Below are 144,179 nucleotides of genomic sequence, written 5' to 3'. Positions count from 1 at the left end.
CAGGACACAAACTTGCACACTGTTATGGAAGGAAATGTTTCATAGAGTCATACAGCACAGAAGCAGGCCCTTCGGCCCAACTGGTCCATGCTGACCAAGATTCCCATCTAAGCTAGTCCCATTTGCCTGCGCTTGGCCCATATCCCTCTATCCATGTACCTGTCCAAGTGCCTGTTGAACATTGTTCATGTACCTGCTTCAACCACTTCCTCTGGCAGCTCGTTCCATATACTGACCACCCTCTGGATGAAGAAGTTGCCCATCAGTTTCCTCCCAAATGTCCCCAGTTCAGCTTTACGCCCATAAATATTAAACGGTGTGGGAAGCCACTCTTAAAACATTGAGTGCCTTGACTTGGAATCACTCTGCTGGACATGGAGTTGGCATTCAGGATTTCTCCCCCACATAATGAAAGGAATGGCAGCAATGCCACTTTCAAATGAGATGCCGATGGAAATCTGGTCTTATGTGGAACAAAGTATGTTTAAGAGAGGATGTAAAAGGAGAATCTGGAATACACTGCCTGAGAGAGTGGTTGAAGCTGGGTCACTGACAGCATTTAAGAAATGTCCAGATGAACAATTGAATTGCTTAGACATAGAGAGCTTTGGACCAAGTGCTGGGCTATGGGGTTAATACAGTAGGGTTCCCACTGGTGAACGTGGACAAGTTGGGCTGAATGGCCTGTGTACAATTCTATGATTCGAATCTACTATAACTAGAATGTGCTGGCAGAGGAGGGGGTGGAATCAGAGATAGTCACTAGTTTTCAGAGGCATTTAGACAAGACTGTTAAATAGGCAAGATACAGTAGGATATGGTCCTAATGTGGGCTAAAAGGTCCTCATGGATGTAGTGGGTTGAAGGGCCCATTTCTATGCCATATGATTCTGAGACTCCAGTCCCAAGGATAAATGCACCAGGGAAGAACATGCAGAGACTAGGATTGCTCTCTTAAAGCAACTGAGGAGGCATGATAAAGCTGTTCAAAATCTTGAAGGGTTGTAGAGAAACTGCTTTCGGTGGCAGAATAGTTCACTACCATAGAATCATACTGGCACAGAAGGAGACAAATAGGTCTATGCCAGAAATGTACCTTACAGTGATCTGGAATGCATTGCTTGAAATGGTTGGGGAAGTATATTCTCCCTTTGCATCCTCTCCATCGTCATCCTCAAGCATACTTTGCTCCGTATAGGAGTGGATTTCCGTTGCCAACTACTTGAACCTGACATTGCTGCCCATTGTAGACACTGCTCTATTTTCATTTCGTTATGAAAGGGGAAGATTAAAGATCAGTGGGCACTAGGATTAATGGGATGAACCTTTCAAAGAGGCAGCAGGAGTTAGACACAGTTGAAGTACCATCTTCTCTATTCAGACATTCCAATGCTTTTGTTTCATTTGCATGTGATGTACTACTTAAGATTTTTTTGAAACAAGTTGTAGAATAATTAATAACTTTAGATGCTCTGCCTTCAAGGGCAGGTACTCTGAGGTGTGGTTCAGTGTGAGGTTAGGTGCACAATGCCCTGTAATTCTCATCCCCAAGGTGCTCCCAGTCTCACTGCCATTATTATACTAGTTGCCTTAGCAGATTTCATTAAACTTCCCCATGGATTCATTCAGCCCATGTGGTGTTGAGTATTTCTGTTGAATCTTTGAATATTTCTGGTTATTTTGATCCTACTTCCACCTCTGAAACGTTGCCCAGTCCAAACTGCTGCCGAAACCTTCCTCCATGCCTTCAACTTCAGAAGCTCTCCCACCTTCTACCTTCCAAAAGCTAGGAGCTCATCCAAAACTCTACTGCCTAGGGTCTACCTTACACTATTTTCACATTATCACAGTGCCAGCTGACCTGTATTGACTTCTGGTAAACTAATGCCTTGTTTTTCAAATACTCTTTCTAATTCATTCAATGGCTCTGCCTGTCCTCTGCAAATTCCTCCAGCCCTAAAAAACTCTGAGATCTCTGTGCACCTCCAACATCCTAATGATGTGTGATTTAATAGCTTAAATGGGCACTGAACATACTCCTAATATGTAGGTGGCTGGTCGAATCAGGGGGAGTTGATGGGGATCAGTGGAGAATGAAAAGGGATTAGTGTAGGATTAGTGTAAATGGGTGCTCAGTGATCAGTGCAGCGATCATACAGCCTGTTTCTGTGCTGTATGCCTTTGTGATCAGTTAATTCCTACCTCAGACCTGTAACCTGTATAAACACAACTGTTGTACCACCCATTCCCAGTTACCTAAAGTTTGATACAACTGAGTGGCAAGATCTGCTGTGTCAGCCAAATTAGTGTGGGACTGGAGTCACATTCAGGCCTGGTTTAAATAAAAAGAAATCAATGTGTATCATATTTATTATCACTGACATACAACGTGGTTTGTTGTTTTGCGGCAGCAGTACGGTGCAAAGACGTAAAATCTATACATTACAAAAATAAGTAAATAGTGACAAAAAAAGGAATAATGAGGTAGTGTTCATGGGTTCATGGACCGTTCAGAGATCTGATGGTGGAGGGGAAGAATCTGTTCTTGAATTGTTGACTGTGTGTCTTCAGGCTCCTGTACCTCCTCCCAGATGGTAGTAACGTGAAGAGGGCATGTCCCGAGTGGTGAGGGTCCTTAATGACGGATGCTGCCTTCTTGAGGCACCGCCCCTTGAAGACATCCTCGATGGTGGGGAAGGTTGAGTCCGTGATGGAGCTGGCTGAGTCTATAGCTGTCTGCAGCTTCTTCCTTGTGCATTGAAGCCTCCATACCAGGCGGTGATGCAACCAGTCAGGATGCTCTTCACCGTGCATCTATAGAAATTTGTAAGAGCCTTTGGTGACATACCAAATCTCCTCAAACTCCTAACGAGGTAGAGCCAAAGTAGAGTTTTTTTTTCAAAAATAATCCTATTTAATGCTCATTTACACTAATCCTGCACTAATCCCATTTTATTCTTCCCATATTCCCATGAACTCTCCCCAGACTCGAACCATTCACCTACACACTAGGGGCAATCTGCAGCAGGTAATTAGCCACCAACCCACACATCTTCAATGGAAGGAAGCCAGAGCATTCAGGGAAAACCCACACAGTCACAGGGAGAGCATGCAAACTCCTCACAGACAGCACCCAAGGTCAGGATTGAACCTAGGTCACTGATACTGTGAGACACTGGCTCTACCAGCAACACCACTGTGCTGCCCCAACTGCATGAAACCACACTGATTGTCTCCCAGCCACAGACTGCAGCCCAGTTCCAGAAGACCTATCTAGGTTTGGTACCTTGTATGAACCTTGTTCTGTTCTCAAAAATCTACTGTATTCACATTGAGGCAAATCTCAAAGTTGCAATGATAAAGCTCAGCAAAGCAGTTGAACTACTGAATGGAAAAGAACAACTGCCAGCACTTGGAAAGGATTTTTTAATTCAACTGATTTATCTCCCCTTCATCTGAGAAGCCAACTCAGCAGAATTGGAAAGAATAAGTTAAAAATAGATTCCTGAAATCATAAACCCAATATTTATTTTGCCCTGACTATATCCAAACTACACACCCACTTGCCCTACTGGCCACCACAGAACTAGGGAGAGAGCAAGTCATCTTCGACCCTCAGGCACTGCCTGCGTATTGCAAAGAGTCACTCCAAAGAGGTGTTTAATAAAGATTACATTAATGCAGCCATTGCATTCTGCGTATATATAATCAATTTGTATTTATGAGCAGCAATTGATGTACCTTGTGGCATCCAGTGTCTTTGTGCACGGGAGCTGTTGGTGGAACTGAGTGGAGTAAGACCAGGTAAATCGTGCGCAGCATCACACTACCAATGCCAGCATTAACTTAACGTTCACTACTTGCTATGGGGCATTCATAATTGATGAGCAATTCATACATATAGCTGATTCGTGGATAATGCATCAGCAAGCGATGGTTACTTGATAATGGTTTTGAAGAAGACATTTTAAGAGAATAATCTGCAGGGTCCCTGCGTGAGAAAATTATTTTCCTATCCCCGCTGGTGAAATCACTGATCGTTTTAGTCTGGACAATGATTAAAGACACGTGTCTGTTCTTACAGGGCGAGAGAGAAGCTGTTCACCTCTGCGCACAGGTTGCAAGTGGTGTGGCCAATTTAACAGGCCCCAAACCGTTTAAGATCCCATATTCCATCAGACAGAAAATCTGTTCCACATTCGACATTCCCAGTGCGACAGGCAAGGACTGGCGGCTGTTAGCGCAGAAGCTGCACATTGACAGGTGGGTGGACCAAAGGCAGACCCACCTGGGAGAAAGGGTCACTTTCTGAAAGCCAACTTTTATATTCATTTGGTTTTAATTCTCTCAGATACTTCAGCATTGACAGGGTGAACTCGAGCAATGCACAATGAGGGGGTGCCTGGGAGTGTGTCAGTGTTTACAGGGGGTCCCTGGGAGTGTGTCAGTGGTTACAGGGGGTCCCTGGGAGTGTGTCAGGATTTATAGGGGGTCCCTGGGAGTGTGTCAGTGTTTACAGGGGGTCCCTGGGAGTGTGTCAGAATTTACAGGGGGTCCCTGGGAGTGTGTCAGTGTTTACAGGGGGTCCCTGGGAGTGTGTCAGGATTTATAGGGGGTCCCTGGGAGTGTGTCAGTGTTTACAGGGGGTCCCTGGGAGTGTGTCAGGATTTACAGGTGGTCCCTAGGAGTGTGTCAGTGTTTACAAGGGGTTCCTGGGAGTGTGTCAGTGTTTACAGGGGGTTCCTGAGAGTGTGTCAGGATTTACAAGGGGTCCCTGGGAGTGTGTCAGGATTTACAGGGGGTCCCCAGGAGTGTGTCAGTGTTTACAGCACATCACTGGGAGTGTGTCAGTGTTTACAAGGGGTCCCTGGGAGTGTGTCAGTGTTTACAGGGGGTCCCTGAGAGTGTGTCAAGATTTACAAGGGGTCCCTGGGAGTGTGTCAGGATTTACAGGGGGTCCCCGGGAGTGTGTCAGTGTTTACAGCACATCACTGAGAGTGTGCCAGTATTTATAGGAGGTCTCTGGGAGTGTGTCCACATTAACAGGGGTTCTCATTTTTGGAAGGGAGTGGTCAGGATTTCCAGGGAGCCCCTGGGAGTGTGTCAGGATTCACGGGGGTCCTTGGAAGTGTGTCAGGATTTATAGGGGGTCCCAGGGAGTGTGTCAGGATCTCCAAGGGATATTAACAGGGGATCCCTTGGAGTTTGTTTGCATTAAAAGGCATTTGCAAGGTGTCTCAGAAGCTGTTCAGTATTTTCAGGGGGTCCCTGGGAGTGTGTCAGTGTATACAGTGGATCCCTGGGAGTGTGTCAATGTGTACAGTGGATCCCGGAAGTGTGTCAGTGTGTACAGTGGATCCCTGGGAGTGTGTCAGTGTAGACAATGGATCCCTGGAAGTGTGTCAGTGTACACAGCGCATCCTGGGAGTGTGTCAGTGTATACAGTGGATCCCTGGGACTGTGTCAGTGTTTATAGGGGGCCCTGGATGTACACACTGTCAGTGTGCTTTCTCAGTATGGTCATTTTCCCTTTCACTTCTCAAATGCCATGGGTTTTTTGTGGAATCCCTATTCGGCTGTGAGTCACAAGGCTCTGTGACAATTGCACAAAAATGCCGGCTTGTGTCTCCAGTGTAGAACAGAGGGTGTCAGCCAGCTGGCCTACTAAGCCTTATCTGCTCTCTCAAATGAATACAATGGCACTATTCTGGACTCTTCACTGCCTGCCCAACATTTAACCCTCAGTCAACATAATGATTATGTGTTGATTATTATTTCTCCATGTGGGAGTTTGCTGTGCACAAGGCTGCATTCCAGTGGTTGCAAGATATTTTGGACCATCCTGCAGTGGTGAGAGGTGTCAGGTCTTGTTCTTCTGTTCTTCCCTCTAGGAACCTGAGCTACTTTGCAATAAAGAACAGCCCAGCCAGCACCATCCTGGATATATGGGAGGCACAGCATCAAAACGACAGGGACCTTGACTCCTTAGCCAGCGCCCTGGAGGAGATAGGCAGGATCCAGTGTCCCAGCTCAACAACACCCGAAGGTGACAGCGACGAAGCAGACTACAACTATGGCGGATGAATGCGACCCTTGCGCGGCCAAGCCCAGCTGCCCATTGGTTCTGCTCCCCCTGAGCAAGCTCTGCTCAGTCACAATATAGGAAAGATTTCTCAGGAAATGCTAATGGTTTACTGTCCAAATCTTTGGATGTGTATGTAAATAGAATTTCTTTGTAAATATTCCCAATAGGGGTGCACCAATTATAAATCATTAGATGAACCAATCCTCAGTTTGTTGGCCTGTTGCAATCAGCGTACATATGTCAACTGGTAGGTTCCTCACAGTGTTTCTCTGCCCAGTATTACTCCATGGGAAATCCAGCAGAGATCTCATAAGCACATAAGGTGCTGCTCTCTGTGCCTGCACAGGTGAATTCAAGTCAAAGCAGCCCACTTGGCTGGCGACCCATCCACCTTCCTAACTATTCAACTTCAAAGTCGAGTTTACTGTCATATGCACAAGTACATGTGTGCACAGGTGCAATGAAAAACTTACTTGCAGCAGCATCGCAGGCACATGGCATCAGATAGGCAGCATTCACAAGAAAAACATAAATTAAGCATAAATTGTACACAATTTTTACAAGAAAGAACAGATTTAGAACAAAAAAGAGTCAATTTTAGTGCATAGTGGTCATAGTGTTGTAAGTGATTAGGGTTGTGCCGGTTGGTTCAAGAACCAAATGGTTGAAGGGAAGTAGCTGTTCTTGAACCTGGTCGTGTGGGGACTTCAGGCTTCTGTACCTCCTGCCCGATGGTAGCTGCGAGAAGGTGGCATGGCCCAGGTGGTGAGGATCTTTGATGATGGATGTTGCCTTCATTCTTTCATCACCAGCCGCAGTGCGTTCCATCTACAAAATGCACCACAGTTACTGGCAGAGGCTACTCTGACCACACCTGCCTAATTCCTGACTTCTACCACCTAGAAGGACCAAAGCACATGGAGCAGGCTCATGTGAACACCAATGCCCCCATAGGTGCCCTCACACGCAGGCTTGGAAATGCATTACCATTTCTTAATCATCACTGGGTCTAAACCCTGGAAACCTCCAAGCAGCAGTACTTTGAGAGTGTGTTTATACATGGGCTACAAAAGGGCAGCTCGATCCCAACTTCACAAGAGCAGGCAGGGTTGGGCAATAAATATTGACCTTGCCAACGAGTCCATATCCAGTATATAAATAATTTTTTACAAAAATATGTTACCTTATTTACTCAGAATTTACCCAGGAGTGTCTCTTCTCACCAATCCCTACAAGCCCTAACCTCTTTCCTCTTCAAAGGGATGAGGAATAGCCCATTAATTCCCATCAGAATGAAGCAGCTCTGCAGCTTCCCAAGAAAATGGAATCTATGCTTTACCAACGGAGGACACCCTTCACTACTGGCCTGTAAGATAAGATAAGATATCTTTATTAGTCACATGTACATCGAAACACACAGTGAAATGCATCTTTTGCATAGAATGTTCTGGGGGCAGCCCGCAAGTGTCGCCACGCTTCCGGCACCAGCATAGCATGCCCACAACTTCCTAACCTGTACATCTTTGGAATGTGGGAGGAAACCAGAGCACCCGGAGGAAACCCATGCAGATACGGGGAGAACGTACAAACTCCTTACAGACAGCGGCCGGAATTGAACCCGGGTCGCTGGCGCTGTAATAGCGTTATGCTAACCGCTACACTACCGTGCACATGCTTTGGAATGAACACACCAATCATTGCAATAACTACGCACCGACACAGCAGACGAATCTAAAGCCAAAGGCATGGGTTTAAGGTGAGAAGTAAGAGGCTTAGAGGGGATTGAGGAAGAATCTTTTCACCCAAATGCTGGTCAGAATCTGGAACACTGCCTGAGGGACGGTGGAAGCAGAGACTGTCACAACATTTAAGAAGCATCTAAACAAGCACTTGAATTGAAAAGGTATAGAAGGTTACGCACCAAGCACTAGTAAATGGGATCAGAATAAATCAGGAGTGATGGACAGAATGGGCCATAGGGACTGTTTCTGTTCTGTGTGACTCTGTGACTCTAACCTCAATCAGTGGTGCCCCTAGGTTGCATTCAGTTTATGTTGAAGCATACTTTTCAGTAAGCCATTAGCTGAGGCTTTAAAATAAGTGTTGAAGATACACAACAGAATTGTAAAGTCTACTTCCTCCAGGTATGGTGAACTGTTCTCAGAGCCTGGTGACCTCCTGACCAAGGGTCCACTTAAAAGTCTTTTCACTCTTTCATTTCACAATACTGGAAAACATGTTTAATACTTGAAGCATGTTTTTGCACATGGTTCTGACCTACAAGTTTTGCGACCCAATTTGTAATACATTTTTTTGTTAAACAGTCCCTTCCATCTGAGACACCGAAGCCAGTAGAACAAGGTGTGATGCCAGCTTGAACTAAACCAGTCTTAAGGCCTTCACTTTCATGTCAAGCGCTTGTTTGATTGGTAGACAAAATAATTGTTGCACCTTTATAATGAAGTAAATGTTCCATTCTCCTCTCGCTCCTGAATAGTGCTGTACACATACATCTGGCGTGAATGTTCTTGCTGCATTCTTGATGGATTTTGTAAGCTATTTACTAATGCCCCCATTCTGCCAGCAACCAGCAAAGACTGATTTCTCTTGAAATCCACATTTTCCCAAATTGGTGGATCCTTGTGTGTTTACTTTTGCGTACAAATCATTAAATTTCTGTGGTTCTTGATCTTTCTCTTTGTTTTAATTGACGGAGAAGTCTGTGGTGGCTGAGATGACATGTGGCTGTAAGACAGCATATGTAACTTACACCAGACACAGTAATTACAGCCATGTGAACGTTGCATTGAATAATACTTTCCATCTCCCCGCTGAATCATAGAAAGTCTATGGGACAGATGGGAACAATTTGACCCATCACTTGAAGAGCTACCTAGTCTAACCCCACCTTCCAGAACTTGATCCATTGCCCTGCAGTTCAGGTGCACATCCAAGTACTTTTTAGGGCCACTGCTTCACAACTGCAGGGATGCAGGTTCAATCCTGACCTCCAGTGCTGTCTGTGTGGGGTTTGCACATTCTCCCTGTGACTGTATGGGTTTCCCCCAGGTGCTCCAATTTCCACCCACATCCCAAAGACACGCAGGTTTGGTAGGTTAATTGGCTGCTATAAATTGTATAGGTGAGTGGTAGAATCTGGGGGGAGTTGAGGGAGTGTGGGGCAAATAAAATGGGATAAGTGTTGGATTAATATAAATGGATGGTTGATGGTTAGCATAGATTCAATGGACCAAATGGCCTGTTTCCATGCTGTATAACTCATGAAAAGTGCTAGGCATGTGAGCCTTTTTCTCATCTCCCCTCTAATCCTGTTAGTGTTTGCTTTTAGCCTGTGCTCCCTTGTCTTTTGACCCCTGTGCTGAGGGAAATAGGTTTATTCTGCCTGAATCCCTCATAATATACAATTCAATTAAGTCTCCCCTTGGCCTTTTCTGTTCCAAAGAAAACAGCCCCACGTTCTCCAATCTCCCCAGGTATGGGAAAAGCTTCCTGTGAACAGAAACGCCCAGAATGGATTGATTTCAAGATCTTTCATTTGACTTAAATATCCTTCCAAGGCAGCTTCCCTTCCTGCAGTTCTGCAGGTTTCTCTTGAAACGGACATCATGAACACACACCGTCCGGTGTGGAATTACCTCTTGCTGTGCCTCAGACATTAGCTTTTTGCCTCCGAATTAGTAGGTCATGGGTTCAAGTCCCACTTGAGGACAAAATCCAATCTGATGCCGTACTGAGGGAGTGCCGCACTGTCAGAGGCATTACCTTTCAAGGAGCCATTCCGCCAAGGCCCCACCTGTTCTCTCAGGTGGACTGAAAAGATCTTGTGCGGTATAATAAAAACTCCAATAATCCAGCATCCAATTGTTTCAAAATCCCGGTGGCTCGGCATCTAGTTCACTCGTAATTCCGCAGTGTGAGCCAGGATCCAGAGTGCAAGTGGGGTGTGCAGCCAGACCCAGGGTTAGGATCAAGACAAGATTTCTTTATTGGTCACAGGTACATCGAAACACACAGTGAAATGCATCTTTTACGCAGAGTGTTCTGGGGGCAGCCCGCAAATGTCGCCACTCTTCCGGCGCCAACATAGCATGCCCGCAACTTCCTAACCCGTACGTCCTTGGAATGTGGGAGGAAACCGGAGCACCCGGAGGAAACTCACGCAGATACGGGGAGAATGTACAAACTCCTTACGGACAGTGGCCGGAATTGAACGCGAGTCACTGGCACTGTAATAGCGTCACGCTAACTGCCACACTACTGTGCCTGCCCTTAGGAATAGTAAAGGGAAAAAATCACTGGTGGGAGTTGTCTATAGGCCACCAAACACATTCCAGTGACACAGGCAATAAACCGAGAAATAGATGTAGCAGAGGATGCGGAGAGTTGTTGTGCAGAGGGACTCGGGATGTGGGTATGTCTGTGGCCAGAGCTGGGATCTAGAGTACTTGCTGTGACCAGCTGAAACATGTACAAGTAGAAACTCACCGGATTCACTTTTCCATTTCCTTTCAACTCACCAGGGTCACTGAAAAATTTGATGCTATTGTATAACATGTTAAGAAGTGTGCTGGGGTACTAATTAAAGTAAAATCCAATAGTCCATAAAATCTGCTGGTCCAGCATCACCAAAGGGTGGTGGATTATTGATTCATAAGGTTATACAGCACAGAAACAGGCCCTTCGGCCCAACTTATCCATGTTGACCAAGATGTCTAATCCGATTTGCCTGTGTTTGGCCCATATCCATCTAGACCTTTCCTATCCATGTACCTGTCCAAATATCTTTTAAATGATGTAATTATACCTACCTCTGCCACCTACTCTGGCAGCTCATTCCATAATCCATCACCCTCTGTGTGAAAAACTTACCCCTCAGGTCCCCTTTAAATCTTTCCCCTCTCACCTTAAACCTGTGCCTTCTAGTTTTAGACTCCCCTGCCCTGGGAAAAGCACTGTGACTCTCTACCCTATCTATGCCCCTCATAATTTTATAAACCTCTACAAGGTCACCCCTCAGCCTCCTTCACTCCAAGGAAAACAGTCCCAGCCTGTCCAGTCTCCCCTTATAACTCAAGCCCTCAACTAAACTCTACTATCAATTTTACTGTATTTCCAATAAGGGCTGGGAAGTTATTACTAGTGTCCTTGTCAATATTTATTCCTCACTCAATAACACAAAAGCAGATGATAGGCTTACGGGTTACAACAGGATTCCGCTCCATGAACTGTTTCAAGTTCAAGTTATTTTATTGTCATTCACCCATATGTTATAAAAACATGGCTTCTCCGTGAATTGTCACCTTGTCGTGGTGGAGAAGCTTGTGTGGTCCTGAGATCCTGAGAGCAATGCCATCTGGAGCTATGCTCCTGGTAGAGTCACCCATGGCGGTAAGGTCGACGGTGAGGTCCCTGACAAAGAACAATCCAACCAAGACCTCAACGGTGAAACAGGCGGACAAAGTTATTTCGAACTCAATGGCTGTGAAGGTGGATGAAGGCTGCAACAAATCCATCAGCTCCAATCGTCGTGGTTTCCATGCCATTGGAATCAGTTGGTTGATTTGTGAGGTATCGTGTGCTTTTTGTAGTGCAACATCAAGTACACGTTAAACAAATACACGCACAGGCGTCTTCGCTCTGTGGGCTTGAGAACCCATAAATAGATCAACAGAACGAAGACCATCATCTTCGACCTCAAGGGATAGCCACGACAATAAAAACACATGGAGGAACGAAATGTCATTTCCCCCAGACTCACACAACAGAGGACGTACATAAAACAGAAGACATACAATAAACACAGACAAAAAAATTGTGCAAGTACAAATAGTGCAAAAACACAGTATATACAGAATACAAAATTAGTGCAGGGTTAGTGCAAAACCGAGTTGGACAAAGAAAATACAGAACTCAGTGTGTTGCATCAATTGTTCAGCAGCAGCCAAAGTTCTCATATGCTGTTGTGCAAACCAGGGCCTTTGACGTGGCACTTGTCTAAAACTGTCTCCAGGGTATTCAGGAGCCTGACAGCCTGGGGGAAAAAGCTATTGTACAGTCTAGTAGTTCTGGCCTGGATGCTCCGGTACCGCTTGCCAGACAGCAGTGGGACAAATAGGTCGTGGGAGAGATGAGAAGGGTCACCTATGATTTTGCAGACCTTGCGGGTGCATCGTGTGTTGTAGATGTCCAGGATGGAGGGAAGAGGTACTCCAATGATCTTTCCAGCTGTACTCACAATTCTCTGCAAAGTCTTACGGTCAGAGAAGTAACTCAAACAGTACTCAAGTCGGAAGTGCAGCCTCGAACTGAGTTCCCACCCGGCAGAAGATGCCTGCAACCTCGCAGCAGTCAGCAAATCCATCCCGCCAGCCTCTCAAACACTCGATCGTATGTTCAGGCTGCACATAAGTCGGGCATTTATAACCCAGGGAGGACCTGTGTTTTTCCATTATAACATTAGTGTTCATGGGGCTTGCTGGATGCAAATTGGCTTCTACATATCCTACGTTACAACAATGATCATGAAAGTATTTCATTGGCTATTAATTGGCCTCAGCGACATGAAGCTCACGTGGAAATTTGCTCTTCACCCCCATTTAGTGTCCTTCACCCTCTACCAAATGGAACAGTTTCCATTAACTTTAAAAAAGTCAAAGTCGAGTTTATTGTCATCTGCACAAGTCCATGTGTGCACAGGGGCAATGAAAAACTTACTTGCAGCAGCATCACAGGCACATAGCATTATATATGCAGGATTCACTAGAAAACCATAAACTACACATAAATTATACTCAATTTTTACAAGAAAGAACACAATTAGGGCAAATAAAAAACAAGGTCCATTTTAGTGCAAAGTGATCAAAGTGGTCACAGTGTTGCTAAACTGTAATGATTAGGGTTGTGCAGGTTGGTTCAAGAACTGAATGGTTGAAGGGAAGTATCTGTCCTTGAACCTGGTGGTGTGGGACTTCAGGCTTCCGTATCTCCTGCCCGATGGTAGCTGCCAGAGTAGCTGAAAGCACCTCCCTTCCACCTTTCAGGAGCCTCCCTGGAAATGTTTCTCAGTGAAATTCCGGCATCCTTCCCCAATTCCAACTTCCTGCCTCAGTCACAAAGAATATTCTCCACACGTTTACCACTATGAGAGGCGCTGCTGTGATCAAAGATTGTGTTATGGTTGTTAAAACATCCTTTTGGAATCCTTGAGGCAATCTGCATTAAATTAATTCCTGGACGTCAGTAATTCTGAGTTAAATAGTGTTTTTTCTGCCTGCTTTGTGGAAGGTTAATTTAATGTCCAGTTGCATTTGGAGGAAGGTTTAGACAACCTTCAATGCCTAATTGATGGGATAAAGATGAGGGAGAGACACAAACTGACTAGAATGGTAAAGAATAAAGAAAGACCTTTTACTTCATGGCCTTCTCAAAGCTCTCCACAGCCAGTAAGTATTTCAGTCACTTTTCAACTGTAGGAAATGCAATAACCAGTTTCTCTACAGCAACATTCAGTTGTGAAAATCCAAAGAAAACTGCAGATGCTGGAAATCTGAAATAAAAGCAGAAAATGCTGGAAACACTCGGCAGATCAGGCAGCATCTGTGGAAAGAGAACCTGTCAACATTTCAGATCTGAATCCCTTCATCAGAATTGGAAAAGAGAAAAGCAAGTTTGTTTTCAGTTGCAGAGAAGGTGAGGAAGGGGTGGGTAGAATATCTCTGATAGGGTGAGACCAAATGGGTTAATAGGGGCAGTTAGAGTATCAGTTAGAAGCACATTGTGCTGCTCTGTGTAACGTATTACCACAAGATGGGCTGTGGGACCTGCCTAGCAATTTAGAAAAGGAAAGACTGAGTCAAAATGATGACGGACAAAATGGCCATTCTGACACACACAAGAAAATAGGAGCAGGAGTAGGTCACTGGCCTCCCAAACCTATTTGATACAGACAGAACGAAATAGTGAGCTAGGTAAAGTTGGAAAATTCAATGTTGATTCCAGAAGGCTGTAATGGAAGATGAAGTGTTGCTGCTCAAGCCTGCACTGGGCCTCGATATACTAGTGCAGGAGGTCACAGTAACTGGTTTATTATTGTCACATGTACCAAGCTACAGTGAAAAACTTTGTTTTGGGTGCCATCCATACAGATCATTTCCAAAACATAAGTACTTCAAAGCAGTACAAAAGGGAAAAGCAATAACGGTTCCCTAGTACAATAAGATGGACTCTTGACTTCACAACCTACCTCATTATGACCTTGCACCTTATTGTCTACCTGCACTGTACTTTCTCTGTAGCTGTGACACATTATTCCGCATTCTGTATTGTTTTACCTTGTACTACCTCAATGCACTATGTAATGAATTGATCTGCATGATGGTACGCCAGACAAGATTTTCACTGTACCTCGGTACAAGTGACAATAATAAACCAATTCCAATTCCAATAATAGAATGCAGAATATAGTGTTACAGATAGTTACAGAGAAAGTGCAGTGCAGATAGTTCCAGCAGATGGGCCCTTTACTGTTATGATGGCGTGCCTAGTTTCTGGTCCCTAAAGGTGAGGGGTTCATTTCAGGCTTGCCTACATGTTTTAGCCAATCACAACAAACCAGGTCATCGGACACTTTAACGGGTTCAATCACATAAATACAATGGTAACAAGAGCAGGTCAGAGGTTAGGTACCTTGCATTGAGCGATTCATCTCCTGACCCCCAAAGCCATCTCGCAGGCGATGTAAGAATGACCAACACCAGCTGCACTCCCAACACTATCCACAACAAAGCAGTCTGTTTCATCTGCATTCGGTTTGCCGCTTCTGAACATTCATCCCTCCCGTAATGTCACACTGTGGCTTCACAGTTGCCGTCAACAAATCATAATGCAATTACTCACCTAGGCTGCTCTGACAGTACCTCCTGAACCCGTGATCTCCACCAATAGAAAGGACATAGGCAGCTGGTGCGTGGGACGGTCCCCTGCAGCTCCCCCCACCCCAATTATTGGTTTATTATTGTCACTTGTACCAAGGTACAGTGAAAAACTTGTCCTGCATATCAATCGTACAGGTCAATTCATTACACAGTGCAGTTACATTGAGTTAGTACAGAGTGCATTGATATAGTACAGGTAAAAACAATAACAGTACAGAGTAAAGTGTCACAGCTACAGAGAAAGTGCAGTGCAATAAGGTGCAAGGGCACAGCAAGGTAGATCGTGAAGTCAGAGTCCATCTCATTGTATAAGGGAACCATTCAATAGTCTTACCACAATGGGGTAGAAGCTGTCCTTGAGCCTGGTGGTACGTGCCCTCAGGCTCCTGTATCTTCTACCTGATGAAAGAGGAGAGGAGAGAGAATGACCTGGGTGGGTGGGGTCTTTGATTATGCTGGCTGCTTCACCAAGGCAGTGAGAGTTGTCGGGAAGGGTGGGCTTGTTCAGTGAATGCATGTTTCCTTCAGGTCGATCATGAGACCTCCTGACCACAGAGTCAGTGTGACAGTGTTGTAGCCCCCTATGACCAGCTAGGCTGTTCTGGAAGTTAGGCTACAAAAGTAACACAAGAAAACAGGAGCAAGAGTAGACCACTCGGCCCCTCAATCCTGCCCCACCAATCAATATGATCATGGCTGATCTGCCCCAGGCCTCAACAACTTCCTCTTGCCAGGTTCCTGTAGCCCTCAATCACCCGATCTTTCAACAATTTATCTACCTCCATTTTAAGTACTTCTAATGATATCTCCCCAACTCGCTGGGGTAGAGAATGCCAGAGATTCACAACCCTCTGCAAGAAATATAAATGTGCCTTGGTCTTAAATGACCAGCCCAGTGGATACTTTCATATCTAGCGCTCCTAGTTTACAAAGCCTTTTAAAAAAGCCAGACAATTCTAGAGGGATAAGGTTAAAAATCAACAATGTTATGTTAAACACATGTAGTATTGTACACTGCACTAGACTCATGGACACATTACCAGGACTATCCTTGATCAACAAACAGTGGACATAGTGTCATAGGGTGATAGAGTCATACAGTGTGGAAACAGGCCCTTCGGCCCAACTCATGCATGCCAACCAAGATGCCCATCTAAGATAGTCCCATTTGCCCTCATTTAGCCCTTATCCCTCTCCTATCCATGTACCTATCCAAGTGTCTTTTAAATGTTGTTAATGTACCTGCCTCAACCACTTTCTCTGGCAGCTCGTTCCACATACGCACCACCCTCTGCATGATAAACCTTTCCCCTCTCACCTTAAACCTATGCCCACTAATTCTTGATTCACTGTGCGCATTCCCCCTGTCTATGCCCCTCATGATTTCATACACCTCTATAAGGTTCAGTCTTATCCGCTACTGTGGACAAATGCCTTTCCAAGGCTTCAGGAGGGATGTGTCCTCACTGGGGAGGATGAGGCAGAGACACTGGAGTAATAGTAGGCAAGGATAACACCAGAACCGAGTGCTTGTAACAAAAGAAAAATTGCACAAGTGTTAGATCTTTTATCTGGAAAAGAGATCTCAAGATTGGGGGTTGTGTGGGGTGGGAGGGGCTCGGTGACCAGGCAGGGGCTTTATGGTTTTGAAAGGTTGCAATGGAAACTCATTCGGCCTATCCAAAATAAGGGATTCAGGCAGAGAAGAGTGGACAGAAGATGGAACTCAGGACCACAGAAAGTGACTGAGACTAATGTCATCCATCTAGGGATGGAGTTAAATACATGGGTGAAAGGACAGGAGGGTGGATTTAGACGAAATTGGAAGGGAGGAGGTTTGCTTGGGGAATTAGGACCAGCAAGTAATGGGCAGAATGGCCTCGGCTTAATTCAGTTTAAACTCTGCACATTGACAGCAAAGAATTACAGCCCGTAATCACTGGGAGAGTCCTTCTATCAGCAAGCGATGACCAAAAGCCCAGGGTGGAGGATTGGACACAAGATGCCATATTATAAGCCTTCAAAATGTCTCATGATCATAACCTATGTCTCTATGCCAAAATACTTAAAGCGTTTCCAAACATGTAGATACTGTGACCAAAGTATGGAGGGTAAAGGGTTCTTAATGTGGCTCAGAATATTGCTTGAAAGGGAGGCAGAGACCTATGTGCTTCTGAGACTTGGACTATCTACAGCTGGCATCTCAAGACACTGGAACAATATCACCAAAGTTATCACCGCAAAATCCTCCACAGCAGTGTCCCCTCTGAGGCCAACATCTCCTGGTTACACTTAGTCACTTACATTTGGCAGGTCATGTCATTCACAAGACCCTCGAAACTCTGAGCTCCTGCCATGGGAAGACATTTCCAAGCAGGCAAGGGTAAGGACTCAAGGATGTGCTCAAAGCCTCCTGGAAGAAATGCAACATTCCCACTGGCTCCTGGGGTTCTCTGGCCCATGACCGTTCAAAGGGGAGAAGAAGCATTCAAGAGGGTACTGAAAACATCGAGGAAGTGCATCGGGAGCTCTTGGAAGCCCTGTGTAAGTGGCAGGAGTTGACTGCCCCAGTGGAAGAATCTGCGGTTCCCCCACTGGCCTCTTCAGTTACCTCAGAAGCTGGAGTGGGAGCAAGTCATCCTCCATGCCAAGGGGCTGAAGAGGACATCACGGGTGAATGTGCGTGCAGTGCTGATGACCTCAGTGAAAATGTCTCTCAGAAAGGACATTTATCACCTCTTTGAAGCTTCAGCTTGTAGCTTGACCCTCACCCTGACCACCATCCCCCCAGATATTGTACTTTTTATACACTATTAAGGCATCAAAATAAACCATTTCTGGTGAAACCTTCCCGCCTCCCAGTCTACTTCCCTCTCACCAGGAGATAGGTTAGATGAGATTAGATGAGATTAGATTGAAATGAGATGAGACGGGGTGAAGTGCGATGAGATGAGGTGAGGTGCGATGAGGTGCGATGAGGTGAGGTGAGGTGCAATGAGATGAGGTGAGGTGCGATGAGGTGAGGTGAGGTGCAATGAGATGAGGTGAGGTGCGATGAGGTGAGGTGAGGTGAGGTGCGATGAAGTGAGGTGAGGTGCGATGAGGTGAGGTGAGGTGCGATGAGATGAGGTGAGGTGAGATGAGGTGAGGTGAGGTGCGATGAGGTGAGGTGAGGTGCGATGAGGTGAGGTGAGATGAGGTGAGGTGAGGTGCGATGAGGTGAGGTGAGGTGAAGTGCGATGAGGTCAGGTGAGATGACGTGTGATGAGATGAGTTATCTTTATTAGTCACACGTACATTGAAACACACGGTGAAATGCATCTTCTGCATAGAGTGTTCTGGGGGCAGCCCGCAAGTGTCGCCACACTTCTGGCGCCAACATAACACACCCACAACTTCCTAACCTGTACGTATTTGGAACGTGGGAGGAAACCGGAGCACCCGGAGGAAACACACACAGACACAGGGAGAACATACAAACTCCTTACAGACAGCGGCTGGAATTGAACCCAGGTCGCTGGCGCTGTAATAGTGTCACACAAACCGCTACACTACCGTGCACCGGTGTGTGATGTAGGAAGAAGGAATGTCTCCCCATTCTGTTTATTTCTCACCCCCTTCCCCCTCCAAGAACACAGTCACCCCCTTCCCCCTCCATTAGTGGGCAGGGAGAGGTGGCTGGTACAACCACACTTGGGGCAACTGAGCAGGAACTCACTGCCTCATTGTCAGGAATGAGGTGACAAATGAAGTGTCAAGACTTTGCTGTTTCCTAATGGCAATGAAGGCCAATGAAACAATATGCTTCCATGTCGAGGGGGCAAGGAGGACTTTCATGAAGTCCACATGGTATACGAAGGGTCGGATGAACATAGGTTATAGAACGGTACAGCACAGGAGACACAAGAGACTGCAGATGCTGGAATCTGGATCAGCACATAAAACGCTGGAGGAACTCAGTGGGTCAGGCTGCATCTGTGAAGGGAGATGGACAGTCGACGTTTCGGGTCGAGATCCTTCATCTGGACTGACGAAGGGTCCTGATGAAGGGTTTCGACCTGAAACATTGACTGTCCATTTCCTTCCGTAGATGCTGCCTGACCAGCTGAGTTCCTCCAACATTTTGTGCACAGCACAGGAACAGGCCTTTCACCCCATGATGACTGTGCCAAGCATGATGCCAAATTAAACTAAATCACTTCTGCCTGCACGTGATCCATATCCCTCCACTCCCTGCGAATTCACATGCCTACCTAAAATCACCTTAACGCCACTATCATATCTGCATTTGGGATGCTTTTGCTTTGTGGTATAGACAAGCTGTAGGCAAAATTTCTAATTAGACAATCTTGCATTGGTGGGTTTAGATAATCGTGAACCTTTATAGTGCAGGATGCATGGGCTGAATAGTCCTTTTCTGTCCTGCCCTATTCTGTGATACTTTGCAGACATTATAATACATTGGAAGCATTAGGACTGACTGGGACTGAACTAGCGTGTTTTGAAGTTGCAGTAGGTTAATCTATTTAACGTAAAGAGGGTAAAATCTCCCATTAAACCAGCCAAAAGGGGCTTGATGCAAAACATTACAATGATGATGGGACATCTGCTGCAGACTCTGAGGGAATGGAAATTCATAAATATAACAATATGATACAGAGCCAAAACCAAGTAGGAACAAAAACCAAGATAATACTTGCCATCGGTCAGCGTTGCTCTCTTCAGCTCCTGTGTAGTTAAACCCAACAGCTTAATACTCTTCTAAGAAGGATTCTATCTCCCTCAGCTGGTTCAGGAAGATTGTTGCAACGATGACTATCCTCAAAGCACTTGTTCATTGCTAGAAACACTTGCACAAAGCAAAGCTGACCTTGCAAGAGTTTACAGTCTTAATTGTGGCTGGTGACCTGACAAATGATGCTTGACTGAACCACACTCTGTTGATCCTACTTCACCAGGATTAAGGACAGCTTGTGTTCCTAACTAAAGGGCTGAAGCAAAGCAGTCAAATTCAGAAAAGGCCTCGAGTCATAAACATTTGGCACAGATCAGATCAGATACACAATCCAGGCTGTGTCTGTGCCTTTGTGTGGGTTTGCACTTGGATGGTCAGTCAGAACCTGAGAAGGATGAAATGCGATGTGTTTCATGTTTTGTTGTCGACTGACTTACAACAGAGGGCACTTTATTGTTGGAAATAGATGCAATAGTTCACTGACAGGACTGAAGTAAACAGAACGCCAACGAACTTCGACTCTGAGGTTTGTGTTGGAAAATTTGATTGCCTTACATTTCAAGTCCAATTTGTTAAAATAGTATGTAAGTAGAAGTCAGATATAAGCATAACCTTGGAGAATATAATCAAGCATTAGAACATAGAACATTACAGCACAGTACAGGCCCTTCGGCCCTCAATGTTGTGCCAACATTTTATCCTGCTCTAAGATCTATCTAACCCTTCCCTCCCACATAGCCCTCCATTCCTCTATCATTCATGTGGCTATCTAAGAGTGTGTTAAATGACCCTGATGTATCTGCCCCCACAACCTCTGCCGGCAGTACGTTCCACGCACCCACCACTCTCTGTGTAAAAAACTTACCCTTGACATCCCCCTTATATCTTCCTCCAATCACCTTAAAATTATGTCCCCTCATGTTAGCCATTGTCGCTCTGGGAAAAAGTCTCTGACTGTCCACTAGATCTATGCTTCTTATCATCTTGTACCCTTCTGTCAAGTCACCTCTCATCCTCCTTCTCTCCAAAGAGAAAAGCCATAACTCACTCAACTTATCCTCATAAGCCATGTACTCCAATCCAGGCAGCATCCTGGTAAATCTCCTCTGCACCCTCTCTAAAGCTTCCACATCCTTTCTATAATGAGGTGACCAGAACTGAACACAATACTCCAAGTGTTGTCTAACCAGAGTTCTATAGAGCTGCAACATCACCTCGTGGCTCTTGAACGCAATCCTCTGACTAATGAAGGCCAACACATCATACGCCTTCTTAACAACCCTATCAACCTGCGTGGCAACCTTGAGGGATCTATGGACATGGACCCGAAGATCCATCTGTTCCTCCACACTGCTAAGAGTCCTGCCATTAACCTTGTATTCTGCCTTCAGATTCAATCTTCCAAAGTCTATCACTTCACACTTATCTGGGTTGAACTCCATCTGCCACTTCTCACCCCAGCTCTGCATTCTATCAATATCCTGTTGTAATCTACAGCAACCTTCTACACTATCCACAACACCACCAACCTTTGTATCGTCAGCAAACTTACTAACCCACCCTTCCACATCCTCATCCAAGTCATTTATAAATATCACAAAGAGCAGGGGTCCAGGAACAGATCCCTGCGGAACACAACTGGTCACCGACCTCCAGGCAGAATACGCTCCATCTACCACCACCCTCTGTCCTCTATGGGTGAGGCAATCCTGAATCCACACAGCCAAGTATCCCTGGATCCCATGCCTCCTGAACAAGCCTTCCTTTCTGAATAAGCCTTCCATGAGGAACCTTATCAAACGCTTTTCTAAAATTCACATGCACCACATCAACTGCTCTACCTTCATCAATGTGTTTTGTCACATCCTCAAAGAATCGTGAGGCATGACCTGCCCCTCACAAAACCAAGCTGACTGTCCCTGATCAGCCTATGCTTCTCCGAATGCCCATAAATCCTGTCTCTAAGAATCTTCTCCAGTAATTTGCCCACCACTGAAGGAAGACTCACTGGTCTGTAATTCCCAGGGTTATCCCTCCTCTCTTTCTTTAACAAAGGAACAACATTTGCCACCCTCCAATCATCTGGCACTACTCCTGTGGCCAGTGAGGCTGAAAGGTGCAGCAATCTCTTCCCTCACTTCCCTTAGAACCTTGGATATAACCCATCCGGCCCCGGTGATTTATCTATCCTAATGTTTTTCCAAAAGTTCTAGCACATTCTCTTTCCTCACATCGACATGCCCTACCATATCAGCCTGTCATACACCATCCTCACGAATGTCAAGGTCTCTGTCTCTGGTGAAGACTGAAGCAAAGTATTCATTAAGGACCTCCCCTACCTCTTCCGACTCCAGGTTCATGTTTCCTCTTTTATCCCTGATTGGTCCTACTCTCACTCTAGTCATCCTCCTATTCTTCACATGCGGGTAGAACACCTTGGGATTTCCCTTGATCTTACTCGCCAAGGCCTTCTCATGCTCCCTTCTAGCTCTCCTAAGTCCATTTTTAAGCTCCCTCCTGGCTACCTTATAAAGCTCCAGAGCCCTGTCTGATCCTTGCTTTCTAAACATCAGGTAAGCTTCTTTCTTGCTCTTTACAAGATATTCTACGTCTCTTGTCAACCACGGTTGACCTAGCAGTGCTTCTTGTGATCAATCTTTGTAGGAAGTTGACTCAGGCTGGAACTGTCCATAACCGTCCTGAGACCTAAGTCCTCAGCTTTACATTGAGGAGTGGAAGATGTCTGCGTGTGATTTCTTTTCACATGGGAAGGCCACTCGACATGCTTGATGGAGTGAGGTCTTGGTCTAATGGGAACGAGGTCCAAGAAGATTGGAAACCAGATTCAGCTACATGGGCTTGAACACATATGTGGACATGTGCACAAATATCTGGCCACACACATGCAAACACACAAACACACACGCATGCAAACACAAACACACTCACACACACACACAAAACACAAACACACATGCAAACACGCACACACAAAACACAAACACACATGCAAACATGCACACACAAAACACAAACACACATGCAAACGCACACACACATGCAAACACAAGCACACTCACACATAAACACAAACACACACAGACAAAACACAAACACACAGCCACACACTTTCCTGCTACCTCTTCCTCAGCTGCTTCCCTCACTCACCCTCCCACTATCCCCATTCAGTCTCCCCAATGCTAACCCCCTACTCCTACAGTTACCTCGACTCCCCAACCTCCTCCCTCCTCTCTCAGTCCCCTCCCACCAAGGTGAGAGCATCAGTGCGCACTGCGACGTCAGGTGGCCGCAGACACTCAAGAACTTCTGGTGGTCTGGAGTACCTCTTGCTATGGGAAGAACGACTGGTGATCTGGCAGTAAAGAGAGCTGGGGAGGGGGAGCAAAGGGGGGGAGGGATTGAGAGTGGGTGAGCAGGAGGAAACACAAATTAGAGAGGCAGGATGGGGGGGGGAAGAAAACAATAGGGAGAGCGAGATCAGAGTGTGGAGAAGGGAGGTGGTGAATAGGAAGGAGAGGCAGCGAATGGTTAATGCATTGATCCAATTCATTCATAAAACTCTTCATACAATCCCACGGCACAGAAACCCTTCCGCCCCATCATGTCCATGCCAATAATGAAGCCCATCTACACTGATCTCATTTGCCTGCATTAGGCCTGTATCCCTCTCTGCCTTTCCTCTCCAAGTACCTTTTGAAATGGATTTTAAACGTTGAGACTGTATTTGCCTCTGGCAGCTCATTCCAGATAACCACCGCCTCTGAGTGAAGAACATTGAATCATGTGTGCAGCTGGGTCGGAAGGGTTTCTGTGCCGTGGGATTGTATGAAAAGTTTTATGAATGAATTGGATCAATGCATTAACCATTCGCTGCCTCTCCTTCCTATTCACCTCCTCCCTTCCCTTCCTTCCCTTCTCCACTATTGTTCCCCCCCCCATCCTGCCTCCCTAATTCGTGTTTCCTCCCGTGCACCCACTCTTAGTCTCTCCCCCTTTGCTCCCCCTCTCATTTAAATTTCTCCCCTCCCACCTTAAACCTGAGCCTCTAGTTCTAGATTCCCCTGCCCTGGGAAAGTAGCTCTGACTCTCTGTCCTGTCTATGCTCCTCATAATTTTATAAACCTCTGTAAGGTCACCTCTCAGCCTCCTACATCCCAGTGAGAATAAAGCCAGCCTATCCAACCTCTCCTTACAACTACAGCCCTACATTCCAGGCAACATCCTGGTGAATCTCTGCTGCACTCTCTCTATTGCTACCACATCCTTCCTGTAGTGTGGCGACCAGAACTGCACACAGTATTCAAAGTGCAGTCTAACCAATGTTTTGTATTGCTGCAACATGACGTATTGGTATTGGTTTATTATTGCCACTTGTACCGAGGTACAGTGAAAAGCTTGTCTTACAAGCCGATCGTACAGGTCAATTCATTACACGGTGCAGTTACATTGAGTTAGTACGGAGTGCATTGAAGTAGTACAGGTAAAAACAATAACAGTACAGAGTAAAGTGTCACAGCTACAGAGAAAGTGCAGTGCAATAAGATGCAAGGTCCCAACTCTTATACCTTGTCCTATGAAGGCAAGCATACTAAAGGCCTTCTTCACTACCCTATCCATCTGTGTCACCACTTTCAGTGAGCTATGGACTTCAACCCAAAGTCCCTCTGTAAATCAACACTACTAAGGTCCCTGCCAATCACTCTATGTGTCCCACCAGAATTTAGCTTCCCAAAATGCGTTACCTTGCACTTGGATTAAGTTCCATCTGCCACCGCTCTGATCTATGTCCCGCTGTATCCAGAGACAACTTTCTTCATTATTTTCACGCTGTCTGCAAGCTTACTATTCATACCACTTACATTCTCATCCAAGTCATTTATATATATGTAACAAACCACAAAGGTCCCAGCACCAATCCTCGTGGTACACCACTTATGACAGACTTCCAGTCAGAGAAACATTCATCCACCCACTACCTTCTGCTTCCTCTCCCTCAGCCAGTTTTAGATCCAGATCGCCAAATCCTTTGTGCCTCAAATTTATGGACCAACCTACCATGCGGGACCTTGTCAAAGGTCTTACCTAATTCCATGCACACCTCTGTCTTCATCAATTTTCTTAGTTGCCTCCTCAAAAAGCTCAATCAGATGTGTGAGACATGATCTCCCCTGCACAAAACCATGCTGACTCTTTCCAATCAGTCCCTGCTTTCCAAATGAACATAACCTGTCAGAATATTCTCCAACAACTTCCCCACCAGATTGCCACCAACTATGATATCAGGGTGAGTCCCTTTGACACCAAATGTACTGAGCATCCCCTCATATCAATGTTAAATTTTCCCTTAAAAAAATTACAACAAATGTCCACTCTGGTGTTGTTACAGCTCTGTGTTTCACAGCTTTTACACCTCTCTTTGTTTGTGTTCCGTCTCTTTCTCTACCTGCCCTCGTCCAGATGGTTTCATCAACAGCTCATCACCGTGGCAACCCTGACCTCGCCCTATCGGAGATATTCCATTTGCCTCTTCCTCCATCCCTCCCTCATCGTCTCTGTAACTTAACGTCAACTTGATTTCCCTCTTTCCCTGTTCTAACGAAGGGTTTCGTAACTGAAACGTTAACTTTTTTTCTCTTTCCACAGATGCTGCCTGACCTGTTGAGTGTTTCCAGCATTTTCTGCTTTTATTTCAGATTTTTATCACCTACAGATTTTTGATTCTGATCTGTCCTGATGTATCAGTGAAGGAAAACTTCAAATCTGACAGAAAATAAACCACCTTTAATCCTCCACCCCAAAAGCACCCTTTAAATTTACCACAAGCTGACTCTGGTAGTGTGTCAGGCCCCGTAACCCCATTCCTCTCCATTTCCACCTGTAATATCTAGAGCAGTGAGTTGCTTCAAATTAGCACTGAGGGGAACTGCTTATGTGGGAGGTTTCACTTTGTCCACTTTGTGGAACTTTGTGCCAACCTGGGCTAATGTTGCAGGGTTGCTACTTTCAAACTACATACTCTGGGAGCAATTTGGTTCAAGAGAGGTGAAATGACCTGCCGATTATAAAGGGGATCTGTTTTATAACTTGCATCTGCTGGGGGAAAAAATGACTTAATGAGGGACAGAGAACTCCCTTCGTGACTCATCCGACTGTGGAACATTAGAATCACAAGTAGGCCAAGTGGTATCTTGAGTCTGCCCTACTCACTGGGTCATCTCATCAGTATACCAGCTTAATTAATTCACCTCAAGTTCAAGTTATTTTATTGTCATTCACCCATATGTTATAAAAACACATGGAGGAACGAAATGTCGTTTCCCCCAGACTCACACAACACAGGACATACATAAAACAGAAGACATACAATAAACACAGACAAAAAAATTGTGCAAGTACAAATAATGCAAAAAACAGTATGTACAGAATACAAAATTAGTGCAAGGTTAGTGCAAACCTGAGCTGGACGAAGAAAATACAGAACTCTGTGTGTTGCACTAATTGTATAAAAATGTCCAGCAGCAGCCAAAGTTCTTTACACCGTTGTGCAAACCAGGGCTTTTGACACAGCATTTGTCTGAAACTGTCTCCAGGGTATTCAGGAGCCTGACAGCCTGGGGGAAAAACTGTTGTACAGTCTAGTAGTTCTGGCCCGGATGCTCTGGTACCGCTTGCCAGACGGCAGTGGGACAAATAGGTCGCGGGAGGGATGAGAAGGGTCACCTATGATTCTGCAGACCTTGCGTGTGCATCGTGTGTTGTAGATATCCAGGATGGAGGCAAGAGGTACTCCAGTGAATCCACATCCATTGAAACTCTTACTCAGCTCCAACTGATTCCTCCTCTTCCACTGTCCTATGGTCACCTATGGTTAGAGAACTCTACATCCCACAGCATCTGGTGTGAATGCATGTTTTGTGCCCTTCAACCCTGCTCCGCTGTTCAATATGATCATGGCTGATCTGCCCCAGGCCTCCTCCTCTTAGAGTCATAGAGTCATACAGCACGGAAACAGGCCCTTCCGCCCAACTGGTCGATGCTGACCAAGATGCCAATCCAAGCTAGTCCCATTTGCCCATGTTTTGCCCACAACCCTTTAAACCTTTCCCATCCATGTACCTGTCCAAGTGTCTTTTAAAAGTTGTTATCGTACCTGCTTCAACCACTTCCTCTGGCAGCTCATCCCATATATGTACACCTTTTGTGTGAAAAAGTTGCCCCTCAAGTTCCTATTTCCCCATAGCCCTCAATTCGGTTCCTCTTTAAATACCCCCAATGACCTAGCCTCCAAAGCCCTCCAGGGTAGAGAGTTCTTGGCTCCTTGGCAGCTGGGATGGCAGAATGAACCTCCTTCCTGTTTGTACATTGCATATTTTGTCATGTAGTCAATAGTCTGTTCCTAATCCCCAGTCACATATTGGAAAAGTTCTTAATTTCCAATGATCTATCAACTGTCCACACCCATTATTGACTGATGTAGATGCTATTTAAAGAAAACTGTAACCCAAGTGCAAGATCAAAGCCAGACAAGCCATTAGAAACAAGAAGTCCCGTTAGAATTCCAAGGTTTCAAGTGTGCTGCATTTAGACACCCATTGTAGCAATCTATTTTAATTCTTGTTCTTAATTGCTGCTCCATGATCCCTGTGTATGAGGGATCCAGGATCCAGGCATAAACTGTCTGCAGCTACACACCGGCTGTCAGTAGGAAGCTTCCTTCCTGCCAGATGTCTCACTTTAATGGACCGTTCAGCAGAATTATGCAATAAGGAGCAGGCTGAAATATTGCCCAGTCTACCCCATGGGGCTGAGTTTGAATCCTGGCCAGACTGAAAGGATAATCACCTTCCCGCTTACCAGTCATAATCATCCAGCTGTTCACCATGGCAAGAACACAATTATTTAGGAATTCAAAGAGCCTTTTTCCTTCAAAGTAGACCATCAAGTTCAAACCAGGCAAATACTCTATATGTGTGTGTGTGTGTGTGTGTGTGTGTGTGTGTGTGTGTGTGTGTGTGTGTGTGTGTGTGTGTGTGTGTGTGTGTGTGACTGTGTGCATGCATGCGGGTGTCTGTCTGTCTGTTTGTGTGTCTGTCTGTGTGCTTGTGCGTGTGTGTATCTGTGTTTGTGTGTGTGCCTGTGTGTGTGCGTGTGTCTGTGTGTGCGCGTGTGTCTGTGTGTGCGTGTCTGTGCGTCTGTGTGTGTGTGTGTGACCCCACTGCTGCCAAACAAACCCAGTCCATTGGTAAGTGGCCACAAAACATTTGGCTGTAGGATGAGGGATACAAGCCCTGGGCAATACTCCAACCCAACCTGTTCCCCTCCTTCCTCACAAACTAGAATGAGTTCCTTTCTCTCTTTGATACTCTGATATAGTAGTTTGCAAATTTACACGGTTTCAGTATTAGCAACACAAATCATTAAAAATCTCAAGCTTAACAGGTTTTCTATCAACTATATATTGATGGAAATGACTATTTCGCTAAAGAACGTCCAGATACACAGCACAAATATGAAATTCCTTCAGTAAGCAAATCATGTGAATGTGCCGACTTTAAGAGTTTTATTTTGTTCATACAAGGGATATGAGTTTTGCAGACTGAGCCAGCATTTAATTGCCCTTAAGAAGGTGGTGGTTAGCTGCCCTCTTAAGTTGCTGCACTCCACGAGGTGTGGGTATACTCACAATGCTGTTGGGGAGAGAGTGCCAGGACTTTGACCCAGCGACACTGAAGGAATGGCGATATATGAAGGAAGGGCAGGCATGGTAGTGTAGTGGTTAGCGTAACGCTATTACAGCACCAGCGACCCGGGTTCAACTCTGGCCGCTGTCTGTGAGGGGTTTGTACGTTCTCGCAGTGTCTGCATGGGTTTCCTCTGGGTGCTCCGGTTTCCTCCCACGTTCCAAAGACATACAGGTTAGGAAGTTGTGGGCATGCTATGTTGGCGCCAGAAGCGTGGCGACACTTGCGGGCTGCACCCAGAACTCTCTACGCAAAAAAAAGATGCATTTCACTGTGTGTTTTGATGTACATGTGTCTAATAAAGATATCTTATCTAGTGCTCTAATGTATAGCCAAGTTTGGCCAACCTGATGGAGACCAATACATAAAAATGTTTATAACAACTGAGTCACTGTGGTTAGGATCACAGATTCTTATAATTACTCAGCCTGTTCTGGCCTTTTGCTGTCCAATCTGAGTGCACAATTTAGCTTTTTTCCCCACTATTACCCACAAATCCATCCTGTGTTAGTGACCAGAAGCAGAAGCTGAAGCTGATAACACTTGAAACCTCATGTTGCATCCTGCAAGATTCAAACGTTGAGCTTACTGCTTAGGTTACCTGGTGGATGGAAGGTTTCTTTTGCTCAAACTCTTCCCCATTTCTGACGATGGCTCTTTGACCAGAAACATTAACCCTTTCCCTGGATGCTCTCTCATCTGCTGGGCGTCTCCAGCATTCCCTGCTTTTGTTTCAGATTTCCAACATCCGCAGCTTCCTTTCCCCCAGCTCTTTGTTCATGGGATTGCAAACAAAATGGAAAGATTTCCACTGATTAAGTGCTTGGAGTACTCAAAACACTGGGACAAATTGCCTCCTCCCTTCTCACTACTTTCTTGCAGGAACTGGAGGTGCTTTGGAAAGTAACCAGTGGCCATTATTGTAACAAGAATAGGACATATTCTTGAGTGAAGTTTGGACTCCATGGACCTGCTTTTCTCAACAAAAATTTGATTTGAGGACAGAATTAAATTTCACCCTTTACTGCCAGTGCTTAAAGTGACTTTTTACCATGCTGGGGATCAGAGTGAATCCCAGGAATCAATCTGGTGAATGTCTGCAGCACTCCCTCTATTGCAAGTATATCCTGTATTAATTCGGGAGACTAGACCCCTTACACAATACATGCAGTCTCCCCAGGGCTCTACATAATTGGAACAAGATGTCCCGACCATTGTACTCAAATCGTCTTGCGATAAAGCCCAACATATAATTTGCCTTCCTAATTGCCCACTGAACCTGCCAATTAACTTTCAGTGTCTCGCATACATCAACACCTTTCAATCTCTCATCTTTTAAAAAATACTCTGCGTTTTTTTACCCCCAAGCAAGTGGAAAACCACACTCCATCATTTCAATTTTTCCACATCATACTCCATGTTATAGAGTCAGAGAGTTATGTAGCAGGGAAGCAGACCCTTCAGCCCCACCTGTCCTTGTCGACCAAGGTGTCTATCTGAGCTAGTCCCACTTGCCTGCATTTGGTCCACATCCCTCTAAACCTTTCCTATCCATGTACCTGTCCAAATGTCTTTTAAACACTATAATTGTACCTGCCTCTACAGCTTCCTCTGGCAGCTCGTTCCATACACCCACCACCCTCTGTGCAAAAAGTTTGCCTCTGAAGTCCCTTTTAAATCTTTCCCCGCTCACCTTAAACCTATGCCCTCTAGTTTTAGACTCCTTTACCCTGGGAAGAAGGGTAGGACATTTTCCATGGCCTTACACATTCGCCTGGCCTGTCTGTATCCACTTGAAGCTTCTCTGCATCACTGTTACGGTCCACACTGCCACCTAGCTTTGTATCATCAGCAGATGTGGGTATATTACTAACCATCCCATCCGAATCACTGACGCAGGTCACAACCTGCTTACCTCTCTCGCCAGCCAGCTCTTACGTTCTGCTTTCCCTTGCCTTCATCTGCCTTTGCAGAATTCCCAAATTTTCCCATCCCTCGGACTCGCAGTCATCCGGCACAGAAACAGGCTCTTCAGTCCACGCCAATCGTCAGCTCCCAGGTCTGATCCTGACCTCTGGAGCTGTCCGGGTGGAGTTTGCATGTTCTCATAGAGTTTCAAAGAGATTACAGTGCAGGAACAGGCACTTTGGCCCAACCGTGCTATCTTTTATCCCCATCCCATTTGCCTGCAGTAGGGCCACATCCTTCCTTGCCGTACCTGTTTAAGTGTCTGTCTAAATGCCTCTTAACCGTAGTGATTGCATCCATTTCCATCACCTCCTCTCGATATCAACCCACTCTCTGTGTTAAAAAAACCCAAGATCCCCTTTAAATCTCCTACCTCTCACCTTAAAACTACACCCTTGCTTCTGATACCCCTTACCGTGGGAAAAAGATTTTGACTATCTCTATGCCTCTCATAATCTTTTATACTTCCACCAGCTGACCCCTCAACCTCCTTCACTCCAGGGAACACAAGCCCAGCCTATCCAATCTCTCCCGATAACTACAGTCCTCCAATCCAGGTTACATTCTGTCGAACTTCCTCTGCATCCTCTCCAGCCAAATCACCCTAACCCTCATGACCGTGACCTCCCTATGACCGTGTGGGTTTCCTCTAGGAATCCTGGCTTCTTCCCACATCCCAAAAATGTGCAGGGCGGTAGGTTAATTGGCCACTGATAGAATCTGGGGGCAATTGACGGAAATCTGGAGAGAATAAAATCTGTTTAAGGTGAGTGGAGGAAAGTTTAGGGGATATGTGATTTTTTTTATATACACAGAGAGTGGTGGGTGCCTGGAACACACTGCTGGGGGTGATGGTGGACACTGATACAATAGGGACATTTAAGCGACTCTTAGATAGGCGCATGGATGTGAGAAAAATGGAGGGTTATGGGCTGTGTAGGAGGGAGGGTTAGATTGATCGTAGAGTAGGTTTATAAAGGTCGATACAACATTGTGGGCCGAAGGGCCCGTACTGTTCTATGTTCTAATAACATGGGCTAGAATAGGATTAGTGTAAATAGATGGTCAGCATGGACTCAGTGGGCCAAAGGGCCTGTTTCCATGCTGTCTCTCCCTATGACTTTACTGCCAAATTTGACTTGCCCTGTTTATACATAGATTGAACTCCCCAGCAATATTCTTATTACAATAACCTGTCACTCCAGGTGCAGTGTTGGGGGAGTGCTTCACTGCCGGAGGTGCCAACCTGGAGATGAGGCCTTAAACTGAAGCCCTATCTTCTCTCTTGCACAAATATAAAATAACTGATTGAACTACTTTGAAGAAAAACGGGAGTTAGACCAGATGCCCTGGCTAATTAGTACCCCCTGGTCAAGGCTGAAAACTGATTGTAAATCAGATTAAAACTCAAAAAACTGCAGACACTGGAAAATCGGTGAGATTTCAGCTCTGATAAAGGATCTTTGACGCAAAATGTTACCTCTGTTTCTCTTTCCATGGATGCTGCTTAACCTGCTGAGTGTTTTCAGCATTTTCTGGTTTTTACTTCCAACAGATTTCTTGGTCATTACCACATGGAAACTCGCTGCAGTTGCAGCGGCCACTTGCTGTGGGCAGTTAGCTCCCACATTTCCTGCCTACATTTCCAAACTTCCTGGAGAGCACTTCGGGACACGGTGCAGCAGGCTACGTAAATGCAAGATGGAGACACAGGAGACTGCAGATGCTGGAACCTGGAGCAAAAAAACAAGACGCTGAAGGAACTCAACAGGTCGAGCAGCATCTGTGGAGGAAAACGGTCAGTCAACATCTTGAGTTGGGATCCTTCATCTGGATTGAGAGATAGAGGGGAGATAGCCAGCATAAAGAGGTAAGGGAAAGGAGTGAAGAAAGAGCTGGCAGGTGATAGATGAATCCAGGTGAGGAGGGGTGATAGACAGATGGAGGAGGGAAGCGTGGAGATGGTGACTGAGGCTGGGAGGTGAGAGGTGGAGGCAACAGAGGGCTGCAGGTGGTTGAATCTGGTAGGAGATGATGTTGGAGCCCGGAACAAAGGGAGGGAGGTGGGAACACTGGGGAAGGGGAGGAGTGTATGGGTGATGGGTAGAAGGAGCAGGTGGGGGGAGAGTGTAGGAGGAACTGGGTAGATCAGGAGGAGAGCGAAAACAGACAAAGGGGGGGGAGCAGTTACCTGACGTTGGAGAATTCAATGTTCATGAACATGATCCTCCTGATGTACCTCCCTCACTTGGTTCCAAGCTCCACCATCCCCTCCCGTCAGATTCCATCCGCTTCAGCCCTTTGTTGCGTCCCTCAGCTTCTGTCGCTACTTCCACTCTTCCTGCCTCCACCTGCGTGAACCCAAGCCTCGTCATGCTCAGCGAGGTGACCTGCATCTTCAGCATCCCCTCACCCCTCGAACCTCCCCCAAATCACTTGAACCAACGAAAACAATGAAACAAAATACTCACATAAATCAAGCATTTATTTGGCAAATTCTCATTGTTAAACATTTTACCTCAAGACTTGGTACATTTTTAATTTTACAGTGTGCATACTGCTTTTTATATAATATATATATTTATATAATTATATGTTATTTCCCAACTAAACTAAAAGATAAATTATCTGTCAGTCTTTGCAGAACCGAAATATATTTATTTCAGAGAAAAAAAATAAGATTTTAAAATTGAAAAAAACTGAGGTATCTACTATATATCTACAGAGTCACATGTTCATGTTTGACATTACATACAACCATTAGTAATAGAAAACATCACTGGACAATAAAGTTGCAATACAAAAATACAAAAATCATGTGACTCCTTAGTAGAAAAAGCAGCATCTCATTTACTGATTTATATATTTTCTTTACAAAACTGCTACAACCTAGTTCAAGTGTCAATGATTCCAAACTCTGGTGGTTTGGTTACAAGGGAGTTGCGTTGTTCGGCCTGTTAATGCTGAATCAAAGGCATAGACACTGTACAAGAAATTCACTTCCCCTCTTCCACCTCCTGACCTAACCACACACTCCCCATCGCCACCTCACCCCCACCTTTGGTTACAAAGCCGCTGCCTCTTCTGGTTCGCCTGCCTTCCTCCCAATAACCACTTTGCCCTGAAAGGTCTCCTGGGGCTATTGTTCCAGAGAGACCACCAACTCTGCTTCACCTCCCCACCCCACAACCACACTATTTTAACTGCACGTGGATGTCTGCTCTCGGCTAGAGATGTCCCACACCACAACCAGCCTAAAGTCCTGAATGCCTCGGGTCCGACACAGGGGCACTTGGGATGGAATAGACCTTGGCTGATCCTTCATCACCGTTGGGACCAGACCACGCAATGCCTGCTGAGATGCCAACTCAGCGATGGCTGGTGCCTCACTAACCTGCTTGGTGTAGTGGTGATGGAACACCTTGACATCCTGGGACAGACAAAACCTTCCATTGCCACATAGCCCAACCAGCAGCAGAGATGGATTTGGAATTGGTTTCCGTCATTGGGTGACCCCTCTTTCAGGCCAGACACGTGACCTTTAGCTCCAACATCCCGAGAACCCAGGGCAGGACTGATGCTTCGTAACTCACCCTCCCCCCCGACAACTGATCCGAACCGCTATTTGAAAGTACCCAGCAGGTTAGCTGTACCAAACTGTGTCAGAGTCCAAAGCGACCCAGCCACCTGTTCAATGGAGATGCAAAGTGCATGGGTCTTGGGATTAGTGTGGGTGGGGGATAAGAGAGCAAATGGAGAGGTCTATCCCTGGTAACCTCTCACAACAATGCTGCAAGATCCAAGGGCCACAATCACATACAGTAATTATTAACAGAAAGATTATCTAATTAACAAAAGAACTCAAAGGGTGTGCTGGTCATTCCACTCCGAGCAAGGTGGTGGTGGGGAGGATGGGGTGGCTTTTGTATCAGTGTAAGGGTGGGGTGGGAGGAGAGGGGAGGCTGTGCTAAAGTGCTATTTGTGCAAACTGAGCCTGACATGATTCTTCCCCCCACTGACTCATCCTGAGGGGCTGGACTCTTCTCCTTCTGGCTGGTCGCATCGACCCACGGACAGACCACCGGCGGCAAGACAGTAGCCTGAGTCCCGCGGTGCGCAGCGCCTCAGTCACCAGCCCTACATCTCCCTCGTCCCCTCTGTCGGACACATGACCTCAGGTTGACTGACTCTATGTGAACCCTGCCCAACACCCCCCATTCCATGTGCTACATGATCCAACCGAGTCCAGAACAGCTCTCCCATTGGCCAGGACGAACAGTCGGCACTTCCAATGACTGGGTTAGGTGGGTGGCTGACTCCGCCATTGGCTGGGGCATGTGGGCAGATGGCTCCGCCATTGGTCGAGGAGGGCAGGCAGTTCTGCCATTGGCCAGGGTAGGTAGGCAGCTGGATCTGCCATTGGCCAGGATGGTCATGTGACTGGGCCAGTTCACTCTTACCCCAGGAGTGGCCGAGCGAAGATCAGCTCACGCGAGTCCAACTCCACTGACAGAGTTGGGGTGGACACATACACAGGAACCTCCACAGCCCAGTTCAAGGGTCACATGACATCTCCACCACTGGACAGTTGGGTGCGAGAACAACAGCACAAATCTTTCAGGAGAGGTTAATCAGCTGGTGCTGAAGGTGCCTCGCATCCTCACCCCAATACTGTACGTCGGACAATGGCAGAGGGAACAGTCACACATCCAGCATCTCCCCTATCCCCCCGTCCTTGCTCCTCAGTCACTGACCGACCATGACTGGAGACGCACCAATGTGTGATAACAGATAAGGCCAATCAGCCCATCCTTTAACTCCTGGGCCTGACCTGTTGCGAGGAGGAGACTTGCCCAGCGAGCACAGACCCGGTGACACACATAGCACGGACCTAGCTCACCACCTCCGCTGCGCGGCACCAAACTCACTGTGGAAGGGGTTTCACTTAAAGGCATAACACTGATCCCATGGGAGGGGCTCCAGGGAACCCTGGGCTGGGGATATCTTGCACTGCCTAGGGCAGATAGAGGGAGAGAGATCAAGGGAGTGACTGACAGACAGACAGATGGGGTTAGGGGGGTGGTGAGGTGAGACAGACAGATGGGAGAGCGAGAGAGCGAGAGAGCGAGAGAGAGAGAGAGAGAGAGAGAGAGAGAGAGAGAGAGAGAGAGAGAGAGAGAGAGAGAGAGGGGGGGGGTGGGGCAGGACTGTGGGGTGGGAGTAGGCGGAGTCACTGGGGGTGGGGGTGGCCATAGGGGATAGGCGGGGCCATGGGATGTTAGCGGAATCATGGGATTGGTGGGTGGGGCCATGGGATATTAGTGGGCGGGGCCATGGGGAAGTAATTGGGTATTGACCATGCAAGTGTGTTTGGCCAAATGTGCTCAGGGTCTGTGTATCCTCTCTGTACTGTAGCTGCGTGCCACCGGTGCCCCCCCCCCCCCCACCGCACTGCAGCCTGTTGAAGCATGCTCCTTCCCCACACCGAATGCCAGCCCCTCCCTCCCTCACACAAACCCCAGCCCCAGTCTTGCCCTGCAGGACCCCTCCCCCTCCCCTCGCTGCTTGCAGCTCAGACATTTCACCTTCCTGGCACTACAAAGAGGAAGTCCCTCGGCGGAGAAACCACTCCCCCCTTCAAAGAAACAAGCACCGGTCACCCCCTCTGCCCCTTGAAGTGGGTCTCCACCCTAAACCAGACTTTTCTGCTTTTTTTAAAAAAAAATTAATCAAAAGATATACTGGGTAAGAAAATTCGGTGCGCAAACACTTCTAAATAAAGGAACAGCAGAATAACAAAGAGCCACTAAATACGGATGCCCGCGTCCCTCGGGGGGTGGGGGGAGGAGTTGGACTGGGGTCTTAGCTCCAGCGGAAGGGCAGCTGTCGCAGCCTCTCCCCCCCCTCTTTGACCAGTGGCTTGTGGTACTCGCGTCCCGCTTGGGAGTGGATGCTGGTCCAACAGTAGTCACAGTAGTACTGCAGGCACGTGATGTTGGCGCAGAAGAAGGGGGCAAACTTGCCGTTGCAGTGGGCGCCTTGACACTCATCGCACAGCTGGTCCACCAAGACATACGGCTTCACCTCCACCTGCCGAGCAAGAGGAATGCGGCTATGTTTCGTGGCTTCAATACATTATCTCTACTACCCACCCCTCCCCGAGCCTCTCCTCCCAGCCTCTGGAGAATCAAATCCTCTCCCCAGCACTGCAATCCTTCACTGCACCCTGCAGTCATCAGGGTTGGGTGATATACTGTGCAGGGAGATGCAGGCACACCATCAGAACAATGGAATCATGCCTAATCCCACAAAATAGGTAGCCCCGGCTGATGCCACATACAAGGTGCTGGGAACCCTTAACAATTCAGGCAGTGTTGGTGGAAAAAAAAAGTTAATGAAGATGTTAATGCTGCTTCTCTCTCCAGAGATGCTGCCTGATCTGCTGAGCGTTTCCAGCATATTTTGTTTTTATTACATGAAATATAAAGATCCCAGGGTACTATTTTTAAGGCGAGCAGAGAAGTTCTTTCAAGGATCTTGGACAGTAAGGCAGCACAGTGGCACAGCTATAGAGCTGCTTGCAGTTACCATTGGGCAGGACATACAGAAGCCTGAAGTCCCACACCACCAGGTGCAGGAACAGCTGCTTCCCTTCAACCATTCCGTTCTTGAACCAACCTGCACAACCCTAATCACAACCTTGGTATAGCAACACTATGACCACTACAATGGGCTTCTTTTTGTTCAATTTGTTTTCTAGTATGATTTATGTTTAATTTAGGTGTTTCTTGTGAACATTGTGTCTCTGACGCTAGTGCCTGTTATGCTGCTGCAAGTTTACTGTCATATGCACAAGTACATGTATGTTGTGCATACATGTGTATATGACAGTAAACTTGACTTTCACTTTGCTGGCTCACAGCTCCAGTGACTCCGGTTCAATCCTGACCTCAAGTGCTGCCTGCGTGGAGTCTGCAAATTTTGCCTGTGACTGCGCAAGTTTCCCTCGGGTGCTCTGGTTTCCTCCCACATCGCAAAGATGTGCAGGTTAGTAGGTTAATTGGCTGCTGTAACCTGCCTCTAATGTGAGTGGTAGAATCTGGGGGGGTGGGGGAATTGATGGGAAGGTGGGGAGAATTAAATGGGTTTACTGCAGGATTAATGCAATGAATGCTTGGTGGTCGGCATGGACTCGGTGGGCTGAAGGGCCTGTTTCCATGTTGTATGACTGATTTTTATCCCTCAAATCATTGTATCCCTTTGCAACTAAATCTTACCCCTCCCCTTGCTAAACTGCAGATGACCTGCTCATTATGACGTATTTGTGGTAGCTTGCTGTGTGCAAGTTGGTTCCTTGTGATGCCCATAACGCAGGGACTATGCCTCAACAATATTCAACTGTCTGTAAGTCCAATAAGGGATGTAAAAGGCGCTACAGTAATGCAAGGTTTGTTTTTGCAGCAGAATTAATGATGATGAAAATGCTTCACCTATAGGTAGCCACAAGAGGGCAGTGTCTACCAGCTCCATGAACCTCTGTAGAAAGAGAAACAGATTAAGGTTTGAGGCTGGGGACATAGCAGATGAGGGGCAGATGTTTTCTCTTTCCACAGATGCCTCCAGACCTCCTGAGTCTTTTGAGCATTTTTTGTTTTTGTTCCAGCATCTGCAATTATTTTTGATTTCCAACAACATCCCTGCTGAGCAGCACAGAACAGCTCCACTTCTATACATAAATATCCATCTTATTTCACCCGGACTCACAAATTTCAGGGCAATTCCCATGTGATGAGCTACACTTTAGTGTATAAACTGTTCTCTAGGCAGGCAGAAGCAGCACAGTGGCGCAGCTGGCAGAGCCACTGCCTCACAGCTCCAGCGACCCCGGTTCGATCCTGACCTCGGGCACTGTCTGCGTGGAGTTTGCACGTTCTCCCTGTGACTGCGTGGGTTTCCCCCGGGTGCTCTGATTTCCTCCCACACCCCAAAGACCTGAAGGTTGATCGGTTAGTTGGCCGCTGTAAATTGCAAGTAAATGGCAGATTTAGTGGGGAGTTGAAGGAGAATTGGATTGGTACAAGATGAATACAAAATGGAGGCTCGATAGTTGGCATGGTAGTCTGACTTGCGTGCCGTCTCAATCTATGATGCTGGGGGTACCAATGCATAGGCTGGTCAATGTGGGGTGAGTTATTGGGAATGCTGATCCCACGGCAGAACATCCCACTTGGCCACTCTGTGATCCACCACAGCTTTCAGACATCTCCCACCGTGGCCAGTACCAATTCTCTGCTTCCCTCTTGTGGACGCTCAGGCCCAGACGGGCTCTGGCACCCACAGCCGCGCCCAGTCAGGATGACCAGGGGGCAAGTGACGAGGACATCGAGTGAGTGGAGGGTTGGGGATCGGGCAGAACTTCACGGGAAGGGAATGGTTCAGTGTCAACCTCCGCTGGGATTTTGGACTTCATTTGAAATTATACTGGATGAACTTGTAGTACTGCATGTGATACTCAAGAACCATTGTACTATCTCACAGTTCGGGAGACCATTCAGCCCCTTGATCCAGCCTAGCCCCTCAAAAGCCATCCTAATAGTCCTGAAAATATTTCCTTCTCTATACTTTTCCAATTCCCTTTTGAATTTGATCACAAGACCATAGGAAGGTACAAGGAGGATGTCAGAGGTATGTTTTTTTTTACACAGAGAGTGGCGGGTGCGTGGAACGCACTGCTGGCAGAGGTTGTGGGGGCAGATACATTACGGACATTTAAGAGACTCCTAGATAGCCACATGAATGATAGAGAAGTGGAGGCTATGTGGAAGGGCAGGGTTATATAGATCTTAGAGCAGGATAAAATGTCTGCACAATATAGTGGGCCGAAGGGCCTGTACTGTGCTGTAATGTTCTATGTTCTATATAGGAAAGAATTATGCCATTCGGCCCATCGAGTCTGCTCCACCACTCAATCATGACCAAGTTTTTTCAACCCCATTTTCCCAACTTCTCCCCATAACCCCCTTACCAATTAGGAACCTATCAATCTCTGCCATAAATACACCCAGTGACTTGGCCTCCACAGCCCTCTATGATGAATTCCACAGATTCACCACCCTCTGGCTGAAGAAATTCCTCCTCATCTCAGTTCTAAAGGGACGTCCCTTCATTCTGAGGCTGTGCCCTCAGATCAGAGACTCTCCCACTATTGGGAACGTCCTCTCCACGTCCATTCTATCCAAACCTTTCAGTAGGTTTCAATGAGACCCCCCCCTCATCCTTCTGAACTGCATCGAGCACAGGCCTGGAGACATCAAACGCTCCTCCTACGTCAGCTCACCTTCCCTCTCTGCATGCTGAGCCTCCCGCACCACCACAATGCGCTGCGCTCTAAAGATCTCATCTCCCCGCTGGTTCCACGGCCAATGAAACAAAATCCATTTCCATCGGCAACCAACATCCCACCAATGAGGTGCCAAACCAAAGTCTCATGATTGGTTGTCTAGTGGATAGGAAAGAATCCCACGTGCGCCCCAGCAGCGGGGAGATGCTTCCAATGCCCCGGTCCATAAATCAGCCTTCAAACAACACCCCTGAAAGTAGATCATCTCATTACCAAAAGCTCTTGGTGGGATCTCGCTGTGCACTGACTGGATTCTCGATATTTCACTTCCAAAAGCTCCTTGTCCAATGAGGTACATTGGAAGTCTCAGGATTGAAAATGGTGCAGACTCTTTCACTGATTCAGCTATCTCTCCAGACCTTCACTGGTGCCCTGAGGGTACGAGGAAAAGGGGTATGGGGGGGGGGGGGGAAAGAGGTTCTTACCCGTTTGTTGATGTCCCGGTGCTGCAGCTGGATGAAGCGGGCGCTGATCGCTGCAATGTAGCTCTGCTGATTGGCGAAGGCCACCCTCCCCGCGCCTTTGGGGTACTTGAGCTCAGGGTCGGTGTCAATGCCGGCGTAGCAAACCCCCCCGTACAGCTGGTCCATGATCATCGCCAGCTCCACTGGAAGAGGAAGAGTCTGCCGTCACTCATGGCGACCTCCCCGCCACACGCCGGGAAAAGCACAACTCGCGAGACGCCGGGGGAACCCAGCGGGTCAGGCAGCACCTGCGTGGACAGTCGCCGTCTCGGGTCGAGACCCTTCATCTGGGCTGAACAGTAGAGGGGAGAGAGCCGGTATGAAGAGGTGGGGGGGGGGGGGGGGGGGAGGGGGGGGAAGAGTTGGAAGAGTTGGCGGGTGAGAGGTGGAGTCGGGTGAGGAGGGGGTGAGAGGGAGATGGAAGGGTGGCAGGTGAGAGGTGGAGGCGCCCAAGGGCTGCAGAGGATGGGATCTGATAGGAGAGGAAGGTGGAGCCTGGAACCAAATAAGGGAGGTGGGAAGGGCAGATGGGATGGGATGGGAATGGGGGGGGAGGGGAGAAGAACCAATGGGAGAAGTGGGTGGGTGATGGGCAGATGGAGGAGGGGAAAGAATTGGAGACAGGGGCTGGGGTTAGTGTCAGAGGAACTGGGTAGATCAGGAGGAGAGGGGAAAAGGGGCAGTTTGTCCATGGGAAACCCAAGTGGCCAATGAGGCGAGTCAGGCACTCCGGCCTCAAGAGAATGGAGTGGTCCCCCAGTGGGATACCTCCCGGGACGTATCTGGATCTGGCGCGAGGCCTTTGGAAAAGCGGGAGCAATCCGATGACATCGCTCCTCCCACCTCACCTCCAGCCAGTGACCCCTGCCGACGAGGGGGACCCCCAACTTCCATCTCGACTTGGAAAGATGCCATTTGACTGGACAGGTTTATGGGAATGCTGCCAGGACTCGAGGGACTGGGTTATAGGGAGAGGTTGGACAGGCTTGGACTTTATTCCTTGGAGCGTAGGTGACTGAGGGGTGGTCCTATGGAGGTGTACAAGATCATGAGGGGCATAGACAGGGTGAATGCACGCAGTCCTTTCCCCAGGGTTGGGGAAAATCGAGAACTAGAGGGCACAGGTTTAAAGTGAGGGGGAGAGATTTAATAAGAACCAGAGGGGCAACTTTTTCACCCAGAGGGTGGTCCATATATGGAACGAGCTGCCAGAGGAAGTGGTTGGGGCAGGTATATCAACACCATTTAAAAGGTACTTGGACAGGTACATGGATAGGAAAGATTTAGAGGGATATGGGCCAAATGCGGGCAAATGAGACTGGCTTAGATGGGCATCTTGGTTGACATGAACGAGTTGGGCCGAAGGGCCTGTCTCCATGCTGTATGAATCTATGTTTGTTCCTTCATTGCCGCTGGGTTTGAATTCTGGAACTCCCTCCCCGACAGATCCCTGGGAGCTCCTTCATCAGAAGGACCACAGCATCTCACCTCCACCTTCTCGAGAGCAACCGGGGATGGCCAATAAATGCTGGCCTTGCCAATGGCGTCCAGATTCCGAAAAAGGAATAAATAAAAGACCTGCAACACCCCCCATGCCTTGCTCCCAGCGTGGGTCCTGCTCTCGCTGGGGAGGGGGAACCCGACACAGATTGGGCGGCTGCTTCAGAGGGTAGCTCCGTTCCAAGCGGCGAGATCTCAAGCTCCCAGTCACCCATTGGCTTCATCCCATGTCCCACTTCAGCCTCCTGTCCAGTTCCAAAGAAGCCCCAAAACACATCGAGGAACAACACCTCACTTTCTGACCTTACAGCGTGCTGGGCAGGGCTTAACTAACCCCAGTCCGTAATTTTGGAAGGGGAAGACGTGCAGGATGGTAGATTAATTGGCCGCTGCAGATTACCCCTAGTGTGGTTACGTGGTAGAATTGATGGAAATGTGCGGACAATGTGTTGCAGGGAAAAATTAGTGGGTGAATGGGATTGCTCTGTGAGCTGGAATAAACTCAATGGGCCAAACAGCCTCCTGAAAGAAAGATGCAAGGTATGGACTTCTGCCTGACCTTCCTAATACATTGCCCAACAAGTCTTGAGACAGGAATTGGGACATTGGGTTTAAAATTACTTACAAATGCAATGGTATGGAGATGGTTTGTACTGTTTTGTTGGAACAACCTGTTACCTGGTGATGACATTTACCTTGTCATATTAATCAAAGGCAGCACATGTGACTAGAGATCTCCAAGGCCTTCCTTGCATAATGGAGTTGTAGATCAATGGTGCACTGCCTTAAGGTGCAGTGGTGATAGGTACTCTCACAACATGCAAGTAGTATCTAGAGGAGCCCTTAAATCAGCAGGGCATAGAAGGTTGTGGACCAAGTGCTGGTAAACGGGATGAGTGAAAGTGGGTGCTTGGTGGTCAGCATAGACATGGTGGGCTGAAGGGACTCTCTCTGTCTGGATGTCTCTGACTTCTAAAAGAAATGAAGCAATTGCATCTGTGGTGCTGAGATGTCTTCCATACAAGAGGAAGGATTGACACTGGGGTCCTGTCCACTTCTGGACTCTGTTGGAAGGGCCGTGACCTCCCTCCTGTTCCTTGGATCGGAAGGTTAAAAGCGGAGAGGACGGGGCCTTGCAGCTGAGCTAACGCGAACTTGCAAGGATCCTCCCAGCACTAAACCTCCGGCAACCTTACCAGCTTTCAGGGGCCTTGGGACGCCCCCAACAAAGACGGTCTTCCTGGGATCCAGAGGTTGTGATCCATCCAGCACAAAGTCGCTGTCACTGAGACTCCACGGCCTGATCTGTACCTGAAACACAAAGGGAAGCAAAACCAATGAAGTATCACAAAGCTCTTGCATTTCCGTAGCACCTGTCACAACCTCTGGACGTCCCAAAGTGCTTCGAAGTACCTGTGAAGGTATAATTACAGAACTGTTACAGAGCAGAAGACAGTCATCAACGCACTGATGTTGCTCATTGGCCCTGCTTCTCCCATGCTCATCAGCAGCACGTCCCACAACAAGATGCGGGAAAGGGCCCAGGAATTTGTGCACAGCAAGCTCCCACAAACGGCAGGATGATCACGACAAGGTATTCACTGAGGGATCAATGTTGGTCAAGACAGGGGGAATAACCATTCTGGTATTCTGCAATAATAGTGCTGCGGGATCTTTCATATCACTGAAGAGAATAGGCAGAGTCTCACCCAAACAATCTCTGACAGTTCTGCACTCCTTCAGTCCTGCACTGGAATGCTGGCCTGGATTCTGGTGCTCAGGTCTCTAGCGTAGTCATGGAAACAGGGCCCTTGGCCCACCAAATCGGTGCCAATCATCAAACATCCATTTACGCTAATCCCATTTTATTCTCCCCACATTCCCATCAACTACCCAGATTCTACCACTCACCTACACACTAGGGACAATTTACAGCGGCCAATTAACCCACCAACCTGCACGTCTTTAGGATATGGGAGGAAACTGGGGCACCCGGGGGAGACCCACGCAGTCACAGGCAGAACGTGCAAACTCCACACAGCACCAGAAGTCAGGAGTGAACCTGGGTCACTGGAGCTGTGAGGCAGCAGCTCTACTGGTTGTGTTACTGCTGCCTTAAACCTATGATCTTCTGACTCAGAGACAAAGTTTGCCGCCCACTGGGTCACGTGTGGTAAATCTGTGCCGTGGACCAAGGAAAACTGGTGAGGAAGATGCCATGTCCCAATCCAACTCCACACTGGGCTCCATACAATAGAGGTCCATGGTACAAGAAGCCTTGGGTTGGTTCTGCAATTTTCCTGATCCCTGTTTGGATGTGGGAATGCTACAACTGACCCCAGCATACACAGGGAAGAGGCAAGTCAACCAGGTGATGGTCACCATAAAACCTTTCCATGGATCCAATCACTTGCCCTGTTAACCTTCAACATCCAATGAACTTCAAGGATAAAAGCTCATGATACAGGAGGAGAGAAGGTTGACTGACTAACAGGAAACTGAGCAGGCAAGAAGGAGTATGTTTCTGGTAGGTAAGACATAATGAGTGGAGTATCTCAGGAATTGGTGCTGGGCCCACATTTTACAACTTAGACATTAGTGCTGAAGGCCATCCTGAAGGAAGGATGTGACTGTGCTGGAGAGAATGCAGAGGAGATTCACCAAGACGTTGCCTAGATTGGAGGAGTTTAGTTATGGGGAGAGCTTAGATAGGCTGGGCTCATTTTCCCTGGAGCGAAGGAGGCTGAGGGCTGACACAATAGGGGTGTATAGAATTATGAGATGCAGAGATAGGGGAGGTAATCAAAACCTTTTTCCCATGGTAGGGCTGTCAAAAAAACAAGAGGGCATCAGTTTAAGGTGAGAGGAAGGAGTGTTAGAGGGGATCTGAGGAGTAGATTCTTTTTTAAAAACAGAGTGGTTGATACCAAGAATGTGCTGCCAGAGGAGTTGGTGCACAGGTACAATCACTATGTTTAAGAGTTATTTAGACAGACACTCAAGGCATAAATGGATACAGTCCTAATGAAGGCAAATGGGGTTAGTGAAGATGGGCAAAAAGGTCAGCACAGACATGGTGGGCCAAAGGGCTTGTTTCTATCTCTCTGCCAGCTTTCAGTTTCCTCCCACATTCCAAAGACGTACGGGTTAGGAGGTTGTGGGCATACTACGTTGCGCCGGAAGTGTGGCGACACTTGCGGGCTGCCCCCCAGAACACTCTACGCGAAAGGTGCATTTCACTGCGTGTTTCAATGTACGTGTGACTAATAAAGACATCTTAAAACAATCCCATCAATTCTGCTCCAGCATTTATTTCCCTATAACAGATGCTCTCTCAACTACGCTGTGGGTAACTTACTGTAACCGATCACCCTACGTGCACATCTTTGGGATGAGAGAGAATACTGGAGCACAAGGGGAAAACCAAGGTGGTCACCGGGAGAATGTGAGACTTCCAGTCCTGAATGCCTTCCCCAACCTTCCTCCTGATATATCCTCCCTTCTTGGAAAACTTGTGTTTGTATATATTTGCTCTCTCTGTCATTGCACCCTTTCTAAAATCAAATGGGTTTGGTTAATCTCAGACCAGTACCACACCAATGCTAAATGTCTAAAAAAAAACAGGCACCAGGAAGGAGAGGTGCTAGACTGGGTCATAGTTCAGCCGGTGCTGAACATTAACCATCTGATTGGCTTCCTCTTTACGGTTCTTTCTACCATTGGAAAGAGTCGACTATTAATTAAGCCTCAATGATTTTGAACATTTCTCCTCTCAATGGAGAGAAACCTCACGTGTTTCCACCCAAATGCACTCAATAATTCATCTATAATGGACGGACGGGAGGATTTTTTTGTTGGAATGCTGTGCTTAGGATTCACCTCCTGATGCAGTGGTACAAATACAACTCCTTGCTGGCTTTCAAATGCGAATTGGATAAAAACAACACATGGTTGTGGGACTGTGTGAACTGCTTTGTGAAAAAGACAAAACTCAGTGCATAGAATAGAAAAGCTGGGAGTTCAAGGTGTAACTTTATTAAAGATTGGTTAGGCCAAAGCTGGGGATTTGCGTGCAGTTCTGTTTGCCACACTATAGTAAGGATGTGATCGCACTGGAGAGTGTGCAGGGGGGATTCACTGGGATGTTGCTTGGGACGGAGTGTATTAGGAGAAAGTGGATAGACTGGGTTTGTTTGGAGGAAACTGAGGGATGGCCTGAAAGAGATGTACAAAACTATGAGAGGCATAGATGGGGTAGATAGTAAGAAGGTTGTTCCCATGGAGGGTGTGTTAGAGGGCATAGGTTTAAGGTGAGGAGCAAGAGGTTTGGGAGTATCAGTTCCAGAAGCCTTGACAAGCAATCAGGGATAGATAACAAATGCTGGTCACATCCCAAGAATGAATTATATAGTCTTTATTTGTGAGTCTAAACAGTAGTACACGGGGTATTGCTGCCAAACTTGTTCCTATCTTCCACCAATATCCACACACAATACTTACAGTAGGAGTCATCAGGTGATAATTACAGAGAATCTTGACTAATTTTACTCCCTCAAAGCCAAGTTATAAGAATTCTGAGTTTTGCTTACTTTTTTTTAACTTGTTAACAGAATGTGATTGGTAGATACACTGGAGACATTTAAGAGACTCTTAAGATAGCCACATGAATAATAGAAAAATTGAGGGCTATGTGGGAGGGAAAGGTTAGATAGATCTTAGAGCAGGATGAAATGTCGGCACAACATCGTGGGCCGAAGGGCCTGTACTGTGCTGTAGTGTTCTATGTTCTGCGTTTTATCCTGATGAAGAATTCTTTCACCCAGAGAGTGACTGGAATCTGGAACTCACTGAGTGGGTGGCGGAGTCAAAGACTCACAAAATTTAATCTGGACGAGCATTTGAATCGCCAAGGCACAGAAGACTACGGACCAATGCTGGTAAATGGGATTAGTGTGGATGGGTACTTGATGGTCGGCATGGACGTGGTGGGCTGAAGGGCCTGTCTGTGTGCTGTACGTCTCCATGACTTTAACGAGCCAAACAGCCCAAATTTGCCATGAATCAAATCTTATCATTTTCTAGCTTAAAAGTCCCCAGTGGCCTAAAACCATCTTGGTAACGCAAGGGTTTAAAGTCGATTATCAAATTTGTTTCACAACCATGGAGCCTTAGTTATCACAAACTGCACAGAGGAAGCAGAAACGTGACACAATATTTCAGCCAAGGCCTGACTGACGTCTGAAACAAGGACACCAAAGTTATTTTTTTAAGGTAATTCTGGCAATACGTCTCCAAACACTTTTCACAACACCCCTTTGACACTGACCATAGAACAATACAGCACAACACAGGCCCTTCAGCCCACCATGTTGTGCCGACCTTTAAACCACGCCTAATACTATCTGAGACGCATTGCTCTTTTTATTCATTCACAGGTCAGCAGTTATTGTACATCTGTCAAATTCATGTCAATCTACCTCCCATAGACTTGGGACCACATGTCCATAGGGTCAAACAGCCCACCATCTGCGCTGATCATCAACTATCCATTCAGACTAATCCTGTACTGATCCCACGCCCTTCTCTCCACCTACCAACATACTACGAGTACAGTGGCTGATTAACCTCCCAACCTGCACATCTTTGGGGTATGGGAAGAAACCAGAGCACCTGGAGGAAACCCACGTGGTCACAGGGAGACTGGAGGCACAAGAGACTGCAGATGCTGGAAACTCAGCAGGTGTGAATGTGCTTGTTTAGTTAAATGTGAAAGTACCTGCCTCCACCACTTCCTGATTCCAATCACACTCTGTGTGAAAGGATTTCCCTCAGATCCCTTCTAAATCTCCTACCTCTCACCTGAAACCTATGCCCTCGTCTTAGATGCCCCCAGCATGGGTAAAAGTCTATCTACACCACTAATAATTTTGCATGTCTCTATCCATCACCACTCAGCCTCCGCCGCTCCAGGGAGAATCAACCCAGCCTATTCAATCCCTCCTTATAACTGGAGGACAACACAGACTCAAACGCAGAGGCTGCATTACATTCTGACTGGTCGGCTCTCAGCCTGGTATTGAAGCTCCAACGCACAAGAACGCAAGAGGCTACAGAGAGTGGTGGACTCAGCCAGTTCCATCACGGGTACAGCTCTCCCCGCTATCGAGGACATCTACAAGAGGCGGCGTCTCAGGAAGATGACATCCATCACAAAGGACTACCCACGATCCAGACCATTCCCTTTTCTCGATGCTGCCATCAGACAGGAGGTACAGGAGCCTGGAGACCCACACCTCAAGGGTCAACAACAGCTTCTTCTCCACTGCCATTAGGTTCTTGAACTGACCTGAAAAACCCTAATTCTACCTCGGACTATTTTTCTTTTTCTCTCTCTCAACTTATACTTATGTCGTTATGTTTATTTTGTTGTGCAAGTTATGTATAATTTATAAAATAAGATTTCTTCATTAGTCCCATGTACATCCAAACACACAGTGAAATGTATCTTTTGCATGGAGTGTTCTGGGGGCAGTCCGCAGATGTCGCCATGCTTCCAGCGCCAACATAGCATGCCCACAACTTCCTAACCCGTACGTCATTGGAATGTGGGAGGAAACTGGAGCACCCGGAGGAAACCCATGCAGACACGTGGAGAACGTACAAATTCCTTACAGACAGTGGCCGGAATTGAACCCAGGTCGCTGGCGCAGTAATAGTGTTACACTAACCGCTACGTTTGTCCTGCTTGTAATGTACTGTGCTGCTGCAAAGAAAAAACTAATTTTCATGGCATTTATACACTGAGTAGGCATGCCTGTGACAATAAACTTGAACTTGAAGTATTAACGACCAAGCCTCACTCACCGGTTTGTCCTTGACTGTGCGGCTGGAAACGTACAAGTAGAGTTTGCCATCGTCTTGATAGCAGGCGTCAATGAGAACCTGAACGGAACACTCCTCCTGAAACAGCAGAAAGGCATAACCTGCAGAACCAAGGGACTTTGGTCAATGAAAGCAATAGCTCGGTTTGCAGCTTAATTAAAACACAAATAGAAAAAAAACATCAAGTCCAAAGTAATTGACTGAATTTTCCTTTTTGGGCCTAATGTACAGAGGCAGGAATTCCCATTCAAATCCATGAGAGGGGAGAGGTCCCTGCTCCTTCATCAGGTCTGGCTGGAATTGGATGGGCATTGGTGAATTCCTCAGGATATCACTGGAGAATCCCAGCATGTGGAATCCAAGGACGGAGCAGCTCGATTCAACCCGGAATCACTGCTGCCTGTGGATTTTGGCTCGAGTGCTCGCATACAACAAAAGGTTTGCCTCCCTCGGTTTTCCCTGTTCCCTACAGAGGGCAGGAGAAACGGGTCTGAGTGCGGGACGGGACGGGGAGGGGTGGGGGGGGCGGAGACTGGGGGAGGGGGAAGGGCATGTGACAGTGCAGGCGAGACCACAGGCAGCAGAGTTTTGGGATGACTGCGTTACGGACCGTGGGAGACACGAGGCCAGCCAGGAGAGTGGTGGAATAGAGTTACCCGAATGAGCTCTCTTACAGTGGATAAACTGAGGGAGGTGTACAGGTGACAAAATGAAGAGGGTGTCCTAGCAACACACACAAAATGCTGGAGGAACTCAGCAGGTCAGGCAGCATCTACAGAGGGAAATAAACAGTTGACGTTTTGGGTCAAGACCCTTCATCAGAACTGTATCATAGAGCTATATAGCATGGAACAAGGTCCTTTGGCTCCCACATTGACCATCAAGCCTAAATTGATACTAATCCTACACCAGTCCCATTCTCCCCACATTCCCGTCAAGTCCCCACAAATTCTACCATTTACTTTCACACTTGGGCCAATTTACAGTGGCCAGCTAACCTACCAATCTGCACACCCTTGGGATGTGGGAGGAAACCGTATTCCCCATAGAAAACTCACACAGTCTCAGGGAGAACATACAAACTCCACGCAGACAGCACCAGAGACGAGGATTGAGCCTGGGTCTCTGGCTCTGTGAGGCAGCAGCTCAACTGACTGCACCACACCATGGGAGCAGGATCATCCTGGTGATCCTGAGTGGAGAGGAAGCTTTCATTTATGGAATCTAGGACTAGGGGTCACTGTTTAAAAAAAAAACAAGGAGTCAACTATTTAAACCAGAGAGAGGTGAAAGTTCTCTCTCTCAGAGGGTCCTGAGCCTTTGGAACTCTTCCTCAATCACTTTTAGAAGCAGAATCTTCAAATATTTTATTTTTGATTGTATCATAAGGCAGAGTTAGAAAGATTTTTGATAAGCAAGGGATGAAAGGTTACCGGAGGTGGGTAGGTGTGAAGAGTTGAAGTAACAAATCAGATTGACCTTGGTCTTAGCGAGTGGTGGAATAGGCTCGAGGGGCCAAGTGGCCTACTCTCACTTCTGGTTCACGTGATGGAGTCAGTGTGATGATAGAGTCATCGAGAGTTACAGTAGTTCCAGGATTGCAAATGGTCCGGTTCAGCAGACCGAAGCAAGAAAAAGTAGGTGCAGAAGGAGCAGAGCTTGAGACAAGACCAAAGAGTACTGTTTTGGCTTTCGTAATAATCAAGGGTCCCTCCCACCCCGGTCATTCTCTCTTCTCCCCCCTCCCATCAAGCAGAAGATGGAAAAGCTTAAGAACACGTACCACTGGGCTCGAGGACAGCTTCAATCCCGCTGCTGTCAGACTCTTGATCGGACCTCTTATATGACAAAGATGAACTCTCGATCTCTGAATCAACCTCGTCGTGGCCCTTGCACTTTGTCTGCCTGCACTGCACTTTCTCTGCAACTGTAACACTATATTCTGCATTCTGTTTTTTTCATTTGTACTACCTCGACGTACTTATGTACAGAATGATCTGCCTGGATGGCATGTAAACAAAAGCTTTTCACTGTATCTCAATACATGTGACAATAATAAACCAATTACCAATGTTCAGTTACAAGAACCCGATGTGTTTCTGAACACAGCCCTTAGGCACGATGTGTAGATGAGACACAGCAGGAGTCCAGGCAGAGATCCCTGAGAGTCTGGAAGTAATATAGAGAAGCATTGCGGAGAGTTGCAGGGTACACTGTACAGATAATGGATCCAAGAAAGTACTTAAGATGGTAGTTTCAATAGGTTGGGTGTTGAGAAAGGATTTGCAAATTTGGGGAAAGTGCAGAATAAAAAGGCATTATCCTAAAATTAGGTGTGAAGTCACAAAGCATGACAGCACACAAGGCGGGAATTCTGCATTCCAATAAGCTATGGATGTTGGTGGATTGACCAGATCTTTCAAGATGGAGATTGATGGGGTTTTGTCTTCCAAGGGCTCCAACCGATATTGGACTCAGTCTGGAAAACGTAGAGGAGGTGGAGAGAAGTGACCTGCACAGCTGGTTGTGGGCAGAGAGAAGAACTGTTGGCTGATTAAGTCCAATTCCACACTACCAATAGAAGTCAGCAAGTGGCAAGGGATCCACCAATGATATTCAAAGTCCTCATGGCTTGCTACCTCACCAGGATGTTCCCAGTTCACCAACCCATTATGCCACAGCCTCTTTTCACACAGACGAACATACAGCTTACACCTGGTGCTAACGATGGATGAGACTTTCTTACCTTTGGGTGGAAAGTAGGATTTACTCCCGGACTTGTGAGGCCAATCGACCATCAGCTGACCAAAGCAGCAGAAGGTGGCGATGATCTCATCTAGACAGAAACAAGAAGGGAGTGAGATCAAATCTACTTAGCCCTTACCTCAGCTCCTCCACTGAGACCACTTGCCGGGGGCACCGAGAGTCCCAGCACTTCGGAACTCTCTCCTGCTAAAGGCAACTGATGTTGGGTCAATAAATAACTTGAACATGGGGGTTAATGCATTTAAGGGAAACAGGGAAAGGCAGATACATGGAGCCTGGACACAGATCAACACAATCACAGTGAGCGACGTAACAGGCTGAATAGTCTTCAACTTCTCCCAATTTACAGACAGACATCTGGAAAATTGACACCAGTTTCATGGCCTTCCCGATAAGCAGACATGCTTGTTCCTTTTTTTTAAAATCACACAGATGTGTTTAGTAATCCACAATTGGCAGGTACGATGTTGTGGGCATCAGAGTTGTCGCTGAAAGAAGATCACAGCTGGGAGCTAAACATCCAAGAATACACATCCTATCGAAAAGACAGGCAGGTGGGCAGAGGGGGTGGGGTGGCTCAGTTGATTAAATTGGATTACCATGCACTGAAGTATGCCTTGGAACTAGTAAACCTCTTGATCATATAATTAATGGCTGACCAGGGCCCAGGATACTAGCCCAGTCTGGAGTTAACTGCAGGCAGTTTGAACATACAATCTGGCAGCAATAGTAGGCCATTCGGCCCCTCAACCAGGCTTCGTCTTTTAATAAGGCCAAAGCTGATCTGACTGCACACTCAACTCAGCTGCACATCTACTCTTTCAGTTCTTTCCTTATCAAGGGTCTACCTGTCTCTGCCTTCAAGATACTTTAAGTCTTTTCCTCAAAAGGTAGTGGGAGCAAACTTCCAAAGCCCCATCCTCTCCCCAACATTTGACTGCATTAACAAGGCATTAGAAGAGTCAATTGTGGAGTTATTGTAAATACCTTGCAATGATTTGCTGCATTACTATACAAATATCATTATGTTTATTTTATTTTCATTAGGTTAATGAAACAGTTTTCCCAGTGTACAAAACAAGGTGGATGGGCTTATAGCCCAGTTAGAAATTGGCAAGTGCGACGTTGTGGGTGTCACAGAGTCATGGCTGAAATAAGATCACAGCTGGGAGCAAAACATCCAAGGATACACATCCTATCGAAAAGACAGGCAGGTGGGCAAAGAGGGTGGGGTGGTTCTGTTGGTAACACTTGAAATCAGATCCTTAGCAAGAAGTGACATAGGATCAGAAGACGTAGAATCCTTGTGGGTAGAGTTAAGGAACTGCAAGCGTAAAAAGACCCTGATGGGAATTATATACAGGCCTCCGAATAGTAGCCAGGATGTGGGATACAAATTACAAGAGGACATGACATAGAAAAAGCATGTAAGAGAGGCAATGTTACGGTGGTCATGGGGGATTTCAATATGCAGGTAGACTGGGAAAATCAGGTTGGAACTGGAGCCCAAGAGAAGGAATTTGTTAGAATGCCTACAAGATGGTTTTTTAGAGCAGCTTGTGGTCAAACCCACTAGGGAAAAGGCAATTGTAGATTTGGTGTTGTGCAATGAACCAGATTTGATTAGGGAGCTTGAGGTAAAGGAACCCTTAGGAGGCAGTGATCATAATATGATAGAATTCACCCCACAGTATGAGAGGGAGAAGCTAAAATCGGATATATCGGTATTACAGTTGAGTAAAGGGCATGAGAGAGGAGCTGGCCAAAGTTGTTTGGAAGGGGACCCCAGCAGGGATGATGGTAGAGCAGCAATGACAGAAGTTTCTGGGGGTAATTCGGAAGACGCAGGATCAGTTCATCCCAAAGAAAAAGACGCATTCTAAAGACAGGATGAGGCAACCGTGGCCGACAAGGGAAGTCAAAGGCAGCCTAAAAGTAAAAGAAAGGGGACACAATATTGCAAGAACTAGCAGGAAGCTAGAGGATTGGGAAGCTTTTAAAAACTGACAGAAGGCAACTAAAAAAAGCAATAAAGGGGAGAAAAGATGAAATATGAAGGTAAGCTGGCTAATAATATAAAAGTGGATACCAAGTTTTTTCAGATATATAAAGAATAAAAGAGAGGCAAGAGTGGACACTGGACCGCTGGAAAGTGACACAGGAAAAGTAGTAATGGGGAACAAAGAAATCGCAGATGATTAAGTATTTTGCATCAGTCCTCACTGTGGAAGGCATCAGCAACGTGCCAGAAATTCAAGAGAGTCAGGGGGCAGAAGTGAGTATAGTCGCTATTACTCAGGAGAAGGTGCTTGGGAAACTGAAAGGTCTGAAGGTGGATAAGCCACCTGGACCGGGTCGATTACACCCCAGGGTTCTGAAAGAGGTAGTTGAAGAGATTGCGGACGCATTAGTAGCCATCTTTCAAGAATCACTCGAGTCAGGAATGGTTCCTGAAAAATCACTAACGTCACTTGTCCGACAAATCTGTTGAAATTCTTTGAGGAGGTAACAATCAGGATAGACAAAGGGGAGTCAATGGATATCGTTTACTTGGATTTTCAGAAGGCCTTTGACGAGGTGCCACACATGATGCTGCTAAACAAGATAGGAGCCCATGGTATTACAGGAAAGGTACTAGCATGGACAGAAGATTAGCTGACTGGCAGAAGGCAAAGAGAGGGAATAAAGGGGGCCTTTTCTGGTTGGCTGCCGGTGATCGGTGGTGTTCCTCAGGGGTCGGTGTTGGGTCCCCTACTTTTCACGTTGTATGTCAACGATCTGGATGACGGAATTGATGGCTTTGTAGCCAAGTTTGCAGATGATACAAAGACAGGCAGAGGGGCAGGTAGTGTTGAGGAAGCAGGGAGTCTGCAGAAGGACTTGGACAGGTTGGGACAATGGGCAAAGAAATGGCAGATGGAATACAGCGTAGGGAAGTGTACGGTCATGCACTTTGGTAGAAGGAATAAAGGCCTAGTCTATCCTCTAAATGGGGAGAAAATTCAGAAATCAGAGGTGCAAAGGGACTTGGGAGTCCTAGTGCAGGATTCCCTAAAGGTTAACCTGCAGGTTGAGTCAGTAGTAAGGAAGGCAAATGCAACGTGAGCACTCATTTCGAGAGGATGAGAATATGAAAGCAAGGATGTAACGCTGAGGCTTTATAAGGCATTGGTCAGACCACATTTGGAGTATTGAGAGCAGTTTTGGGCCCCATATCTAAGGAGAGATGTGCTGGCATTGGAGATGGTCCAGAGGAGATTTATGAGAATGATCCCAGGGATGAAAGGGTTAACGTATGAGAAGCATTTGATGGCTCTGGGCCTGTACTCGCTAGAGTGTAGAAGAATGAGGGGGGGATCTCATTGAACCCTACCGAATATTGAAAGGTCTGGACAGAGTGGACGTGGAGAGGAAGTTTCCAGTAGTGAGAGAGCCTACGACCATAGGCACAGCCTTAGAATAAAAGGACATCCCTTTAGAAAAGAGATGAGGAGGAACTTCTTTAGCCAGAGGGTGGTGAATCTGTGGAATTCATTGCCACAGACAGCTGTGGAGGCCAAGTCATTGGGTATACTTAAAGCGGAGGTTGATAGGTTCTTGATCAGTAAGGGTGTCGAAAGTTACAGGGAGAAGGCAGGAGAATGGGGTTGAGGGAGGAAAATAAATCAGCCACGATCGAATGGCAGAGCAGCCTCGATGGGCCAAATGGCCTAATTCTGCTCTTATATCTTCTGATCTTACTTATGTACAACTTATGTTAAGTTTATGTTAACTTATGTTTGTAATGTACTGTGCTGCAGAAAGCTAATTTTCATGGCATTTACACCCTGGGTGTGTATGTCCATGACATTGAATGTAAACTCGATGACTCTATTGTCGAGGGGACTGGTTATTCCTTCTTATCAATGTCTTAGGGAAGGAACGTCAGAGTGTAGATTCATTCAGCTTCTGCAGTGAAGCTTGTCAGTTGGACACGTTCAGTGGTTTCATACATGCTGCCATGATACGGGATCTGGAGCAGGGATTTACAACGCCGGCAGTGACCGCACTTTGCCGAGTACAAGGTGCGGTGAGTCTTGATGCCTCATTTGTTCAATGAGTAGATGCAGTAGAGCCTCTCCTGGTAGTGCCAGCGACCCGGGTTCAATCCTGACTTCTGGCGCTGTCTGTGTGAAGATTGCATGTTTTCCCTATGACTGTGTGGGTTTCCTCACACATTCCAAAGGTGTGCAGGCTTGGAGGTTAATTGGCCTTTGTAAATGCCCTTAGTGTGTAGATGAGTGGTAGAATCTGGACGGAGTTGATGAGAATGTGGGGAGAATTAAAAAAATAGAATGAATGTGGGATTAGTGTAAATGGGTAGCTGACAGCTGGTAAGGACTAGATGGGCAGAAGGACCTGTTTCCGTGCTGTATCTCTCTCTGACCTCATACAGAGGCAATTCAACACACAGCTCAATATTTACACAGCTGGCAACAATCTGAAGCACAATGGTCGGATTTTTTTTTAAACAAAACCTTTTGTTTTGAAAACACATATTCATTGTCAATTCAGTCTTTTAATGGGACACTCTCCCAACAACAACTGAACACAAGAATCCATACAACAGACACCCTCCCCACTAATACTGAACAGGAGGCAGAACCTTATATTTTACTGTCTATCCTCCAGAGAGCTGAATGAACAAAGGGAATCTCCTCCATCAGGGACCAGGACTATTTATCTCACCTTCATCGATGTCAGGGGGCAAACCGCCAACGAAAACCTTTCGGGAATACCGTTCTCCTTGTTTTCCATTCTGACTCAGAGCTGGGGAGTTCAAGCCGGAGGATAATGACTGCTCGCCCTGGCTGTTGTCAAGGAAGCCATCTTCTACAGGAAACAGAGCAGATCGACCTGTGGGATGAGATAGTCAGCGGTTGATTTCACATACCTTTTCCCATGTTAAATCCAGTGAGGAATGGTGGGGCTGGGATCCAACATGATTGGCGAGGCACTCTTGACTCTGTGTTCACTGATCTACATTGGCACTTGGGTGCACAACTCCTCAGCCTTGAATTCTCATTCTTGTTTTCCCCCAGAGTCTTGTTTCTCCCTCTCTCCCTAACCTCCTCCAACCCAGTTCTCTGTGCTCGTCCAATTCAAGCCTCTCTTTCCATTTCATTGTGATCTGGGTATCACTGGAAAGACCAACATTTATTGCCCATTCTTAATTGTCCTTGAACTGTGTGGATTGCAAGGCAATTTCAGAGACTCCCCTCCATGGACTCTGTCTACACTTCCTGCTGCCTCAGGAAAGCAGCCAACATAATCAAAGACCCCACCCACCCAAGTCATTCACTCTTCACTCCCCTTCCATCGGGCAGAAGACATTAAAGCTTGAAAATATGTACCACCAGGCTCAAGGAGAGCTTCTACCCCGCTGTTATAAGATTCTTGCACCGCACTTTCTTTGTAACTGTGACACTATATTTCACATTCTGTTATTGCTTTTCCTTTTGTACTACCTCGATGTACTTATGCTTGGAACAATCTGTATGGATGGCATGCAAAGCAAAGCTTTTCGCAGTACCTTGGAAAATGTGACAACAATAAACCAATTATCAACATTGAAGAGTCAACCACATGGATGGATTTGGAATCACATATGGACCAAACTGGATAAGGATGGCAAAATTCCTTCCCTGAGCATTAGGAAACCAGATGGGTTTTTACAAGATTGTTGTCGTTCCTGTTGACTAGTTGTTACGTTCCATATTCCAGCATATTAACAGAATTTAAATCCCATTGCCGTCCTCGTGAACCTTGTACTCAAATCTCTAGATTGTTGGTCCAGGCCTCTAAATTACTAGTCTAGTGATTCCCCCCCATCCCACTACCCACTCCATCACTGGCCCCAAGCCTGGGCACTCCCTCCCAAACCTAACCTCATTCTTATCCTTTGAGACTCTCCTTAAAACCAACATCTTCAGACAAGCTTTAGGTTACCTGCCCTGATATCTGGTTCAGTATCCAACCTTGTTTGATAATCATATTATATTTCAATATTTCCTTAAAACACAGCAGGCCATTCAGCCAATCGAGTCTATGCCAGCTCACTGAGCAATCCCATTCCCTGACTATTTTTCCTTGTAACCATTCCTAACTGCCCTTGAACTACAGAGATTGCTGGGCCATGTCAGAGGATATTTAAGAATCAACTAGGGAGTTAATGTGGAGCCACATATAGGCCAGAGCAGATGAGGGTGGTAGATTTCCTGCCTTAGAAACCATTAGGGAAACAGACGGGTTTTTGCTCACATTCCTATCATTTTTACTACCTACCTACACACCAGTGGCAGTTTACAGTGGCTAATTAACCTACCGACCCACATGTCCTTGGGACATGGGAGGAAACTGGAGCACCCGGGAGAAACTCACGCAGTCACAGTGAGAATGTGCATACTCCACTCAGATAGTACCAGAAGTTGGAATCGAACTTGGGTCACTAGAGCTGTGAGGCACTGATACTGCGCCACCCTATGAAAGAATTTAGAAGCTAAGATGAGCAGGTGAGATATCAATGCAACTCATTGATGGGAGAGGAGGCTTGACAGGATGCTTGGGAGAGACTGCTGGGACTTTCCCCTCACAGCACAGCAGTTTATGGGGAGATCTGTCAGGGTTTGCACTTACACGGAAGGCTGAATGGCCTAATTTTGGGCTGAGAGGTTTTGTGATCGTTGTGGACTGGGCAGCCTTCTCAGAGACTCCGAACTTCTTGTCCTGGTCACAGGAAAGAGCCAAGTTGCTTCTGTAAGGAAGAGGCTTGGAAGGCTGACCTCTGTTCAGGAACCTGGCCTTCTACCAAGCACAAGGTTGGGGGTGGGGGGGTGGGGTGGGGGTGGTTGGTGGTGGTGGAGGTGAGAGAGTAATGAGATAGACAAAGCCAAATATAACAAGGGCTAGCGACTTCTTAGCTCAAACCACCTCTGTAATTGGAATCACTGCCAACTGAGCTGAACTGATCAGATCGAGTCCATTCTGATTACACTAACACAGACAGTGGAGCTGCCGCCTCACAGCTCCGGTGGCCTGGGTTCGATCCTGACCTCCGGCACTGTCTGTGTGGAGTTTGCCTGTTCTCCCTCTGATCGTGTGGGTTTAGCCCAGGTGCTCTGGTTTCCTCTCATATCCCAAAGGTGTGCAGGTTAGTAGGTTAATTGGCTGCTGTAAATTGCCCAAAATGGGCCCAGTGTAGGACATGGGGAGCTGATGGACCAGATTCTGTGCTGTCTAGCTCTCTGACGATGATTCTATGACTTAAGCTCACTACCTCACATCAAAAAGCAAACGGCAAGCTAACAATCTGCAGTGTTGTCAGATATTCCTCTCTTCAAGACTCAGATTCCTGCTACATTAAAGGAAAATACCTGTGTTTATAACCACTCTCACACCCCTGTCAGGTCTCATCTCAAAACACTCCAAGGCTAATGAAATGCCCCAGAAAGCACAGTCGCTACTGTTGAAGATGCGGAGGCAGAATTGTGCACAGCAAGATCCCGCAAAATGCAATGACTGGATAACTTTAAAATAAAATCCGTGCAGGTTGTGGAATTAATTCTTGCTACGATGCGGGATCATTCGCATTCAGCTGTGAGGCAAAGGGTTTCCTCCGGGTGCTCTGGTTTCCTCCCACATCCCACAGACGTGTGGGTTGGTCCAGTAATCGGCCACTGTAAATTGCTCCTAGTGTGTAGGTGAGTGAACGAATCTGGGGGAGTTGATAGAACACAGGGAGAATAAAAACTGGATTAACGTAGGATTAGTGTAAATGGGTGGTTGATGATCGGAGATGGTCGCCGTGGTCCAAGGGGCCTGTTTCCATGCCATCTCTCTCTTAACTTCAGTTATTTCACAACAAGGTGCTGTTCTTCAAAAGGGATTTGCAGGCAGGTTTACCACACAATAATAGTGATGTTGCACATGGAATTAGCAGTAGGAGCGGCAGCATAGTGGTAAAATTACTAGTCTAGTATCCAGAGGCACAGATATTTGATCTGGGGTGCGAGTTCAAATCTCACCACGTCAGCTGGGGAATACAAATTCAGATAATTAAATAAATCTGGTTTCACAAAACAACCGGATTGTCAAATCAACCCACTTGGTTCACTCAAGATGCTGGAGGAATTCAGCAGGACAGGCAGAATCTGTGGAGGGAAATGGACAGCTAACGGTTCAGATTAAGACCCTTCATCTGGACTGCTGATGTTCAGATGAAGGGTTTCAACTTTCGACCTGAAATGTCGACGGTCCATTTCCCTCCATAGATGCTGCCTGACCCACTGAGTTCCTCCAGCATTTGGTGTGTTGCTTCAGATTCCAGCATCTTTAGTCTCCTCTGTCTCTATTTGGTTCACTATTGTTCTTCAGGGAAGGGAATCTACAGTCCTGAGCCAGTCTGGTCAACCTTTGACTCCTGACCTTCCAGTGTGGATGACTCTGAACTGAGTGCAGGACAATCAGAGGTGGACAGTAAGTGCCAGCCACATGGTGCAAATGAGTCAGTGAATGAGCTGAATGAGTGATCATCGGCTCAGACAGAGAGCTTGTATTCTTGTCTGCTCAGGACAGGATCTTGGTCAATGGTCACCCAGGCTGAAAGCAGCAGACTAGTAGTCACACAGGACTCAAACTCTTCTGTAACATGAGCAGAAGAATGGCAGGCCATGGGCTCTCTCTGTGCCCCGTTGCCGTGATGCCCTGATTCTGGTGGCGAGTGCTGAGGAGATCAACCTCGCAGCAGAACGGTGCAGCGGGTAGTGCTGCTCCCTCAAAGCTCCAGGGAGCCAGGTTCAATCCTAACTTCCGGTTCTGCCTATGTGGAGTTTGAACGTTCTCCCTGGTACTGTGGTTTCCTGCTGCATCCCAAAGGTGTTCCAGTTGGTATGGCCAACTGTAGTCGGCCACTGTAAACTGTCCCTGGTGTAGGTGGGAGGTGGTAGAATCAGGGAGTTGATGTACACGTGAGAGAGAATAGGGGAATAAGTTGGGGACTGGGATTGCTCCAAGAGCTGGGCTGAATGGCCTCCCTCTATGTCAATGAGGACAATATGAGGAAACTGGAAATGATACCAGAAGTACAGAACTTTGAGAGACCAACCATGGGATTCCCTGCAGTCTGACAGATATTAAATGGCCTTTCATCTGGTGGTCAGCAAGGGTAGTGACCATCTAGACCTTAGTCCCCAGAAAAGGCGAGGGGAAACAGAAACCCTTGTCACATTGGAAGAGTTATGCCCTGCGAGGTGATAGACCAAGAGCCGGCATGTGGGATTGAATTAAATTCCACTTCTGGAGAGCTTATTCATGAAGAGGAGGGTGGCCTCCTGTAAACCTCTGCTTCAAGGGCTGGAGAAGATGGGCTTGTTTTCCTGGACGACAGAGTTTTAAAGGCAGATTTGACAGTGGTTTTCAAAACCAAGGAGGATTATGACAGAACAAATAATTATTTCTGGTGAGAGAAGGGTCAACATACAGAGGAACACAGATATGTCGGCAAGGCAATCTGAGATAGGAAGATTTTTTTTTAGAAAGGACCTGGGATGCACAGTCCAAAAGGGTAGTGGCAGATTCAAAAATAACACTTAGAGGTTTGGATGGACATTTTTCAAGGATGTGGGGAAAGGAGGTGGTGAACTGGTTAACCTGAAAGGCTTTGGAAGAGATGGCACAGGGACAGTCTGAAGAACTTCTACTGTGCTGTGCCTTTCTATGGCCTCAGCTCCCTGATCCTTACATGAATGAGTAACCCATCACGTGTTGAAGCCACTGACAAGCCAACAGATAGGACCATTTGCATTCTCAAGTCAATAATCATTGTCCAATTACTGTAAAGGAGGGAACAGGGGCATATGCAGGAAGGGGTGTGTTGGGATATGTGACCACACCTAATCATCAGCTGAAGGCATGGACCACAGAGCACACATTGAGGGTGCACTCATGCACATGTATCTCCTCCAAAAGGAGAGGGGGTAGGTTCAGAACAGATGTGAGGGGTACTTTTACACAGAGAGTGGTGGATATGTGGAATGCATTGCCTGATAGGGTGGTGGAGGTAAATTCATTGGGGGCTTTTAAGAGAGACTTGGATGGGCACATGAATGAGGGGAAAATAGAGGGATATGGGCATTCTGTAGGTAGGAGGGAATAGCTACGTCGGCACAACATTGTGGGCCGAAGGGCCTGTTCCATGATGTACTGTTCTATGTGCTATATAAAAGCCAACACATCGCTGGGTGGAAGGACAAACATGACTTTATTAAGCTGCACTAAACCTTTGCAATTGGGTTTGCAAGGAGTTCATTAATATCCTACATACATAAGAACTCAGTTTCCAAAGAAGGGGTCAAGGGAGGAGGAAGAGGGGATGAGGGGGATCGGAGGGCCAGAGGAGACAGGGGGCAGAGGGTGAGGGAGCAGGTATAGCCATGGCACACAAGCCTAAAAGGTTTGGGCTTCAAGTCCCACTCCAGGTAGTGAAGAACCCCAACAGTGAGGCAGTGCCTTTGGTGAAGACGTTAAACCAAGGCCCACTTCTGTCCTCTCACTTGAACAACATGAATCCCATGGCTCCTTTCGATGAAGAACAACTTGAATAAAAAGCAGATGGTTTTGTCATTTATTTCATTGCTTTTTATGGGAGCTTACTGTGCATAAATTAGCTTCAAGGCATCCTGAGGTTATGAAAGATGACATTGCTCTCTCTCTCCCTCTCTCTCACACACACACACACACTATAGCTGGCTCTCGATACAGGGGTTTCCACCAACTGCTCAGCTGTAGGTGGAGGTGGAGTAAGTGTTCAGCCTGTTCATAACTGATTTACACTGCACCCATCTGCTATTGCTATCTCACCTTGTTATAAAGTCCACAGCCACACACATAAACATGGCTGAATTGCCTGCTGCCTGTGGGACCTTGCTGTGCCGCAATTTCCATGCCGGTTGTTGTGGTAGGTAGTGTCTGGCTGCTGATGTGCAGGACACCATCGTACAAGTTAGTACATTCTTCCTATGCAGATACCTTTGTTTCAGGCTTAACTCATGTGTTCCCCATTGTCCTTCTTCCTTACAAATGACTGCACTACGATAAAAATGTGTCTATAAAGTGCTTTGGGATGACCTAGAAAGGCCTCAAAAGGGGCTGCAGGAATGAAGGTTGTTCTTTTGCTCCATCACAACGAAATACCTGTGATAACATCAGAGAGAAACGCGAGATCAACTCATCCAACAAACCCTATCGAGAGGTCACCACTCATCAAGTGTTTGCAAATGGAGGGAGGCACGAGAAAAAATGTGTTTCCATGGGACTCACTTTTAAGTGGTTCCTGCTCATTCTGCAAGATGTCAATCAAGGAGTCCTCCAATGAGTGCATGTTGAACGTATCATATGGGTGGGTCCATTCCTGAAAGAATTAAACATAGCAAGGATGTGAGAACAGACAAGAGACAAAAGTTCTAACTGTCTATTGAAATATAACAAGACAGTGCCATCAGCAGAAATGCACTCAGTAGAAACATTGGAGAAATTATTTTTCTCTCCACCTTCTGAAGTGCTGATCTTTGGGAGGCCAATGCTCTTCAAAGTTTAATACAGCAAGTACCTGGATATAATCAGAGTTAATTCCCCTTCCTGCATTTTTCATCACTAAGGACACCACAGAACAATTCCTGGGTAAGGAAGCTTCTCCCAAGTTCCCTAAATGGATTTGATAAAGATCAGTTCCATATCGAGTATTCAGTTGGCAGCTCTCATCTCCAAGTCAGAAGGTGTGAGACCCATTCACAAGATTGGAGTACAAAATGTCAGCAAACATTCTAGTGCAATACTGAAGTGTTGGGGTACCATCTTTCGAATGTGATGTTGAACTAAGGCTTCATCTCTCATCTCAGGTGGATTCAAAGCCAGGGAAATACACAGGAGTGTTGATTCTGGTATCGCACCTTAAAACAGACTGCTGTTAGTTAGAGCTTACTGTGCTCAAATCGGCTGCAGTCTTTCCTACCTTACAATGGACTATGCTTCTAAAGTACTTCATTGGCTAAAAAGTGAGTTGGGACACCCTCAGTTTAGGATTGATGCAAGGTCTCCCTCAGTTCTGGTCAAGCTTCCAAGTGGGAACATCCTCTCCATGCCCAACCTACTACACCCCTTCATGGAGCTCTTGGAGATCCTTTCGCGATCAGTTTGTAAACCTGCCCCCAACTGGCCTGGATTGGCTCCACCTGTGCAGGGGTCAAGCCAATCCACATCTTGTGAAAAACACTCGAGGCCTGTGATGCTGAAATAAACATGGCCGAGACATCAGTGAAGAACAGAACCAGGCTGAAGCAGTGAAGAGGTGACGCAGCACAGAGTCACAGAGCTGTACAGCACGGAAACAGGCCCTTCGGCCCACCATGTCCATGCCAACCTTTTTGCCCATCTACACTAATCCCACTTGCCCGCAGTGCGACCATATCCTTCTGTGCCTTGCCTATTTCTGTTTAACAGTACTGGGGTACATGTGAAAATAATAAAGCAATTTACCAATTAAATGTAGTTATGGAGTCAGAGTACTAGAGCACAGAAACAAGCCCTTCGGCCCATCTAGTCCATGCCGACCTGATCTTCTGCCTAGTCCCATCTACCTGCACCCAGACCATATCCCTCCAAACCCCTCCCATCCATGTATCCATCCAAACTTCTCTTAAACGTTACAGTTGAACCCACATCCACCACTTCCGCTGGCAGCTCGTTCCACACTCACACCACCCTCTGAGTGAAGAAGTTTCCCCTCAGATTCCCCTTAAATATTTCACCTTTCACCCTAAACCCATGTCCTCTAGTTCTAGTCTCACCCAACCTCAGGGTGAATGGATGCAGGCTTTTTCCCCTATCTATATCCCTCATAATTTTGTATACCTCTATAAGATCTCCCTCATTCTCCTGCACTCCAGGGAATAATGTCCTAACCTATAAAACCTTTCCCTATAACTCAGGTCCTCAAGTCCAGGAAACATCCATGTAAATTTTCTCTGCACTCTTTCAAGCTTATTGATATCTTTCCTGTAGGTAGGTGACCAGAACTGCACACAATACTCTAAATTCGGCCTCACCAACATCTTGTACAACTTCAACATAACATCCCAACTCCTATACTCAGTGTCCTGATTATGAAGTCCAAAGTGCCAAAAGCTCTCTTTACGACCCTATCTACCTGTGACACCACTTTGAAGGAACTATGGCCCTGTATATCCCTTTGTTCTACTGCACACCTCAGTGCCCTACCATTCACTATGTAAGTCCTACACTGGTTTGTCTTCCCAAAGTGCAACACCTCACACTTGTCCGCGTTAAATTCCATCTGCCATTTTTTAGTCCATTTTCCTAGCTGCTCAAGATCACGCTGCAAGCTTTGATAGCCTTCCTCGCTGTCCACTACGCCCCCAATCTTGGTGTCATCCATAAATTTGCTGATCCAGTTTACTACATTATTGGCTAAATCATTAATATAGATGATAAACAACAACGGACCCAACACCAATCCCTGCGGCACACCACTAGTCACAGGCCTCCAATCAGAGAGACTAGTTATTGTATCTGATTCCAACACTTTCTCCTCTGGCAGTACGTTCCAAATAGGGAACATAGTCTCAAGATTCGGGGGAATAGATTTAGGATGATGAGGAGAAACTGCTTTTCCCAGAGTAGTGAATCTGTGAAATTCTCTGCCCAGGGAAGCAGTGGAGGCTACCTCATTAAATATATTTAAAACATAGATAGATTTTTGCCTAGTAGGGGAATTAAGGGTTACGGGGAAAAGGCAGGTAGGTGGATCAGAGTCCATGGTCAGATCAGCCATGATCTTATTGAATGGCGGAGCAGGCTCGATGGGCCGGATGGCCAACTCCTGCTCCTATTTCTTTAGTTCTTGTGTTCAACCACTCTCTGAGTTTAAAAAAAACCTAGGTCGCCTTTAAAATTCCTTCTTCTCACCTTAAACCAAAACCCTCTTGTTTTTAATAGTCCAGTCAGCCCTCAGCCTCCTTCACTCTAGGAAGCAGGAAACCCAACTCCAGCCTGCAGCAGGGTCAGTGACTCCAGCAGCCCTCACCTAGCCTGTTATTCGCTCTCCTGCTGAAGGTGCTGCCTCTTTTCAATGCCTCCATTTCTTCGACAAGGGATCGAGTGCACTCCAAAGCAGTGTGCCTCAAGTCCTTACGGTGTCTAATTGGCTATTCATCCGTGGTTACTGCAACCCATCTACAACCCTTTCCAAGGAAGGGTGACAGAGCAATGCCCAAAACACAAATGTGCCCATTATCTCCCCCTCTGTCAGGTATCTCCAAGGGTTGTCAGAGTGCAGAGAGAGGGGAGGGGTGAGACTATGGAGTGATTTGGGAAAAGGTTAGAACTTTTTTTTTAAAACCCTGGAAGCCAACATAAGCAAGACCAATGGTGCTGGGTGAACAGGACACAGTCAGAAAAGCTATAGATCTCCTCAAGTATTGTGCTGATCAGCTGGCGGGGGTATTTGCAGACATATGTAACCTCTCCCTGCTTCAATCTCAGGTTCCCACCTGCTTTAAAAAGACCACTATCATCCTGGTACCTAAGAAAAACAAGGTAAAGTGCCTTAATGACTGTCGATTGGTGGCTCTGACATCCACCATCATGAAGTGCTTTGAGAGGCTGGTCATGGCACGCATCAACTCCGGCCTCCCGGAAAACCTCAACCCACTGTAATTTGCCTGCCACCGAAGCAGGTCTACAGTGAACACAAACTCCCTGGCTCTACACTCATCTCTGGAGCATATGGACAGTAAAGACACCTACGTTAGACTATTGTTTATTGACTACAGCTCTGCCTTCAATACTATAATTCCAAGAAAACTCATCACCAAACTCCGAGACCTGGGACTCAGCACCTCCCTCTGCAACTGGATCCTTGACTTTCTGACCAACAGACTGTAATCAATGAGGATAGGCAGCGACACCTCCAGCCCGATTATTCTCAACACTGGTGCCCCACAAGGCTGTGTCCTCAGCCTTCTACTCTACTCTACTCCCTATATACTCATGACTGTGTGGCCAGATTCTGCTCGAACTCCATCTACGTTTGCAGATGATACCACCGTAGTAGGCCATATCTCAAATAATGATGAGTCGGAGTAAAGGAAGGAGATGGAGAGCTTAGTGACATGGTGTCATGACAACAACCTTTCCCTCAATGTCAGCAAAACAAAACAGCTGGTCATTGACTTCAGGAAAGGGGGTGGTGTACATGCACCCGTCTATGTCAATGGTGCTGAGGTCGAGAGGGTTGAGAGCTTCAAGTTCCTAGGGAGTGATCACCAGTAGCCTGTCCTGGTCCAACCATGTAGAGGCCATGGCCAAGAAAGCTCACCAGCGCCTCTACTTCCTTTTGGAGCCTAAAGAAATTGGCATGCCTCTCATCCATGGACTCTGTCTATACCTCTTGCTGCCTTGGTGAAGCAGCCAGCATAATCAAGACACCACCCATCAGGCTCAAGGACAGCTTCTATCCCACTATGATAAGACTGTTGAACGGTTCCCTTATACAATGAGATGGACTCTTGACCTCACCATCTACCTTGTTATAACTTGCACCTTATTGTCTACCTGCAATGCACTTCCCTGTAGTTGTGACACTTTACTCTGTATTCTGTTATTGTTTTTACCCTGTACTACCTCAATGTACTGTGTAATGAATTGATCTGTATGAACGGTATGCAAGACAAGTTTGTCACTGTACCTCAGTACAAGTGACAATATTAAACCAATACATCGCTGCTCATTCACAATTCTCAGTAATGCTCCCACTTACAACCATCAGGTTCTTGAACTGACCTGCAAAACCATAACCCTACCTCAGCAACGGAACACCACAGACCACCTCTTGCATTACCATGGACTTGTATCTGATTGTGGGGGGTGCTTGCACTAATGTATTGTTTTGCACAATCTTTTTCTTCACTGTCTTGTATAATGTATGTATAATTTATGTTCTGGGTGTTGTCTGTACCTACATGCCTGTGATGCTGCAAGTTTTTCATTGCACCTGTACCTCACCATACTTGTGCCCATGACAATAAAACTGACATGAATTCATTCACTCCCAGAAAGAATAAACACGAGTTTCCCACATGAGAAACATTTTTCACCCATCAAACATTACACTGATTTCGATCTTCCAATCCTCCTTCTAGCTCACAAGAACACAAAGGAAGGGGAGTACAAGTAGGCCACTCAGCCCCTCGAGCCTGTCTCCGATGGCTGGTTTGATCCAGGCCTCACCTCCTCTTCTGTGCCAGATCCCCACCCCCTGATTTTTCAATAGTTTATCTACCTCCACTTAAAATACCTCCAAAATTTGGCCTAAACAACCCTTCAGGATAGAGAATTCTAGAGGTTCACCACCCACTGTGAGAAGAGATTTCTACACACCTCTACACTAAATGACCATCCCTAATCTTGTACCAATGTCCTGATGAAGGGTCTCGACCCAAAACGTCTACTATTTACTTCCCTCCATAGATCCTGCTGAGTTCCCCCAGCATTTTGTGTGTGTTGCTCCAGATTCCAGCATCTGCAGAATCTCTCGCGTCTTCATTCAAGACTCTCTCAGCAACTCAATCAGGTTTAACTCATTGGGTCTCTCTTTCACCTCGGAGTCCGAAGACATTTGGTACAAGACCCACCCCAAAAACTTGGGCTTTTACTACAGGCCAGTACTGAGGGAGTACTGCAGTGTCAGTGTCAGCTTTCAAGTGAGGCCTAGTCAGAAAGGTCTTCAAGCAAAAATGTTAACCCCATTATTTTCTCTGCACAGATGCTGCCTATCCTTCTGAGTATTTTCTGTTTTTATTTCAGATTTCCAGAATCTGCAGGTTTTATTATTTTCATTTTATGAAGCCTTGCCTATTCTCTCAGGTGGAGATAGAAGATCTAGTGGAGCTATCTTGAACAGCCATGATACTTTCCCCTCAAAACGAAACAGATTATATGGTCATTATCACATTACTGCCTGTGGGATCTTGCTCTGCACAGACCGGAAGCTATGCTTCCTGCAGCAGTGACTACATAGTACACTGCTGCCTGTGAAGTACTTTGGGACCTCCACGCCCCACAGGTTGCCAGAGACAGGAAAGAAATGCGACACAGTGGCACAGTGCCAGAGACCCAGGTTCAATCCTGACCTCAGGTGCTGCCTGTGTGGAGTTCGCATGTTCTCCCTGTGTCCCAGTGGGTTTCCCCTGGGTACTCCAGTTTCCTCCCATATCCCAGCGACCTGAGGGCTGGCAGGTTAATTGGCCGCTGTAAATTGCCCCTAGCGTGTAGGTGGGTGGTAGAATCTGTGGGGGAAGATGGTAAGAATGTGGGGAAAATTTTAAAAATGGGATTAATGAAGGATTAGTGCAAATAAGTGGTTAATAGTTGGCACGGACTAGATGGGCTGAAGGGCCTTTGTCCTTGTTGCATCCCTCTGTGAATCAGGGCCTGAGTTATAGGGAGAGGTTAGGTCCTTATTCCTTAGAGCACAGGAGACTTGGGGGGGGGGGGGAATATTATAGAGGTATATAAAATCATGAGGGGTATAGATAGGGGGAATGCACATGGTCTTTTTCCCAGGGAGGGCACAGGTTTAAGGGGAAGATTTACAAGGGACCTGAGGGGCAACTTCTTCACGCAGAGGGTAATGCGTATATAGAACAAGCTGCCAAAGAATGTGGTTGAGGCAGATGCAATAACAACATTTAAAAGATATGTGGTAAGTACATGGATAGCAGAGGTTTAGAGGGATATGGGCCAAACACAGGCAAATGGGACTAGCTTAGGTGGGCACCTTGGTCAGCATGGAGGAGTTGGGCCGAAGGGCCTGTTTCTGTGCTGTATTACTCCATGACCTACCAGCAATACCCATTGGCCTTGACTTTGTCTGCCTTGTGATAGACAGCTTATTCTCTGTGCTGGCACACCTCATACCATCTGCCTCGGGTCTGAAGCAAGCTTCCTGTGAGACACCGAACGAATGCCATCAGTAAATCAACACACACGCTTTACTGCATTCCCCTTAGCAATGCAAACAAGCCCACAGTTACCAGCAAGAGAAAGCCCTCTGCACAATTTGCTTCTACCTGATTAAACATTCCTTTCCTAAATATACAGTTTTTTTAAAATCTCACGAGGGCGCCACATTTGCAAGTTGTTGGCTCTCAATCTGTTTCTCCAGTCGATTGCTGACAACTACAGATCTCACACCAGGAATTTATTCAGCGTTGCCAGCTTTGTATAATCCTGACATTTTCAGCAGTTCCAGTACAGGAAGCTCTGTGTTTTACTGTGTGCACTGCCAAGTCTTCATTTTAAGGCTGAAATTTGGGATGTCTGGTGTATTGACCATTATTTATCCTTAACCAGCATCACTAACAGCAAATTATCTGGTTGTTATCATTTCACTGCTTGTGGGTTTGTGCAATAACAAACGCACTACATTTCCAACAACAACTACATTTCAGAAGAAGTAGTTGAAGTGTGCTACATTTCACTGGTATTAGTTTCACTAGGCAGTCCTGAAGAGACAGGTGCTACAGAAATGCAGTACCTTTCAAACATGAAGCTAAGTTCACATCCAGTCTGTTGCAATCTCAGTTAACGTGAAGAGAAGATAATTCTCCACCTCATCATAACACACATAAAACGCTGGATGAACTCAGCAGGTCAGGCAGCATCTATAGAGGGAAATAAACAGTCGATGTTTTGGCTCGAGACCCTTCAGGACTCAATCAAGGGTCTCAAGCTGAAACGTTGACTGTTTATTTCCCTCTATAGGTGCTGCCTGATCTGCTGAGTTCCTCCAGCATTGTGTGTGTGTTCCTCCAGATTCCAGCATCAGCAGAATCTCTTGTGTCTCCCCCTCATCATGGCCTCTTTCATCAAACCAGTCTCTACCTTGGGTGGTGCAGTAATGCAGCAGGTGGAATTGCTGCCTCTCAGCTCCAGTGACCTGGGTTCAATACTGAACTCCAGTGCTGTCTGTATGGAGTTTGCATGTATAAGAGATAAGATTTCTTTATTAGTCACATGTACATCGAAACACACAGTGAAATGCATCTTTTGCGTGGAATGTTCTGGGGGCAGCCCGCAAGTGTCGCCACGCTTCCGGCGTCAACATAGCATGCCCACAACTTCCTAACCCGTACTTCTTTGGAATGTGGGAGGAAACCAGAGCACCTGGAGGAAACCCACGCAGACATGGGGAGAACGTACAAACTCCTTACAGACAGTGGCCAGAGTTGAACCCGGGTCGCTGGCGCTGTAATAGCGTTTCGCTAACCGCTACACTACTGTCATTCGCCCTGTGGTTGGATGAGTTTCCCACAGATGCTCCAGTTACCTCCAACATCACAAAGGTGTGAGGGTTGGTAGGTTAATTGCCCACCAGGGGCAATTTATAGTGTGTAGGTGAATGGTAAAATCAGGGGGGGGGGGGGGGGGGAGTTTGGGAAGAATAAGTGGGATTAGTGGAGGATAATTGTAAATGGATGCTTGATGGTTGGCACAGACTTGATGGGCTGAAGGGCCTGATTCAGTGCTGTTTGATTCTAATAAAGAGGTTAGGTTTAATCTAGGAGATAGACTTCATCCGTTGTCTGTTCTCAATATGGATTGGAAGATCTGGGCCCAGTATCCCAAGCCAAGTCCACCAAAATTGTTTCCAGACTCAGTGGGCAAGTGCACAAGACTTCTAGAAGCAGATCCAATTTTCATTTATATAACACCTACACAAGGGCGTTATTAAATAAACTGTGACACCAAAGGAGGCATTAGCACCAGTGACAAATGTGTGGCCAAATGGTTAGGGTTTAAGAAGAGCTTTCTGACAAGGGTTTGGGAAGAGGTCGAGAGGGTTGGGATGGAATCCTGGAGCTTGGAGGGTGGGAAGCTGAAAGCACTGGTGGGTCAAAGGGCCAGAGATGGAGGAGTGAAGAGTTAGGGGTGCATTACATTGAATGACAGGGTGTAAGGCACAGGAAGAGGCCACTTGGTCCAAGCAGTCCATGCCAGCTTTAATGCTCCCCTCCAGCCTTCCATCTACCAGTGTAACCCTCGACTCCCTTTAAATGCATTGACCATACTCACTCCTCCCGTGGGAGCTAGTCCCACATTCCCACTGCTCTTTGAATAAAGCAGCTGAATTTCCCAGTAGTGATCTTCTGCTGATGGCCTCCAGCTATCCTCTTCCCCACTGTGGAAACACTCTCTCTGTATCCACTTGATCACGTTAAACTCGCCATTAATTCACCCCAAAGCCGCCTTCCCTCAAGGGCAAAGAGACCCTGTTAGCTCACCCTACCTGATATGTAGACCCTTGCATTTGTGGTGTTATAAGACCATAAGAGATAGGAGCCATTCGGCCCATCAAGTCTGCTCCGCCATTCAATCATGGCTGATCTTTTCCCCCCAAGTCCATTCTCCTGCCTTCTCCCCATAACTCTTAACCCCTTTACCAAAGAACCTATCAATCTCTGCCTTAAATACACCCAATGACTTGGCCTCTACAGTCCTCTACAGCAACAAATTCCACCTTCTGGCTGAAGGAATTCCTCCTCTTCTCAGTTTTAAAGGGACGTCCCTTTATTCTGAGGCTGTGCTCTCGGAGCCTAGACTCTCCTACTGTCCTTGTAGGATCCTACTATCCTTCCTGTTATCCTTGTAAATCCCCTCTGCACTCTCTCCAATGCCTCTACATTCTGTTTTTAATATGGCAATCAGAAATGTATGCAGTACAAAGTGTAGTCTAAACAAGGTTCAACACGGGTTTAGCACAACTTCTCTACATTTTAATTCTATCCCTCTAAAAATGACACAAGTGTGTGGTTTGCCTTTTCTAAAGCCCTTGCTAGCTCATAGTGCAACCTTAGTGATCGGCGGACCTGAGTTCCTCCATCTCTTTGCTTCTCAACTCCATTTTCCAAGTAATGTGACCTTCCCATTCTTCCTATGTGCATGTGTATTGAATTTCATTTGCCAATTATCTTCCCAATGAGCATTGTGCAAGCTGGATGTGGCAAGGATACAAAACGATAGAAACACAAGAGACTGCAGACGCTGGAATCTGGAGCGAAAAGCAAACTGTGGAAGAACTCAGCGGGTCAGGCAGCATCCGTAGAGGGAAATGGACAGTCGACATTTCGACCCAAAACGTCGACTGTACATTTCCCACTACAGATGCTGCCTGACCCCCTGAGTTCTTCCAGCAGTTTGTTTTTTGTTTTAAACAAGGTTAAGCGTTTGTACTGACGCAAATTCTTCAATTCCATTGCCTGTATGAAGTTATTACCCAAGCTGGTGTAAGAGCAAAGTGTGATATCACACCCAGTACTACAGGGATGGGGATGTAGAGACAGAAACCGAGGTCTTACCACCAGAATCTTACCACCACTGTCATTTTCACACACCACCCTGGGCTTACCAACAAGGCCAAGCCTTGACATACACCCACCCCTCACTCAAGGGCTGACTCAGAAGCAAGAGGCAGCAATGAATGGCCTGGACGAGCTCAGGAACACCCAGGCCCAGCGGCAGCACTAATTTAGCAGTAGCTGGCTACTGGGCCTCAAGACAGGAGATCAAAGTTGTGATCTGGCACGTACAGTCTCTGGCAAAGCATTCCTCCTTCACATTCAATCACACGATAGAGCACCTGTGCTTCCTACTCCCCAAGTGTTGTTAGACTGAGCAATGGAAAATTTTATCTGACCTTCAGATTTCCAGCAAGATACTGCATACAATAAATAAGTTCCTGTACTCTTGTACTTCCTTGCTACCACAGCAGGCCTGTTCCCTCCCTCAGCTCAGTGCTGCTTCCACTAATACTCCAGATACTATAAAACTCTGATTAGGCCGCATCAGAGTACCGCATTCAATCCCGGTCGCCCCATTTTAGGAAGCGTTGGAGAGGGTGCAGAAGAGGTTTACCAGGATGCTGCCTGGATTAGAGGGCATGTGCTATAAGGAGAGTTTGGACAAACTTGTGTTGCTTTCGGCAGAGGCTGAGGGGAGACCTGATGGAAGTTTATAAGATCATGAGGGGCATCGATAGACTAGACAGCCTGTATCTTTTTCCCCAGGGTCGGCATGTCTAATGCTAGAGGGCATGCATTTATGGCGAGAGGAGGGCAAGTTCAAAGCAGATGTGTGGGGCAAGTTTTGATTTTACACAGAGAGTGGTGGGTGCCTGGAATGCACTGCCAGGGGTGATGGTAGAGGCAAATATTATAGAGGTGTTTAAGAGGCTCTTAGATAGGCACATGAATATTCAGAGAATGGAGGGATATGGACATGTAGGCAGAAGCGACTAGTTTAGTTAGGCTTTTCATTACTAGTTTAAATGGTCTGGCACAACATTGTGGGCCAAAAGGCCTGTTCCTGTGCTGTACTGTTACTGCTACTCGGCCATTTGCTGCAACTAACCTCCTTGTCACCTTTAGCATTCAGGGATGTTCCTGTCCATCGCCCCCTTCCCACTGTCCTCCCCATCCCTTGCCCTGGTGTAACACGGGAAGTTAAACAGAGGCACTTTGGCAGAAAATCATATTCGGAAGGAGATAGTTTTCCTCAACATGCTGCATAATACTTAATCTTCAACTAGCAGCACTGGAAAACATTATCTAGTCACTGCAGATCGTGGGAGCTTACTGTGGGCAAATTGGCTGCTGGGTTTGCTCTTCTAAAAGAGGAACACAAGAACGTATGAGAATTGGAGCAGGAGTAGGCCCCAGCATTCAATATAATCATGGCTGATCTGCCCCAAACCTCAAATCCTCTTCTGTACCGGTTTCCCTTTGCCCTCAGTTCTTCAATCTTTCAAAAATTTATCTACTTCCTCTTTAAATACCTTCCCAAAACCCACTGGGGTAGAGAGTTCCAAAGACTCACCACCCTCTGCTCGATATTCCCACACATCTGAGTTTTAAATGACTGCCTCCTCACCTTATAACTATGTCCCTTCCTTCGAGACTCTCCCACTAGTGGAAACATCTCAACATCTACCCTGTCATGCCCTCTCGGAATCTTATGTTTCAATAAGGTCACACCTCATATTTCTAAACTCCAGATATAGATCTAGTTTCTTTAGCTGTTCTTGGTAGTCGAATTTCATTGGCCGAAAAGTACTTTGAGATGTTCCAAAGTGATAAAAGGGGCTATAAAAATGCAAGTGTCTTCCAATATCCGGAGAGCAAGTCCAGATCCATTCGCTCACTTTCCTGACCCTCAAATCCTGACAGGCCAACCACAGAGGTGACAGGGAACATGATTATCCTTCAATAAGGTCGTGCACAATGAGAAAACAGGAATAAAGCTTCCAGTCATGCCCATTGTAAACACCTGTAAAGTGACAACGTTCTAAAGTCTTTCACAAATATCAAGAATAACAAATATTGCTCTGCTGGTGACCTTTCTTCCAGCATAAAGTCAGAAGGAGGGATGTTCACAGTTGATTGCACAATTCTACTTGCAATTCCTCAGCAAATGAAACAGGCCATGCCTGCATGCAGCAAAATCCAGACAACATTCAGGCATGGGCTGATGGGGCCAGAAGCATTTTTACATAGAAGCGCCAGGTAATGACCACCTCCAACAAGAGTCTGACCATCTACCCTTGATGTTCAACAGCATTACCATCACTAAGTGATAGACTCATAGAGTCAGAGTTATACAGCACAGAAGCAGGCCCTTCAGCCCAACTCATCCATGCCAGCAAAGATGTCTATCAAAGCTAGTCCCATTTGCCTGCATTTAGCCCCAAATCCCTTTGAACCTTTTCTATCCACGTACCTGTATGCAATGTCTTTTAAACATTGTAATTGTACCCCACCTCTACCACTTCCTCTGGCAGCTCGTTCCATATACCCACCACACTCTTATGAAAAAGTTACCCTTCAGGTCCCTTTTAAATCTTTCCCTTCCCACCTTAAATCGATGTCTTCTAGTGTTAGACTCCCCCACCCTCGGAAAAAGACTGCAACCATCCAGCTTATCAATGGCCCTCATGATACCTCAATAAGGTTATCCCTCAGCCTCCTATGCTCCAGGGAGAAAAGTCCCAGCCTATCCTCATCACTCAAGCCCTCCAGTCCTAGTAATATTCTTGTGAATCTTTTCTGCACCCTTTCCAGCTCAATGACATCCTTCCTGTCCCCCGCCATCAATACCCTTGTATGGGTGGGGGGGGTCCACTATTGACCAGAAACTCAACTGAACCAGCCATATAAATACTGTGGGTACAGGAGGTCAGCGCTGGGTACACTGCAGTGAGTGACTTATTTCCTGACACCCCAAGGACTCTCCACAAGACACAAGTTAGGACTGTGATGGAACACTCTCCATCTTCCTAAAAGAGTGCAGCTCAAACACTCAAGAAGCTCGACAGGGCAAAGCCGCCCACTTGATTGACCCCACATCCATCACCCTAAACATTCATTCCCTCCACTCCACCACCAGCGCACAGTGGCTGCTGTGTGTACTCTGCACAAAATGCACCGCAGTTACTCGCCCAGGCTACTCCAACAGCACTTCCCAAACCTGTGGCCTCTCCCAGCAGGAAGGACAAGGACGGCAAGCACATGGGAACACCACCCACCAAGTCAGGCAGCAACCTAACTTGCTGTTACTTCAACATCATCGGGACTAAATCCTAGAACTCCCTCCCCACAGCATAGTGAGTGTCCCTTCACCACAAGAACGGCAGTAATTCAAGAAACTGGTTCACCACCACATTTGAGGGCATTTAAGGATGGATACCAAATGCTGGTCTTGTAATTGACACCCATACCCTGAAAAATGAATAAAAATGTGCCAAGCAATATAGAGGGAGGCTACAAAGAGTACCCAAGAGGAGAGAAATTCAGAAATTGGAGGTGCAAAGGGACTTAGGAGTCCTAGTTCAGGATTCCCTCAAGGTTAACTTGCAGGATGAGTCGGTAGTAAGGAAGGCAAATGCAATGTTAGCATTCATTTCAAGGGGAATAGAATATAAAAGAAGGATAGACTGCTGAGGCTTTATAAGGCATTGATCAGACTGCACTACAATCAGTATTGAGAGCAGTTTTGGGCCCTGTATCTAAGGAGGGAAGTGCTGGCATTGGAGAGGGTCCAGAGGAGGTTCACAAGAATGATCCCAGGAATGAAAGGATTAAAGTACGAGGAGCATTTGATGTCTCCGGGCCTGTACTCGATGGAGTTCAGAAGGATGAGGGGGGATCTCATTGAAACCTACTGAATACTTAAAGGCCTGGATAGAGTGGACGTGGAGAGGACATTTCCATTAGTAGGAGAGTTTAGGCACAGCCTTAGAATAAAGGGATGTCTTTTTAAAACTGAGATGAGGAGGAAGTTCTTCAGCCAGAGGGTGGTGAATCTGTGGAATTCGTTGCCACAGAGGGCTGTGGAGGCCAAGTCACTGGGTGTATTTAAGGCAGAGATTGATAGGTTCTTGATTGGTAGGGGGGGTTAAAGGTTACAGGGAGAATGGGGTTAAAAAAAGATCAGCCATGATTGAATGGTAGAGCAGATTCGATGGGCCAAATGGCCTAAATCTGCTCCTATATCTTATGGTCTTATGTGGAAGAGGGATTTGGAGAGGGAATACAATTCCAGAGTTGAAGCCACAGCCACCAATAATAATATAAATATAAAATTGACTTTCTTGAGAAGAATGTTTCTAATTATATGCACAAAAAAAATCTCCCTCAGAAATCCACAGGAGCTAACATGCCAACCAAGTTGTACACCCCGGAAGGTCATGAGCTCAGTCTAATCTGTTCCCACCGGGCAGTAACTGTTGACGACGCAAGGTCAACAAAGGTCTTCAGTAGACTGGGGTCAAAGGGCAAGGGTGGGAAGCCAACATTTCCACTGCAAGTCCCTATCTGGGAGGGAAGGAATTGTCGGTGTTTCAGGTCAAAACCCTACATCAGGACCCGACCCAAAACATCGACAATTCCTTCCCACCCCCATCCCCACCCCCCCACACAGATACTGCTCGACCTGCTGAGTTCCTCCAGCAGATTGTTTGTTCCAATATCATGTCTCCATCATAAAGTGGGGATTCTGACTAGGACACAGGCCCAGTTTGATAGCTAAATCTCAACTACATGATCTGAATTTGAAGATTTTGAATTCCTCCCCCCCCCCCCCATTCTTCTGAGTCACTCTAGAACCCCTTCACTGACCCACCCCCCTTAACAACCCCCCTTTGACCTCCTGCACTTATCCCATTTCCACCATTGAATTTCACTGCCCCTTTGCCCCAGTTTCAGGGTGACCTTGTGGAAGTGCATTTGTCCGTCTCCAGACCTCCCCCACCACCTCAGTCAGAGGGATTAGCACCTTGTTCCACGATGCAGTTGAAATCCTTCGAGCAGTAACGTGATTTTAATCCCTCTCGTTTGGAAGTGGGCGTCGGGCAAATTACAGGCCTTTTCTCTTCTGCAAAGACCTTGAATAAAGTCATAGAGTCATACAGCACAGAAACAGGCCCTTCGGCCCAACTGGTCCATGCTGACCAAGAATCCCATCCAAGCTAGTCCCATTGCCCTTGTATGGCCCATATACCTCTAAATCTTTTCTATCCGTGTACCTGTCTAAATGCCTTTTAAACAGTGTAATTGTACCCACCTCTACAGCTTCCTCTGGCAGCTCGTTCCATACACCCACCACCCTCATGCAAAAACTTGCCCCTTTAAATCTTTCCCCTCTCACCCTAAACCTATGTCCTCTAGTTTTAGACTCCCCTACCCTGGAGAAGTAGACTGAGCATTCACTCTATCTACAGCTCTCATGATTTTATAAACCTCTATAAGGTCACCCCTCTGCCTCCTGCACTCCAGGGAATAAAGTCCCAGCCTCTCCTTATAATTCAAGGCCAGTAATATCCTCGGGAATCTTTCCTGCACCCTCCCTAGTTTAACAACATCCATCCTATAGCTGGGCCACCAGAGCTTTGCACAATACTCCAAGTGTGGTCTCACCAACGACCTGGTACTCAACGCCCTAACCCATGAAGGCAAGCGCACCAAACGCCTTCTCACCACCCAATCTACCTGCGTCACCACTTTCAGGGAACTATGTTCGTGAAATGAGCAGAGAGCACTGCAGATCTAAAAGGGAAACAAAGTGTTGTCAAGCACAGATTCAAAGGTGGCTTAGGAGGAGGATGACAGGTGGGGAAAAGACCCTCAGCAGAACTGAGTTGGTTCCGCTGAAGCATCCTGACCCAAATCAGTAACCAACCCTCTGTGTTGTAGCACCTCCACAAAAGAACATAGCAGGAGTAGGTCACCTGGCTCCCTAAGCCTGCCCTGCCATTCAGTATGATCCTGCCTGGTCTAAGCAGGCCTCACTCCTCTTCTGTGCCAGCTCCCCATAACCCTTAATTCCCCAACCTTTCCAAAATTTATTTACCTTCTTTTCCTATTTGCCAAAACTGCCTTCAATGTTACTTATGGACACGGATAACAATGGCCCTTATTTACATAGTGCCGCTAATGTCATTAAGTCATCCTAAGGTAGTTCACAGGGGCACTACAAAAATTTAAGAACCAGTCACATAAACAGGGACTGGAACAGGACAGATAAACCAGTAGGTTTCAATGGGATGAACTGTTTAGGGTTTGAATTTCAGACCCTAGGGCTGTAGGTGTTGCTTAATCAGTGGATTAAATTTAGGGATGTACAAGAGACCAGAACTGGAGGAACAGAGAGTTCTCAGAATGAGTTCCAGCGCTGCTCTGAGTTTCAGCTAACTCCTAGCTACATGAATTGGGAGATTTTGAATTTTTTCTCCCCCTTATTTCTCCGATACATTCTAGGGTCAGACCCCTTCACTGCTATCAAATACCATGGCCTGCTGGCACTTACTTTGATTTCCTAATCGTCCCACTTGCCCCAGTAAAGTTCACTGCTTCTTGCTTACTAGGGCAGTGACTGTGACCTGGGCAGTTAATGAACACATGGCCAATTGTTCAGGTGGACAGGAGGTGCGGTCTTCTTTGCTGAGGTACACAAACAATGGAGAAAGGAGCTGAGCTGAGCCCAACACTGGCCACGTATGCGGGACGTGGACCTTTTGGACTAAGTGTAGCCCGCTGGTGCAGTGCCCCAGGCTACTGTGTCTCTTCCCACCTGCTCACCCCACAGCCGAAGTCAGCAAACTCCCTGCTGTTGTGAAACACAGATGACTTGTGCGGACAGAGTACCACGTTGTAATGAGCCAATGCGAACAAGGCCTACATTAACATATACCTTTCCCATCCCTTTCAGGGTTTTTCAGTGAAATTAGTCACTGTTGCAAGGCCAGCAATGTGCCAACTGAGCTGTGCACAGCAAGCTCCCACAGAACTGTGATAATGGTTGGATAAGGTGTCTTTGCTAATGCAAGCACCGAGGTTAACTCTGCTCTTTGAGATATTCCCTTTTACCTACAACTGAAAGAGAGGACAGACCTTGGCTTTAATATTTCTGCCAAGAAGAAGTGCCTCCTACAGTGCAGCATTCCCTCAGTACTGCCTGGGGTGTTACACCTGCAATGGGACTTGAACCCATATTTTTCATATCTGCTTATGACACAGGAGGGGACCACTTGACACATTCACTCTGTGTTGGTTCACACCACAAACTCACACTATCCCACTAATTTCCCGTCTAATCTATTCTCCCCACATTCCCATCAATTCTCTCACCAGGCTACACTGGGGGCAATTTACCGTGCCAAATTAACCTCCCAACCTCTATGTTCTTTGGGATGTGGGAGGAAACTGGAGCTCCCAGAGGAAACCGACACAGGAAGAAAGTGCAAACTCCACACACGCACACATCACCGGAGATCAGGATTGAACCTGGGTCACTGGAGCTGCGAGGCAACAACACTAATAGCCATGCCACAGTGCTGACCACGACCTTCTAACTCAGAGATCACCCTGCAAACCACTGAGCTCCAGTTGGCAGGGTGAGCCACAGTGATGATCCCTTCAGTGAGAGGGGTGTCAACATTATCAAAGTACTTTCAGGCCACATGCTGTGACAATTCCAACAGAACAACAGAAAAGGTTTACCTGCTGATGAGGCAGCCAGTTACTGTTGCTATCCATGCTCACTGGGTTGTCATCCATCCAGGATTTGGGTGTTAATCCGGGCCGGCTTCTGTTCAGCTTTGGAGGCACCATAACGTGACTGGAGTAGGACCTCTTGGAAGAGCAGGACGGAATCGAGTTCGAGACTCCCATTACTCCAATGGATCTCCTCAAGCCCCTGCTGCAGGTAGTATTGAGGGAGCCCCAGCCTCCTCCTCCTCCTCCTCCTCCTCCCCCGCTCTGCTGCTGTTGGTGGCCACCCCAGTTGAGTGCCCTGAAGGCTTGCTGCTGTCCGCTGAAGCCGTTCCTTTGGGAGAAGGTTCCCTGGTGCGGTGGTTGGTTGAGGGGCGACTGCCTGTGCTGCTGTGACAACCCCATCTGGTGAGCCGAGGGGAAAGTCCCACCGAAGAGGGGCCCGAGGTGGACCATCTTGGGCAGCAGCATTGCAGTTGGCAGGACCCTCTGCTGGAGGAGGCTTTCTTCACCCACCTGGCTCGTCGACCAGCCTAAACTGTTGTGGGGTGAGCTGGTCCCTCCATGATCTTGTAGCACCAAGCCGCCAGGAGCAGGGTGGCAGTCCAGTTGGGTGCTGTCACAACCACTGCTGACCTCTGCACTCTTAAAGGACTCCAGATCCGGCTCCAGGTATGGGCTGCAGACCGATTGCCTTTTGGTCTCATTCTGTAGCATGGCTGGATTAGCAGAGCTGGGGAGGGGAGGGGTGTTTTTTTAAGGAAGGGGTGGGGTGGGGAGGGGAGGGGGGGGAGTTGCAATTGAGAATTTAAAAGGGGAGAGGGAGCTGACAGTGGCTTTCAGGGAGACGTGGGGGCGGCGGGAGAGGATGCAAGTCCAGCCCAGCCCAGCGCGGCGCTACCCCGGCGATCCTCGCCCAGTGAGCAGCCCTGGTTGTGTAACTGCGCTAATCGCGTCCGTTTCAGCCAAAGCCACAACTAATGCACAAAACGACATGAAACTAACCGAGTTGGAAACGCGGCCGGCAGTTTCAGTGTGGTGCTGTGTGTGTATGTGTGTGTGTTTTCTCTCCTGCCCTCGTTCCTCATCGATCGCATCAAAATGGAACAACCAAGATCACAAGATGCTGTTTAATGACCTACTCATCGCCTCTTTACTCCGGAACTGAAGCTCTTACACTCCGAGGCATTCTGGTTGCTTTACATTTTTCCTCTCTCTCTCTCTCTCTCTCTCTTCCCTCTGATGCAAATCCTGCACCTGACCTGCGCCGGGAATTTGAAATCAGTTCAGAGCAGACCTTTTTTTTGGACGTTTTTACTTTGTCTTCTCTGAATGCTTTGCGATTTTGTGTCTTATTTAACAGCGGTTGTGTGCACAACCCTGCCCCCCACAACACACAGCTAGGGTCATAGGCACAGAGAGGGATAAGAGCACAGGAACAGGCCTTTCAGGCCACCAGGTCTTTGCTAGCCCTTAAGCTCCCATTGACACTAATTCTACATTGGTCCCATTTTTATTCTTTCCCCAGATCCTACACAACTAGGGGCAATTTACAGCAGCCAATTAACCTACTAACCCGCACTTCTTTGGGATGTATTGGTTTATTATTGTCACTTGTACCGAGGTACAGTGAAAAACTTGTCTTGCATACCGATCGTACAGGTCAATTCATTACACAGTGCAGTTATATTGAGTTAGTACAGAGTACGTTGAGGTAGTACAGGTAAAAACAACAGTACAGAGTAAAGTGTCACAGCTACAGAGAAAGTGCAGTGCAATAAGGTGCAAGGTCACAACAAGGTAGATCGTGAAGTCAGAGTCCATCTCATCGTATAAGGGAACCGTTCAATAGTCTTATCACAGTGGGGTAGAAGCTATCCTTAAGCCTGGTGGTACGTGCCCTCAGGATCCTTCTACCACACTAGGGGCAATTTACAGCAGCCAATTAACCTATTAACCCGCACTTCTTTGGGATGTATTGGTTTATTATTGTCACTTGTACCGAGGTACAGTGAAAAACTTGTCTTGCATAACGATCGTACAGGTCAATTCATTACACAGTGCAGTTATATTGAGTTAGTACAAAGTGCATTGAGGTAGTACAGGTAAAAACAACAGTACAAAGTGTCACAGCTACAGAGAAAGTGCAGTGCAATAAGGTGCAAGGTCACAGCAAGGTAGATCGTGAAGTCAGAGTCCATCTCATCGTATAAGGGAACCGTTCAATAGTCTTATCACAGTGGGGTAGAAGCTATCCTTAAGCCTGGTGGTATGTGCCCTCAGGATCCTTCTACCACACTAGGGGCAATTTACAGCAGCCAATTAACCTATTAATTTGCACTTCTTTGGGATGTGGGAGGGAATGGGAGCAAATCCACACAAGTCACAGGGAGAACATGCAAACTCCACAGGTTGGGATTGAACCCCGGTCTCTGGCACTGTGAGGCAGCAGCTCTACCACTGTTGTGCCTTGTGCCACCGGAGGTTTTCCAGCCTAACCACTTCTGGTGCAGGGCTTCGACCCGAAACGTCAACAATTCCTTTCCCCTCACCGAATGCTGCTCGACCAACTGAGTTCCTCCAGCAGATTGTTTGTTGCTCCAGACTCCAGTGTCTGGTTCTGTTCTGACTCTTAACCACTTCTGATACTGAAACTGATGATGTAGTTATCATTACATTGCTGTTTGTGGGAGTTTGCTGGGCACAAATTGACTGGGGTATCTCCTACATTGCATCAATGATTACACTGCAAAAATTACTTCACTGGACATAAAGTGTTTAGAATTGTCCATAAGGTGTTATGTAAATGGAAGGCATTATATTTGATATTTATCCTTTATACTATATTTGTAGTTTATAGAAGTATCTCACATAGATGGGCTTTAAGATGTAGATACGTGGATAGTTTGCAATAGAATGCAGAAAAAGCCACAAACCATTCAGTTCAATGTGTCTACCCTCATGTTCACATTCTTTAAACAACACCCCCCCCCCCCACCCCATGCTCTCTTTCTCTACAAAAGACAAATACAATAGGAACAACAATCAATCCTCTGGAGGAACTCAGCGGGTCGAGCAGCATCTGTGGGGGGAAAGGAATTGTCGATGTTTCGGGTCGAAACCCTGCATCAGGACCTGAAACATCAATAGTTCCTTTCCTCCTGCAAATGCTGCCTGACCTGCTGAGTTCCTCCAGCAGATTGTTTGTTGCTCCAGATTCCAGCGTCTGCAGTCTCTTGTGTCTCTACAAATACTATATGTGTGGGAAACTTGAAAGAGAGGCTGCTCGGATTACTCTGTAGGTCAGGCAGCATCTGAAAGGAGAGAACCAGGCTATTCCTTTAAGTGCATTCATCTGATTCACCTCAGCTAATCCTTGTTGTAGAGAGTTCACCATTATCGGAGTAGAGATCACAAGAACACAAGACAAATGAAGCGGGAGGAGGCTACCAAGCTACCAATGAGATCATGGCTGGTCTATACTGAGCTCAATTCCCCTCTGTACCGTTTGCCCCATAACCCTCAATTCCCCGAACATTCAAATCTATCTCCGCCTTAAATTTCTCATGATCTGGCCTCCACCAACCTCTGGGACAGAGAGTTCCAGAAATTCCCTCTGAGAGAAGTGTGTCCTGAATCAGTACAGTGTTACCTTGTAAAATAGGCCGGAGCATTGTCCTCTCAGATGACGGGTGACACAAGGCTGCATCAACTCCAGGACAGTCAACAAACCTTATACTTCAATGAGGAGGACAAGTATTTGCAGGATTTTCAGCATAACGTTAAGGTTCACCATGGCTCCTGGAAAATGGGTTGGCAGTGAGAGAAGTGCCCCTTTTAGAATATCCCTATAAATCTTGGAATGGAGATGGATGGGTTGTGAGGTGCTTTTCATGGTCTTGCCCTTTAAGAACATAGGACATATGTTCTATGTTTACAGACATGAAAAGAGATTATTATGTTACCATGACTCCCATGGATGCATAGACCATTGGGATACTGAGGAGCACAGGATAGGAAACTCTCATGATTGAAGGCTTATCCCAGCAGGTCCAGTGATTGGCTGCTCTTCTTGTGTGGGCTATGGGTGAGAATAGTGTGGGCGGAGCAGTGAAGACCCCTCCTCAATCCCCACCCCCCTCCCCCATTGAGTAAGTCACTGGCGACTTGCTGTCTATGCTTGGGGACTTGAGGAGCAGGTCTGGAGGTGACCTGAGCGCAAGACAACTGCACACTGGCAAGAATCAGTGCTTTCAGGAGGAGGGGGCCACATCATGCTGATTAAGCCTCAGTGACCCATGGGTCACAAGGTGTATGCTGGTACTGACATTCAGTGCCTGTGTTTCCCCTTCATGTTCTTGGAGGAACTCAGTGGGTTGAGCAGCGTTTGTGGGGGGGGGGGGTGGAGAAGAAATTTTCAATGTTTTGGGTTGGGTTTTGACCCGAAACATTGACAATCCTTTACCCCCCACCCCCCCCCCCCCAACAGTTGCTGCTTGACATGGTAAGCTCCTCCAGCACATTGCTTGCTGCTCCAGAGTCCAATCTCTTGTGTCTTCATGTTTTTGGGTGTTCTGCATTCCTCCAGTATGGTCTTCTGGACTTCTTGGATTCTGGGCCATATTCTCTGACTCCTCAGACCCCTGCGCTGACTGAGTCACTCCCTCCAGATGTATCCTTGCCTATTTCACTCAACTCCCCCTGCATTCTCCTAGCTTGGTATCCCTTCTCGCCTTATGGCAGTGAACCATCAGACATCTTCCACCTGATCCTGAAGTTACTGCCCTCTCACAGGGTCAGAAAGCTGAGGGTTCAAGACTTGAGCACAAAACCTGGGGCTGACAGTGGTCAGAGATCCCAATGTCAGGATGAACCCAGGGATCTCTGTACTCAGGTTCCTTGGTGGTCTTGTGGTTAGGATTCGGTGTTCTCACCGCCATGGCCAGGGTTCAATTCCCGGCCAGGGAAGTGTGTTTGGGCAGGCACGGTAGTGCAGCGGTTAGTGTTACGCTATTGCAGCGCCAGCGACCCGGGTTCAATTCTGGCCACTGTCTTTAAGGAGTTTGTACGTTCTCCCCATGACTGCGTGGGTTTCCTCCGGGTGCTCTGGTTTCCTCCCACATTCCAAAGACCTACGGGTTGGGAAGTTGTGGGCATGCTATGTTGGCACTGGAAGCGTGGCGACACTTGCGGGCTGCCCCCAGAACACTCTATGCAAAAGATGCATTTCACTCTGTGTTTCAATGTACACGTGACTAATAAATATATCTTATCTCATCTCCAGGTGGACGTCGTACTCCTATGCCTCAAGGAAGGCCAGCAGAGTTCTCTCCTGCTGGCCTTGAATATCCTTCAATGGACCTACCTAAAAAACAGATAACGGGAGCTTGCTGTGCGCTAAGTGGCAGCTGTGCCTCCTGCATGACGACATTTCAAAAGGACTTTATTGGATGTGAAGTCATTAAAGGCACAATAAAAAAGCTAACATTTGTTTCAAATAGTGAGCTCAGTATGAAAGCATGTTATTGTTGACTGATGAAATGTTAGGAGAACTCCCAGCTTCCCTCAGCAGGGATCTCACACCATCAATAATAAATTATCAAGAGCCAATCAATCAATAAAAACTGGCTGTCCTGCAGCAATGTGGCTGCCACATAACTCCTGCACTGCCTTCTGGGAGTTGTAGTGCTTGAAATCTAACACAGGGGAAGTGACTGAAGCATGATACAAACTACAGCTCCCAGCAAGCAGCTGTGTGACACTAGAGTTACCATGCAGTTCCTGATACTAGCTTACGTAATGATTTGACTGAATCATTTCCAGCACACCCCTCCTTTGACACAGTGTCTTTTAAAGGGCCAATGCCACTATGAATTCAAGCTTCACAAACCAATTGAGACGCAAGAGACTGCAGATGCCGGAATCTGGAGCAATCAAGATCCTGCATCAGGACTGAGAGTGGGGAGGCCAGTATAAAGAGGACAAGGGGAGTGGTGAGAAAGGTGATTGGTGGACTGAGGAGCGGTGTAAGGTAAGATAATGATGAGATGAGATATCTTTATTAGTCACATGTACATCGAAACACACAGTGAAATGCATCTTTTGCATGGAATGTTCTGGGGGCAGCCCGCAAGTGTCGCCATGTTTCCGGCGCCAACATAGCACGCCCACAACTTCCTAACCTGTACGTCTTTGGAATGTGGGAGGAAACCAGAACACCTGGAGGAAACCCACGCAGTCACGGGGAGAATGTACAAACTCCTTATAGACAGCGGCAGGAATTGAACCCGGGTCGCTGGCGCTGTAGTAGCATTACGCTAACCGCTACACTATCGTGCCTGCCCAGGTTGTGCCAGGTAGGGGAGGTGAGCAGGGATGGAGTTGGGAGACAGTGGCAGGTGAATGATAGATGGAGGCAGACAGAGGAAAGAGGGAAAAGGGGGGAAAAGATGGAGCAAGGTGGGGGAGGGGAGTGTGAAGATTGGAGACAGCTGCAGGAGGGAGACATTGATTGAGTTCTTTTAGAGTGCTGTTCCTTACTAACGTCGCACAGATCTACCGATCATTATCACGCCACTTTTTGTGGGAGCTTGCTGTGTGCAAATTGGCTGCCACTCTTCCTACATTATAATGGTGACCCCACTTCAGAAAGTGAACCAAAGCCATTACAGACATGATAGAGAGACACAAGAGGTGCTTGAAATCTGGAGCAACACCTGAAGCGCTGGAGGAACTCAGTGGGTCAGGCAGCATCTACGGAGGGAAATGGACTGTCGATGTTTTGAAGGGTCTCGGCCCAAAATGTTGACTGTCCAGCTCCGTCCATAGAAGCTGCCTGACCCGCTGAGTTCTTACAGCATTTTGTGTGTTGCTATAGACATGATATATACGTGTTCCTTTGCCCTAAATTAGCAGTGAAGAAACATGACTCAAATCCAAAATTTGCATTTAAAAATGTTCTACAGCATCAGTCATCTCTCCTGACCTGTGGACTTTATTCCCTTCTTATTACCCTGGGCTGCATCATCTGAATACGGAGGTCGATATATATCCAAGTTTTTGTTGTAACTTCGCCAGAAGAAATAATATCACTAATACCATCACTCAGAATGTTCTCTTGTTCACTGGACTGAATCTCCTGGGATGGCAGGTTGCAGTATGAGAGGAGGTTCAGCAGACTACCCCTATAATCTGTCGACTGTAGGTGGTGTCATTGAACACTAGGATGGTGCTGGGATGGAGTGTTTCAGTGATGAGGAGAGGCTAGCTAGACTGAGCTTGTTTTCTGCAGAGCAGAGGAGGCTAAGAGGGACTTGACAGAGGTATCCAAAACTATGAAGGGCATAGATGGTGAGAAACTTTTCCCCGTAGCAGAGTTGTCTAAAATCAGAGGGCAGAGAAAAGGGATAGGAAATTCTGAGGAAGAATTTTTCACCCAGAGGGAGTTAGAATCTGGAAGGCACTACCAGAGAGGGTAGTGGAGGGAGATATTCTCACAACATTTATCTTGACAACCACTTGAATCATTAAGGCATAGAAGGCTACACAGGAAGAACTGGTAAATGGGATTATTATAAGTAGGAACTTTGTGGTTAGTATGGATGCGGTGGGCCAAAGGGCCTGTTTCTGCTCTGTAGGACTCTGTACCTCCAAAGCTACTAAATTCTTACAGGATTTTACAGAGTAGATGCAGGGTAAATGTCCCTCTGGCTGGCTTGTCTAAGACCAGGGGTCACAGTATTTAAAAAGTGGTCAGCTATTCAAGTCAAAGATAGGAAGGACTTTCTTCCTGTAGAGGGAAGCTGAATCTTTGGAATTCTCTCTCCAAAAGTGTTGTGGAGACTCGTTCACTGTATATTCAAGCCAGATTTTTAGATATTAAGGGACTCAAGGGATATGGGATTTGTGCAGTAAAGTGGTGCTGAGTTAAAAGATCGGCCATGACCTTATTGAATATTGGAGCAGGCACGAGGGCTGAAGGGCCTACTCCTGGGTCTATTCCTTGCTCCATACCAAAAGATGTCTTAATCAGCAGTATGGATAGCAAATAACTATTGTCACTGAACCAGAAAAGAGATGTCCTGATCAATCTCATAGAACAGTACAGCACAGGAACAGGCACTTTGGCCTACCTTGTCTGTGCTGACCATGCAGCCAATTCAAACTAATCCCATCTGCCTGTTCATGTGTCTGTCTAAATGTCTCTGAAACATCGCTATCGTATCTGCTTCCACCACCTCCCCCCAGCAGCATGCTCCAGGCGCCTACTACTCTCTGTGAAAAACTTGCCTCCTAAATCTCCTTTAAACTTTTCCCCTCTCACCTTAAAGCTATGTCCTCAAGCCAAAGTCAAAGTCAAGTTTATTGTCATATGCACAAGTACATGTATGCACAGGTGCGATGAAAAACTTACCTGCAGCAGCATCACAGGCACATAGCATCAGATAAGCAGCATTCGCAAGAGAAACATAAATGTAAATTATACACAATTTTTACAAGAAAGAACACAATGAGAACAAAAAAACACAAAGTGACTCAAGTGCTCACTTCTTAAATGCTGTCAATGATGCAGCTTCAACCACTCTCTCAGCCAGTACATTGCAGGTACTCACCACTCTCTGGGTGAAGAACGCCCCCTTCAGATCCCCTCAAAATCTCTTTCCCCTCACACTAAATCGATGCCCCCTAGTTGTATCTGCCTCTGATATGGGGAAATGTTTCTTGAGTCTACATTATCTATATCCCTTATAATTTTATACACCTCAGTCATGTTCCCCCTTAACTTCCTCCTCTCCAGAGAAAACAGATCCAGTACTTTCTGAATTTATTTCTCATTTCCAGCATCTGCAAATTTCTTTTGATTTTCAGAGGCTAAATAGATACCTCACTGAAAGAGCCATCACAGATACGATGGTGCGAATGGACTCCTGTCAATTGTTGGATCCACAAGATCCCTGCTTCAGTGAGGCAGCTTTCTACCATATTGTCTCATATTATTCTTATGACATGAGAGGCCATTCAGCCCATCATGCCTATGCCAGACCTCAGAGCATAGCTATTCTCCCACTTATTTCCCCTGGAACCCATTCTCTCTCACATCCATCAACTCTTCTTTGATTCTATCAGCAAACATCTACACGAGGGGTAATTTGCAGTTGCCAGTTAACCTACCAACTCACAGGTCTTTGGGCTGTGAGAGGAAATTGGAGCACCCAAGGGAACCCATGCGGTCACAGGGAGAACATGCAAACTCCACACAGACAGCACCCGAGGTCAGGATTGAACCTGGGTCCCTGGAGCCGTGAGGCAGCACCAGCACGAATTGCTGTGCCACTGCATCAGTGATGATGGCCAGAGATTGGAAATGACGATTACCCTTCAAGCTGCTCGCATCCACGCAACCATATGAAGTAGACACAAGAGACTACAGATGCTGGAATCTGGAGCAAAATATAAAATGCTGGAGGAACTCAGTGGGTCAGGCAGCATCTGTGGAGGGAAATGGACAGTCAACTGACCCACTGAGTCTTCCAGCATTTTGTGTGTTGCTCCATATCAAGTAGAATCCATTTATGTCTGTAAGGAGTTTGTACGTTCTCCCCGTATCTGTGTGGGTTTCCTCCGAGTGCTCTGGTTTCCTCTCACATTCCAAAGACGTACGGGTTAGGAGCTGTGGGCATGCTATGTTGGCGCTGGAAGAGTGGTGACACTTGTGGGCTGCCCCCAGCATGTTCTCAGTAACACAAAAAGACGCATTTCACGGTGTGTTTCGATGTACTTGTGACTAATAAATAAATATCAATAAATATCAAAAAGGTAAGTTTTACAAGGAACACTCAGCTTTTAAATAGAAGGTTATGGGAAAGCAAATTCACTTAAGATGTCTCTTGCCCCTGTACAAAGAAACATTTCACCAACTCTGCTGGGCACATGTTTTGAATGCTATTGAAACCACCTTTGAGAAATACTTACTGTTTGCCTTGTATGTCGATGAAAAGGCTGTTCCTAAGGTTTCATCATCACTGTGATTTGTTTAAGGATCGCACCTTTGTCCACAATCCCTGCTACATAACAAACAACTCATGCAAAGAATATTCCAAGTCTTCCAGCTGTGTCTGCATTGTGGCTCATAGAGTCCTGAGGTTATCCTGTGTCTGTGGCTGTCTGTATCATATACAGGGAGACTGCAGTCCCTATATTGCTGTAATATTGCTTCCACGATACTTTTAAACAACGTGAGAGATTTGGCACCTATATCCCTACTTGGGCTGGCAGTCACTGAGGATCGACAAGCCCGAGGAAAAAATGGATCGATTGTGGCACAAGTTGGCAGCGTTGATTAAGTTAAAGTGTCCATCCGGTCTGCATTGTTGACAGCTGAACCTCAAGAGGAAGCAAAGGTCAACCTAGACCTCCCAGTAGAAAATGCAGCTGTCCGGACACTGCACAAAGTCAGGATTGAGATGGGTAGGGTAGTTACTGCTGAACCCATTTCTATGATGAAACCATTTGTGCTTCTGCAGCAGTGGCGAATTGGAGACTGTTCAAGATTGAGACGGTTAAGGTCCCCAGAAAGCAGAAATGGAATTTTTCATATCGTCATTACCAGTGCTGCACAGACAGTCCATATCTGCTACTTGCATTAAACACTGATTTTAAAAGAAAACACTAGTTATTTCAAAAAGACAAACATTGCTTTAACTTTATTAATACCCACAATATTAAAGGATTAGAAAAATGCATGTTTGTGAGCTAAAGACTGTGCCAAGATTTAATGAAATGTGCACTTCTGAGGATAGTGTGTAACCCTGAGTTGTGTGTTATCTACCAGGGTACAGTAGAAAGGTATAGATAGCATAGAGGTAAAATTACTGGACTAGCAGCCAGAGTTATAGACCATTCATTATTAGACGCAAGTTTGAATGCCGTTGGGAAATTTGAGTGGCAGTCAGTCCATTGGGTGTGATCTCATTGAAACTTACAAAATGTGATTGGATGTTTCCCTAGGTTGAGGAATCTAGGACCAGGAGTCACGGTCTCAGAACAAGGGGTATGCCATTTGGGTCTGAGCTGAGGAGAAATTTCTTCCATGTGTCTTTGGAATTCTCTACATCGGAGGACTGAGGAGGACCCATCATTATGTTCATTCAAAACAGGGATTGATAGATTTCTGGATGTTCAAGAAATCAAGGGATATGGGAATAGTGCAGGTAAATGGGGCTGAGATAGAAGACCAGCCATGATATACATGAATGATAGAGCAGGCTTAAAATAATTAAATAAGTCTGTAATTAAAGTCAGTCTCAGTAATAAAAACATAGGGAATAAGAGTAGGTCACTAGTTCCCTGTTTTCTTTCTCCTTCCCTCCCTCCACACAAAGTGGGTTCACATTTGTGACCTTCCAAACAATAGGAACAATTCCAGTATGCATAGAATCAGAGCATTCATTATCTCTGGCACCACATCTTTCAAATCTCAAAAATGCATGCCATCAGTTCTTGGGAAATATCAGCTTTTTGTCTCATCAACTTCTGCAGTACTACTTTTTATAAAACAAATACTTATTTCTTTTTGTTGGTTTACTGATAGTTCTAGCAGATTTTTTTGTTTTCTTCCATGAAGTCAGACACAAAGTGTTTAATGTCTCAGCTGCTTCCTTATTCCCTGTTATAAATTCACCCATCTCTGCATGGCACCTAGGTCATTAATGTAAATAGTACACAATCGAGGGCCAGGAACTGATCCCTCGGGTAGTTCACTAGTTATATCCCTCCAGTATGAAAAGGACCCACTGATTCCAACTCTCTCTTTTCCACGTGACAGCCAGTTTTCAATCTTATGCTAACACATGCCCTCCAGTAACTTATAATTTATGCACCTGCCTCTTATTTAGCACCAAGTCGAATGCCTTTTGGAAATCTAAATACACTACATCTACAGGTTCCCCTCTATCAACACTTCCAACTTCCAACTATCAACACCTTCAAAGAATTTGAGCAAATTTGTCAAGCATAATAAAACCACATTGACCAGGGTTCATTATATTGAGCTATCCTGACAGAGTAGTTATTTCCTCTTTGATTATTGACACTATTGTCTTGGCAACAATGAATGTTAAACTAACTGGCCTATAGTTCCCTGTCATTCTCTGTTCCTCCCTTTCTGAACAAGAGATTCACATTGGCTGTTTTCCCATCTCTGGTGTCCTCCCAGAATTTGGTGAGTTATGAAAAATTTCAACCAAAGGGTCCACTGTCTCTGCAGCCTTCTCCTTTACAACCCTTGGGTGCAGGCCATTGGGTCCTGGCTATTTGTCTGCCTTTAGCCCTGCAATTCTCTCTAATACTTTGTCCCTTGTGATTGAGTTCCTCTACATTATTTGAAATTAGCCTATCTGTTATCTTAGGGTAGTGTCCTCCACTGTGAAGACTGATGGAAAAAAATTGATTTAACATACCTGCCATTTCTTTGTTCCCTGTTATTAATTCATCAGCTTCAATCTCTAGTCACCTTCTTCTGATTTATATGTTAATTGAAACTCTTCATGTTTAGATGTCACATATCTCTCTCAAAATCAATTTTCTCCCTTCTTGAGCTTTTTAGTCATTTGTTGAAGGATCCTAACAACTTGCCCATCCTCTAGCCTACCACCAGCCCTTGCCACCTTGTATGTCCTGCTTTTTAATTCAGCATTGTCCTTGACCTTCTTTGTTAACCACAGATAGTGCCTCTTTTCTCATGCAATCCCTCTTTCTAATGGAGATAAATTCCTGCTGAACATTATGGACCAGCTCTTTGAATATCTGTTTCTGTTCATCTACTGACCTGTCTGTTAGCTTACTTATTCAAGACAATGTTATGTTCATAAATAAGGGCAATTATTATTGTAAGTTGAAGACTGGCTGAAAATCTACCAGCTGAACCCACACCAGGTTTACCTGCCATAGGTACTTTATTCAAATGAGTAGAGAAACATAATGCTAGGAGAATACTTGATAGAACTTATTTATTTCATTTTGTTAAATCAGATTAAGGATGTGCATATTTAGTCTTTCAATTTTTACTAAAAATGTTTAAAAATATTTTATTAATTTATTTTAAGCAGGTCTTTTATGGTTTTCAATGTTTGTAAACATCACTGAAAGTTAAGGTAGAGGACAGAGATTTGGGTAGGAAATTGGGAAAGGTTTTAGTCCTGACCTTGTCTTGTAGGCATGAATGACCTTTCAGTAACTTAGCTAAATGACTAGCCCTTACATGCAAACCTTGATTGAGACCAGTATTTGGACTTGGTGGTTATCATGTCCAAATTCAATGCTGTCATTATTCAGTCTTTTTTTCCCAACAAGCATCACTTCACAGTGCACACTAACTGGGATATTTGTTTAAATGTCACAGAAGATTAGAGCAGACATGTCTGAGACAGTGCTAGGCATTAAAGTAAACAACTTAATGGAATATTTGAACACCATAATCCACTGATGCATGGCTTCAGATCAAACTTTATAAACCAGTAGGTGTCAGCACATTTAACCAAAAGTACTGTGGAAAAATACAGTAGCTTTATGAGGCAGCACTGTGGCACAGCACTATTCCTCCAGGGACCTGGCTTTGAGCCCAACCCTGGGTGGTTGGAGTTCACGCAATTTCCTGTGACCATGTGGGCATCTGCCACATACTCTGGATTCCTCCCATATCCCAAGGATGGGATGGTTGGTTAATTCCCTGCCCCTTGGTGCAGGTAAGTTGTGGAATAATCAAAAAGGAGAGCTGATGGGCATATGATATAATTAAGTTGGGGAATAATAAACAGGACTCAAATTCATTGCCATAGGCAAACATACAGAGGGTATAAATGCCATGAAAATTAGCTTTATGTAGCAGCAGCACAGTAAGCTGGGACTGAACAACCTTCTTCTGTATTGCAGTAAGTAAGCAAGCAGGGGAAGAGTACGTCTCTCATTGGGGTTCAACAACTTTCATTTAGAACACCTTTAAGATGGTGAAACATATCAAGGTGCTATCAAACAAAATTTGACATTGAACCATAATTACTGGGACAAATGACCAAAGGCTTTGACATGACTTCTGGTGGTGTAGGACTTCTTCAGACAGGATACAAATACCCTGATAAGCCCTGCTCCACCCAGCAGCATTTACAACAGCACAGCTCCCTATAGTGACCAAGCGAAATAACTGGTGTCTGCGACTGTGCAGTTGAGAAATGGCCCCAGTGGTTTCATCTGTCCGACTGACATTTACTAGAAGGACAAACATAACAATTCGGAAGGTGGCATTTTTATTAAATTAAATTTCTTCAGAATCCTTATTTTGCTCCAGCTTAATTATTCCAAACAGCTTTATATAAATAAAAAATAAACAAATTTTACAGCAATTATGGTAGTTGCTATGGCAGCACACAAAAGAAACTCAATTAAAAATAAATTTTCTGCAGATATAAAGAAACAATTGATACGAAGATACGACAAATTTGTTAATCTATAATATGCTACTTCTAAAATATGTATAAAATCAACTTGTTTATTTTGATGCACAATTTTATTGTGATGCCCACAGGTTTGAAACAGTAAGCCCAGGCTGACATAATGATCTTTGACCAATCTGCATGGTGGCCTGTGCAATGAACACAGAAAACGTTCCCTGTGAACAAGTTTGTAAAGCTCCAGTTAATCACAAATATTTAACTGTGGTCTTGATATCACCAGAAAAATTGTCACAATTCAGGGTCTGAACTCCCAAAAGAATCTGGCAGCCAGGGTGGACCACAAATATTATCACCAACCCTTCCCTCCTGGAAAAATATGGGGCTTTACAGGGGTGCTTTTGAACAACTGTCCATTTGTGAATGGATTGAGATTCAGCCCAAGGCTAGAGAAAAAGATTACCCCCGCTTTAATATAGCCACACAAAGGGCGTTATTACAATAGAATTGGGTATTATATACACGACCTCAAACGCCATGGGAAAGCTGTTGTCCAGATCAGCACATATGAGAGCATGGTTGTCAGCTTGAGCTGATGCCAGGAGGTTACTTTGTGGTAGTAGTGTTTAGTCCCCCAGCTACTGAGTCATAATAATAGAAGCAATTAAAGGAGAAACAGGCAGTTTAAAAATTAGGGCAAATATCTGTCCAACAACAAGGTGACAGGGTGGATATACTCAGCTGGGCTGGATTATAAACCTCAGCAAATGTGACTACAGCACCACATCTGCTTCAAGTGGGATTATGTTGAACGCTAATTCCAACAACCCGGAGAGTCAGAAGTTAACTGGGTCTGTGCCTGCTCGCATCACAGCCGATCATTCCCTCCTTTAGTCACTCCCCGAGTCCTCATAGGCCTCCTGTGGATCTTCTTGTTCCTCTCCCCTCTCAGGATAGTTGAGAATTCGGCGGTTCGCCTGGATGAGATATTGCTGTTGCCTGAAGTAAACCTTTAAAACCCCCTTGATAGCGACAAAGGCAATCCCTCCCTACAATAACAGAGAGAGAGTAATTAAACCAAAACAATGCAAAGCATGCAAATGATGCACTGGAGGAGGAAATATACCATTTGGCAGTGAAGGTTGCTTCCCACAAGGTACACCCAAGTTTTATTTCAGATGATTTCCTTTTTTCATGCTGCAAACCATCCAATACATTAACTAAATATCCATTAGAATCACAGGACCTTACAGCACAGGAGGTTGTTCAGCCTGATGTTCCTGTGCTCACATTCCGAAAGGGGTATCAAAGGCCCCAATCCATTCACTTTTCTTTAAAATAAAGTTTAACTTACCCCCCCCCCCCACCCCCCAAACACTTCAGTCTACGGTTTTAAGAACCAATTAGGTCAGGTATCCTAGGTCCTAACACATTTCTTCTTTCATCTTTCCATGAGGCTTTTCGGAACCAACTGACTGGAGAGTAGAAAACGCACCCTCCACATCTAATCTTCCTCATCAACTACCCTCAGAACTTTGAATTGCTAAAGGTTTCTATTTGGTTAGCTGTCACTGATCTTAGGACACCTTTCAAGACTGCTGTTACGTTCATACATTCAGACTTGTTATTTTTAACTACAGAAACACTTGTTCAGGGTTATTAAGCTTCTCATGACTGGTTAGCCTAATTAATGGCATTTACAGAGGCTCATTTCAGTTTAATCTTGAGTGAGGTTTTAAATGTTTAGATGCAATCACTGTCTGTAATAACTCTGGGTAACAAAAAAAAATACAGCCACTTATTTTTCCTCATTTGTCCTCCTGTTTTCCTTGCAACATTTAATGGGACACTCTTTCCAAAGGGACTAGCCAGCCTCTGATAGTGTGGTGTGTGGCGCTAACGGGAAATTCAACTGGAGTGCGCACTAACGGGAAATTCAACTGCTGGAGAGCAGAGGCCACCTGGCACCTCACCTGACAGCCACTCATCCCACTTCCCCTGAAAGTAACCACAGCAGTGATTAGGAGCAGGAAACCTGGCCAACTCTATCTCCCATGACCCAGGGAGATTAAGGCCAATTTCTGCACCCTTTAATCCTGCCCCAGTAATGCAGACTTAATACCTTCTAACTTTACAGATTGGAACCACATGAATTGATCTGAGTAATTGGCGGGGTGGTGTTGGGAAGCAACTAGAGGATCCCGAGTTTCAAAACCAGATGAACAATCATCACATTGTGGTTATGCTCCAGGACCCAATTCAGGTGCCTGGATTAACTATCACGCATGATCACAAATTCAAATACAGATTACAAAACTAGGGTTACTAAAATTCAGTTCATTAAATAACTCGACAAGAAAATGCTAGTTTATAAGAAATGATGGCCACACAACACCAGATTATGATGGAGATACAATATGGAAACAGGACCTTCGGCCCATCGAGTCTGTGCCAACCATCAAGCACCCATCTACACTAATCCAATTCTAACCCATTTTACTTTCCCCACTTTCCCATCGACTCACCCCTACATTCTACCACTCACCTACACACTAGTGGCTATTTACAGCGGTCAATTAATCCACTAATCTGCACTTTTTGGGATGTGGGAAGAAACCAGAGCACCCGGCAGGAACCCACGTGGTCATGGGGAGAACGTGTAAACTCCACACAGGCAGCATCGGATGTCAGGATTGAACCTGGATTACCGGAGTTGTGAGATAAAACCTCCACTAGCTGCGTCTCTGTAAGACTGTCATCACTGTTATTTTAAAGACCCACTAATTCACTGATGTCTTTCAAAGAACATGTGCTGTCCTTACCCAGTCTGCCCTGAATATGGTTCATATCCACTGTTGTGATCCAGGACTAGACAGCCTCACAAGTCATTTGATTCAAAAGCAATGAAGGATGGGCAGTAATCAAGATGCACATATTCACAAAAGGAATGTACTTGTTTGATTCCCAAGATGAGAGTGACCAGTCCTTGAGTATGTTCAACTGTAGGGGCAGGCACAGTAGTGTAGCGGTTAGCGTAACACTATTACACCGCCAGCGACCCAGGTTCAATTCCGGCCACTGTCTGTAAGGAGTTTGTACGTTCCCCCCCCCGTGTCTGCGTGGGTTTCCTCCGGGTGCCCTGACTTCCCCCCCACATTCCAAAGACGTACGGGTTAGGAAGTTGTGGGCATGCTATGTTGGTGCCGGAAGCATGGCGACACTTGTGGGCTGCCCCCAGAACACTCTACGCAAAAGATGCATTTGACTATGTTTTGATGTACATGTGACAAATAGATATCTTATCAGTGGGAAATAGGAGAATCAAGAAATATGGGAAAAGGCCACTAGGGGCAGCCAATAAATGCTGCTGCTAGCACTGTATACATCCTGTAAATACATTGAAAAAGTGCAACAGAGCAGACTGCTTGTTTGAACCATCCTAACTTTGATGCGAGGCTATACTCCAAAGCTTGAGACTGTTGCCAAATTACTCGGGTTTCATGCAAAGTTTACAGCTATGTTTAGCCCTGAAGTTTCTTCCCAAAACTTGCTAAACAAAAAGGATGCAACCAAGAATCCAGAATTCTTGGATTCGTTTAGGAACTAATCATATACTTAGGAACAGGTTAAAGAGTGCTTTTCAAGGAATTGATTACTTTGCGTGAACTCAAGCTGCACAGAGTTAAATGACCAGCTGATCTATTTTTGGTGATGTTAATCAAGGAAGGAATGTTAAACAGCAACTGAGAGCGCTCTCTGGTCTCCTTCTAATAGCATCAATGGGTCTTGAACATTGACAGTGGAAAACACACTGGCATGGCAGTACAGGACAGGCAACACTTAGTATTGGGCTAATTCAGGTGCTAAAGTTGCACAGCTGGGCTTGGATGACCCATGCTAGGAATAAGAACACACTCTAAATCACAGCAGAGCTTCAAAACCAGTCTCATTTTATGTCAAAGTTGCAGATGGATGATGCAGAGTGACTAAAGAACTCTGGAGCAGGTGCAATCACACCCCAGCTTTTCCGTAGTTTCAGGGGAGGAGTAAAAGAGATGAGACTGCACTCTCACCAAGATAGTTCGCTGCAGATTGGAGCTCACGCTGCTGAATATTAATTTGCCAACCAAGCTGGATATCGTTGGGAAGACGAGCGCGCCGCATAGGATGCGAGAGACGGACGTGTGATCACTTCGATTGTTGGTCTCAGCAGGTATACGAGGAATGGGGCATCCGAAACCTAAACAATGCAGAAATAGCAATATGAAAAGCCACAATGTGAGGCAGATAGACAACCCACAACACTTTGTTAGAGAGGGTTTTTTGCAACTTAGTTTGAAATTAATTCCATCCAGTCATCTAATGGCATCAACTGGATTTGTTGTTTGGTATTGGTTTATTATTGTCACTTGTACTGAGGTACAGTGAAAAGCTTGCCTTACAAACCGATTGTACAGGTCAATTCATTACATAGTGCAGTTACATCGAGTTAGTACAAAGTGCATTGATGCAGTACAGGTAAAAACAGTAACAGTACAGAGTAAAGTGTCAGTTACAGAGAAAGTGCAGTGCAATAAGGTGCAAGGTCACAACAAGGTAGATCGTGGGGTCATAGTCCATCTCATTGTATAAAGGAACCGTTCAATAGTCTTATCACAGTGGGGTAGAAGCTGTCCTTAAGTCTGGTGGTACGTGCCCTCAGGCACCTGTATCTTCTACCCGATGGAAGAGGAGAGAAGAGAGAATGTCCCGGGTGGGTGGGATGTTTCAACTGAACACTAAAACCTCGAGCTGCTGTTCTATATAAAGGCACAGGATGAATAGTCTCAGTAGTAGATGGATAGCCAACAGATAGTAGATAGAGAAATCGGTAGAGATTCAATTGCTATACATAATGTAATGATATGATCCTTAAACAGGGAAACTAGAGAAACATACAAGGGAGAAGGAAACCAAGTACCGACTGCTCAGTCTCTGTGCATTTTATTCTACAAGCAAAGCCTCACTCTAACCTCCTTCAGCCCCATCTCTGCAGGATTGCTGCTCACCTCGATTTTGTTATAAATCACTCTTCCACTGGTGGCTGTGCTTTCTGCCACCTTGTTGCCAGGTTCTGGAATTCCCCACCTGAACTTTCCTCTCCTTGTAAACAAACCTCTTCTTACAGGTTGTAATCAAAATCGATTTGACAATGCTCCAGTGAAATCCACTGGGATGTGTTAGCACGTCACATGGTGTTCTACAAATGCAAGCTGTTGTTGTTGAATCAGGACTTGGATTGACTCTCTCCGAGCTCAGGGTTGGTGTCACAAAAGACTCGTAACCAGCAGTGATGTTAATCCATCCATCTAAACTGAATTTGAACCCAGGTCCTGGGTTTGACCCACTGCACCAACCACTCATACCCTTCCTCGTTATGAACAAGGTCACAGAATGATACTCCACAGGGAAGGCCCTTCATCCACTGCACCTTTGGAATAATTATCCAATTATTCCCACTTCTCTAATCTTTCCCAATTGTTCTCCAAAAACTTCCATTCTTGCAGTTATCCAATACTCTTTTCATCACTAATAGTGAACAGCTCCCAACACTCTTCCAGGCAATGCAGGACAACTCGTTGAGTGTCAAAAAAAATTCCTCATGTGGTGTTTGATCTTTCTGTCAATTACCTTAAATCTGGGACCACTGGTTACTTGCTGTGCTAATCAAAACCATTTGTTTTTCCACTCTCTGGAGTAATAGAAGCAACCTCAATTAACCTGCCCCGAGTGCCTGATTAATGTCAGTGTATGCATGCACCATGCCCACTGAGAACTAGATTACAACCAGACTAACTCGCTTCATCAAGGGCCTTGTAATTCTGTCCGTCTGAACTGGATTGGAATCAATCGAATGGAGGTCGGTGTCTCACCTGGGAAAATGCTGCTGAGAACTTGAAGCTTGCTGGAGTACTTGCGCCACATCCGAAGCACAAAGTCCTCCCATCGGATCATCTTGGCCAAAATGAGCATCACTGGAATGGTGGGCAGCCCCATCAGCAGGAAGAGAGGATCCGCCCGCTCCATCAGGTCCAAACCTTTCTTGTGCCCCACAACCTATGGGAAGATCAAGGCAGACCGAGTTACTAAACAGTGCTCTTCAACACCCATTGCCACTGGTCACAGAGATCGGCACAAATGATGGAAGCTGTTCTGCCTTTCTAGCTCATGCTTCCTTTCAAATGTCCAGTCAGAATCAGATTTATTATCACTGACATAGGTCGTGAAATTTGTTGAGTCAGTTATACAACACAGAAACCACCCTTTTGACCCACTCTGTCCATACCAACCATCAAGTACACATCTCTGTTAATTCCATTTACTACCACTTGGCCCACAGCCTTCCATGCATTGTCTACATACTTCTTAACCATCATGAGACTCACTGTCTCCACTATCCCCCTAAGGCAGTGCATTCGAGATTCCAACTGTCCTCTTCATCAAATTCTGCAGATAAGCAGTACCGATTTTTGCAACAATTTGCTCAGCATTTCTGTCTTTGTCAGAGTCATAAAGCAGAGAAACAGGCCCCCGGCCCACAGAGTCCAGGCCGACCAATCACACCAATCCCATTTTATTCTCCCCATTTTCCCACAGATTCTTCCACTCACCTACTCTACAAAGCAATTTAGTGGTCAATTAACCTACTAACCCAACGGCGTGGGAGGAAACCAGAGCACTTGAAGGGAACCAGAGGTTACAGGGAAGATTTGCAAACTCCACATAGACAGCATCGGAGAGCCAAGTCATGGGAGCTGTTAGGCAGCAGCTCAACTAGCTGCACTGCTTTTAACAACTGACAGAAAATTGAACTCGGCAAGTTGTTACTATGACTGCAAAGGGGGTAAGTGTTTGCCTGCTTCAGGATTGGAACTAACCTGCAATGGATGGTGACTTGCAGGTCTCTAGAACGATTACAGAGAAACGATTTGAATAAATTTGTAAAGGTTATACAATCCCACCTGAAGATCAAAGTAATGATCGAAATGGATCAGCAACACTATCCAATTTTTTTCTTATGTAAAAATGCAAGTATAAATGAAGGACATGGATTTATAGAGGCAAAAGAGATAGGAGCCTGGGGGAAGTCAGGGGGCATGTGGAGCTGCAATGTGGCCACTAATGTCATGGACTTTCTTTTCAATAAGTCTAAACTCTTTCCTTGTGATGGACAGCAGGTAACAGCAAGAAAGAGCCTGCTGGGAATGCCCACAGCTGCCTCTGCAGCCAGGAAGGTCTGCCATGAATCTTGAAATGGGCTGACAAAGGAAGCTCTGATGAAAAGATCTTCAGCGGAGAGGATATTTTGGATCCTCACAACAGTGAAAGCAGAAGGTTGCAGCAAGCTGGAGAGATTCTGCTATGGACTTCCCTTGCTATTGGACTCTGGATCTGCTCATCAAGATCCTGTAGTTGCTGTACACAAACCAACTTCCCACATTAAAATAAAAAAAATGCACTGTCTTCAATCAAAGGAATAACATGGTCCAAAGCTTCCAAATCCTACAATGATGGACCAATGGTGACAGGGGCAGGAGTGGTGAATCCAGTAAACTCTAGCCACGAACTTACTTAGATGTATTATCTGTACTAAACACATACATTGTTTATTCTATGAGCTTCACGTGAGCAAGGAATTGCATTGCACCCTGGTGTATGTGACAATAAACTACTAAACAGTTAGATGGTCATCTGGAACCTGTACTGAGAACGTCATGGATATACCATGGCCAACCTTTCCTGCATTAAAATCTTTCTTACATTACAACACTAACTACATTGCAGTAAGCATTCAATTGACAGTAACGTCATTTGGGATGTTCTGAGTCTACGAAAGGCACCATAGAAACACTATTCTCTTTGTATCCAGTTGAGCAGGCACCATAAATGCGCTCTATCTATTTTTCGCTCAATAGCAAATCACTGGATGGACTTCCATAATCTTGAGACAGAGGTCAACTGAGGATTCCAGCTACAATCATCTAACTCAGTTAGGACCTCATCATCTACATAATGAGTATTTTTAGTCCATTAAGCCATCAGAAGAGCAGCTAACTTTTTCCTGTGAGGGTCTTTGCAAGTAGTTTGTTCATACAAGGTGGGTTCTAGTTAACGATTTTTGACCCAGGGAAAAGACAGCGCGAGGACTAACCTGCATTACAGTCACCGCTCCGTACGTCACCGCCGACCAGTACACAGTCCCCACCACGATGCTGGCTGCTGCAAACGGGCTGGCTTTGGACAGAATGCGGTCGACTTGGTGCAAGGAATAAACAACTGGACCTGAAGAACAGTTACATAACCATCAGGACTCACTGAAAAAATACACATTACAAGTCACTGAGCATCATCCGTACTTTGAATTCAAGGCCAATCTTATGGAGCTGTTTTGACAGCTAATGCACAATTGGTCTCTCTTGTCTGAATTGTGTCTCTAACTTGCTTGTACTAACATAGTTAGAGTTTTTCTGATCTTGCCTGTGCTCTCAAAGCAGAAGTGTTGCAAGTATATAGTTGGCACAGCAGATATTGCTGCTAACTCTCAGATCCACGGCTCCAGGTTCAATCAGGACCTCGTGTGCCGTCCACGTGAAGTTTGCACATTCTCACTGGGACCACCTGGGTTTCTCCCGGACACTCTGGTTTCTTCTCACATCTCAAACAAGTGTCAGGTGGTAGGTTAATTGGCCAGTGTTACTTGACCCTGGTATACACAGGTGGCAGGAGGAGGTGAAGAGCATGCAAGCGAGACAGAACCGATCGCCAGGAAATAATTGGGGGAAACGGGTAGGCTCTGAGAGCCTGCACAGACTCAGTGGGTCAAATGGCCTCCTGGTACGTTGTGAGAAACATAAATGGGTGAATACATACTTCTTTCTCTAACCAATCTCAATTCAAGAGGTCAAGTCTCATCCGAGACTGAGCCTTGTACTCCAACAGCTTGAATACAAAATGGATCTGTACACTGAATGTCTTGCCTTCAACAGACTACAGCGCAGTGAGAGCATGCAATCTGCAGTGAGGGGTCCCGACACACAAATCTGAGCTGGTTCGCTTGGGGAATAAGGATATCAGTGTTAGCCATTCATGCTTAAATCAACATCTATAGCTTGGATACAAAAGCTATGAATCTCCCACAGGAAATTGCCTTTCCCTGTGCCAGTGGCTGGCGGATAATTTGATGAACATGCACACACTCAGGTGGTAGAGTGGTGCATTCCATTCAGTCTGTCCAAGCGTGGGTTCTGCAGCTGCTCAGGCTTCCCACATGCCACAATAGAAGCATGGTGCTGAACCATACCAGGTCAATGCTGCTCTTCTGGGGGCACCAGGATGGGAAAGTGCTCTCCAATAGAAGGTGAGCAGCTGCCGAGCTGCTACTATTGCCCAGGAAGGCAATGGGAGAGGAGGTGATTCAGTGACAGTCCTGGTCAAGGCAAGTAGGACCGCTGAAGGCTCCCACACCTTTGCAGGTGCTACTCCATAACTTTCACTCAGTAGCTTCAAGTTTCTTCGTCTACATATTTGGCTTCACAGAAAAACACTTCAGGCAAAGTAGCACTCTGCAGCTACTGGAATCCCTTTTCTCCCGTCATCGCCGACTATTCCCACACTCCAGGCGAGTACACTCAGGTTGGCATTGCCTGCATTGCTGGTGGCATGGTGACAATGCCAAAACTGGGAGACTGGATGCTGGAACAGTGAGCTTGATGGAGAAGAAAAGCACTTCAGCTACAGAGTTATGGGAAAAAAAACTGCCCATAGGGCTTCTGAAGGTCTGCCTCTGAATTAATTTCTTACCTATTATGATGCCATTCAAGTCCATGCCTGATCCAGCAGAGCAAATCCAACCTCCTCCTCTTTATCTGTGGCCCTGCTACTCAGTGTGGTTTTTTTTACATGCCCATCAACTCCCCTTTGAAGTCTTTATGCGACTTACCTATATTGGTATTGGTTCATTATTGTCACTTGTACCGAGGTACAGTGCAAAACTTGTCTTGCATACCGTTCATACAGATCAATTCATTACACAAGTGCATCGAGGTAGCAACAAGGTAAAACAATACAGAATGCAGCTACAGAGAAAGTGCAGTGCAGGTAGACAATAAGGTGCAAGGTCATAACAAGGTAGATTGTGAGGTCTTATCGTACAAGGGAACCATTCGATAGTCTTATTAAGCACTTTTTTGTTTAACAGTAACCAATTAACCTACCAGCACCTCTTTGGAAGATGGGAGGAAACCAGGAGGACCTGGCAGAAACCTGACAACAGACTGAATGTGCAAATCCCACACAGGGGCCTGGAGAAGGATTGAACACAATTGGGTGAATTTCTCAGCTTTCAATTTATTCTCAAGATCACATTGTCACCAGCAAGTCCAACAGTCATCCATAATTGGCTGAGAACTCTTAAGCAAGCGAGCTACTACAGGCCATTTTGTAGATGGTGGAGGAGGGAACAAGAGGTTGACCAAGCACCAGTCAAGTGGGATGCTTTGTCCTGGATGGTGTAGCTGGGATAATTGATCTCCAATAACCAAAGCCAACTTTCTTTGTACAAGGTACAACTCCGATCTTGGTGTTTTCCCTTTGATGCCCATTCACTTCAGTTTTACCAGGGGATGCCTTGATGCCACACTCAATCAAATACTGCCTTGTTGTCAACAGCAATCACTTTCATCTCTCGAAACGAGTTGCGGAGGAAAAACTAATTGACCAGGTTATTGGGAATCACAATGATCCAGAGATGGGAACTACTGGAGCAACAATCTGCTGGAGGATTGTTTTGTACACATGCCACAGCAGTTTCACATCTTTTCACTGGGCGCCAACTCAACTGTAAGCAGCGAGGACTGTATGGGAGTGCTTGATTGGTATTTGCAAGAGGAGGGCTGCTATTTTAACTCCAGTCTTGATTTAGGACACACAATTGAAAGGATTCACAACCTTGGGTTGACATTGGAAATGCTACTTTGGCTGGTATCCGATTGGGCACAACACCCTAAAATCTTGGGCAGGTCGGTTAAAAAGAAAAGAAAGAAAAACACAGCATAAATGGAAAGTAGCTTTAAGGACCCTCACCAGCCAGGACATGCTCTCTTCGTGTCACTACCATCAGAGAGGAGGTACAGGAGCCTGAAGACCCACACTCAACATTTTAGACACAGCTTCCCTCCGCCATCAGATTTCTGAACTGTCCATGAAGACTACCTTGTTATTCCGCTTTTGCACTATTTATTTATTTTTGTTAGAAAATTCTATGCCTTGCACTGTACTGCTGGTGCAAAACAACAAACTTCACGACATACAAGTCAGTGATAGTAAACCTGATTGATTAAGGCAGCGACAATAGTCTTGTTGCATACCTAACTTCGGGAAGACAATCAAGTACTCCGTGTTGCATTGTGGACACGCCACCCGGCCCGTGCTGTTCCCCTTTTGTTTCTCGTCAAGCCATCGCTGTAGACATGCCTGGTGGATCCATTTTGTTGACCCTTTACATCGGCATGGGCTTACCCATTCTGCAGAGCGATCATCGAGGTCAGTGGCGAAGCACACCCAGCAGTTCCTGGGCAAAACGAATGGGGAGAAGTCATGAAATGAATTAATGAGGTCCCTCGTGAGCAGAAGCCCCGATAACTTAAATGGCCTCTGGAAGGAAGGGGGAGTACGGTGAGGTTCTCAGCTCTGGTATTCCTAAATGTTTTATCATTCAATTTCCCGTGCTCTTGACCATCTGCAAGATTGAATGGCTGCTGTTATCCATCCTCACAGTGCTCTTACTAACCTGCACTAGTTGGAAAACCAACCCTAGAGTCATACAACACAGAAAAGGCCCCAAGTCTGCGCCGACCATCAACCACCCATTTAGACGAATCCTTCATTAATGACATCCTTTATTCTCCCCACGTTCTCACCAACTGCCCCCCAGATTCTACCACTTGCCTACACACCAGGGACAATTTACAGTGGCCGACCAACGTATAGCTTTTTGGCACCTGCAAGCACCTGGAGAAAAGCCCACACAGTCACAGGGAGAGGGTGCAAACTCCACATAGACAGTTCCAGAGGTAAGGATTGAATCTGGGTCTCTGGCACAGCTACTGGAGCCACTGGCTCACAGCACTAGTGTCCTGCCCCGACTCTGTGATTCAAGCAGATTTCGCTCAACTATTAAACATCGGGCAGGCCCAGTAGTGTAGCGGTTAGCGTAACACTATTACAGCGCCAGCGATCCAGGTTCAATTCCGGCCACTGCCTGTAAGGAGCTTGTATATTCTCCCCGTGTCTGTGTGGGTTTCCTCCGGGTGCTCTGGTTTCCTCCCACATTCCAAAGACGTACGAATTAGGAAGCTGCGGGCATGCTATGTTGACACCGGAAGCGTGGCGACACTTGCGGGCTGCCCCCAGAACACTACGCAAAGGATGCATTTCACTGTGTGTTTCTATGTACATGTGACTAATAAAGAAATCTTATCTATTTTTGAATATTGAATCATTGGTTAAAACAGATTATCTTTCCTATCCCAGCTCCCATTACAACTATCTGTCTTGGTGTCACAACCAATATTATACATTCTAGCGTTTTCTGATTATTGTGTTCTTCAGATTGATAATCAATTTCTCATAGCAGCAGGACAATAAGCAATGGATCAAGGTGGGGGGCAGGAGAATGGAAAATCAAGGAAGACCAAACAGAGAATGGGAGGGGGAGAGAGAGAGAGAGAGAGAGAGAGAGAGAGAGAGAGAGAGAGAGAATGGGAGGGGGAGAGAGAGAGAGAGAGAGAGAGAAAGTTGGGAGCATGGTGCAGAACTGGGGGCAGTGTGGTGAAAGGCAGAACGAGGAGGGGAGGATATGTTGGGGAATGGCGTAGGGAGCAATGACTGGGGAAGGTATGTGGGAGGGCAGTTGATTGTGGGTGCATATGGGGAAGGGGGGAAGGGGGGAGGGGGGAAGGGGGGAGGGGGGAGGGGAGGGGGAGGGGGAGTGAGAGGGGGAGGAGAGGGGGAGAGGGGGGAGAGAGGGGGAGTGAGAGGGGGAGGAGAGGGGGAGGGGGAGAGAGGGGGAGGGGGAGGGGGAGGGAGGGGGAGGGAGGGGGAGGGAGGGGGAGGGAGGGGGAGGGGGAGGGGGGAGGAGGGAGAGGGGGGAGGAGGGAGAGGGGGGAGGAGGGAGAGGGAGGGAGGGGGAGAGGGGAGGGAGGGGGAGAGGGGAGGGAGGGGGAGAGGGGAGGGAGGGGGAGAGGGGCGGGAGGGGGAGAGGGGAGGGAGGGGGAGAGGGGAGGGAGGGGGAGAGGGGAGGGAGGGGGAGAGGGGAGGGAGGAGGGAGGAGGGAGGGGGGAGGAGGGAGGGGGAGGAGGGAGGGGGGAGGAGGGAGGGGGAGGAGGGAGGGGGGAGGAGGGAGGGGGGAGGGGGGAGGGGGGGGAGGGGGAGGGGAGGGGGGGAGAGGGAGGGAGGGAGTGGGGTGGGGAGGGAGGGAGAGGGAGGGGGGAGGGAGGGAGGGGGGAGGGGGGAGGGGGGAGGGGAGGGAGAGGGAGGGGGGAGGGGGGAGGGAGGAGGAGGGGGGGAGGAGGGGGGAGGAGGGGGGAGGAGGGAGGGATGGAGGGAGGGATGGAGGGAGGGATGGAGGGAGGAAACGACGAGGAGGCCATGCAATGTTTCCGTGTCCGGGCCCTGGAACGCCCCGTTACCGCCCTCCGTCTGCCCGGTCTCGCCGCAGCGATGTCCCTACCACCGACTCACCTCTCCAGCCCCGGGAGCCCCGCTACCGCCGCCATATCCCCAGCCAGCCGCTGCAGAACTGGCACTTGGCAAAACAAACTCTGGACCCAGGCTTCAGGCCTCGTACGGCGGAACGCGAACTTACGAGCCGATTGGACGATCGGGGAAGCGAGCGACCAATCGCGAAACAGCTGCCTTTCAGACCGATTCGTCTAATGGCTAATCCCTCTGTCAATCACTAAAGAGGCGGACGGCGCATCCTGTCCATCATTGGCCGATTTTCAGAGGGCGGGCCACCTATCTCTTTGATTATTGGTAAATGTCTCTGCCAATCAAATGGCGAACAACGGCAGTTCGCTTCATTAGTGGTTATTTTCTCCGCTAATTTCTCGGCGGCTAACCCCTTGTTTCTCTGATTATTGGTTTATCTTTCCTGCCAGTCTACGGAAGATGGAGCGAATCGGGTCTCACCGGGTGGGCAGGGCATTTAGGACCTGGGGTTGATGCAGGCTTGGCGCTGGCGTGTATGCGCAGGCGCAGTTGGTTGAAGCCCGGCGGGTGTGCTCAGGTGGAGCTGCGTCGGAGCCCGCTGTGTTTGCGCAGGCGCAGTTGGGCGGGGAGCCCGGTGTGTTTGCGCAGGCGCAGCTGGGCGGGGGGGGGCGGCCCGGCGGGGTTGCGCAGGCGCAGCTGGGCGGTGTGTGTGGAGCCGGTGTGTCATGGAGGCCTACGATATTATCGCCAACCAGCCGGTGGTCATCGACAACGTGAGTAGCCCCGCTTGGGTGCCGGGACACTGCCCCTGCTGTCCGCTGCCCTCTAAAGGGGTGGTCTGGACCTCTCCGCAATTAATTCGGCCGATTTTTAATAAAGCCGTCAGCTCCCCCTGCAGCTCCCTCCCCTCCGGCCGTGGCTCCGGTGGGAGCCTCCTCACCGCCGGGGAACAGCCCAGCCTGACGCCCCGGGGCAGCGCCGAGGGAGCCCCGCACCGTCGGTGGCGCCATCTGAGCTCGCCCCCCCCCCCCCCGTCAACTTCTCAGGTGGACGGCAAAGGGTCCCAAAGGCGCTGCTCGGTGCAGGAGGGGGCTGAGTCATTCCCGGTGCCTTCGCCAACACTTGTCCCTCGGTGGCTGTAACACAATTATCTCATCAACATCACCGTGCTGGACGTGGGTGCAAGTTGACAGCTGCGTGTCTGACATTAACGCTGGATTCCTTAATTTTCAGTGCTTTGAGTTCTGAAAAGGATGTATAAGGTTTAATAGAAATGTAAATTTTCTTCGTTAATCTCGCCATTAAAATTCTGTCATTATTATCACAGATTTTTGGTTTGGTTAACGTTCTTGGCATTAAAGGTGTTGCAAATGTTCGGCAGATTGTGCAGTATCTCTGCTGAAAGAAATATTTCAGGTCTTTGCCATCCTTTTGTAACTGGAAGAAGTTAGAACAGCTTTTAAATCTGTGCAGTGATGGAAAAGCAGATGAGGAGGTGAAGCAACAGTATGTGGTGGAGGGGAATAGAGACAATGACATAAGGGGATTTATATGGATTGAAAGGATGGCAATGGGACGAGGAAAGGTAATAGCAACAGTTGTCTTTAAACTCCTTATCAATAAAAATCCTTTTGGTGAGGCCTGACTGAACAATCCAGAAGCAAGTTTATTATTTGGAATAATACACCCACAGTAACTGCATTGTGCAAGGAATTGACCTGTACGATCGGTATGCAAGACAAGTTTTCACTGTACCTCAGTACAAGTGACAATAATAAACCAATACCAAAATCCAAACAATGCATATATTCCTGCAACCAAGTTTCTTGCAGAACCAAGGTAATCAGGCTTGGTGTTCCTTATTATAATTCTCTCTGCTTAGCAGCAGACAATCTGCTGGAGGATCTCAGCGGGTCGAGCAGCCTCTGTAGGGGGAAAGGGATTGCCCATGTTTCGGGTCCAAACCCTGCATCAGGAGTAAGAGGGGAGATGGCTAGTATATAGATGCAGGGTTTCAACTCCAAACGTTGACAATTCCTTTGCCCCACAGATGCTGCTCGACCCACTGATTTCCTCCAGCAGATTGTTTCTCCAGGTTCCAGCATCTGCAGTCTTATGTGTCGCCATTGTCGATTGTTAGCAGGCCATGCAGACTTTCCTTCTCCTTTGATGTCAGTTCGGTTCGTTATACATTTCCGAAATGTCTTCCACTCTATGAACCTCCAAAGTTGAGTTTATTGTCATATGCACAAGTCCATGTGTGCACAAGTGCACTGAAAAACTTACTTGCAACAGCATCACAGACACATAGCATCATATAAGCAACATTCACAAGAAAAACATAAATTATACATAATTTTTACAAGAAAGAACACAATTAGAACAAAAAAAAGCAAAGTCCATTTTAGTGCAAAGTAGTCATAGTGTTGCTAAAGTGTAGTGATTATGGTTGTGCCGGTTGGTTCAAGAATTGAATGGTTGAAGCGACGTAGCTGTTGTTCAACCTGGAGTGTGAGACTTCAGGCTTCTGTACCTCATGCTTGATGGTAGCCCGATGGAAGATGGCATGGCCCGGATGGTGGGGATCTTTGGATGTTGCCTTCTTGAGGCAGCGCCTCTTGTAGATACTACTGATGGTGGGGAGGGATGTGCCCGTGATGTATTGGGCTGAGTCCACTACTCTCTGCAGCTTCTTGCATTCCTGCCTATTCAAATTGCTATACCAGCCCATGATATAGTGGCTGTTCCTATATAAGAATAGGAAGCACCATGTTTATGGCACCTCTTTCTCCACTATTCCTTCAGCAAGTTGAAATATTCACCCTTATTCCAGCTTGACAAAGTTTTTGGATGGGAATAGTTCTAAACTGAAGACAAAGCAGGTAATGTTTTGATTAGGAAGTATCGCAATAATCAATTCTAACATAGCATCCTGGTGTACAATGCCTTGACCTGCGGAGGGACTGGGTGGATGGGGAGGAGAGGGGTTAGAGAGAGGAAACAAACAAGTCTTAGTTCCTGCAGAGAGAGAAAAACAATTAACATTTCAGGTCTGATGAAGTTATCTGAAATGTTTTCTGTTTTTCACTCTCTAAAGATGCTGCCTGACCTGCTCAATATCCCAAGGATTTTCTATTTTACTTCAGATTCTACCATCTATGGTTTTTGTTCTTCATATTCCTGATCGACTGAGATCTACAATCCTTGGTATATCTTCTTTCTAAATTATTACAAAATTTAAATTGACAGATATCCTAATTCATTATTAGAAAAAAAAACTACAATAACTCAGTGCTTAAAACCCCAGATCCATTAATTGTTCTCTAAAATTTAATGCAGACAAGTGTGAGGTGTTGCGCTTTGGGAGGACAAACCAGGGTAAGACTTACACAGTGAATGGTAGGGCTCTGAGGTGTGCAGTAGAACCGAGGGACCTGGGAACACAGGTCCATAGTTCCTTGAAAGTGGTGTCACAGGTAGATAGGGTCGTAAAGAGAGCTTTTGGCACTTTGGCCTTCATAAATCAGAGCATTGAGTACAGGAGTTGGGATGTTATGTTGAAGCTGTACAAGACATTGGTGAGGCAGAATTTAGAGTATTGTGTGCAGTTCTGGTCACCTACCTACATGTATCAATAAGCTTGAGAAAGAGTGTGGAGAATATTTACAAGGTTGTTGCCGGGACTTGAGGACCTGAGTTATAGGGAAAGGTTAGGACTTTATTCCTTGGAGCGTAGGAGAATGAATGGAGATCTTATAGAGGTATACAAAATTATGAGGGGTATAAGATTGGGTGAATGCATGCAGGCTTTTTCCCATAAGGTTGGTTAAGACTAGAACTAGAGGATATAGGTTTAGGGTGAAAGGTGAAATATTTAAGGGAACCTGAGGGGAAACTTCTTCATTCAGAGGCTGGTGCGAATGTGGAACGAGCTCCCAGCAGAAGTGGTAGATGCGGGTTCAATTGTAACATTTAAGAGAAGTTTGGATAGGTGCATGGATGGGAGGGGTTTGGAGGGATATGGTCCAGGTGCAGATAGATGAGACTAGGCAGAAGATCAGGTGGCATGGACTAGATGGGCCGAAGGGCTTGTTTCTGTGCTGTAGTGCTCTATGACTCTATAAAATGACTTGGAAAGCCACTTAGTTGCTCAGATTGATGTAAAGAATTCAACTTTGCAAGCATCCTAACAATATAGTCATGGTGGTGTGGTAATTAAATTGCTGGACAAGCAGCCAGGGTTCTGATCCAGAGATGAGCCTGAATCTCACCACAGCAGCTGTGGAATCTAAATTCAAGTCATTAATTAAAGCTAGATCAAAAATTACATTCAGAAACAGTCACTATAAAACTTCTGAATTGTTGTATAAACCAATCTGGTACTATGGGGAAGAAATCAGCCATCCTTGCCCAGTGCTGTCTATATATAACTCATAACTGCCTCCCTAGTTGAGGAGCAATTAGAAATGGAGAATAAATGCCTGCATTATCCAGATCCCTAGAATGTTGAATAACAAAAAACTTGGAGGCTGGCCTGGGCTAGGAGAGTGTGAGAGAATTGGTTGAAGATGCATTTGATTTAGTGGCAGTAATTTGCTTTTTAACATTCCTCCCCTCCATTAGAAGGAAAATTTGCTGGTGCTTCCTGTAGTGGCTTTTGATAAATAAATAGCACAGTGAACTATAGCCTTGTAAAGATTTGTGTCTTCGGGGGGAGAGAGAAATGAAGTGGCACAATCAAAGAGATCGATTTCTATAATACTTTTCACGTCTTTGGGTTTTTGAAGTTGTAATGTAGAAAATACAGCAATTATTTGCTTTTGCACATGCAACTGCTGCCAAACAATAATTCACTGGCCAGTTAACTTTGGTGATGTTGATTGAGGGATAAATATTGGTCAAGGCATCTTGGGTAACTCACCCGTAGCTCTTCGAAACAGTGTTATTCATCCACTGGAGGGAAATGTGGGACTTATTTGGTTTAACATCCCATCTGAAAGATGTCGTCTCTGATGAAGCAAGTCCCAAATGCATTTTTGTTTTAAATTTCTGCAGGGGATTTGAACTGGTGTCCATCTGCTTCCTAAGTATAAGTGCTACCCATTGGCCCACAGATGAGGTGCTCTCAGAATCTGGTGATTTTATTCACTTGGAGTTACAGCGCCAAGGAATTTTTGGGGGGAATTGTTTTTGCTGAAGTGTTTTTGGATATGATGCTATACTGTTAATTCTCAATGTTGCAAGCTATAGTGTGGCCATGAATTGTGCAGTGGCTTGGCAGTCTTGTCATCAAGGGATTTAATGGTATATATGATTGTACAATGGGAACTTGTGCCTTCAATTCCAAAGACATTAGAATTCAAAGGTAATGGTTCAAATTGAAAAGTGAAATTTTAAAACGAATATTTAATATAGATATAGCTAGTATTTTGGGCTTTACAAATAATATGGAATAAAAAAGAGGTATTGAAGAGTTTGTAGAAGGCTATAGTTAGGCCACAAAGCGGCGATTCTTTTGTCCCTTTACATAAAGGATGTTGAATCTATAGAGAACATGCAATAAAAATGGTGTTGGTGCAATTTTTAGGACCCTTCGTCTACTGTTTGCCCAGAGTTTATTACTCCCAGGTTTCAGATCTAAACCAATCATTTACCTCCGTTCCATAATCAGTTTGATTAGACGTTTTGCAAATTGGTCTCCTGGCCATTTAGGTTAAACAGGACTAGGAATTACGGGATTAAAAAATGGGTCTTATTTCACCTGCCATGTTAGTACAGGTCCTTCCCAGGTCATGACAGGGTTCCGTTCCTGAGAACTGTTCATAACCCAAACAGTTCATAAGCTGGAAATGCGGTCGCCCAGCAATATATTTAAATCAAAACATAGACTAACCAAGGGCAACATGTAGTTAAACCAGGGCATTTAACTCAACCATTCAGATTTCTTTGCAAGATGTAATGGTATTACTGTGAACCGAATTCCAATGTGGCAGAAGGTGCCCCAAAGTAGTTGGTAAATCCATCCCACCAGTCTCCCAAATGCCTGTTCATATGTACGGGCTGTACATAAGTTGGGCACTCATAACCTGCGGAGATTCTGTACATTCACAAGATAATAATTGTAGGCGGGTTGATAGCAGAGCTTTAGTAAACTGTTATTTGTATGAGAAGGAGCCTCATAAGAATGTATTAGGTGGTCACTGGTGTAGAAAATAAATTTGTAGAGCTGCAGACATGGGAACAGTGTTAAAGCTATTGGGTAGTTTTGGGTTCAATCAAAATAATTGCAGTCTGAGGACCAAAAGTCTGCTAACAATAAATTGAGGGGAAAAGCAAATTGCGCAGAGGATGCGGAGAGTCTGCAGAGAGATATAGATAGGATAAGTGAGTGGGCAAGGGTCTGGCAGAAGGAGTATAATGTTGGTAAATGTGAGGTTATCCACTTTGGAAGGAAAAATAGAAGATCAGATTATATTTAAATGGTGAAAGATTGCAGCATGCTGTTGTACAGAGGGACTTGGAAGTGCTTGTGCATGAATCGCAAAAGGTTGGTTTGCAGGTGCAACAGGCTATCAAGAAGGCAAATGGAATGTTGGCCTTCATTGCTAGAGGGATTGAATTGAAGAGCAGGGAGGTTATGCTGCAACTGTACAGGGTACTGATGAGGCTGCACCTGGAGGACTGCGTGCAGTTCTGTTCTCCTTACTGGAGGAAAGATATACTGGCTTTGGAGGTGGTGAAGAGGAGGTTCACCAGGTTGATTCCGGAGATGAGGGGGTTAGCCTATGAGGAGAGGTTGAGTTGCCTGGGGCTATACTCACTGGAATTCAGGAGAATGAGAGGGGATCTTATAGAGACATATAAAATTATGAAAGGGATAGATAAGATAGAGGCAGGAAGTTTGTTTCCACTGGTAGGTGAGACTAGAACTAGGGGACATAGCCTCAAGATTTGGGGGAATAGATTTAGGACAGAGATGAGGAGGAACTGCTTTTCCCAGAGAGTAGTGAATCTGTGGAATTCTCTGCCCTGGAATTCTAAGGCTACCTCATTAAATATATTTAAGACAGAGTTAGATATATTTTTGCATATTAGGAGAATTAAGGGATATGGGGGAAAAGGCAGGTAGGTGGATCTGAGTCCACGGCCAGATCAGCCATGATCTTATTGAATGGTGGAGCAGGCTCGACGGACCAGATGGCCTCCTCCTGCTCCTATTTCTTATATAACACTTGCTGTCTGATCTCTCCAATGATGAACAGCCATTTGTTATGACACTGGTGGTTGGATGTCAGGTGTAAATGTTGGCAAGTTGGAATGGTTTGTGGGGGTGGTGATGTGAGGAAAAGCTTTTTGAAGTTGATGGTTATAAGAGTGTTGGAAACAATCAGAAAGGGGATTTCAAAAGGGAATTGGTTAGGCTGTTGAGGAAAAGTTATTTGCAGAATTGCAGGGAAATGTGCAGGAGAATGGGACTGGTTGAATTTCTTTCCTGGGTGCCAGTATGAACTGGATGGGCTGAATAAGTCTTGTGGCATAATAACTCTCTGGTTCAATGATTCTTTGTGCATTCTTACCATTTAGGTATGTGACATGCTTCTTTTTCTGTTTTTATCCATCTAGGGTTCTGGTGTTGTCAAAGCTGGATTTGCTGGTGATCAGATACCCAAGTACTGTTTCCCCAATTAGTAAGTATTTGCATGCACGCGGGGTCAATAGAAATAGTCAATGAATAAAGATAATCTGTGTCGAGGTGTAAGTTAGAACACAAGGTGCTGGTTTTTGCATGATCTCAGGTTTGCAGTGGGTAGAATGAGGAAGGCTGATCAGGAGTGCATTGGAATAGTCGTGTCTGAAGTAACTGAAGACATGATGAGAATTTCAGTGAAGCCGCAATCATTTGCTACCATCAGATGAGCTGAGGTTAGAGTCCACCTTGTTAGAGAGTAGAAGTAGACAGTCTGAATGATGGTAGGTATACGTGTCCAGCACCCACACAAAGTGCTGGAGGAACTCAGCAGGTTAGGCAGCATCTGTGGAGAGGAATAAACAGTCGATGTTTCGAGTCGAGACCCTTCATCGGGACTGGAAAGGAAGAGGGCAGAAGTCAGAATAAGAAGGTTGGAGGAGGGGGAGGAGGACAGGCAGGCAGGTGATGAGTGAGTCCAGGTGAGAGGAGGAAGGTAAGTGGGTAGGGGAGGGAGGAGATGTAAGAAACTGAGAGGTGACAGGTAGAAAAGGCAAAGGGCTGAAGAAGGAGGAATCCGGTATAAGAAGAAGGAAGCCACGTTGAGGCCAGATGCAGGTTGGAGGAACGGCACCTCATATTCCGCCTTAGTAGTCTCCAACCTGACGGCCTCAACGCCGATTTCTCTCCTCTGTTAACCCTTTCTCCTCCCCCCTCCTTTTTTCTCCCTCTTTATCCCCCCATTCCTTTGTTTTCCTCATTCCTGTGGCCCCCCTCCCCCCTTCTCTTTCTCCTTCCCCCCGCCCTCATATCCTGCCCATCTATTCCCCACCTCCTTCCCTTTATTCCATGGTCCACTGCCCCCTCCTACCGGATTCCTCCTCCTCCAGCCCTTTGCCTCTTCTACCTTTCACCTCTCAGCTTCTTGCATCTCTCCCCTCCCCCACCTACCTTCTGCAGTCGCGATGAAGGATCTCGATCGGAAACGTTGACTGTTTATTTCCCTCTATAGATGCTGCCTCACCTGCTGAGTTCCTCCAGCACTTTGTGTGTGTGTGTGTGTATATATATGTGTGTATATGTGTGTTTGTGTTGCTCCAGATTCCAGCATCCGCAAAATCTCTGGTGTCTCCAGTATATGTGTCCATTGCTTATCTCAGATCAAGTTTAAGAATAAGGTTGTGAAAAGTCTGGTCCAGTTTTGGATGGTTGGAGTTGATGGCTAGGGACTCAGTTTGTGATGGACTCAGGGCAATGGATTGTTTACAAGGCAGAAGGATAAAGAATTGTATTTTTTAATGACGGATGAAGGAGAAGGTGAAACTACCTTCAGGTGGTATCAGAGCTACCCACAACATCAGCTAACATGAAGGTCAGTTAGCAGTTTACTGGGAATGCTTCAAGGGAAGAGTCATGGAGAAAATGGGCGAGAAACAGTTGAAAATATAGATGTGGTGAGAGCGGATGATGGGGCTCGCTCCTGGGCACTGGACCATCCCAACAACGCAGACACAACCCAGGCCAGCAGGATTATTGTCACTTTGCGAAAAGGTCAAGGTTGGATTGAGTTTACCTTGTGAATGAATATAACAGCACCACCTCACTAAAAAAATACAGGATCTTCCCTCCCTTCTAACTTTGTAAAACTTTTCTGTTTCATTACAGTGTGGGTCGTCCAAAGCATGTTCGTGTGATGGCAGGAGCATTGGAGGGTGATCTCTTCATTGGCCCCAAAGCCGAGGTATTGTGTTGGCTCCAAACATTCACTTTGTTAATTAAAGTCATGTTCCTTTGCAAAGAGAAAGTCACGGAAAGATACCAGGGCTCAACATTTGTGTCTTGCCCATAGTATGAACGTTTTCAAGTGATCATCGCTCTCAGTAATAGTTTGATGTCCTACTTTCAGCATAAAATATACCATACTAATATGCTTTAATTATTGAATTTCTTGCCTCTTTTGCTTTGTGAGTTGCAGATTCACTAAAACACATAGGAGTTAATGGAGGGCATGTGTTCAGCCCCTCGAGTTTGTTTTGCCATTCAGTTATCATGGGGGATAGCCTTATCGAAGCAAGGTGGACTTTTTCTGTTTTTATAAGCCGATCAAAAATCAGCCTCTCATTTTTCGACTAATGACGTCATGCCTTAAGTGGTCATCATGACCAACTCTAATTTTAAATTATAAGGACGTCCCTAGCAAAGGGAAACATTCCTATTTAATCTATCAACTCCTTCGATCATCTTAATAAGCAAATTTTGTGCAGGTGCCTGGTCCCTGGACAGTCTTGCAAGTCACACTGCTTTCAAAGGATATGTGAGATTGCTTTTAGCTTGTTATTTGCTTTCCCAAATGTTCACTGAGGTTTATTGGCCTTGATCAGAGGGAGGAGTGGTGAAAGCTGCATTCAGATCTCCACTGTGAGGGGCTGCCCAAGGCTCATTCAGCACCAATTCCTTAGCTGTATATCTTACTATTCGCAGATCTACATTTACAGATCTGCACTGTGTAAACTTCAGATGGGTTCTCCGTGTATTTTGCTGATATTTAATATCTTGCCTTCCTGCTCCAGAACTACACAGACTTGGTCTTTCCTGTGTTTTACCCTTCCCCTTGCTGAATTAGCTCAACCGTGAAAGCGTTGCAGTTTACGACGGTGTCCCTTCTTGTTCCAGTAACTGCTTCAGGAATCCATGTTATGAGGACAGTGTTGAACTCTGCAGAAGCTAGCCAGAAGCATCCCTACACGGATGACCACTTAGGCAAAGTAACTAAAACATCTGGAATCCAGCAAGTTTCAGCATCTTGGGGAAACCATGAGGGAGAAGATTATTTCAATAGAAACAATTCTGAAGAAGGGTCTCCAGTCTGAAATGCCAATTCTTTCTCTTTCCACAGATACTGCCCGACCTTCTGAGTTTTTTCATCATTTTCTGTTTTTATTTCAGATTTCCAGCATCTGCAGTTTTTTTATATTTTCATTGAATAATTCAATATGTTTATTCATGTGGAATAAAGTTGTACTACTTGTCCTCATGTCTCCTTTCCCTCCCACCTTAGGAGCACCGAGGATTGCTCTCAATTCGCTACCCCATGGAACATGGCATTGTACAAGACTGGAATGATATGGAGCGAATCTGGCAATATGTTTATGGCAAGGACCAACTGCAGACCTTCTCTGAGGAAGTGAGATCATTTATCTATTGCGCAAAAGCAATTTTCTTTTTCCTTTTCTTGTGTTTCTGTAATTATAACATCCAGTGTAATATCTTGCGTGGAAGTCCCACTTGTTTATGGTCTTTAGCTTGCTGACAATTTTACATTTGGGCCCCAATTCAAAATCATCTTTGACTAAATGCTCTTCCCAGTCCCCCAGACTTGCTTTTCCTCATCTCTCCTTTCCCATTATATCTCTTCTTATACCTTCTGTTCTACTCGCTTCTATACTACCATCATTGAACACTAAAGCAGAAATGAAAATCAAAAAACTGAAGATGCTGTAAATCTGCAGTCAAAACATAAAATGCTGAAAACACTCAGCGGGTCAGGCAGCATCTGCAGAAACAGAAATAGTTAATGTTTCAGGTCAAAGACCCTTCAAACGTTCTAACTATTCTGATGAAAGATGTTTGACCTTTAAAAGCATTAACTCTAAGGCCTTTGTTAGAGCAAATGGAAGAGAACATCTGAGGGAGGCTCTTGATCTGAAACATTAACTCTGTTTCTCTTTCTCTGCCTGTCCTGCTGAGAGTGTCTAATGTTTTATACCTTTATTTGAGCATTTTTTTACCCCAGTCTGGAACTTCTTCCAAACACCTCTAGACTTCCTCTTCAAAAGCCTGCTTTGTTCCTACCTCTTTGACACCACACCTTTCTCCTTGATGAAGGAACCACGTAGCTCCCTCTGTGTGAGCAAAAGCTTTTCAGATAAAGTTTAGAACACTTTTTGGAACCTGTATTGAATCACAAACTTTTTGAACTTTGTTCTGCTTTCAGTTACACTGGGTATTGGTAGAGGGGGACACCATCCTTGGGTTTCCATGAGCCTATCTGGGTGCAGCTGGGGACTTCTCTCCCTAATCCATGCTGCAGCATTTATGTAAGCATGAAGGTAGAGCCACTTTGCATTGAAGCAGACAGTGCAGGGTGACCCAGGTAGGTGGTTCCAACTTTTAGATAAACTGGTTTGTTAATTCGGTCCATGCTGGGCTTTGCATTTTTTGAAGTGCTGCTATAAAGGCATTTTCTACCTTCGTTTTTTTTTCAGTTTCCTGTGAATTCCCTGCTGAAAACTGAATGCAAGAACATTGTCATTCTTGGGCTGATATCCCACAGCAGTTTTGCCCTTGTAATCATAACTACCATGCCCTCACTATCATCTCATTCCTTCCCATCTTGGCACTTGCTTTTCCAAGAACATTCCATGGGGAAGAGGGGGAATGTGGAATCTGAATACCTCACAGAAATGATTTGAGCTTTGCTGCATTAGTGTGACAATTTCTAGGAGATGCAAATTTCTATCTTTACGATTTGCATTTTCTAGATTAATTTAATGCCTAACAAGTTGTGGGATGTTGGAATGCTCTCCTTTGCAGAACAAGTTGAGCCACCTTTTCAAAAGTATATTTTCTAAATGGAAACAGGTTACCAAAGGAAGGAAGTTTAATTGAAACCCTATACTTTGTTGTTTAGATCTCACTTGTAGTATTTCATCCTTATCACTTCTCTTTTGAACAATGGCAAGAGTGTAGTAGAGTGATTCTGGAATCGTCTCGGGGGTGAGAGACTGGAAAAGATGATAGTACTTCCAAGAGAAGATTTAGATGTAATGGAGGCATTCAAAATTATGAAGAATTTGAAACAGTAATGTTTTCTGCTGTCAAGATGGTTAAAAAAACAGGCAACATAAATTTATAATTAGTAAAGGAAACACAATTTTTTTTAAAGTAGTAAGTTGGTACGATATCCAATGTTGCCTGAAAGGGCAGAAGCATTCAGTTGTGAGCTTCAGAAGGGAACTGGATGCATACCAAGTAATTATTACTTGCAGTACAGAAATGGATCACTTGATCCAACAGATTCATGCTGCTCTTTACACTGCATGTGAATCTAAACATATTTGAAAAGGAGGCATTTGCAGGGCTGTATGGGAAGATCATGGGGGATGGGACTAAATTGATCGCTGGGACTGTTGAAGCTAGCATAGATAGGGTGAAAAGGCCTCCTGTGTAGTAGGATTCTTTATCTCTGAGGTCATTGCCAATACTGTACTATTGGTCACTGATATAGAATAGAGCTCCCCATACGCTGATGCATCATACCGTTCCAGGTCACGTTCAGTGCAGTGTAAAACTCCATCTGCTGTTCTTTCCCCAAACTTACAGGGATGTAGCATAATGTCACTTTGCTACTCACTACATCTAAGTGAGGCTGCGAGCCATTGCCTGAGTGTATCTCTACTAAGGTTGTCTTAAATACGTATCAATTAGGATATTTAGCTAACCTTGAGCATTGCTCTAATTCCTCACATGTTGTAGATAATCCAGGACAATGCTGATCTATTTGTTTTGCAGCATCCAGTACTCCTGACAGAAGCTCCACTAAATCCAAGCAAAAACCGGGAGCGGGCTGCGGAAGTTTTTTTTGAGTCATTTAACGTTCCGGCACTTTTCATTTCAATGCAAGCTGTTCTGAGTCTGTAAGTCACAGTGTAAACTCATTTTCTTTCATCTGTCGTCATCGTAGTGTTTTCAAACTTTTTATGGTTTGGAGTTTTGAATGACAAAGCAACAGCTATAAGGAAATACAAATGAAAGAACTTGTTCAAAAAGTAAACGCCTTTCTATCTTTGTCTCAGTTTCAGCTTTATCGCCTCTTGTGAAATTTCATCAGCAGTCACTTTGTGTTAAGTGCCTGATCTAGTCATGTGCAAATTAATTTGTATTCATAGCAGGACAAAATGGCATACTCCATAGCCCTACCAATCACACTTCCACTCTAAGACAGCTGAGGACATTTGTCAAGCTGGTTAACATCAGTTAACTCAACACAGATCAGAGCTTCTTGGAAAAAGTGGCTGGCATTGGTTTCAATTTTCCAAAATTCTATAGATACAGAGAATGTTCCATTGCAGTGGAAAATAACAAATGTAGCTCCTTTATCCAAAAAAGGGAGGGAGGCAGCAAACAGGAAACTTTAAGTCATCTAGCTTAAGATCTACCATGGAAAAAATGCAATGTTAAAGGCATTATTACAAGATATTTGAAAAATTCAGGTTTTGAATTATTGAAAATTTTGGCTTTATGAAAGGGAAATTGGGTCTGGCTAATCTATTGGAATTCTTTGAAGAAGTAATGTGATCTGTGGACACGGGAACTGGAGGATGCATTATATGCAAATGACCAGAAGACATTAGACAAGGTGCCACATCAGACTAATTTAGAAAATAAGAGCTCATGGTATAGGAGGTAAAATATTTATGTGGATAGATGGTTGGCTAGCTGACAGGAAATTGAGAGTAGTCAGCAAAGAGTGTTTTTTTGAATGGCAAAATGTACCTTCGGTGTTGCTGCTGGGGCTTCAACTTCATATGATTTGGATGAAGGCACCAAAGGAAAGGTTGCCAGATTTGCTGATGACATTAAATAAGTTGGAAAATGAAAAGAACAGAGGGAGCCTTTAAAGGGATTTGGATAAGTGAGTAGGCAAAGATGTGACAAATGAATTATAGGGTGGGAAAATATGGAATGTCCATTTTGGCAGGAAAAAAAGACAAATAATCTTAAATTGTAAGAGATTGCAGAGCTCTGAGATGCAGAGAAATCTGGGTGATTCACAAGAGGCTAATATGTAGGTACAGCAAGTAATTAAGGTTGACAATGTTATTTAAGGTTAATGCAAAGGTAGGGAAATTATGCTTCATTTATATCGGACTTCGGTGAATCTGCATCTGGGTACTGTGTACATTATTGGTCTCCTTGTTAATGCTTTTGAAAGGTTTATTAGACCAATTCCTGTAATGACTAGTTTGTCTTCTGAGGATTTGACCAAGAAGAGTTTAGAGTTGTAGAGTCTTACAGCACAGAAACAGGCCCTTCAGTCCACCACGTCCATGCTAACATTTTCGCCCATCTACACTAATCCCATTTACCTGCATTAAGTCTTTCTTCTATACCTCGCATATACCTTCTATACCTTGTTGGTACCTTGGAAAAAGTACTGGTGTGTACCCCAAAGGAAGACCAACTGAATGTCTTGGGTGACTGCAACATCAATGAGGAAAGGGACTTGGCCCTCGGGCAGGGTGTAATTGGTATGAAAGGAGCAGGGAAGGCCAACTCCAGTGAATTCCTTCTCTTGATAAAATGCTTGGAGCACTGTCTTGTCATAACAAGCGCCCTGTTTTGTCAGAGAGGTGAGCATAGGATAGATGAGCATTGGGGGCGGCATGGTAGCGTAGCGGTTAGCGCAACACTATTACAGCGCCAGCGATCGGGGTTCGATTCCCGTCGCTGTCTGTAAGGAGTTTGTACGTTCTCCCTGTGTGTCTGCGTGGGTTTCCTCTGGGTGCTCTGGTTTCCTCCCACATTCCAAAGACGTATGGGTAGGTTAATTTGGGTTTAAAAAACGGGCGGCGTGGACTCGTTGGGCTGGAAGGGCCTGTTACCACGCTGTAAATAAAATTTTAAAATTTAAATTTAATCATGGCAACATCAAAGTACTGGCACCAACTGGAATATATTGGTCCACTGAGGGACTGCAAAAATGTCCACATCATTCACACCATGATAGACACTGATGGCTGGATTAACCTGTGTTTTGTTATCTCTGTCAACCTGGCCCTAAAACTAGCATCAACAAAAGCAGTGCTGAAAGAAGAGCAATGCTGAAGCATTCAAGGATCCTACCAATCTCACTTTTTGAAGACGGCACCTCACAACCTGTCAATTTCCAGCCTTCAGGAACTGCAAAGGATCCACACCTTATGGTCTGCTCTGATGACTGCCATAATTGATACCTTTTGAAGGGACTCTTTGGTTCTCTGACAAGAAGAACTGGGGCAGGTTTAATCAGAACAACCAGCAGATTGAGGAGCATGAGGTGTTTCTTGATTGGAAGCTCCATCTTTTCTCAAGGGTAAAGAACCAGATCCAGAGGCATCTGAATTCAGAGGTCCAGGAACCTAAAGAAGAGCTGACGACTGGCACGATTGCAGGAGGATCAGCAACTTACCAACAGCCGTAATAGGTGTCAGTTCTTCAGCTCTGTAAAAACAAAAAAAAACCTACAACCCAAATACCCAAGGTCCCATTCCACTGACAGCCAGGAGCTGCGATGAAGTCATCAGATGGTCATTGCCCACTGGAAAGAATATTTTGAACATCTCCTCAATTGTGACTCTGTCTTTGATGCGGGCTCCCTTGACTGTATCGCAAAGTGACCTATTCAGGCCAGCCTTGCTCCACTCCTGACCAACAGAAAATCAAGGCCATATCCCAACTCAAAAGTAACAATGATAAGGAAGAAACGGTAGACCTGCTGAAATGCTAAACTTAGCAGTGAAGAACTTCAATCACAAATCCGGGTCCTCACTAAGATCACCCAACCTTCAGTAGCCAAGCTGCAGGATGAGTCAACACCTGCTCAGCAGCCAAGCTCCAGGTTATCATTGACAGAAGCATAATAAAGGATGGGCCTTTCACTGAACATCCAATGGACCAAGGCCCTCTTCCAACCTGCCCCTCCATCAAAACGCAGCCTTCCAAAAATAAGGACTCTGGAAAAACAAGTGGACTATTTCCATATCTCAGATGCCAAGTGAAGGCAGGCATTTGATGATGAAGTTCAATATCACCTTCAGTGCATCTGCACAGCCTTTAGTTGGTTGAGGAAAAGGGTATTTGAAGATGAAGATCTGGCAGGTAGTTCATGGCCTGCTGAGCAGGGGTGATTCCTGCTCTCCTGTATGCTTCTGAGAGCTGGGCTACCTATAGCAGAAAGGTCAAGGCACTAGAAAAATACCACCAAAGCTGTCTCCTCAGAATCATTCAACTTGGAGGATAAGCAAGCTAATATCCGTGTCCTCTTCCCCTGTCAGCAGCCCCTGGCTACACTCTGGGTCTCATTGGGTAGACCACATTGTTCATGTGCCTGACACCAGACTCCTGAAATGGACAGACAAGGCAGTTCAGAGGTGCTCAGAGCCTCCTTGAAGAACTTCCCACTGACTCCTGGGAATCTTAGGCCCAAGATTGCTCAGAATGGGGAAGGAGGATTTAGAATGGCATTGAGAGCCCTAAGACCATACATCAGGGGTACATGTGGGCCCTATGTAAACGGTAGAAGGAGCGGACTACCTCACAAACTACTCGCCCTCCCCATCACCCAACGCTTGCCCTATCTGCACTTCCCACAATGTCCTCATTAGCCACCTCAGAACCCACAAACCCAGCATGGAAGCAAATCATTTTTGATCCCCAGGAATTGCCTGACAAGTAAGACGGCTATGATATTAAATGGCAGAGCAGGTCTGAGTGGCCTGCTTCTGCTATGTAGTATGTGTGTTAACTGGGATCTTCCTGATGTAAGTAACAGAATGGTACTGTTGTGGTTAAGTTATTGGACGCAGTTCCAGAAGGCTAGGCTATTGAGTATTCCAGATCTCTGGATGAGTTAGGATCCTGTCATGCTAGCTGGGAAAATTAAATTTAAGTAGTAAGCAAATCTGGAAGTTTAAAAAAAACTCTGGTTAGGCTGCATCGGGAGTATTGTATTAAATTTTGGTTGCTCCATTACAGGAAGGATGTGGATGCTTTGGAGAGATTTATCAGGATGCTGCATGGATTGGAGGGCATGTGCTATGAGGAGAGGTTGGACCAACTTGGGTTGTTTTCTCTGGAGCGGCGGAGGCTGAGGGGAGACCTGATAGAAGTTTATAAGATTATGAGAAGCATAGATAGAGTGGACAGCCTATATATTTTTCTCAGGGTTGAAATGTCTAATGCTAGAGGGCATGCATTTAAGGTGAGAGTGGGGATAAGTTTTTTTACACAGAGAGCGGGTGCCTGAAATGTGCTGCCAGGGTGGTGCTGGAGACAAATGCTATAGCAGTGTTTAAGATGCTCTTCGATAAGCTCATGAATATGCAGATAATGCAGGGATATGGACTTGCCTTGGCAGAAGGGACTAGTTTAGTTAGGCTGAATGGCCTGTTCCTGTGCTCTACTGTTCTAAGTTAGCTTCAGTAAAAGGCAACCAAGAAATTATCAACATAGTAAAAGCCCACCTGATATGCTAGTGTCCTTGACGAAGGAAATCTGGCTTATGCAATTTACAGCAACATGGTTGATCGTTAACTTCTGAAATTGGGGCAGACACTAAGTGTTGCCTATGTCCCTGAACAAATCAAAAACTAGCATTGAACTATCATTATATGTAACCCCAAACTAAATGACCCATTTTATTGCAGCAAACCTTTCTCTCGATGAGCTCTGACCCTGCACATTTACTAAGCTGTCACTCGTTCTGCCTGCAGGTATGCCACCGGTCGAACCACCGGCGTGGTGCTCGATGCTGGCGATGGTGTCACTCATGCTGTCCCAATCTATGAAGGCTTTGCCATGCCACATTCCATCATGAGGGTAGATGTGGCAGGCAGGGATGTGTCCCGTTACCTGCGCCTGCTCCTCCGGAAGGAAGGATACGACTTTCACACAACTGCGGAATTTGAGGTTGTCAAAACAATCAAAGAGGTGGGTGCCATTTTTTTCAATTTATTCTTGAAGGGAGAGCTCTGCTGGCAGAACCAGCATTGTTCCTTCGACTAACTGCTGATCTGAGTGTGGTGGTGGCGGTGAGTCACCTTGAATCATTGCAGTTAATGTGGGAAGTTGTTGGGTAGAGAGTTGCAGCGACAATGAAGCAATTGAACCATGTTTCTAACTCAGTGAATTCTCCAATTTCAAGTAACCTACTCCCTCTCTGTCCTTTTTCCCCCCACCCCTCTCTCTCCCCCCCCACCCCTCTCTCTCCCCCCCCACCCCTCTCTCTCCCCCCCCACCCCTCTCTCTCCCCCCCCCACCCTCTCTCTCCCCCCCCACCCCTCTCTCTCCCCCCCCACCCCCTCTCTCTCCCTCCCCCACCCCTCTCTCTCCCTCCCCCACCCCCTCTCTCTCCCCCCCACCCCTCTCTCTCCCCCCACCCCTCTCTCTCCCTCCCCCACCCCTCTCCCCTCCCCACCTCTCTCCCCTCCCCACCTCTCTCCCCTCCCCACAGTCTCCTTCCCCCCCTACTCTGTTCCTCCTACACTGCCTTCCCCCCCCCCAGCCCCATCATCACCCTTCTTTCACCCTCCCCCACCCACTCCCACTGTCCCCTCCCCCCACTGTTCCCCTCTGCCCTCCCCACCTCCCTGATTTGGTTCCATGCTCCACCTTTCTTTCCTATCAGGTTCCATCACCCGCAGCCCTTTGTTGCCTCCACCTCTCACCTCCCAGCCTCTGTCACTATTTCCACTCTTCCCTCCTCCATCTGCTTATCACCCCCCTCACCTGGATCCACCTATCACATGCAAGCTCTTGCTCCACCCTTCCCCTCACCTCTTTACACTGGCTATCTACCCCACCCCCCCCAATCTTTCAGTCCAGATGAAGGGTCTCGACCTGAAATGTCGACTGTCCATTTCCCTCACAGATGCTCCCTGACCCACTGAGTTCCTCCAACTTTTTTATCTGTTGCTCCAGATTCCAGCATCTGCTGTTTCTTGTGTTTCCAAGTGGGCTTGATGCATGTGTCTCGGAGGAAATCTGCACATGGTAGTGTTCCCTGGTGCCAGTTTCTCATTGTCTTTCTAGATGATAGTGGTCACAGATTTGGAAGGTTGTGAAAATGCAACTGCAAAGCTTTCAGGTGAACCTGCAAATGGGAGAAGAAAGTAAGTAGAGTGAGGGTGTTCCCTATGAGCAGAGTACATGAATGTTTTATCTGAATTTGGGGATCAAGTAGTATTGTTATAGATTTTCCACTCAGCAGATTAAATGAACAGATCCCATCTTATCTTAGATCCAATCATGTTCATAACAGCAGGTTTTAAAGAGTGATCTTTCATCATTCAATCCCTCATGATAGAGCCAACTAATAATACGTAACGTTAAGTATAAGCCATTCAGTGTTAGGAATATGGAAAGGGATCTAAACCATTATGTGCTTGAGGCTGATCTGTAACTTAATCTTCCACCCACCTTGGCTCCATTCCCTTTTATACCCTGGCCTAAGCACACTCACTTGATCTAAGATTTAAAGTTATTAGCTGAGTTACTTCCATGGAAGACGGTTGCAACATGCATTGAATTCTTCTTTCTATCTGCTGCCTGCCTGTTCAGTAAGTAACATTCCTGCCCAATCTTAATGTGTCAGTTCTGTGGATAACAATTTTACTTAAGTTAAAGGATTGTGTTCAGAGACCTGGGCACAACAGTATTAGCTGACAATACTTCCAGTACTGAAGGAGCCTTGCACTATTAGAATAAACCAAGACCTTGCCCCAACACTCTCTGCAAAGATGTTCTATGGCTTTCAATGGCAACACGTATGATGTACAGATGGCCATTTTCCTTGCAAACTTTCTTTCCATTCTTATCTCCATCAGACATTAAGACAGATAAAAGGCCATTCCCCCACCTGCTGCCTATGTGTCTGAGCATCATTACTTCATGATCAAAAGCAGTAGTTCCAGATGACTTTCCTTCCTATGATCTTGAAGATGCTGAAGTCAGATGCAGTACCTCCCCTAGTACTAGCCTGAGGACATCTGTGCCAATAGCAAAGGGTGTAGGTGCGATGTTATTGCATTCATTGGACTTTTATTTCCCTCTTCCTATGCTCCCGCTCACCGTGCTTCCTCCCCCCACACCGCCACCACTCCCACCTTGCTATTTAAGAATATGAGAATTAGGGACTGGTGCACATCAGTGCAGGACACTGACCAGGACCTCTCAAGCCTGTGTGATTCACCTATGCTCTGCAGAACCTTTAGCCATTTTGGAAGCCAAGTTCACTAATTTTAATCTGTGTTTACATAATGGAGCATGAGATGACTTCTTGAGTACACAGCTTGCAATGGCAAACCTCACACCTGGGATTTGTGTGATGTCGTCAGTTCTTTTTATAGCTCTTTCTCACTCTTAAAGCCTGCTGTTACAGTCTCTTGTACGGAATGGAAACTTAGCTACAAAGAGGCACAATTCCTCTTATACTCTCCCCGTCCCTATCCCCATCACCAACCACTCTTAGAAAATCAAGAAAAAACTGCAGAAGCTGGAAATCTGAAATATGAATGGAAAATTCTGGAAACCTTCAGCAGCTCAGGCATCATCTGTGGAAAGACAAACAAGAGTTTGAGCTGGGAAAGAGGCTCTTCACCTTGAAAAATTAATTGTTTCTCTTTCTGTAGATGGTGCCTGACCTCCTGAATATTTACAGCATTTTCTGTTTTGATTTACCGCCCCCCCCCCCCCCAATCCCCCACCCAAACTCCACCCTCACTCTCTATCTGCCAAGCAGTCTTTCCCTGTCCTTTAATGGGGCTGAGCCTAACGCAGTCACTTTATGATTTAAGTATGCTGGTTTCTAATTTTTCCATGCTTATTCCATGCAGGAATATGTCAAGCAACGTGGCTTAGGCAGAATTTAAGACATGTTTCTTGCTTTACAGCGGGCCTGTTACCTGTCTATAAACCCACAGAAAGATGAGACACTGGAGACTGAGAAGGCACAATACACTCTCCCTGATGGAAGCACCTTAGAGGTATTATAATCTCCTGCATGATAGCTTTGTTAAGCTACAATAAGCCCGTCATGCTGTAGTTGGAGGTCTGAGATTCATTTGTTCATCCTGTCTCTCGTGAGTATTGCTTCATGGTGGGATCCAATTCCATGGGCCCTTGCCAGCATTCTGACTCTATGTCGAAACCTGGACAGTAACCATCAGCAGAAGGGCACCATTGCTACTGCCTACCTCGTCCAGGCTTGACCTTGCCTGCACGTGGAGAAATCGTAGGATTATTATCAGCTTTGGGAACTCTTATTTGATTTAGATTTTCCTTTCAGAGCTCAGAATTGCTGGCCTGATTTAGATTTCATTACTTGGCTTAGAAAACAATAGATCCTGTGACCTGTCATAGTCTAATTGCCTTGGCAACGCACAAGATGATGTGCCATTTGATAAAAGCATTGCTTGGGGATGTTTGAATGTATGCTATTAAGAGCTGGTTTCAAGAGTTATTAACTGTTTGATCCAGTGACATATTCTAATGCTACTAATTTACAAGTAAATGTCTAAATTAAGGTATTTATTCATTATATCCTGTGGGTTGTTTGCTGGTTATCTGCAGGTGGGACCTGCTCGATTCCGAGCCCCTGAGTTGCTTTTTAAACCTGACCTGATTGGAGATGAAAGTGAGGGAATCCATGAGGTGCTGACCTTCGCCATCCAGAAGTCAGACATGGACCTACGCAGGACGTTATTCTGCAATATTGTACTCTCAGGAGGTTCCACCTTGTTCAAAGGTAGTTGTGAGATGCCCAACAGCAAGTGACTTGTCATTAACATTGATTGTTTTGTGATGTTCCTTTCAGGCAATGGTGGATGTGGATTATAGTAGCCTTAAAGAGAGAAATAGTTAAAAACTTGGAGAAACTTTGCAGGGATATGAGGAAGAGGAGAGAGAGAACAAGCAAAAGGCGAAGGACAATTTAGTTTGTTCTTTCAAGGATCCAACTCAGACTCGATAGTCTGACTGGCACCCTTTGCTGTACTTTCGAATGTTGAAGGCTGCTCTTAGGGATGCAGTAGCCTTTTGTTCCTAATGGGGGAGTTACAGAGTAAGCATTGTTCAGTTTTGTAGGGACTAGAAACAGTGCAAAACTCACCAGAATTCTGTGCATTAATTCCAATCTCGAAAGAGCATCCAAAAATGAATTCAGTGGGACATTGGATTGGAGCTTGTGTGTTGAGGTAACACCCATAATGTTTCCCCAGTAATAGTTGCTGGAATTTGGTATTGGTATTGGTTTATTATTGTCACTTGTACCGAGGTACAGTGAAAAACTTGTCTTGCATACCGATTGTACAGGTCAATTCATTACAGGAATTTTTATCGCAACTATAAGATATGGTCTGATCTTATTTCCTACAAGCCTGGGGGCTTCAAACATGCAACATACATGATCACCATCAGACTGTGCATGTGTTGAGTTCATTGAGCCAGATGTCACTTGCTTTTCATGATCCAGAAAAGTTTCTGGGAATTCAGAAAAACGTACCGATTCCCAACATTCTGGTAATTCCCAAAGACACACTGAATCCACTGATGGAGTGATATTCCTACCCTGTTTTTGTTTCCTTTTACACTGCCTTGACGGACTTATGTGTGGAATAATCTGTCTGGATGGCATACAAACAAAGCTTTTCACTGTATCTCAGTACATAACCATAATCAGTAGATAAACCAATTACCTCACCTATGCCACCTGTAGGAAAATGCTAGAAATGCCCCAGCACATTGGCTACATCTGAGGAGAGAGAACAGGTTAATGTTTTAGGTCAATGACCTTAGAACAGAACTTGGAAAACTTAAGAGAATCAAGTATGCAAGGTTGCCACTCAGAATTCGGGCGATTAGATTCGGGAACTCTGCTGCGAGAGGTATTTGAAGCAAATCGCATGATACATTCCAGGGGAAGCCAGATCAGCGCACAGCAAAGGAAGGAATCAAAGGGGAGTGTTATAGGTTGAGATTAAGGGTGGGAGGGCAGACCTATGAAGCATAAATGCTGGGTGGATCTGCGAGCTGTAAGATCCAGTTCTATCCTGTTTACGCCATATAATTTTGCACTAAAATATGTTTCATGGCCTTCTAGGTTTTGGTGACCGGTTACTCAGTGAGGTCAAGAAACTTGCTCCAAAAGACGTGAAAATAAAGGTGTGAGCAAAAGTTTTACTTTTTCTCTTGAACAATCAGGTAGTTAGAGTTGTAGTGTGGGCACCAGCTGTTGATATCTTTTATTCTTTTGCAGATTTCTGCACCACAGGAGAGGCTATACTCCACATGGATAGGGTAAGTAATTTTGACAATTGACATTCAAAGAAGTACCCTTTTACCTATTCTGTTTTGATGTTTGTGGATTTGAGGCCCAAATGTCTTTCAGATCTGTACAGTTTGGATCAGATACAGAATAATGCTCCCTCTATTCTGTCCCATTACTTATTCTCGGTATAGGTACAATTTGGATTAAGTATATATTGCTTCATCAGCACTAGACCACCAATTGTACAGATATAAGGTATGATATGGATTGGATGCAAGTAAAAACTCTACTACTATTTCCACCCCCCCCCCCCCAAAAAAAATTCGCCTGACCACTACATCCAAGCAACCTTAGAACCTAGAGTGATTTTTCTTTTATATTCATTCAAGGGACGTGGGCTTCACAGGCTTTAATTGCAGCATTTAATTGCCCATCCCTAACTGCCCTGTGAGAAAGTCTTCTTGAACTGCTATAGTCCTCGAGGTGTGGGTACACCCACAATACTGTTAAGGAGAGAATTCCAGGATTTTGAGCCAGTGACAATGAAGGAGTGGTGATATATCTCTAAGTGGCTTGGTGGGCAGTTTCTAAGTGGTGGTCCCCATGCTTTTGCTGCCCTTGTCCTTCTGGTTGGTAGAGGTCGTGAGTGACGCTTTACCATTTCTTGTAGCCACTGCTCTGTCGACCTTCTGACTGTTGAATTAACAGCTCTTTGATTCTATTAGGACCTCAACTATGGTGATCCTCACTTGCCTCCCTCAAATTCTTGTGCAGGGTCAACTGAGGGATGTGGTATGTCACTATAGTCAGTCCTGATGCAGGGTTTCGACCTGAAACGTCGACAATTCCTTTCCTCCTACAGATGCTGCTCAACCCGCTGAGTTCCTTCAGCAGATTGTTTGTTGCTCCAGATTCCAGCATCTGCAGTCTCTTGTGTCACTGAAACTTGTATGTTGTTGCATTCATGGAGCGATCATTGCCAGCAGCTTTAGTGCTATCTCTTTTTATTTGTTATCCCTGGGTAGACTGTGCCCCATGCATTCTAAATAACAAGGACTTGGTGTGTAGCAATCCTAGTTCTAGCTCTGACCAGATGTCTTTGTAAGTAGACAATTGAACCCTGGCAGCACTCTGATCCTTCTTGCATGACAGACTTTACCTGTTGAGTCATCAGGGACCACAGTTTACTCTTTTTAAAGTCCAGTTTCTTTAAATTCTTGTGCTCCTGCAGGGGCTCTATCCTCGCTTCCCTAGACACATTCAAGAAAATGTGGGTGTCCAAGAAAGAGTACGAGGAGGATGGAGCACGTGCAATCCACCGGAAGACATTTTAATATTGTTGGAAGTTGGCGTGCTGCTTTGTAAGCCTCGACCTGTGTGTATCACGTAACCATGCAGAATTAATAATGGACAAGTAAAATGCGTATTTTTTATGTATAAAAGAGGGTTTGGATGCCACTTATCAAACTTGTTCTACCCCTATCAGGATTTGTGTATATTGGATTATACATTCTGATTTCAGTACTGTGGGGGTGAACCATAGATCAATGTCTGCTCTTGGTTTAGACATTGCCGTTTACAAAAGAAGATATCTGCACTCATTCAATGAAGAAAATGATGTAATTTAAGGTGTTTGACTGCCCTTCTGCTTCCCTAATCCCACGTCTCCCACCCTCGCCTCATTCCTACTTTGTAAATTCATAGGAAATGGGAGTTGTTTGTTGCAGAGAAGGTCATCGTATCAAGTAGGCTGGGACTGCAAGCAGGAGAATGAAAGCTGCTGGAACCAGACTTCTGTGGTGGACGTTTACATCTACAGAGTGGACTCGATGCTAAGCATTATCATTCCTTAACCTGCTTAATAACCAGCTCTGCAAATGTTAACTACTGTGAGTAGCAAGTGGTTAAAATGTTAAGCACAGTAACTAGCACTTTACTTCCGGTGGTTGGGTAGTGAAGGAGGTGTCTGCATGAGGACCATATATTGGCAGTGTTTTAGTCTTGCACTGAATATAACTGATGAAGGTGTACGTGATAATTGGTGATAACTATATCTGTCTTGAAGTTAGAGGTAGTAGGTTAATCTTTTTCTCTCTTCCCACCCACTTCCCCACTTACTCTTCTGAGCATGTATGGGATTTATTCCAGATTATATTACAACTGCTATATCCACCGTTTATTCTGAAGAAACATGTTTCCATTTGGGGCATTTTAAAATTGAATTGGCGCCTTACCTGCACACCATACTACTTTTCACAATAGTTTGTGTCTAATTCAGCCATTCTGACACAGCTCTGGGAATTGTTTGCTGGAACTGTTAAGGATAAAATGTTGCTTCGAGTTTAGTTTTGCAGTTTAAGTTGGGGAATTGGTTTGGACATGTAGACCTTTTGTAAAACTCTGCCCTGTATACTGGAGCTTCCGTTTAATTTGTAATGTGATCCAGTCTGTTTCCCCTTCACTTGCTACTGACCTGTTGCATCTAAGAGTATCCACTTTCATAGACTTCCAACAGATGGACTTGGTATATGAAAGTCCTCTGATGCAACATCCATTGTACCCAAGAGGATGACCCTTTTTTATTCTCCTATTCCAGTGTTGTCCCTTGATACTTGGTGGTGGCCTGATTAAAATGTGGTCTCACCCATGCGTTGCAAACGACATACCATGCTCCCTTACTTTGGTGTAGCACCTCATGCCATTTCCAAAAGGGGTGGTTGGACAATGTAGGTTGGAAATGAGACTTTCAGCGGTGACTACTAACTAGTTCTGAGACGAGCTGCTCACTAATGAATGAATCTGTGTTTCAACCACATCTTGCAAGGTCCAGAATTTGGTTGTAACCTGTCAGCTGCCTCTCATAACAAGGGTCTTATTATATGAGTGGAATTTGTCTATTGAAGGTAGATTTAATTGTTTCTGTACATTGGGCGTTCCTGCCAAACCTGGATGGGCTGCGGTGGGTACTGACACTTGAATCCCCTGCCTGCTTCGACCATGTGGCTGAGCTGTCATGAGACAGCGTGATAATCTGAGGCTGCAACACCAGGGCAGTGAAATGGGAGTGCAAGTGGGAATGCACCATGGGTGCCTTACTCATAAGACCCGATTGTTATGTTTTGCACCAGTTTGATTCTAAAGATGAAGGTTCAGAACCAAATAAAAGCTTCCATCTCAGTTTCACTGTCCCTCAGTGTAGTCAATGAAGTGTTTTCCTCTTTTGCACTGTTGAACATAAACTACCTTCGTTTTGGTAAGTTGGGAAGAGTGTTTTTGAAGGCTAACCAGTTTTGTTTTAGAGTTTGCACACCCTTAACCAGTGTAACTGACACCGTAAGCAAATTCCTCTGCATAACTTGTAGCCTTTAAGCCTCTGCTCTGTGTGATGCGGCACAGATCTGCTTTAAGCGCCCTTGTTGATCACTGGCAGGCATGAGATGGTCATTTGGGGTGGTTTGTTGATGATTTGGTTGCACTCGCTGACTTTTTTAACGGCTCAGTCAACACTGGGACATAAGGTAATTGAATGGCAGACTCTGGTAACCACTTCACATTTTACACAATGGAACGGCTAGGATCTGGCATCCTTGCTATGTTCCCTTTTATACTTGGCTAATGCCACCTTGACAAGTTAGAGTGAAAGCTGGGTGTCCAAATGCCAGCCAGGGTTTAAGAGGGGGGTTTGCATTAAGACTAATTGAGGGGAAAGTTTAGATAGGGGTCTTGCAATTGATTGGAATCTTGTGACTCCCTTTGGACCAGAGCACAGAATTGGACTTGCTGAGATCTCTGTTGGATAATCTTAGTAGTCTGTCTAGGTATGCAGATCATAAATGATTCACAGCCTTTGAAACTGCTTTTGGCATGAATTGAGATAAAACTGTGTGAGGTGGCACTGCAAGTTGCCTTATATTAATTAAGAAACGATTACTTTCGCAGAGAAATCTGGTTCCTGCAATTTTTCCTCCGTGTTCCGGACATTTCAGAACTTTGGTACTAGAGTGCCTTTAACCTTGTACAGAGGGTGGGAAATGTGGGAGTAAAACTGGCACCGGTAGCGTTTACCTCAAATGTATTTAAAAAAAATAAAAACATTTAAATGAGACCAATATGTCTATTTGCTCTCCTTCGGTATCTTTCACATAATACTATTTTGTGGCCTTCACATCTGAATTAAAACAGTAACCATTTAAACACAGAACATCGCAGCACAGTACAGGCCCTTCAGCCCATGATGTTGTGCCGACCTTTAACCTATGCTAAGATCAATCTAGCCATTCCCTCCCACATACCCTTTCATTTTTCTGTCATACATGTGCCTATCTAAGAGTCTCTTAAATGTCCCTAACGTATCTGCCTCTGCCAGCACCCCTGGAAGCACATTCCACACACCCACCACTCTGTGTGGGGGGAAAAAAACTTGCCTCTGACATTCCTCCCTGTACTTTCCTCCAATCACCTTAAAATTATGCCCCCTTGTGTTAGCCATTTCGACCCTGGGAAAAAGTCTCTGACTGTCCACTTGATCTATGCCTCTTATTGGCTTGTACAGCTCTATCAGATTACCTCTCATCCTCCTTCACTCTAAAGAGAAAAGCCCTAGCTTGCTCAACTTATCTTCATAAGTAATACTCTCCAATCCAGCTAGCATCCTGGTAAATCTCCTCTGCACCCTTTCTAAAGCTTCCACATCCTTCCTATAGTGCGGTGACCAGAACTGGACACAATATTCTAAGTGTGGCCTAACCAGGGTTTTATAGAGCTGTAGCATTGTGGCTCTTGAACTCAGTCCCCCCACTAATGAAGGCCAACATGCCATATGGTTTCTTAACAATCCTATCAACTTGTGCGGCAACTTTGAGGGATCTATGGACTTGGACCCCAAGATCCCTCTGTTCCTCCACACTGCTAAGAATGGAGCATGGTAGGTTTAATGCATGACTGCACCATGTGTTGTGATCTCGAGCATTCTGTCCAGAAGGTGTTGGCTCCAGATCCAGCCATCCAAGTTCTTGGTTTGTTGCAGCATTGAGGTTTTGCAAATTTTTACCTATTTGTTGATGGAATGTGAATGTTGCTGGTAAAACCTGCATTTACTGTCCATCCCTAAAAGCCCTAGAATTGGGGAGGCAGAGTCAACCACATTGGTGAGTCTATAGATACAAATAAGCCATATCAGGTAAGGGCAGCAGAAGTCCCTCCTTGACAGAAGTTACTAAACCAGATGGGCTTTTACAGCAATCCCAGTTCACCAACACTGAAACTTTTTTTAATTTTAATTGCAGATTTATTTAATTGCAAATTTGAATTCTGCTATGGTTGAATTTGAACCCGTGTCTTTGGGTCAATGGTCCAGAACTCTGACTCCTGGTAACTTAACCTCTATTAGGATACATCAATTTGCTCTTCCACAGATGCAAATCTGGACACAGGGTCCAGGTTAAGTAGGCACATCTGAATGACAGCTGGGGTGCAGCAGATGAGGGTTTCTGCTTTGCCCTGATGTGGTTGAATTATCCGACAGACTTGATGTTCCACTTTGCGTGTGAAGCACACTCAGTGGGACCAGACACCAGAGAGGGAGTTGTTGCACCCAACCCTCCAATACACAGCATCATCACCACTGACGCTGCAAAGCTGTGGAGAAGGCTTGGTCCAGCTCAAGTTGACAGATGCTCAATTACACTTGGGCATGCACTGGGTGCAACTGCGAGTGTAAGTCATTTATCTCAACGCTGCACCATTAATAATTTCAAAACTAAATTTTATTCTCATTAGTTCACCTGGACTTCATTGAAGTTGGGAACCTGTGGATTTAGATGCTGAAATAATCCATTTGTCGTTAACTCCATCTCAGTATCTGAACAAATCATGAATGCTTACAAAGGTAAGCCTGTCATTTAGATTGAAGGATGACTGTTTTCCCCCTACAATTCTCAAATGAAATCATGTGCTATGACCACTGTCCTGAAACTGACCCACCCTTGAGCCTTGGCAGTACCAATTTGACCGTGAAGGGCCTTGCAGCTAAATGTAGCCATATCCTTCACTGATGGTCATGGAAGCTCCTAGCTTCAGGAAATAGGAATGTGATTGTGGTAATACTTCTCTCCTTTCTTGAGCTACTGAGACTAACTACACCATCCCTACTGCTGTAGTTATGTACGTTAGCTAACTGGATGGACCCCAGGTATAACTCAACCAGTAAAGAGTCAGGTGAAACACATAAGAAGTAACTTTTGGATAGGCTAGGATTATTTCTTTGGAAGAAAGAAGCCTGCAGGTAGACAAGTGAAGTGTATAAAATTGAGAGGCCATGAAAGAATAAAAATGGGAAATGTTTTCCATAGCAAGGGGTTGGGGTCAAATACCGCGTGGCATAGATTGAAAGTATTTGGCCAAAGGTTTAGAGGGGAGATGAAGGAGAACAGCTATCACCCACTGGGTGATACAGTCCTAGAACCTGCTACTTGAAAGTGGTTGAGGTAGAAACCATCATCACATTTTAAAAAAATCTTTGGATGTAGTGCTTGAACAGTTGGAACCTGCAGAGCTATGGGCCATGTGCAGGAGGTGGAAGTAGACTAGGTAGCTATTTCTTGACTAGCATTATGAGCTGAATAGTCTCCTGTATCATAAATTTTCTATGACATGAATTTGGGTATCCATTCTCTCTCATATGGTGTTATTTCTCAACACTGACATCTTTCTAATCCATTCAAAAATACTTTTCTTAAGATGGGTGAGAATCCTGTCTGAAGTGGCTTCCTAGGTTTCACTGATGGGAAAACCAGCCAACGAGACAATTACTGTTTGATAAGTGTCACTTTGGTTATCAGGACTCGGATCCTCTTTAGATGGTTGTGGTTTCAAGCTCCACTCCAGGGACTCGAGCACAAAGCATTAGATGTGTGCTTCAGTGCATTACCTGAGGCAGTGCTGCATTGTTGATGGTTTCACTTTCTGAGGAGATGCAATGTCTTCCCTCTCGTGGCTGAAAAGTCTCTGTGCTACTATTTCAAAGAAGGGCTGCCCATTGTGCCCTGGCGATATTTTTCCCGAAACCAAGATCACGAAAACATATGGCCCAGTTCCTATTATGTTGCTCTTTGTTGGGCTGTGGTGTGTTTCTGGAGTACTTCCAACATTACAACAATGACTACACTTTGTCAGTTCTTGCATGTTTTGTTTTATCTTGATATGCACTACAGAAATGCAAGGCACTTTTCTTGCTTTCATCGGGAAATGTGAAGGGACAGTGCCTGCAATGCCTAACGTTGAGAAGAAGGGAGAATCAGAAAGTGATGTTTGGGCAATGTCCTTTTGAGTAGATTGTGGTAAGAAAAGGTATGAAGAGCATGAGGCTTTCCATAGCTTGGATCACAAGGAAAGACTACATTTACGTTGGGGCATGAATTTCAATGGGGAGCAGAGGAAAAGGGTGTAATTGCTGATTGGGAGGAACTAAAGGAAAATAAGCCAAGGAATACTGATCCAAACAGACACTAAACCAGGGAACTAGTTCCATAGATTAGACTTCAAGAACTATTAATGCGGACTGCTCAGATTTGAACCATATCCAGTAAGGTATGAGTACTCCAACTCATTGAAATAAAAGATTTCTGTAAGTATTTGTAAAGTAGTTTTTTGCTTGATAATCTCGCCACACTTCCTTTCATTTGTTCCTGCTTATTAAGGCAAGACTTATTAGTGCTAAGGCCAAAACACATTGTTTCAGTAAAGCCTTGATCTCAAGGCAGAGTACTGTACTGCATCATTGTGGTGCAGTTTCCATTTACCACACCATGCATATTTGGCTTGGTCCAGCACTGTGCCACTGGGGGGTGGGAGACAGTTTATAATTCTCAGAAATCAACACTGACTGAAGTTCATGATCCCTGGATGAGGTTTAGAGTTTATAGAACATAGAACAGAACAGTACAACACAGGAACAGGCCCTTTGCCCCACCATGTCTGCCCCAAACATGATGCCAAATTAAACTAAATCTCTTCTGCCTGCACATGATCCATATCCCTCCATTCCCTGCATATTAATATGTCTATTTAAAAGCCTCTTAAACGTGACTATCGTATCTGCTTTCACCACTACCTCTGGCAACCCGTTTTGGGCACTTAACACTCTTTTTCTATATAAAAAAAAACTTGCCCTCAACATTTCCTTTAAATGTTCCCCTCACCTTAAATGCATGTCCTCTAGTACTTGATATTTCTACCCTGGGAAAAGGATTCTGATTATCTATCCTCGTAATTTTGTAAACTTCTATCAGATCTCCCCTCAGCCTCCAACACTTAAGATTAAAAACCCAAGTTTGTCCAACCCCTCCTTGAAGCTCATACCCTCTAATCCAGACAGCAGCACAACACAAGAGATTCTGCAGATGCTGGAATCTGGAGCAACACACACAAAATGCTGGAGGAACTCAGCGGGTCAGGCAGCATCTGTGGAGGGAAATAAACAGTCTCCATTTCGGGTCGAGACCCTTCATCAGGACTGGAAAGGAAGCCCTCACATTAACCATCGCCCACCCATTTACACTAATCTTGCAGTAATCCTTTTTTAATTCTCACCACATTCTCATCAACTCCCTCAGATTCTAAATTTGCAGCTCTTGCTTTGTAATTCATCTACAGTGCCAGCCATGCTATAATCTGGCATCCATTGAAGCAAATGAATTGAATTTCAGAGGCAGGTTGCAATGTGCAGACACAACCAACTGGGATAAATTTCTGGATGTGCCTAAAATGGCAGTGTAACACCTTTTTTTTTATCTTGTTTCTAACCAGCATTTGGAAAATTTCTCAACTGACTTGACAACTAATGGATCAGAATTTAATAAAAGCCTCTCATTACAGCATTCTTTTAATTTTCAATCTTCTCAAGTTTTCTCAGTGTATGGTATATTTCAGTAGGTACTGTTTTCATGCTTCTCGGATTAATCTGCACTTGCTTTGTTTGCTGATTTCATTTTTATTTCCAAATATCTTGTTTTCTCATTCCTGAGAACCGGGTCTCTTTCCCTGACCACCTTCCCCTTTCTCTTGTATGTGATACAAGATGTGCAATAAGATCCTGCTTTGCTCATCCTCATTGCTCTGCCATTTCTGTCCAACCCATGTTTTATCTACCCCTCAGTGTTCCAGAACTAGGAAATTCAATGTAGTTCAATTGTATAGTGATTGACAAAAGGTTGTGAAGATCTAAGAAAAGGAGTGCCAAAGATGAAAAAGAATCTTATAACAGCTGTACAGAAAAATGAGTCATAGGAAGTGTGGTGAGAGGTGAAACTCATTCAGTTAAAGACAAGGACGTATATATTGATAGAGAAGGTAAGAAAGATTAAACCTAGACAAAAGGTGTGAGTCATATGAATTAAGTGAAACAGTACAAGAACTGAGAGAAACATAAGGTCAATTGTACAGCAAAGGATTGCTTTTCCTCTGATAGTGGATGACTAGTTCTGTGTGTAGTGCATTTGAGCTCTTGGTCATTCCAAACTACCACATTACAAGTGTCAGTAATTCTTGGTAATAAGACCTTTTTTCTTTGGACAATTAAAACAGCACAGGAACAGGCCCTTCATCCCATGATGTGCTGAACTAATTAAGCTAATGACACCTAATCCCCTTTGCCTGCATTTGGTCCACTCCCTCCATTCTCTGCATATCCATGTGCCCATCTTGAATGCCTCTGTGGTATCTGCCTCCACCACCACCCCTGGCAGCTCATTCCAGGTGTATGTGTGTGTGTAAAACAAAAGCACCTGCCTCACATATCTTGGAACTTTCCCCCTCTCATTTTAAATGCATGCCCTCTAGTATTGAACATATTTGCCCTGAGGGAAAAATATACCAACTGTCTATCTATGCCTCTCGTAATTTTATAAACTTCTATCAGGTCTCCCCTCAGCCTCTTGTCGCTCCAGAGAAAACAACCCTCGTTTGTCCAACCTCTCGTTTGTCCAAACTTGTGAGATTCACCTTGCAAGTGCCTAAAAGTGGCACATTTGAAAATTGTTACCAGTTGATTGGCTAATTAACAGCAGCAAATAAAAGGAAGATAGGTAAAAGCAGAGCGGCCAGTGTTCGAGTTGGGGACTGAGGCTTTGGCTCAAGAGGCTTCGGCAAGGGGAGGTGGAGGCTAAGGTAAGTCTATGGTAAGTTTCTTCATTTCGTTCTTTGATTATTCCTTTAGTGCCAGGCTAGAGTAGCTAGAATGCCTCCGGAGTCAGTCGTGTGTTCATCTTGTGAGATGTGGGAGTTCTGGGAGACCTCCAGTCTCCCTGATAACTACATCTGCACGAGGTGCATCCAGCTGCAGATCCTTACAGACTGTGTTAGGGAACTGGAGCTGCAGCTGGATGACCTCCGGCTCCTACAGGAGGACGAGGAGTTCATAGATAAGGGCTAAAGGGAGGCAGACACTCCTAAGCTGCAGGAGGTAGGTAGCTGGGTCACTGTAAGGAGAAGGAAGGAGAATAGGCAGGTACTGGAAAGTACCCCTGTGGCCGTTTCCCTCAACAACAGGTATACTGCTTTGGGGGTGGGGGTGGGAAACGACCTACCGGGGAAAGCCGCAGCGGTCAGGTCTCTGGCACTGAGCCTGGTTTTGTGGTGCAGAAGGGAAGGAGGGAGAAGAGCAGAGTGGTGTGATAGGGGATTCCATAGTAAGGGGAGCAGACAGGAGATTCATTGGACATGAAAGAGACTCCCGGATGGTATGTTGCTTTCCGGGTGCCAGGGTCAGGAGTGTCTCAGATCGAGTCCACAGCATTCTGAAGGGGGAGGGTGAACAGTCAGAGATCGTGGTACATATTGGTACCAATGAAATAGCTAGGAAAAGAGACAAGGTCCTGAAGAGGGAATGTAGGGAGCTAGGTAGGAAGTTGAAAAGCAGGACCTCAAGGGTAGTAATCTCTGGATTGCTGCCTGTGCCACGTGCCAGTGAGGGTAAGAATAGGATGATTTGGCAGATGAATGCGTGGCTGAGAAATTGGTGCAGGGGGCAGGGTTTCAGATTTGTTGATCATTGGGATCTCTTCTGGGGCAGGTACGACCTGTACAAAAGGGACAGGTTACAGCTGAACTGGAGGTGGACCAATATTCTTGTGGGCAGGTTTGCTAGAACTGTTGGGGAGGGTTTAAACTAGTTTGGCAGGGGGATGGGAACCTGAGTGATAGGTCAGAGGTTGGTGCATTTAGTGTACAAGTAGATGCAGCGTGTAGAAAGACTGAGGAAGGATAGGCAGTTGAAAGGGCAAAATTACAGTCAGTTGGATGGGCTGAAGTGTCTACTTTAATGTGAGAAGTATCAGGAACAAGGGTGATGAACTTAGAGCATGGGTAAGTACGTGGAAGTATGACGTGGGCATTACAGAGACTTGGCTGTCGCAAGGGCAGGAATGGCTGCTGGATATTCTGGGGTTTATATGTTTTAAAAGGGACAGGGACGGAGGTCAAAGAGGTGGGGGAGTGTCTTTGCTGAGCAGGGCAGTGTCACAGATGTAGAAAGGGAGGATGTCTTGGAA

The 144,179-nt window shown here is 45.8% G+C and overlaps 4 protein-coding genes across 6 annotated transcripts in view; 2 read left to right on the top strand and 2 right to left on the bottom strand.

Annotated features, from left to right (window-relative positions):
• The window catches only part of LOC127584315 (netrin receptor UNC5D-like), a 562,203-nt gene extending 553,447 nt beyond the window's left edge, over positions 1-8,756 (top strand). For all 3 annotated transcript variants that reach the window (XM_052041008.1, XM_052041010.1, XM_052041009.1), the window contains exons 16-17: positions 4,085-4,263; positions 5,892-8,756. In XM_052041008.1, coding sequence (XP_051896968.1) covers positions 4,085-4,263; positions 5,892-6,084 — 372 coding nt within the window. In that variant the 3' untranslated portion in view covers positions 6,085-8,756. The remainder of the gene's footprint in view (positions 1-4,084; positions 4,264-5,891) is intronic.
• A 24,233-nt stretch (positions 8,757-32,989) lies between these two features.
• On the bottom strand, positions 32,990-90,729 carry LOC127584341 (cytoplasmic polyadenylation element-binding protein 2-like). The gene is made up of 9 exons (XM_052041054.1): positions 90,642-90,729; positions 80,679-81,402; positions 62,872-62,962; positions 56,245-56,412; positions 51,497-51,586; positions 48,733-48,851; positions 43,065-43,179; positions 40,330-40,511; positions 32,990-36,594 (listed from the first exon to the last, which is right to left on the bottom strand). The coding sequence occupies exons 2-9, from the start codon at positions 81,384-81,386 to the stop codon at positions 36,367-36,369; spliced, it is 1,701 nt and encodes a 566-aa protein (XP_051897014.1). The 5' UTR covers positions 81,387-81,402; positions 90,642-90,729; the 3' UTR covers positions 32,990-36,366.
• Positions 90,730-94,952: 4,223 nt separating this feature from the next.
• LOC127584288 (E3 ubiquitin-protein ligase MARCHF5-like) lies at positions 94,953-109,044 on the bottom strand. Its single transcript, XM_052040959.1, has 6 exons — positions 108,893-109,044; positions 106,519-106,721; positions 103,305-103,435; positions 101,026-101,209; positions 99,187-99,353; positions 94,953-96,162 (listed from the first exon to the last, which is right to left on the bottom strand). The coding sequence occupies exons 1-6, from the start codon at positions 108,925-108,927 to the stop codon at positions 96,004-96,006; spliced, it is 879 nt and encodes a 292-aa protein (XP_051896919.1). The 5' UTR covers positions 108,928-109,044; the 3' UTR covers positions 94,953-96,003.
• A 340-nt stretch (positions 109,045-109,384) lies between these two features.
• LOC127584422 (beta-centractin) lies at positions 109,385-136,738 on the top strand. Its single transcript, XM_052041222.1, has 11 exons — positions 109,385-109,635; positions 116,486-116,550; positions 118,215-118,290; positions 119,608-119,733; positions 122,121-122,245; positions 127,082-127,298; positions 130,259-130,351; positions 130,938-131,112; positions 132,466-132,527; positions 132,622-132,662; positions 133,865-136,738. The coding sequence occupies exons 1-11, from the start codon at positions 109,588-109,590 to the stop codon at positions 133,965-133,967; spliced, it is 1,131 nt and encodes a 376-aa protein (XP_051897182.1). The 5' UTR covers positions 109,385-109,587; the 3' UTR covers positions 133,968-136,738.
• Positions 136,739-144,179: the final 7,441 nt, after the last annotated feature.

Source organism: Pristis pectinata, chromosome 29 (genome assembly GCF_009764475.1).
Source record: "Pristis pectinata isolate sPriPec2 chromosome 29, sPriPec2.1.pri, whole genome shotgun sequence".
Classification (NCBI taxonomy): domain Eukaryota; kingdom Metazoa; phylum Chordata; class Chondrichthyes; order Rhinopristiformes; family Pristidae; genus Pristis; species Pristis pectinata.
The sequence above is the reverse complement of the archived record's forward strand: the minus strand, read 5'-3'. Positions and strand labels throughout refer to the sequence as shown.

What these genes read in the sequence shown, in the direction of transcription:
- LOC127584341 (XM_052041054.1), bottom strand. Translation starts at nt 81,386, where the DNA reads ATGCTACAGAATGAGACCAAAAGGCAATCGGTCTGCAGCCCATACCTG. An exon ending in GCCCCCTGACATCGATGAAG is followed by an intron (nt 51,587 to 56,244) that starts GTGAGATAAATA and finishes GTTTCTGTCTAG; the next exon opens with ATGAGATCATCGCCACCTTC. An exon ending in CCCAAGGCCCCTGAAAGCTG is followed by an intron (nt 40,512 to 43,064) that starts GTAAGGTTGCCG and finishes TTCCTCTTCCAG; the next exon opens with TGGAGCTGGCGATGATCATG.
- LOC127584288 (XM_052040959.1), bottom strand. Translation starts at nt 108,927, where the DNA reads ATGGCGGCGGTAGCGGGGCTCCCGGGGCTGGAGAG. An exon ending in GATTGTCTTCCCGAAGTTAG is followed by an intron (nt 103,436 to 106,518) that starts GTATGCAACAAG and finishes ACTGTTCTTCAG; the next exon opens with GTCCAGTTGTTTATTCCTTG. An exon ending in ATCTGCAGCGAACTATCTTG is followed by an intron (nt 96,163 to 99,186) that starts GTGAGAGTGCAG and finishes CTGTTATTGTAG; the next exon opens with GGAGGGATTGCCTTTGTCGC.
- LOC127584422 (XM_052041222.1), top strand. Translation starts at nt 109,588, where the DNA reads ATGGAGGCCTACGATATTATCGCCAACCAGCCGGTGGTCATCGACAAC. An exon ending in TTGTCAAAACAATCAAAGAG is followed by an intron (nt 127,299 to 130,258) that starts GTGGGTGCCATT and finishes CTTGCTTTACAG; the next exon opens with CGGGCCTGTTACCTGTCTAT. An exon ending in CTATACTCCACATGGATAGG is followed by an intron (nt 132,663 to 133,864) that starts GTAAGTAATTTT and finishes GTGCTCCTGCAG; the next exon opens with GGGCTCTATCCTCGCTTCCC.